At 38.7% G+C, this 144,179-nt stretch overlaps 1 protein-coding gene across 1 annotated transcript; it reads right to left on the bottom strand.

The window, feature by feature from the left end:
* Nucleotides 1-49,983: 49,983 nt before the first annotated feature.
* PTH2R (parathyroid hormone 2 receptor) lies at nt 49,984-142,569 on the bottom strand. The gene is made up of 13 exons (XM_025278145.3): nt 141,808-142,569; nt 135,323-135,425; nt 122,827-122,937; nt 122,594-122,715; nt 104,381-104,478; nt 103,297-103,486; nt 102,211-102,364; nt 97,505-97,565; nt 89,589-89,655; nt 57,408-57,502; nt 54,053-54,191; nt 52,479-52,520; nt 49,984-51,223 (listed from the first exon to the last, which is right to left on the bottom strand). Exons 1-13 carry the CDS (start codon nt 141,913-141,915, stop codon nt 50,837-50,839), a joined length of 1,677 nt encoding a protein of 558 aa, XP_025133930.3. The 5' UTR covers nt 141,916-142,569; the 3' UTR covers nt 49,984-50,836.
* Between the last annotated feature and the right edge of the window lie 1,610 nt (nt 142,570-144,179).

Below are 144,179 nucleotides of genomic sequence, written 5' to 3'. Positions count from 1 at the left end.
TTCTTTATAAATATAAATTTCCCTTTCAAAAGGACAACTTTTTCTTTTTTCCCAGAGCTACTCCAGTGTCTGTGTTTCTCAAAATAATCCTTACATCAAAGTGGAATATTGGGGGCAGCATATATTCTGCTATCCTTCATCCCCTTTTCATAGCATTTCAACTTGGGAATCCTACCTTTGTCTCTGGGGTGGTAAACTAACTTCTCTAATAGGCAGCAGCAACTAGGGCAACAGAAGCTGACTCCAGAAATTAAGAACAGCAACAGACTATAGCCAAGTCTTCCCCAGCTAGAAAGCTGATTCAAAGTCATTCAGTGATTGGCCAAAGTCACACAAGGTGGCACAGTGGTAAAGAATCTGCCTGCAATACAGGAGACCCAGGTTTGATCACTGGGTCAGGAATATCCCCTGGAGTAGGAAATGGCAACCCACTCCAGCATTCTTGCCTGGAAAAATGCCATGGAGAGAGGAGCCTAGAGGCTACAGTCTATGGGGTCTCAAAGAGTCAGACACACCTGAGCACAACACAACACAACCCACACAAACAGTAACTGGCAGACTTGGAACTTGGATGTCAGGTTTTTTGACGATATATCTACTTTAACCAAAAATGAAAATCCTTTTATACCTTTCTTATAACTTGCTACATAAATTTAAGAACTGTGCAAAAAGATGTAGAAAATAGAATTCAAATCAGGAAAATACTAATCAACATACATGCATATGAGGAGAATAGAGGTTTCTGGGTGTGCTGCTTCTTTTATAGGTTCCTTTAAGCAGTGACATATTTTTATCCAAATTAGGATTAACTAAACTATGAGGCCACATTCACTTGCTTTTACCTGTTTTATATTTCAGGGTTGCTAGTAATCACTACTGAAAAGAGTTGTGTTGCTAAAAAGAAAAGAATTGATGGGAAATGGGAGAAGTCATGACTCAATCAGATATTTACAATCTGAAATCATAAGTGTGAAAATTAGTACTTTGAGATAAACACAAAATTCCCTGGGCTCAAGATTATGGGAGTTGACACAAGAGTTAGAAAACATCAAGAGTTAATAGGTTTTTTCAAATATTGTGTATTAACTCATACATATGGAATCTAGAAAGATGATACTGATGAATCTATTTTCAGGGCAGCAATGGAGATGCAAACATAGAGAACAGACTTATGGTCACAGCGAGGGGGCAAGAAGGAAAGGGTAGGATTGGAACAAATGGAGAGAGTAAAATGGAAACATATACACTAACATATATAAAATAGATAGCCAGTGGGAATTTGCTGTATGACTCAGGGAATTCAAACTGGGGCTCTGTGACAACCTGGGAGGGGTGGGATGAGGTGGTAGGCGGGAGGCAGGCTCACGAGGGAGGGAACATATGTATACATATGGCCAATCCATGTTGATGTATGGCAGAAACCAACACAATATTGTAATTATCCTCCAATTAAAAATTAAAAAAATTGTTTTTAAAAGAGCTAATAGGTTTTTTATTCCACTTAACTTTTGATTGTAGCATTTACTAGCAAGGAGGATTCAATTAAAGTGTGAATCATAATATACCTGGGGACAGTTGTCTACATGTCTGGATCTCTCTGCTACATACCACGGATTTTACAGGCACCAGGGCACTGTCAAGAGAGGAAAGAAGAAAGGCTCAGAACCTAGTAAGCAAGACCCACATGCACTTATGTATTCTCTTCCTGAAGACCTATTTGGGCAGTGCTGTTTATTCCTATTTATTTAGGAGGTGTCAAGAGCTCTTCCTACCAGACTAACGATACTTCAAGGCCTAGAGTCTCTTTGTGAGATGTCAGGGAAAAGGACATCTCAGATTTTGTTTTCATAGAGCCACCTTCTGAATTTGTTGTTTCATTTCTGATAATGATATCCTTATTCCAGGGTAAGGCTCTGCATTAAGCTTAACAGAGATGCTGGCAATTATTTTTGCAAAGGGTCCAACACTACAGGAATTTTGTCACTGTTTCTTACATGCCTTATCCTGTCAGGAAAGTCCTCCTCTGTCATAGGGTTTTGTAATGCAGAATATAGAAAAGATTAAAAAAGAAAAAAAGTGTCAGGACTAGGGATTGCAGGGAACAGAGAGAGGGGGGATAAAAGTGTAAAATGTCACACCTGGGCTGCTGAGTGAAGAATGAAGAGGAAGGGATTTGGGGCAGAGGCAGCCCCATAGGAAAGGCTTCCCCAGTGGCGCTAGTGGTAAAGAACCTGTCTGCTGATGCAGGAGACATAAGAGATATGGGTTCGATGGCTGGATTGGGAAGATTCCCTAGAGGAGGGCATGGCAACCCACTCTAGTATTCTTGCCTGGAGAATCCCCATGGACAGAAGAGCCTGGCAGGTCCATAGGGTCACAAGAGTTGGACATGACTGAATCAACTTAGCAGCAGTAGCCCCACAAGCAGTCTAATCTCAACACAGCAGCCAAGGTGATGATTTTAGAATATAAATTAGATCATGTTATTTACTCATCTAAACCTTGCAGATGGCTTCCTATATCACTCGGAATAAACTCTTTCACTCTCTTTGCTTCCTGCCCTCACTAGCCTTTTTGTTATTCAGAGAGCACATCAAGCAAGCTTCTACCTCACATCCTTTGCACTTGCTCTCACAGAGGCCTGGAAAGTTTTATCCTAATGATGGCTTAGCTCAATCCTGCATGATATCAAGTATGAATTCAAAACCTGCTATATCATCATAGAAGCCTTCACTGATCACCCCTTCCTCATCTACTCCTCTTTCTCTCTACCATTTATCTGCCTTTGTTTTATTCTTCATAGCACTTGGCACATTTGAGATATATATATATATATATATATATATATATTTAATGTATTTACTATCTGCTGCCTTGCAATAGAATGGAAAACTCAGGAGAGTAGTAACTTCCTTCTTTTATTCTTTGTCATATCCCCAACATCTAAAACAGTGCCTGACATATAGTACTCACTTTGAAATATTTGGGAATGAAGAAGTTGTCTTCATTATATAAGATGTCTCCTTATAAGGATCCAAGGATGAAGTTTTTCTCTGTGGTAGGCAGAACTTGAAGGTGACCTCTGTCTTAGTCTATTCAGGATGCTATCAGTAAAGCCATGAACAAGAATTTATTGCTGAGTTTGGAGGCTAGAAGTTTGAGATTAGGGCGCAAGCATGGTTGCATGAAGGCCCCCTTCTAGGTTACAAAGATTTCTCTGTGTGTCCTCACTTGATAGAAGGGGTAAAGGATCTCCTGAGACCCTCATTTATAAAAGTGCTAATCCCATGGAGAATTCCACGGACAGAGGAGCCTGGTGGGCTCCTCTGGTCACAAAAAGTCCATGGGGTCGCAAAGAGTCAGACACAACTGAGCAACTGATACATACACAATCCCATGTATGTAAGATTCACCCTCATGACCTAAGTACTTTTCAAGGGTCCCACCTCCTATCATCTTTGTTGTTGTTCAGTCACTAAGTTGTGTCTGACTCTTTGTGACCTCATGGACTGTAGCACTCCAGGCTTCCCTGTCCTTCACTATCTCCCAGAGTTTGCTCAAACTCACATCCCTTGTATCCATGATGCCATTCAACCATGTCATCCTATGTTAGGGGGCTAGGATTTCAACATCTGAATTTAGGGGGACACATTCAGACCATTGAAGTCCCCCAAATTTCCACCCTCCTTTATCTTCCCCTGTATAACCTCCCCTGAAGTGTGTGCAGAACTCGTGAAGATAATGTTATTTCACTCCTTTGACTAGGTTACTAGTCCGTTGACTTTCAGTTCAGCAAATAGGAGATCTTCCTCAGAAGCTCTGATCTAACCAGAGGAGACTTTCAAAGAAGGTGAAGTGTCAGAAAGACCCCTCTGCTGGCCAGGAAAAGAAGTAAACTTCTCTGATTTCTACTGCAAGAAACACATTTTTCCACCTGAATATGAAGAAGACCTAGCCTCCAAGGAAGAACCAAACCCCCAGGCAACACACTGATTGTAGTCTTCTGAGAGGAGACGAAGCAGAAGGCCCAATGAAGCTATAACTGAATCCCTGATCCACTGAAACTCTGATATAACTGATGTGTATTGTTTTAGGCCCTAGATTTGCGGTAAGTTGTTATTCAGCAGTAGAAATCTAATATCTATGTCAAATTTAAATGTTAAATTTGATAAGTGCAGCAGCCTAAAAATAGAGTTGAAATCTTTAAAACGTCATGGTTCCATGAGTGAAAAATGAATATTTGTGGCAAGACCAATTTAACGTTTAGATCAACTGTTCTATGGAAGTCTACATATTTTCTGAACATTGATTAGGCAAAATGGAAAACATTGGCATCTTTTGATTTAAAATGTTTAAATAATTTTTTAAATGCTCACAACATGACAGGAAAAAAAAGTCAAAAACAATTAGAAAATCACACTTACTGCTTTTAATAAATTAATATAGCAATAAACTCATTTCTAAAGAATTAAAAAATACTATGGATTTGATTGAATATTTAGTAACTAAATAAAAGTCTTATAAAAGTTTTTCACAAAGTCTTTTAACTCTGTGAAACCAGGCAGCATGGGAGATGCATTATTTCAGGACTCAAAAAAAAAAAAAAAAAAAACCAGCTGTATTTGCTGGTAGTAATTTTCTTTTGGCAGAATTTATGTTCAGTTCAGTTCAGTTCAGTTCAGTCGCTCAGTCGTGTCCGACTCTTTGGGACCCCATGAATAGCAGCACGCCAGGCCTCCCTGCCCATCACCAACTCCCGGAGTTCACTCAGACTCACGTCCATCGAGTCAGTGATGCCATCCAGCCATCTCATCCTCTGTCGTCCCCTTCTCCTCCTGCCCCCAATCCCTCCCAGCATCAGTCTTTTCCAATGAGTCAACGGATTGTGATAATCATTTGGGTTGCGTGAAAACTCAACACAAAATGGCAGGCTTGCCAGATTGAATGAATTATAATTCTACCTCTAATTTAAATATTATAACTTTTAACAAGTCTCACTCATTAAACAGAGGCAGGTTTAGAATTACATAAATAATGCACAATGGAGGTCATGTGACCAACTTTACACTCTATAAAAGCCTTTACTCTCTAGAAGTTTGAAATCAGTTACTATCAATAAGGAAGTCAAATTTGACAGGCCTCCAGATTCTAGCTCATGACTTAATTGAAGGCATTATTAATGGTCCAGCTCTTGCATTTCTTAGAATATTTCTAAGGAATGACTCTTGCTGAATCCATTCAATTTAAGGCAGGCTGACTAAGTACTAATGGCATATATACCAAAAAAAAAAAAAAAAAGGGAGGAGAGGTTAGTTCTAAAATAAAGCTATGACTGACTTTTTAATATAAAGTTTCTCTTTTTACCTTTGCCACTTTCTTGTCTTCCTACTGGTGATAGATGGATTTGTACAGTAAAACAGGTCTGTTATTTGTCCTCCTAGCAGCCTGTGCTTGTCTTTTGCAGCTCTTTGTATACCTGCTATTGTTTAACTTGAGAAACCTATATGCAGGTCAGGAAGCAACAGTTAGAACTGGACGTGGAACAACAGACTGGTTCCAAATAGGAAAAGGAGTACGTCAAGGCTGTATATTGTCACCCTGCTTATTTAACTTGTATGCAGAGTACATGATGAGAAACGCTGGGCTGGAAGAAGCACAAGCTGGAATCAAGACTGCCGGGAGAAATATCAGTAACCTCAGATGTGCAGATGACACCACCCTTATGGCAGAAAGGGAAGAGGAACTCAAAAGCCTCTTGATGAAAGTGAAAGAGGAGAGTAAAAAAGATGGCTTAAAGCTCAACATTCAGAAAACTAAGATCATGGCACCTGGTCCCATCACTTCATGGCAAATAGATGGGGAAACAGTGGAAACAATGGCTGACTTTATTATTTTGGGCTCCAAAATTACTGCAGATGGTGATTGCAGCCATGAAATTAAAAGATGCTTACTCCTTGGAAGGAAAGTTATGACCAACCTAGATAGCGTATTCAAAAGCAGAGACATTACTTTGCCAACAAAGGTCCATCTAGTCAAGGCTATGGTTTTTCCAGTGGTCATGTATGGATGTGAAAGTTGGACTGTGAAGAAAGCTGAGTGCCAAAGAATTGATGCTTTTTTTTTTTTCATCTTTTGTCAGGTGTTACCCTATTTATTTTTAAATTAAAGGTCAAAGAAATTCTCCTTCCTTTTTTTTTCTTTTTTTTTAAATTTTATTTTATTTTTAAATTTTACAATATTGTATTGGTTTTGCCAAATATCGAAATGAATCCGCCACAGATATACATGTGTTCCCCATCCTGAACCGTCCTCCCTCCTCCCTCCCCATACCATCCCTCTGGGTCGTCCCAGTGCACCAGCCCCAAGCATCCAGTATCGTGCATCGAACCTGGACTGGCAACTCGTTCCATATATGATATTATACATATTTCAATGCCATTCTCCCAAATCATCCCACCCTCTCCCTCTCCCACAGAGTCCAAGATGCTTTTGAACTGTGATGTTGGAGAAGACTCTTGAGAGTCCCTTGGACTGCAAGGAGATCCAACCAGTTCATTCTAAAGGAGACCAGTCCTGGGTGTTCTTTGGAAGGAATGATGCTAAAGCTGAAACTCCAGTACTTTGGCCACCTCATGCGAAGAGTTGACTCACTGGAAAAGACTCTGATGCTGGGAGGGATTGGGAGCAGAAGGAGAAGGGGATGACAGAGGATGAGATAGCTGGATGGCATCACCGACTTGATGGACATGAGTTTGAGTGAACTCCAGGAGTTGGTGAGGGACAGGGAGGCCTGCTGCTGCTGCTGCTGTTGCTGCTAAGTCGCTTCAGTTGTGTCCGATTCTGTGCAACCCCATAGAGGGCAGCCCACCAAGCTCCCTGGTCCCTGGGATTCTTCAGGCAAGAGAATTCTTCGCCATCAGAAAAATTAGGGGTTAGGGTTAGGGTTAGGGTTAGGATTCTCCAGACTAAACTGAACTGATTGTTTAACTCCCTTCTCCAGGGGATCTTCCCAACCTAGGGATGGAACCTGGGTCTCCCACATTGCAGGCAGACTCTTTACCATCTGAGCCACCAGGGAAGCCCATTATTTAACTAATATTTTGTAAATATTTACCGATCATCCATCTTCCGAAGGACTCTTTCAGCTTCATGTAGGTAAATCCATACCTCTATATTTACCACGATTTCCCCAGGGCCCAGATAAGCACCCAACATAGAGGGATATTTAGGAAAGACTTGTTTATGGGATATGTGTTGCTGTCATTAGTTGCTCAGCCACATCTGACTCTGCAACCCCATGGGCTATAGCTCATCATTCTTCTCTGTCCATGGGGATTCTCCAGACTAGAATACTGGAGTGGGTTGCCATGCCTTCCTCTAGGGGATCTTCCCAACCCAGGGATTGAACCCAGGTCTCCTGCATTGCAGGCAGATTCTTTACCATCTGAACCACTAGTGAAGTCCAAGGGCTAGCCTTTAAGAACTGCTTTTCTATGATTTAGTTTTCTATTCATACTTTCCCCTGACTTCATCTCTATAGAAAATTTCAGTTATTGAGATAAACATAAATGATTTTCTTTGAAACTCAAATTCTTCTAGGAAAGCAGTTCTCAAGCAGAAATCATTTTTCTCTAAAAACCAATACCCAGGTCCCATAAAATTAAAATCCCTGGGGTTTGGGGTTTAAACATCAGAATTTTTAAGCCCCCAGATATTTCATTTAGTACTGAGAATCACAGCACAGAGTCTGTAGTTCCCAAATTTTAGTGTGCATAGAATCAACTGGGGGCAGGGGGTTGTAAAAAGTTATATCCCTCAGTCTCAATGTGATATGTCAGACAATTGTCTCAATTCCTCTTCTTCTATACCTTTGCCACCCAAGTACACAGTGCCTTCCTACTGTGGACCAGACATACTTCCCCACTCCTTGATTTCTGCTAAACCATATGACTTGCTTTGGCCAATAGAATGTCACCAGATATGACATAAGCAGAGCCTTGAAAAGTACCCGTATGATCAGGCCTGCACACTGGCACTTCTATCATTGCCATGAGAAAAGAAAACTATGCTTGACCTAGCCAGCTGGTCTCAGGAGGAGGATGAAAGACACATGGAGCAGAGCCAAGTTAATCCAACCAAGCCCAGCCTAGGTCAACTGACTTCCCCAAAAGTGAGAAAGCCCAGCCATGACTTGCAGAACTGCCAGCCATTCTCACCCTCGATCAGTCAACATCCCTTGTCAAGCTACAGATATGGGAGAAAAAGGCTCTTTGTGATTTTGTGTTTGTTTGTAATGTAGCAGTGTATAACTGACTTAATCTACACAAACAACCTTTGATTTGATGACTACTGTAGTCAAAATCCTTATGTTTACATCTAATTAAAAGATAACCCAAACACTTAAAAATAAAAGAATTTTCTGACTTACAAAATAAATAGGACAGATACCAAGACAGTTTCAGAAATGACAGAATTCAAGTATTTAAATAGTACTGACAGCAATTTGTCTCTCTGCACCCTCTGCATTGGTTTCTTTCCCAGGGAGAGTTCCTACAAGTGACAGTAAATATGGTCACCAGCAGCTCCAGGCTTGCATTCTACCAGCTGCACCTTGCTAGGGGAAAGAAACGTCTCTTACAAAATAGTGTCAAGAAGTCCAGATGTTATCACTTTCATTGGTTCTAATTGGAGCACCTGCCAATTCCTGAACCAATTACTATAATTCTGATTATCTAGGCTAGTATGACTATTCCTTAAGCTGGGTGGTATTATTCAAAGCAGTCACATGGACTAAGTATGAGAGAGCTGAGTCTGCAAAGGAAAATCTGGCTACTGCCACAGACAGAAGAAAAGGTTACTCAGCAGCCATATTTAAGAGTTCCACAGCAGTAACTCTGTGCTGAGGTTCTATACTAAATGGTTCTATTTTGTGGAACCCCAGGATGACATTTAAAAAGAATTGTATTATGAATAGGATGCATGTTTCTGGGCACTCAGCCGTTAAGTCATGTCTGACTATTTTGTGACCCCATGGACAGTAGGGGTCCTCTGTCCATGGGATTTCCCAGGCAAGAACATTGGAGTAGGTTGCCATTTACTTCTTCAGGGGATCTTCCCAGCATGGAGATTGAACCCATGTGTCCTGCATTGGCAGGCAGTTTCTTTATCACTGAGCCACCAGGGAAGCCCTACCTTTAGTAACACTCAGAAGGAAAAGGGATAGTTTAGCCAGCTATTTAAATATTGCGGACAGCCTTAGGAAATAGTATTTGGTTCTTAATAATGGTGCCAACACAATCTCTGAGACTTCATAGTAGAGGTATCAGGCTGCTCTAAATTCTTATTCCTTGGTAATTTCTTAGGCATAAGAAAGTTTATGGTATTTTTGTTGTTCTGATGAGTTTTCTTGGATGGAGAGGGGATGGAAATTCTCTTTATCATCTTGACCTCTAACATGCAAGTTTTGCTGCATTTCATGAGGCTGCTTTTTATTCTCTGCTTGATTGAAAAGAACCATAAGTAAGAATCAAACATTGATGCCATTTGTAATGGAATTTCTATTGTAAAACTGTCATGCTGAAACCCTGGAGCCACAGGCCTAACATTCTAGGTCATATCCTCATTTCTGAAGAAACTAGTCCTTCTATTTTAACAAAAGGGTGAGAAAAACCAGAAGCAAAAAATAAACATCACCCCTGATGCTGCTGCTGCTGCTGCTAAGTCGCTTCAGTTGTGTCCGACTCTGTGTGACCGCATAGACGGCAGCCCACCAGGCTCCCATGTCCCTGGGATTCTCCAGTCAAGAACACTGGAGTGGGTTGCCATTTCCTTCTCCAATGTATGAAAGTGAAAAGTTAAAGTGAAGTCGCTCAGTTGTGTCCGACTCTTCGCGACCCCATGGACTGCAGCCCACCAGGCTCCTCCGACCATGGGATTTTCCAGGCAAGAGAACTGGAGTGGGGTGCCATTGCCTTCTCTGAAACATCACCCCTAGGTTAGATTAAATTTAAGTAATGAATTACATCTCTAAAGCAAACTCATTGCCACTCACTTCTGTCAAGTTGTCTTTCTTTAATTCAGACCCAGACTCTGACAATCTAGGAAATAATTTTCTTATTGCCAAATATCACCCAATCAAAAATTACCTTGAATTGTACTTTGATATGGACGATATTTCATTTGACTCAGTAAAATATACATTTTTACAATAATTTTGTGATGCTGTTAAAAACAAAAATAAATGGAACAATTTAAATATCAGTGGTTCACCTGAAAAGTATTATTCTCTAAAGGAGTGACACATAGTCTTTCATCAAAAGTCCTTACAGCAATTGAATGGAGCTAATCAGAGCTCTATTCACTGCCAACTGATGGGCAGCTTGTGCTGTGGGACAGGTTGAAGCCACAAGAATTCACTGGTTGTAACTGCTCTTGTATTCTATTGGTCAAAAGGGAACCGTAGAGCTAACTTAGATTTGAGTGGAGGGAGTTATACAGGGCTTAACTGACAGGAGTCAATAGAGAGTTGTTCTTCAAAATATGGAACAGAAGGCATATAACAATCACTGTTTCCCAGCAGTTCTGAAATCTAGTTGGGCATATCACCAGTCCCTAGAATGGAACCTAAGTTCTGTTTCCTAAGAGAATGTTGCCATGGCTTTTTGCTTGGCCTGCTGGGCTTTTGGCGCTGAACTCTGAGTTACATGTTCTTTTCCATAAGAAATGGTCCATATTTTCAGCTCTGTAATTTCTGATTCTGCTTCTTGCCACTTGAAAGCTAGAGACCTCTTTAAAATGCATACATTCGGGTCATTCTTTCTGTTATAATAGTCTATGCATGCGTGTGTGCTCAGTTACTCAGTTGTGTCTGACTCTTTGTGAGCCTATGGACTGTAGCCATCAGGCTCCTCTGTCCATGGGATTTTCCAGGCAAGGCTACTGGAGTGGGTTGTCATTTTCCCCTTTAGGGGATCTTCCTGATCTAGGAATTGAAACCGTCTGCTGCGTCTCCTGCCTTGCAGATGGATTCTTTACCCCAGAGCCACCATAAAAACCCATAAAATTCTATCAGATTAGATTAGATCAGTCCCTCAGTTGTGTCCGACTCTTTGCCACCCCATATATCACAGCATGCCAGGCATCCCTGTCCATCACCAACTCCCGGAGTTCACTGAGACTCACGTCCATCGAGTCAGTGATGCCATCCAGCCATCTCATCTTCTGTCGTCCCCTTCTCCTCTTGCCCCCAATCCCTCCCAGCATCAGAGACTTTTCCAATGAGTCAACACTTTGCATGAGGTGTCCAAAATACTGGAGTTTCAGCTTTAGCATCATTCCTTCCAAAGAAATCCCAGGGCTGATCTCCTTCAGAATGGACTGGTTGGATCTCCTTGCAGTCCAAGGGACTCTCAAGAGTCTTCTCCAACACCACAGTTTAAAAGCATCAATTCTTCGGTGCTCAGCCTTCTTCACAGTCCAACTCTCACATCCATACATGACCACAGGAAAAACCATAGCCTTGACTAGACGAACCTTTGTTGGCAAAGTAATGTCTCTGCTTTTGAATATGCTATCTAGGTTGGTCATAACTTTCCTTCCAAGGAGTAAGCGTCTTTTAATTTCATGCTGCAATCACCATCTGTAGTGATTTTGAAGCCCAGAAAAATAAAGTCTGACACTGTTTCCACTGTTTCCCCATCTATTTGCCATGAAGTGATGGGACCGGATGCCATGATCTTCGTTTTCTGAATGTTGAGCTTCAAGCCAACTTTTTCACTCTCTTCTTTCACTTTCATCAAGAGGCTTTTTAGTTCTTCTTCACTTTCTGCCATAAGGGTGGTGTCATCTGCATATCTGAGGTTATTGATATTTCTCCCGGCAATCTTGATTCCAGCTTGTATTTCTTCCAGTCCAGTGTTTCTCATGATGTACTCTGCATAGAAGTTAAATAAACAGGGTGACAATATACAGCCTTGATGAACTCCTTTTCCTATTTGGAACCAGTCTGTTGTTCCATGTCCAGTTCTAACTGTTGCTTCCTGACCTGCATACAAATTTCTCAAGAGGCAGATCAGGTGGTCTGGTATTCCCATCTCTTCCAGAATTTTCCACAGTTTATTGTGATCCACACAGTCAAAGGCTTTGGCATAGTCAATAAAGCAGAAATAGATGTTTTTCTGGAACTCTCTTGCTTTTTCCATGATCTAGCAGATGTTGGCAATTTGATCTCTGGTTCCTCTGCCTTTTCTAAATCCAGCTTGAACATCAGTAAGTTCACAGTTCACATATTGCTGAAGCCTGGCTTGGAGAATTTTGAGCATTACTTTACTAGCATGTGACATGAGTGCAATTGTGTGGTAGTTTGAGCATTCTTTGGCATTGCCTTTCTTTGGGATTGGAATGAAAACTGACCTTTTCCAGTCCTGTGGCCACTGCTGAGTTTTCCAAATTTGCTGGCATATTGAGTGCAGCACTTTCACAGTATCGTCTTTCAGGATTTGAAGTAGCTCAACTGGAATTCCATAACCTCCACTAGCTTTGTTCATAGTGATGCTTTCTAATGCCCACTTGACTTCACATTCCAGGATGTCTGACTCTATCTAGGTCAGTGATTACACCATCGTGATTATCTGGGTCGTGAAGATCTTTTTTGTACAGTTCTTCTGTGTATTCTTGCCATCTCTTCTTAATATCTTCTGCTTCTGTTAGATCCATACCATTTCTGTCCTTTATCGAGCTCATCTTTGCATGAAATGTTCCTTTGGTATCTCTGATTTTCTTGAAGAGATCCCTAGTCTTTCCGATTCTGTTGCTTTCCTCTATTTCTTTGCATTGATTGCTGAGGAAGGCTTTCTTATCTCTTCTTGCTATTCTTTGGAACTCTGCATTCAGATGTTTATATCTTTCCTTTTCTCCTTTGCTTTTCGCTTCTCTTCTTTTCACAGCTATTTGTAAGGCCTCCCCAGACAGCCATTTTGCTTTTTTGCATTTCTTTTCCATGAGAATGGTCTTGATCCCTGTCTCCTGTACAATGTCATGAACCTCATTCCATAGTTCATCAGGCACTCTATCTATCAGATCTAGGCCCTTAAATCTATTTCTCACTTCCACTGTATAATCATAAGGGATTTGATTTAGGCCATACCTGAATGGTCTAGTGGTTTTCCCTACTTTCTTCAATTTAAGTCTGAATTTGGCAATAAGGAGTTCATGGTCTGAGCCACAGTCAGCTCCTGGTCTTGTTTTTGCTGACTGTATAGATCTTCTCCATCTTTCGCTGCAAAGAATGTAATCAATCTGATTTCGGTGTTGACCATCTGGTGATGTCCATGTATAGAGTCTTCTCTTGTGTTGTTGGAAGAGGGTGTTATGACCAGTGCATTTTCTTGGCAAAACTCTATCAGTCTTTGCCCTGCTTCATTCCGTATTCCAAGGCCAAATTTGCCTGTTACCCCAGGTGATTCTTGACTTCCTACTTTTGCATTCCAGTCCCCTATAATGAAAAGGACATCTTTTTTGGGTGTTAGTTCTAAAAGGTCTTGTAGGTCTTCATAGAACCATTCAACTTCAGCTTCTTCAGCGTTACTGGTTGGGGCATAGACTTGGATTACTGTGATATTGAATGGTTTGCCTTGGAAACGAACAGAGATCATTCTGTCGTTTTTAAGATTGCATCCAAGTACTGCATTTCGGACTCTTTTGTTGACCATGATGGCCACTCCATTTCTTCTGAGGGATTCCTGCCCACAGTAGTAGATATAATGGTCATCTGAGTTAAATTCACCCATTCCAGTCCATTTCAGTTCGCTGATTCCTAGAATGTCGACATTCACTCGTGCCATCTCTTGTTTGACCACTTCCAATTTGCCTTGATTCATGGACCTGACATTCCAGGTTCCTATGCAATATTGCTCTTTACAGCATCAGACCTTGCTTCTATCACCAGTCACATCCACAGCTGGGTATTCTTTTTGCTTTGGCTCCATCCCTTCATTCTTTCTGGAATTTTTTTCTCCACTGATCTCCAGTAGCATACTGGGCACCTATTGACCTGGGGAGTTTCTCTTTCAGTATCCTATCATTTTGCCCTTTCATACTGTTCATGGGGTTCTCAAGGCAAGAATACTGAAGTGGTTTGCCATTCCCTTCTCCAGTGGACCACATTCTGTCAAATCTCTCCACTGTGACCCACCCGTCTTGGGTTGCCCCACGGGCATGGCTTAGTTTCATTGAGTTAGACAAGGCTGTGGTCCTAGTGTGATTAGATTGACTAGTTTTCTGTGAGTATGGTTTCAGTGTGTCTGCCCTCTGATGCCCTCTTGCAACACCTACCGTCTTACTTGGGTTTCTCTTAATTTTATTAAAATTCTATATGTTTTAATAAACTCATAATGTCATGTACCCTATAAGAATACCATACAGAATAAATTCACCGTCCTAACAAATTCCATGTTTTATCTATTCAACCCTCTCCTTTTTATTGAAATTAGTTGTTCAGTGGCCAAAGTTGACAAAGTCTACCACACTAGTGAAATATTCTACAATAGAGCTGTTATGTTAGCTTGAAAGTAAACATTTCCTTGAAGAACTTTAAAGAAACAGATCTAAAGCAGATTTTAAAAAGCACAAAAGACTACATATTTTCTAGCAAGAAACATTTTATAAAGAAAATCCAGTCATCCTGACAATTAGACTATTAATTTATGATAGCATATAATAATTTGAAAAATACTTAAAGATATAATTTCATTGAATGCAGAATCAACAAACCAACTAAAAATTAAAACATTAGTGTGATTAACCACAAATTGTTTCCAATTTCTTTTGCTCTTCTCTTGTCAGTCTTCCATTTCCTAAATTATTTCCTAAATTAATTATAACTTAAAAATAAGCCATAGTGCCAAATGCTAAGTGGGGAGAATAAAGCAGATGACATAGTGTGAATTCATTAACCACATTTGTCACCTGGTATTTTCTTTACCATGAATCAGCTTAGTATTTAAGGATCCTAGCTGTGTGTGCATGCTCAGTTGGTCAGTCATGTCTGACTCTTCGCAACCCCATGGACTATAGCCTTCCAGGCTCTTCTGCCTATGAAATTTTCCAGGTAAGAATATTGGAACAGGTTGCCATTTCATCCTCCAGGGGATCTTCCCAACCCCAGGATCAAATCTGTGTCTCTTGTGCCTCCTGCACTCACTGGTGGTTTCCTTACCACTGTGCCACTTGGGAAGCCCCTGATCTTGACTATCGTTTCCAGCATTTCTGGATGCCTGATAGCTTATTTAATTGACATCATTGCCATAAAAAGAAGTCATTGTATTCTTTTCCTATATGTGGAAAGTCACTTTCCATATCTTATATCTTGAGGTTCCCACTCCTGTCCCATTTAAGCCATCTATTCCGTGCATTTGTAAGGACCTAAAAATGTTTTCTAAAATTCTCTTTTGTTTATCATATGAAAGTCCTCTCAAAGATAGAGATTTTCTAAATGATTCTATTTATACATTCTTGAGTGAGGAGAGCCCTCTCCAGGGTCAGTGTTTGAGACCAGAAAAGCTGAGTACCTTGCTCTATTCAATTCCCTCATCATCAAACTATAGGCTTAAATATATTCCCTTCTCAAATCTGTGTCTGAAGGGCAGCTTGATTTATACAGCTTTCAGCTCAATTCACTCATCAGTTATTTACCTGGGGCATGTCTGCTGTACAAAGGCTGACTACTTCTCAATCCAGCTGTCAGAAAACTAGAGTTATTTTATTACTACACTTCTGGGGATTTAGTTACCTCTCATATTGTCAATGGATAGAAAATTAGAGATGACAGTTTAACAAAGCAAAAGACAACATGGCCAGGAGAGGAAGAATTTATGCAGAATTTGCTCAGGATGAGTCAAATGAGTCTAAGCTCCTACCACTACAGTCTCTTCTTGCATGGTTTGAAGCGCCTTGATTAGCAGAAGGTGAGCTGCACTGGACACAGTAATCTTAGGAAGGGGCATAGTGATTTAACCATCTACCATGAGAAGAGGAAAATATGCCACAAAACATATTAACTTCTAAAATGCTAAAGTAGTGTATATGCATAGTTCAAGTACATGAGACTATGCAATTATGATTAATAAGAATTCTATTATTCTTCATTGGAAAAAGAAAGGGGGAAAATCATAATCTGAACCACTTTACCCATTGTGAAGATAATTTATAAGAGTAGGGAAAAAAACATATAGTTGTAATATCTCTCCATAAAAACTAGTTTGGTATTATAATTATGGTATTATATAATTATAATTATGTGCAATAGAGAAAAGGTCCTTTTGAATTTTTCAGACTTTCCCTCCAACATGTTAACCTCACCACACTGTCATAACATTTGGTTCAGAAATGCTTATAAACAAAATAAGCCATCACTTTCAATTCACTTTGATTAATCTTGTTTTGAGATATTTGAAACAGTATTAGGCTAGTGATTAGAGTATACTGGATGATAATGACAAGAAAAGAGGAAAGAAAAGATGCTGATATATAACTCTCTACTAGCCTAAACTCTAATTCTCTATTTAGACACAAACAGAGAAAATACTTGATTTATGCAAAACCAACTAATAGCATAGGAAATTTAACTGGGGTCTAAAATCATCATCTTTCAGAAACAAGAAGTCAAGTTTGTCTACCATGAGACCTAAAATGCTGCAGCTGTTCTTTCCTGGAACCTAGACACCAAATACTTGAATTAAAATGTTACTGGTTCTTTGGAGGGACAGCATGGTGAGATGACCTGAGCCCAGAGCTGATTCTCTGGCCTACCACTTACTCACTGTCACCACGGACAGCTCACAGAACTTTACTGGACTCTTTTCTCATTTGCAAAATGGCAAGGATACCTGTCTTGAGATAGTTTATATGAAAGCACTCTACCACCTAAATGAAGGATCGAAATTAATTTATAAATAGGGGACAGAATAATGGAAGGTGAACAGAAAAAAGTAAGTTAAATCTGATGAGAAGGAATTTTTCATTATAAATTATGTATTATAATGATGCTGCTGCTTCCAAGTCTCTTCAGTCGTGTCCGACTCTGTGCGACCCCATGGACTGCAGCCTACCATGCTTCTCTGTCCATGGGATTCTCCAGGCAAGAACACTGGAGTGGGTTGCCATTTCCTTCTCCAATTATATATAATGATAAAGAATTATAATTTTAAAGCATTATAAAGGATAACTACCAAATAAGGACAAACATTCATAGGGACTCTTATATATCACAAAGATAGCCCCAATTTATATCTACTCCTTTTGCCATATGATTTTGCAGTTCCTTTTAGGCTGTATTCTCCACTATGTGCATTTAGTCTGCCCTTGTGACTTTCTAAGACCAAAAGAATGTAACAGAGGGACTTTATTCTCTAGGTAATGGAAAAGATGTTGATGACATAATTTAAGAAAGTGATTTTGTCTACTCATATTTGACTATACTCATAACTAAATATTGAGTCAATAAATTATTGTTGGACTGTTAATCAAAAGCACAAAGATTCTAAAACTCTTGACTTCAATAATCTATTGTATTATACATACTGAAATATAATATTTCCTTTCTCCAGACTCTGAATGACCCACTTCTCTTTTTTCTCTGAAGGAAAAAAAAAAGTATGGAGAACTTTGAATCAAATTTCAAATGAAAGTGGAATCAGTTAGTGAAAATTCATCCCTTTGGCATAAAAACTCACTGATCTTGTGGGTATAAAATTCTCAAGAGTTAAAGTAGATATTAATGTCTTGAGATGTATAGCCTGGCTTCCCTTCTTAAAGAATGATAAGTAATAGCAGCATCTCTGCTTTGTTAGTAATTTTTAAAAAAAAAAAGGAAAGCAAATGTACCAGAAAAGTCATTTCTAAAGACTGATGAGAATGATAGCCTTACTTTTATTTCAAAACTGGCTCATTAACTAGCCATTACTGAACTTCCCTATCTATACTCTATTGTGAATGAAAGACCTGGACCAATGCCCTTTATAAACCATTAATGATATTTCTAGTGGAAAGGTTCTACCTATAAAATTCCTTTAAACAAGATATTCCTAAATTTCTTCACATAAATAAACCTTGAATTTATGGATTCAGGGAGCATGTCTGATTGGAGAATGTAATAGTCACATAAGCTGTGTGATTAATGAAGTATAAAATGGAGACTTTTATAATGACTCCTCTGACAAACAATGGTTCTATATACATTGCTCAAAGTTTTTGAAACAAATACATATTCATGTAGAGAAAAGGGATATTTTGGGGAACTGAATATGATGGTTCCAAATGCCTCTAGGGAAAATAAATTTCATCTGTGCCCTATTCTTGCCTGCATCTAGTGAACCATTTGTAAGGTTTGATGTTGTCTAGTTTCAAGTTTCATATGAATCTGCTTTGACTGTTCAATATATTATGCTAATACAAAAAACAATTTAAGAAATACAAAATAGTTAAATATAAGTTTCAATACTATTCAAGGTACCATGTAAACATATAATTATTTAGATTCTCTTAAAATTCACCAGGAAATGGCTATACCTCTCCTATCTCTTTTAGGGACATATCCAATGAAAAATTTCTCTTTCCAATTTCATATAATTTTGACTTTATATATCATGAAAGTAATTAGTAACAAAAATCAAGGGAAAACATTCTACAATGTCACATTTGCGAGTGGGCTGACATAAATTGATAAACACAAAATTCAAATAATAAGTTTTTAAATTATTGCAGCTGGAGAGCAAGTAGTTAATGTCAATGTATAACTGCAATGCTGTCTAATGCACACAACATCTGAAATAGTGAAGTGCTTTTTTAGCAAGAGAGGTCAACAATAGCAATGGTAGAAATATTTTGATTTCAAAATCTTAGAGAAAACTGAAAACTTAGGACATCTAATAATGAAATGCTAAGAAGATCCAGCTTTTTGGTATTTTGATTACTGATAACTTACTTTCGTGAAAAGCATTAGCATCTTAGTTCTTCAAAATATACTTTGCTTCAGAAGGAGATTGAGGGTAATGCTAAAGAATCCTTAGATTGTTAATCAAGAGATGCGGGGATTATAGTTTCCCTTCTTGATGAAGGAGTTTTAGAATCCTGAACTTCAAGGCCAGCCACACTGAGAATGAGCTTTTAATCATAGCCATCTTAAGTTCTTTTCTATCAAAATAGGTTCTTTTTCTTCAAATAAATTGGGAGGCAGAATATACATCATTGTTTGTTTTACATCTCTAACTTTAAGTGTGAGCCAATGCAGGGCTCACTATGACTAACTGTCCAAAATCCATTAGATGATTTAATTAAACCCATAATGACACACACTTTTCCCTTTCTATTGATAATATAGATACATAATCCAATCAGGGCTAAGGTGAAGGAAGGTCTGCAGGAGGCTTCGGAAGAATATTTCCTCACTCTTAAGAAGTAGTGGAGGGACTTCCCTGGTGGTCCAGTGGTTAAGACTTCATCTTCCAATGCAGGGGCTATGTGTTCCATCCCTGGCTGGGGAGCTAAGACCCCACGTACCTCGTAGCCAAAATCTCAAAACTTAAAACAGAGCAATATTGTGACAAATTCAATAAAGACTTTAAGAATAATCCACATCAAAAAAAATCTTTTTAAAAAAGTGTAGTAGAGAGTATTCCTCTTATTCTTTGCCTATTTTCTATGACTACTTTTATCTTTTTCTTGTCAATTGTTGGATTTTTGACACACATTAGGGACATAAAACTAATTAGATATGATAGTTCTTTTGCTTTGATATGAATTAAAATATTTGTTTATGTTATTTTGCATTGCAGTTTCTAAAATAATCTTTTCTTTGAAGTGTCTGGCTTTTGTGTCAGAAAGACCTTTCTCACTCTGGTGTAATAAAAGAATTTTTCTCATAATTTCTTCTACTTCTCTTATGTTTTAATTTTTTTAATATTTTATCAATTTTGAATTTATCACAATGTAATATATGAGGTGAAACTGAAAGTTGTTCAGTTGTGTCTGACTCTCTACAACCCTGTGGACTATAACAGTTCATGAAATTCTCCAGGCCAGAATACTGGAGTGGGTAGCTATTCCCTTCTCCAGGGAATCTTCCCAACTCAGGGATCAAACCCAGGTCTCCTGCATTGCAAGCAGATTCTTTACCAGCTGAGCCACCAGGGAAGCCCTATGATGAGATGATAACATGAGATAGTAACCCATATAATGTAGGAATCCTATGTTCTTAGTATTATCCAGACTCAGAGTTTTAAACTTTTATTCTTTTTTTATAGTTAAATGTACAATTACTCATCCTAAATTTTCAAATCTTTAATGCCCCCTCCATCTTTGTCTCAACAATGTTGATTATGAGATCTATGCAACAAATTATTAGAAATAATAATCATTTTTTTCATTTTCCAATCATTCATTTTCACTAAACACTAAGGGGAAAATGAGATAAAATATTCAAAAGTATTGCTTGGACAGTATTCTATCAATATGGCAACGCTGCCACAACTGAATTGTTCCCTGGAAGACGTGCTACCAGTATTATAATTTGAAATGCTTGTTCATGAAAAATGAAATGTCACTTGGGCAAAAAAAGAAAGGTAATTTAGGGGCATTATTGAATAATGTTAATTAGGGTCATACAAAATCATCAAGAGCAAAATTATATGTAAATGAGATAATATATATATGATTTATATTTTTAATGATTTTAAAAGCTTTAAAGTACATCTGAAAATATTTAAAACTGACTGTAGGTGCAAGGCAACAAAACTCATTATCCTGGAATTCTGCCAGGTTTAACTGATTCCTCTATACCAGGCAGAACTGAGTTTCATACATTTCTCTAAAGATGGCATATCTAATGGTTAAGTGAAGGCACCTCTTATACCAACCAAACTATGGATGTCCTGAGTTATCACTTGTCTCCCACCAAGGAGAATGCTTCAGTACTACTTCCTTCAGTGTTACTGCCCCCTAGTTCTTATATCTTGGAGAAGACAATGGCACCCCACTCCAGTACTCTTGCCTGGAAAATCCCATGGACGGAGGAGCCTGGTAGGCTGCAGTCCATGGGGTCGCTAAGAATCGGACACGACTGAGCGACTTCACTTTCACTTTTCACTTTCATGCATTGGAGAAGGAAATGGCAACCCATTCCAGTGTTCTTGCCTGGAGAATCCCAGGGACGGGGGAGCCTGGTGGGCTGCCGTCTATGGGGTTGCATAGAGTTGGACAAGACTGAAAAGCGACTTAGCAGCAGCAGCAGTTCTTATATCTAGAACTCAATCAATTCCCCTGACCATTGTTTCTGGGATGTTTCATCTCCATGTTAAGTTTAGAGTTTGAAATTCTGAGATGGTCCACATGTTTTTAATTCCCCTTTGAGATCAATTTTGCCATTTATCCTCTCATCCTATAGAATACAACTTTATGAGGAAATTAAACCACTTTGGCTCATGCAATAACACATATAAAATCCTTAAATAACCTTGCCACCCAAAGAAAGGAAGAGTGAGAGTGAGGGAGGGAATGAGAGAGTGGTTCTCAATTTCATCTTCCAGTAGAGGTGGAGTCAGCGGTTTTCTACTGAGATCCTTTTTGTATAGATCCAACAAAAGGATCTATACACTTTCTATACAAAATTCAAAATTCATCTTCTTCCAAATTCTTTTTCTGGAAAACCACATCCCATGGAATTTAATCCGTGGGTTTGAATTAAATTACATCCTTTTCTTCAAAAGCGTTTTTCTGTGCTAGTAGAAAAAATAAACATAAAAATAAGTAAACAAAGAATTAGACTACACTATGTGCCCATGTTATATGAAACTATTTGTGGGGATGTACCACCATACAATCATTAGAAATTATTCATAGAAGTCATAGAAGTTCAAACAAATTTCTAAGAACTTATTTTTTAATCAGATCTTTAGTAATCCAGAAATTATTAATGTAGTTTAAACATTTGCTCTGGAGAAATAAGCAGTCCAAAGTGTTTTTCATCAATAGCAGGAAATCAGTTAACATACTTGAAAATGTCCCTCTGCTTCTTACATAAGGGGATAAAATCTATTTAAAATTAGTGTAGAGTTAGAAGTTTGTTTTTGGTGATAACAGCATTGATTCAACTGCTTACACTTTTCTTTGACAAACTGTTTTGATGAGTTTGACAAGAAATTATTCTCATGAGGAAGAATGAAATTTTTCTGTTGCTAAGGAGATAGCAATTGAATCTCAGATGACAGAGAAAACTTAGAAACACACTAAACATTTCACAAGTATTGTTGTGGTTGTTTTAGTCGCTCAGTCGTGTCCGACTCTTTGCAACCCCATGTACTATAGCTTGCCAGGTTCCTCTGTCCATGGAATTCTCCAAGCAAGAATAGTGTAGTGGGTTACCATTCCCTTCTCCAGGGGATCTTCCCGACCCAGGGATTGAACCCAGCTCTACCCCCATTGCGGGCAGATTATTTACCATCTGAGCCACCAGGGAAGCCATTCACAAGCACAGACTGGCAATTTTGAGGCAAATAAGGAAATTCAAGGAAAATAAGAAAGGAGGCAAATGAAGGGAAGAGTCATAGCATCTGTTCCCAAAAGAAAAGTAAAGTAAAAGTGAAAGTCGCTTAGTCGTGTCTGACTCTTTGTGACCCCATGGACTGTATAGTCCATGGAATTCTCCAGGCCAGAATACTGGAGTGGATAGCCTTTCCCTTCTCCAGGGGATCTTCCCAACCCAGGGATTGAACCCAGGTCTCCCACGTTGCAGGCGGATTCTTTACCAGCTGAGCCACAAGTTAATTTCTCCCAAAGGAAAATGGGACCCAAATATGACTATCTCAGTCTTCAAGAAACTACAAGACCTAAAGAGAACCACACTGAGATAGCAGTTTATGCCATTAGAATGGCTGTTATCAAAAAGGCAAGAAATAACCAGTGTTGGTATGGATGTGGTGAAAAGGAAACCCTTATACACTGTTGGTGGGAATATAAATTGATGCAGCCTCTGTGGAAGATAGTGTGAATTCCTCAAAGAATTAAATATAGAACTACCATATGACCCACAAATTCTGCTTTGGGTATTTATCTGAAGAATTCAAAAACACTAATTTGAAAAGATTCATGCACTCTGTGTTCATTACAGTATTACTTGCAATCAGCTCAGTTCAGATGCTCAGTCGTGTCTGACTTTTTGCCACCCCATGGACTGCTGAATGCCAGTCCTCCCTGTCCATCACCAACTCCCAGAGTTTACTCAAACTCATGTCCACTGAGTCGGTGATGCCATCCAACCATTTCATTCTCTGTTGTCCCCTTCTCCTCCTACCCTCAATCTTTCCCAGCATCAGGGTCTTTTCCAATGAGTCAGCTCTTCACATCAGGTGTTCAAAGTATTGGAGTTTCAGCTTCAGCATCAGTCCTTCCAATAAACACTCAGGACTGACTTCCTTTAGGATGGACTGGTTGGATCTCCTTGCAGTCCAAGGGACTCTCAAGAGTCTTCTCCAACACCACACTTCAAAAGCATCAATTCTTCGGCGCTCAGCTTTCTTTATAATCCAACTCTCACATCCATACATGACCACTGGAAAAACCATAGCCTTGACTAGATGGACCTTCGTTTACAAAGTAGTGTCTCTGTTTTTGAATATACTATCTAGGTTGGTCATAACTTTCCTTCCAAGGAGTAAGCATCTTTTAATTTCATGGCTGCAATCACCATCTGCAGTGATTTTGGAGCCCAAAAGAATAAAGTCTCTCACTGCTTCCACCGTTCCCCATCTATTTGACATGAAGTGATGGGACCAGATGCCATGATCTTCGTTTTCTGAATGTTGAGCTTTAAGCCAACTTTTTCACTCTCCTCTTTCACTTTCATCAAGAGGCCCTTTAGTTCTCCTTCACTTTCTGCCATAAGGGTGGTGTCATCTGTATATCTGAGGTTATTGATATTTCTCCTGGCAATCTTGATTCCAGCTTGTGCTTCCTCCAGAGAAGCCTTTCTCATGATGTACTTTGCATAGAAGTTAAATAAGCAGGGTGACAATATACAGCCTTGATGTACTCCTTTTCCTATTTGGAACCAGTCTGTTGTTCCATGTCCAATTCTAACTGTTGCTTCCTGATCTGCACACAGATTTCTCAAGAGGCAGGTCAGGTGGTCTGGTATTCCCATTTCTTTCAGAATTTTCCACAGTTTATTATGATGCACACAATAAAAGGTTTTGGCATAGTCAATAAAGCAGAAATAGATGTTTTTCTGGAATCCTCTTGCTTTTTCAGTGAGCCAGCGGATGTTGGCAATTTGATCTCTGGTTCCTCTGCCTTTTCTAAATCCAGCTTGAACATCTGGAAGTTCACGGTTCACGTATTGCTGAAGCCTGGCTTGGAGAATTTTGAGCATTACTTTACTAGCATGTGAGATGAGTGCAATCATGTGGTAGTTTGAACATTCTTTGGCATTGCCTTTCTTTGAGATTGGAATGAAAACTGACCTTTTCCAGTCGTGTAGTCGCTGCTGAGTTTTCCAAATTTGCTGGCATATTGCATGCAGCACTTTCACAGCATCATCTTTCAGGATTTGAAATAGCTCAACTGGAATTCCATCATCTCCACTACCTTTGTTCATAGTGATGCTTCCTAAGGCTCACTTGACTTCACATTCCAGGTTGTCTGGTTGTAGGTGAGTGATCACACCATCATGATTATCTGGGTCATGAAGATCTGTCTTGTACAGTTCCTCTGTGTATTCTTGCCACCTCTTCTTATATCTTTTGCTTCTGTTAGATCCATACCATTTCTGTCCTTTATTGAGCCCATCTTTGCATGAAATGTTTCCTTGATATCTCTAATTTTCTTGAAGAGATCTCTAGTCTTTCATTCTGTTGTTTTCCTCTACTTCTTTGCACTTTTTGCTGAGGAATGCTTTCTTATCTCTCCTTGCTATTCTTTGGAACTCTGAATTCAAATGGGTGTATCTTTCCTTTTCTCCTTTGCTTTTGGCTTCTCTTCTTTTCACAGCTATTTGTAAGGCCTCCTCAGACAGCAATTTTGCTTTTTGCATTTCTTTTTCTTGGGGATGGTCTTGATCCCTGTCTCCAGTACAATGTCATGAACCTCCATCCATAGTTAATCAGACACTCTGTCAGATCTAACCCCTTAAATCTATTTGTCACTTCCACTGTATAATCATAAGGGATTTGATTTAAGTCATACCTGAATGGTCTAGTGGTTTTCCATACCTTCTTCAATTTCAGTCTGAATTTGGCAATAAGGAGTTCATGATCTCAGCCATAGTCAGCTCCTGGTCTTGTTTTTGCTGACTGTATAGAGCCTCTCCATCTTTAGCTGCAAAGAACATTCTGTACTCCAAGGCCAAATTTGCCTGTTACCCCAGGTGTTTCTTGACTTCCTACTTTTGCATTCCAGTCCCCTATAATGAACAGGACATCTTTTTTAGGTGTTAGTTCTAAAAGGTCTTGGAGGTCTTCATAGAACCATTCAACTTCAGCTTCTTCGTCATTACTGGTCAGGGTAAAGACTTGAATTACAAATGGATAGAGAAGATGTGGCATCTATATACAATGAAATACTTACTATTCAGCTATTTGAAAAAAGATGAAGTCTTGTCATTTGCAACAATATGGATGGACCTTGAGTGTATTGTGCTAAGTGAAATAAGTCAGACTGAAAGAGACAAATATTGTATGCTTTCACTCATACATGGCAGATAAACAAAACAAAATAAATGAACAAACCAAAACAAGCAAAAGCAAACATGTAGATCTAGAGAACAGAGAAGTAGTTACCAGAAGAAAAGGGACAGAGACAGGAACACTAAATGGATAAAGGGATTCAAAAATATGGTGACAGATTACCCAAAGTGTGGTCAGCACACTATAGGGTATACAGAAATAGAAATATAATGTTGTATACATGCAACTTATATAACGTCTTAAGCCAGTGTTACCTCAATGAAAGACAAACTAAAATATGCACAAAATATGTAAATCAATAAACAAATAAATGAGCTATCAAACTACCAAAAAAGACCAAGATCTGAAAGAAAAGTTGATCATAATTGTTCTCAAAATATATGATGTGTTGAAGTGTGAAGGACTTCCAACCCTCCACATAGTTAATGTCTCTAGAATGAGTGAGGGTTTGCTGCTTGGCTCCACATCTCAGATGACCACTTAGATTTGATCACCTAGTGTTTATACTATTTCCCAATTTAGACACTGCTCATATCAGTACTTTTCTCTTGGGATCTACTGGTTGGCTTTCTCCCAGACAATATCTATGGGAAGAGGAACACTTCTCCTTTCTTGGGTTTCCTTCCAGACATAGCTCAGCTCCTATCTAGAGAGGAGCAAGTGCAGGTAGATAACTCCATTTAAGAGTGATAAAGGGCTTCCAGGCGGCGCTACTGGTAAGGAATCTGCCTTTCAATGCAGGCAATCTAAGAGATGCAGGTTGGATTCGTGGATCGGAAAATTCCCTGGAGGATGAGATGACAACCCAGAGGAGCCTGGCAGGATACAGTCCATAGGGTTACAAAGAGTTGGACATGACTGAAGCAACTTAGCATGCACGCATGCAAGAGTGACAAAATAGGGTTATAGAGGGTAAGTCATCTTCTTTTATCTGTAATTGGAGGGATTTGGAAATGATTAATACCAGAAAAGGCAGAGGAACCAGAGACCAAATTGCCAACATCTGCTGGATCATCGTAAAAGCAAGAGAGTTCCAGAAAAACATCTATATCTGCTTTATTGACTATGCCAAAGCCTTTGCCTGTGTGGATCACAATAAATTGTGGAAAATTCTGAAAGAGAGGGGAATACCAGACCACCTGACCTGCCTCTTGAGAAACCTATATGCAGGTCAGGAAGCAACAGTTAGAACTGGACATGGAACAACAGACTGGTTCCAAATAGGAAAAGGAGTACATCAAGGCTGTATATTGTCACCCTGCTTATTTAACTTCTATGCAGAGTACATCATGAGAAAGGCTTCTCTGGAGGAAGCACAAGCTGGAATCAAGATTGCCGGGAGAAATATCAATAACCTCAGATATACAGATGACACCACCCTTATGGCAGAAAGTGAAGGAGAACTAAAGGGCCTCTTGATGAAAGTGAAAGAGGAGAGTGAAAAAGTTGGCTTAAAGCTCAACATTCAGAAAACTAAGATCATGGCATCCAGTCCCATCACTTCTTGGCAAATAGATGGGGAAAGGGTGGAAACAGTGAGAGACTTTATTTTTCTGGGCTCCAAAATCACTGCAGATGGTGATTGCAGCCATGAAATTAAAAGATGCTTACTCCTTGGAAGAAAAGTTATGACCAACCTAGAAAGCATATTAAAACCAGAGATATCATTTTGTCAACAAAGGTCCGCCTAGTCAAGGCTATGGTTTTTCCAGTGGTCATGTATGGATGTGAGAGTTGAACTATAAAGAAAAGCTGAGCACTGAAGAATTGATGCTTTTGAACTGTGGTATTGGAGAAGACTCTTGAGAGTCCCTTGGACTGCAAGGAGATCCAACCAGTCCATCCTGAAGGAGATCAGTCCTGGGTATTCATTGGAAGAACTGATGTTGAAGCTGAAACTCCAATACTTTGGCCACCTGATATGAAGAGCTGACTCATTTGAAGAAACCCTGATGCTGGGAAAGATTGTGGGCAGTAGGAGAAGGGGACAACAGAAGATGAGATTGTTGGATGGCATCACTGACTCAATGGACATGGGTTTGGGTGGACCCCAGGTGTTGGTGATGGACAGGGAGGCCTGGCATGCTGCAGTTCATGGAGTCTCAAAGAGTCAAACAGGACTGAGTGACTGAACTGAACTGAATATCAGAAAATAACTGAGAATAACTGCCCCAAAGGAGTGAAAGTTGGTAGGGGTGAGCCCAGTTTATCTTACATATTACAATTGTTTGTAACCCTCCAAAGTTCAATTTTAATCAGCAAAACCTTACTCCTTAGTATTCAATTTCTCCCATTAGGGACAAATTAAATTTTAATTCAATTTTTCTTCCTATGGGGCTGACAATGAAAAAGATTGAGAAATATTGGTAATAGTTATAAAATGCAATATAATTGTATATGGTATCAGTCAACTATATATGAATACTCACAAATCATATTGGCTTTACATCCCATATCACTAAGAATGACCTGGGTGAAGAATTTGTCTTGATATTCTTCTTTCAGATAATTTAGCTGATCTTCCTTTTAATTTCTCATGTCTATGCTAAAATCACTGCCATTTTTTTATCAGAGAATTTATTAGTGACAGGTAAAAGTCTCAGTTTCTGCTTATGAAACGGCTTTAAATTCTGATTTACATAACTTTAAAAAGATAGGAATGACTTTTCTCTCTGTGCATTACTACAGCTTATTTCTCTTTCTTTATATCTTCCCCCTTCCCCTTCCTTTAACTACTAGCTTTGCTTTCTTGTACCACAGACTTGAGATTTCAAGCTTGAATTCACTTTCAAAATGCTTCCAATTAGGCAGAACTGTGGATGCTCATGAACTTTCTATGCCACATCTTCGACCACAGGTTCCCACTCCTGCTGTTTGAGGTTTAACGCCCAATCATTTTATTCTTAATTCTGTGTAGGCTACATCCAGTGTCAAAATGGTTTTGAAAAATGAACAATTATTTTTTGGAAGATACTTCTGAAAGAAAAAAGTAATCAGTTTGCCTAAACCAAAATAATTTTTCCCCTTGAGATGACTTTAAAATGAGAGTCTTTCTATACTGGTCTAGACCTGGCCAATTTTACCAAGATTTTAAGCAAAGAACAGTTTTGCTAACTACTTGGTTTCACTGAGTCACCCAATCTCTATGGTATCACCATAACCTTATTTAAAATTCATGAAATAAATACTTCACAGATATGTTTTCCAGTCTGTATCTTGAGAAAGGGAACACAGAAAACAAAATAACACACACAGACTCAGATGCATATATACAAACTTATAATTTGAAATCATAAGTTATAATTTGAATTTGAGGGAAGTAATAAAAAGCTCAAATTTCTGAAAAGTCAAATTTCCATTAAGTTTAGAAAGCAAGAGGACTGCAAAAGCAATCTAGTCACACAAATCTAATCAATGTTCATGCATCTTCCCTAAAAGAAAAAGTTTATTCAGTGTAATGCTAATTGCAACAAGTAAGTTTTATAATACTTGGTAAGGACTTCCCTGGTGGCTCAGTTGTAAAGAATCCACCTGCAATGCAGGAGACCTGGGTTCAATCCCTGCATTGGGACGATCCCCTGGAGGAAGGCATGGCAACCCAATACAGCATTCTTGCCTGGAGAATCCCCATGGACAAACGAGCCTGGCAAGCTACAGGCCATCGGGTCGAAAAGAGTCAGACACAGCTAAGACACTAAGCGCACAGCACACAATTCATTTAATAAGCATTAGTTTTGAACCTACTGTGCATGACCATATTTTGTATTTTAAGGTCAACAAATTTGAGCATAAATCTTTCTACAGGATATTTCTAGTCTTTAGAAGGAACAAGTCTGAATAACATGCAACAGATTTTTTAAAAAGTAACTTTATTAAAAAAGAAATTGGATGCCTAACACAGTAAAGAAATAACCACCAGCAGTGGCAAATGAGGAATAAGGGTAGTGTGGAAGTGACAGCATGTTAAAATATGTTTGGGTCGTAATTCTGAATACTCATGACATTTTACTATGCAATTCACGTAACACCAAGGGAATAATTTGGAAATGTTAGTGTTAATTTAACTTACATAGCAGTTTATGTTAGACTAGAATAAAAATATATACCTTATGTTCAAAATATTTTTATTTGTTGATTTTTAACAATGATATTCTCAAAACTTTATACTGTTTAGGGCCATGGAGACCATTTTAAAATATATGCATGAGCCAATAAACCCAGAAGTGTGTTTATTCAGATATTTATTTTAAAGAGAAAAATAGTTTTTCCTTCTGCTTTAATTGGTAGGAGACATTCTCTAGAGATTCAGTTCTCAAACCTTTTGGTTTGGGGATCCCTTTACACTGTTAAAAATTGAGAAACCAAAAGAACTTTTTTTTGTCTCAGTTATATCCATCAATATTTAATCATACTAGAAATTAATACTACTGCATTAAAAATATTTATGACATTGAAAATGACAGTAGTATATGTTACATATTCTCTATAATATGTAAAATAGTAAACATTTTAATGAAAAATAACTATATATTTTCAAAAAAGAGAGTAGCATTATCTTACATATTTGTAAAATCTATTCAATATCTACTTTAACAGAAGACAGCTGGATTTTCATATTTGCTTTTACATCAAATTTGTTGAATGTGTTGTTTTTTTGTTGGTGTGTACAAAGAAACTGAACCTCACAGACTCTGAGTAAAGTCTTGGGGATGATCTGGTGGTCCTAAGAACACACCTTGAGAACAGCCACTCTAAAGCAGACCAAACAGCTAAGGTGGAGGAGTTATCCCGGTGATACAAAGTAAAAGAATGTTTTCTGTACCAGGGGTTGTGACCATTTCAATTCATGCTTGAGCAACAAACTGTGCCACTGACAGCAAAATTAGGCCTGTATTTGCCCACGTGGGTGTTAGTTGGGAGAAATGTTGGCATAATTCCCATCCTTTTGGCAAAATGCCTGCTGAAAGAGAGGAGCAGCTGACTAGAACATACGTTTTCTAGTTTCTTCAACTTCCACAGTAGTGGGAAGTAATCCTGTTGCACCTGCATGAAGAGAAACTGATAAAGAGAAAGTGCACAAAACAAAACAACACACAGAAAGGTAAATACGATCTAAAAACTGAATTATTGGATAATTTCACTCATTAGAAAAAATGCATTTAGGAGCATGACAGAATATTGGAGATGTATGCTGAACATGGATATTTCCAGTTCTTATGCTATCACAGCTTCCTCTTTGTGAGGCAATTTCTGCCGAGAGTGATACGATGAATAGCATCATCTCTAAAAGTCCTTTAGCTGATTGATTGATTGATTGATAGTAAGAAGAAAAATAAAAATATTGACAGATGTTTAGAAAAGGGAGCATTAAAAGCCTACATCCATGTGCCCTAATTTCATGAGAGGCTGTCCATTTTCCTTCACACTTTAAAATCACTTTCTTCCTTGATTTAACAAGCATTTAAAATATGAAGCTTTTAAAAACTAGAGAATTCCTTCATTTTTTCAACAAAATATTACTGAGGAGAGCCATACCAGAAGACAAACAGTTTTATTTATAATAGAGAACACATGTAATTACACATAGCTTGGTCTTATTAATCCATTTACAAAATGCTAAGCTTTTTTGTTAACCAAGGACCAAATAAAGAGTTAATTGAAAGTATTACTCAAATTTTCAACAGAGATGGAAACTCAGCTTATCTTGATCCCCTTGAACCTAATATTAAACATGATCACTTTGCTTCAAAATGGAAACTTGATGGCCCCGTATTTGAGTTTTCAAAAGGAAATCACTTTTTCTACATGTTAATATCAAAAAAAAAAAACAGATTCACTGCTTCAATAGAAAATATATCAATTCTATGCACTAATAATATCACATTCATACCTTAAGCATTATCATTGATCTTTGTATCAAGAAATGTTCTAATTAAATTTGCATTTTATTGATTTTTACCTTAAGGAAACAATTTCTGACAAAAAGTCTGATTATTATTTATATATGGAGCACTTGGGTAATCTAAAATCTAGACTAATGACTACAGGCGAGCAAATCGAATATTTACAACCTCCAATGCTATTGTGTGATCGAAACTGCCTGACAGATTCAAAGTGCCCTCGGTTGCTGCCCAGGTGTGCAGCAGATTGTGCTACACTGGGATGCCTGCTCTGGGCTCCGGGAGAACTCTTATTCCACCCAGCAGTTCCCCAGTGTGGTAACCAGTAGTGAAAAACCAGGGCGTGCAGTGGGACTCGTCTTCCTAGGAGTCATGACATAGTATGTTAACAAAGCTGAACAAAGAAACACACTGCTAAGTTTGGGATTTTCTCAAATTGTTTTCTAAATGGAAATGGAAAGATTGATATTATCCAGATAAAATATTTTTAGGCATGAAAGATTTCAGATGGAAAGCTGGAATATTGGCTCACCTGTTTTAAAATAGGATACCTTGCAAGCTTACAGGAGCTACATGACCAGCTTGCTCCAGGGCTGAATTAGAACAACACTTATGAATCCCAGCCCTGAATATCTTCCACTTAAATGAAGTTAGTACTGTCTTTTCTGGTTGAAGTCCCATTGAAATAAAGAATTAGCAATTATAGCATATCGATGATCTATGTGAAATTATTAATAACCTGTGGATGTATGCATTCATGCTCAGTTGCTCAGTCGTCTCTGACTCTTTGTGACCCCATGGACTGTAGCCCACCAGGCTCCTCTGTCCATGGAATTTTCCAGGCAAGAATACTGGAGTGGCTTTCTATTTCCTATGCCAAACCTGTGTGTAATGAATTTCAAATCCTACCTGGTCACTTTGTGGGCACCAATTTCCTTATGGTAAAGTGGAGCTGTGGTGAGGATTAACACGAGTAAAACACAAAGCACCTGGTACAAGGTACTTTCTAAATAAGTGGTATTATTTATTGTTTACAAAAGAAATACTTTATTCAAGCTATAGATAAGATCCAATGGTACACATGTAAACAATGATGTTAAGGCAATATTTCATGTCTCAGCAGCTGCTCCATTAAGCCATGAGTTTTTATGTCTAGTGTAGAACTCTGAACCCAGTGAGAGGATCCAATAACGATAGATTAAAGAAAGATGATAAAAATAATACTTTCCCTTTCCATATAGAAAAATAATATTTTCCCTTTCCAAGCTTTCTGATTTAGGGACTTTCTGGATGAGGCACTCATTGGCCATATCTCCTATATTTAAATACATTTTACATTTTATTCCCTATTCACATTCAGGTATTTCATTTCATCCAGATTTCATTTACATAAATGAAAGGGCAACATGAAAAGAAGTAACTGACCAGCTCTTACTATATCCTCATCATTCTGAATTGTCTTGATTAAATCTCATTACTATTATCTTGGGATAATGACTCAATTTTTATAGACAATTAATGTCACTGTGCATGAGCCTACATATACATTGTAGTATTCTGCTTTAGCTTCCTTTCTATATTTTAATGGCATCTTTCAATAAACCAATAATTTACCATCATGCACATGATTTGATGAGGACAAGTCATTTTCCATTACAATGTCAATTTAACATGCTCCATGTAATTCAGATGTTTAAATCTAAACTGCAATTTTAAAACTAATTTTAAAATTAGTTAAGGAAATATTCTCACTAAATGTGACAGCTTTTAAATTAATTCATTACAACATATTTCTCTGTTAATTGAGCTTTCTTTGGTTAGTTTTCAATTTTCAACTTTTGATAAAATCATTACATATTTACCATGTTTATCAATTGACACTGAATTTAATAAATTATGTCAACTTTATTATATGTACCAATAGCTCCCCCACAGACATTATTCAAAAGCATACCATACAAATACAGATACACACTCTGATACTTACATACACATATACACAGTTAAAATGAGGAAGAAGGAAATGGTTTATACCTATTTCCTTACTATCTGAGGTTAGTCCTTATTAATTTAGAGTCATAACTTCTTTCCACTACTAGAGTGATTATGTGTTCTTTTTATATTTCTCAGAAATAAGTGTATGGATATTGATCCAACGGTACTCATGTAAACAATGTGACATTACTAGATATATAGAATAAAGTGGTGCTCCTTGACATTTCCTAAAACCTCTTCATCATCCAGGTTCCTAATTGATATTGAAATCACCATTTAGTTTTAATACATGATGTACTTACTCTAATATGAATTATGCATTGTTTGCATATGAATTACATATCAATGTTCACCTTCAAATTCTAAAGGAACCAGTACAAAGTTTAATTCTTCACTTTACCGCAGCTCAGGATACCTAACTTCAGTTCAGTTCAGTCGATCAGTCGTGTCCAACTCTTTGCGACCCCATGAATCACAGCATGCCAGGCCTCCCTGTCCATCACCAACTCCCGGAGTTCTCTCAAATTCACATCCATTGAGTCAGTGATGCCATCCAGCCATCTCATCCTCTGTCATCCCCTTCTCCTCCTGCCCCCAACCCCTCCCAGCATCAGAGTCTTTTCCAATAAGTCAACTCTTCGAATAAGGTGGCCAAAGTACTGTGGAGTTTCAGCTTTAGCATCATTCCTTCCAAAGAAATCCCAGGGCTGATCTCCTTCAGAATGGACTAGTTGGATGTCCTTGCAGTCCAAGGAACTCTCAAGAGTCTTCTCCAACACCACAGTTCAAAAGCATCAATTCTTCCGCACTCAGCTTTCTTTACAGTCAAACTCTCACATCCATACATGGCCACAGGAAAAACCATAGCCTTGACTAGACGGACCTTTGTTGGCAAAGTAATGTCTCTGCTTTTCAATATGCTATCTAGGTTGGTCATAACTTTTCTTCCAAGGATAAGCATCTTTTAATTTCATGGCTGCAATCACCATCTGCAGTGATTTTGGAGCCCAAAAAAATTAAGTCTGACACTGTTTCCACTGTTTCCCCATCTAGTTCCCATGAAGTGATGGGACCGGATGCCATGATCTTAGTTTTCTGAATGTTGAGCTTTAAGCCAACTTTTTCACTCTCCTCTTTCACTTTCATCAAGAGGCTTTTTAGTTCCTCTTCACTTTCTGCCATAAGGGTGGTGTCATCTGCATATCTGAGGTTACTGATATTTCTCCTGGCAATCTTGATTCCAGCTTGTGCTTCTTCCAGTCCAGTGTTTCTCATGATGTACTCTGCATAGAAGTTAAATAAGCAGGGTGACAATATACAGCCTTGACGAACTCCTTTTCCTATTTGGAACCAGTCTGTTGTTCCATGTCCAGCTCTAACTGTTGCTTCCTGACCTGCATACAAATTTCTCAAGAGGCAGGTCAAGTCGTCTGGTATTCCCATCTTTCAGAATTTTCCACAGTTTGTTGTGATCCACACAGTCAAAGGCTTTGGCATAGTCAATAAACCAGAAATAGATGTTTTTCTCGAACTCTCTTGCTTTTTTGATGATCCAGCGGATGTTGGCAATTTGATCTCTGGTTCCTCTGCCTTTTCTCAAACCAGCTTGAACATCTGGAAGTTCATGGTTCATGTATTGCTGAAGCCTGGCTTGGAGAATTTTGAGCATTACTTTACTAGCATGTGAGATGAGTGCAATTGTGTGGTAGTTTGAGCATTCTTTGGCATTGCCTTTCTTTGGGATTGGAATGAAAACTGACCTTTTCCAGTTGTGTGGCCACTGCTGAGTTTTCCAAATTTGCTGGCATATTGAGTGCAGCACTTTCACAGCATCATCTTTCAAGATTTGAAATAGCTCAACTGGAATTCCATCACCTCCACTAGCTTTGTTCATAGTGATGCTTTCTAAGGCCTACTTGACTTCACATTCCAGGATATCTGGCTCTAGGTGAGTGATCACACCATCGTGATTATCTGGGTCAAGTATATCTTTTTTGTACAGTTCTTCTGTGTATTCTTGCCACCTCTTCTTAATATCTTCTGCTTCTGTTAGGTCCATACCATTTCTGTCCTTTATTGAGTCCATCATTGCATGAAATGTTCCCTTGGTATCTCTAATTTTCTTGCAGAGATCTCTAGTCTTTCCCAGTCTGTTGTTTTCCTCTATTTCTTTGCATTGATTGCTGAGGAATACCTAACTTACCAGTAATCAATCACTGTGACAGTATATTTGAAGAAAAAAGTAAAACACACCTTATCTTGTCTATTACCTTTGAGTGAAGGTTGTGTGAGAGATTGGTACAGACAAACCATGTTATCATGTATTTTCTTGGTTTGCAATTCCATGCCTCACTACATTCTATTCCTCTCTTCAACTAGTTTTCATTCAGATGTTTAAAACAGATAATAGACACAATACATTGCCATTTCTGCTACTTTCTTTTCAGGAAAAGTATGCTTTTAAAAAAGTTACCATGGTTACATGTGGGTCAGTAGTAGCCTGGTTCTTTTTTAACTTGCTATAAACCAAATAGGACTGAAATTTATAAAGTGGATGGAGCCTCACAACTTGGAATATTCAGGCGAGGGCTGTTTCTCTACAAAATGTATCTAACTGCTTGCTGTTTACTTCACTATTCCTATTCTACAGTGCCTATCTTAAATCCAACTTCTCTCAGAAAGGTCTTTCCAGCTACTAGAAATGTAATACGTCTTTCCCTGGAGCCCTCTTTGGAATTTTTTCTGTCCATTATTTCTCAAAGTGTGCCACTTTCTCCTAAGAAGTACCTGATACAGTTGCTAATTATGCCAACTTCTAAGTTTCACCTGAGGTTTAATTAGTTGGAAACTCTGTTGTGGAGTATGGTAATCTAAATAAAATATTTAACAAATGTTCATAAAATTTTTCTTAAAAAACACATTCTTACAGATTTTTTGAAGTAAAATTCCACAAATGTCATAAATCGTACAATATATCATTTTGTTTTTTAGCCAGCAAATAGGTTTTAAAGAAATCTTATGTGTACAATTTTAACAAGTGTAAAGACCTGTGTAACCTATGCCCTTATCATGAATAAAAACATTTCCACAACACCCCAAAAATCTTTCATATCCACATCCTGTCAATTTCCCCTTTTCCAGAGTACTACTCTGATTCTGGGTTTTTTTTTAATATTTTATGTGATTTCTATCAATGCAAATGCTACCCAAGATTGAATAAGGTTTATATAAGGAAAACTACAAAACTTTGAGGAAAGAAATCAAAGAACCAAATAAATGGAGAGATGTTCCATGCTCATAGATAGAAACACTCAATATTGTTAAGATGTTTGTTCTTCCCAACTTGATCAATAGATTCAATGCAATCCCAATAAAAATCACAGAAAGCTATGTTGTAGATGTTGCCAAACCAATTCTAAAGTTCATAAGAAAGGCAAAAGCCAGAATAGCCAAAACAGTATTGAAAAAGAAGAAAGTCAGAGGACTGATGCAACCTGATTTAAGACTTACAGAACAGTATTGCTGAAAGAATACACAAATAGGTTAATGGAACACAATAAAAAGCCCAGAAACAGACCTAGACAACTGATCTTTGACAAAGGACCATGGGCAATACAATGAAGTGAAAATAGTCTTTTCAACAAAAAGTGCTGGAACAAATGGACATCCACATGTGAAGAAAAAAATGAATCTAGACACAGACCTTATACCCTTCACAAAAATTAACTCAAGATGGATCATTGACTTATATGTAAAAGGCAAAAGTATATAACTCCTGGAAGACAACATAGGAGGAGAAAAACTCTATGACCTGGGGTTTAATGATTTAAAAAAATTTTTTTGGTTATTGTAGACTCATCCAATAAAATACTACCCAGTAATAAAAGGAACAAACTACTTATACCTTAGCAACATAAATGAATCTCAAAAAGCATTACACTAAACAAAAGAAATCTGCATGGTATATGATTACATTTATGAAATACTAGAAAGGTACACCTAATCTCTAGGAACTGAAAGGAAATCAGTGGTTGTCTGGTTCCCTGAGTGACATAATATTGACTGGGAAGGATCACAAATGAAGTTTCTGAGGTGATAAAAATATTCATGAGTGTGGTGGTAGTACACAGGTATATGCTTTTATCAAAACTCTCTGTACAGTCTACTTAAAATAGGTACTTAAAATAGGTACATTAATATGTGCATAAAATAAGTCAATGATATGATTGATAAGAGATTAATATCCAATATACATAAACAACTCATACAACTCAACATCAAAAAAACAAACAACCCAATTTTAAAAAATGAGCAGAAGAACTGAATAGATATTTTTCCAAAGAGGAAACACAGATGGCCAACAGGCACATGAAATGATGCTCAGCATAGCTAATAATCAGGGAAATGCATGCAAAACTACAATGAGATATTACCCCACACCTGACAGAATGGCTGTCACTGAAAAGAACACAAATAACAAATGTTGGTGGGGATGGGGAGAAAAGGGAACCCTTGTGCACTGGTGGTGGGAATGTAAATTGGTGCAGCTACTGTGGAAAACAGTATGGAAGTTTCTTTAAAAACTAAGAAGAGAAATACTATATGACCCAGCAATCCCACTCTGTAGTGGAATATGGGGTAAGTATATAGCAAAACAAACCAAAACACTAAAAAGATACATGTACCACAATGTTTACAGCAGCATTTTTTTATAATTGCCAAGATATGGAGGTAACCTAAGAGTCCAACAACAGACAAATGGATAAAGAAGATATGGTGTATGTACATATATATAGAATACAATACTACTCAGCCATAAAAAGGGATGAAATTTTGCCATTGGCAGCAACATGCATGAACTTGGCATTATGCTAAGTGAAATAAGTCCAACAGAGAAAGGCAAATACTGTTATGCTATTGCTTATACGTGGAATCTAAAAAAAATTCAACTAGTGAATATGACAAAAAAAGAAGCAGACTCACAGACAGAGAATTAACTATGGTTACCAGTGAGGGGGAAGGGGCAATATAGGGATGGGAATTAGGAGGTAAAAACTATTGGGTGTAAGATAGGCTCAAGGATGTATTATAAATGCAACATGGGGAATATAGTCAATATTTTGTAATAACTGTAAATATAAAGTAACCTTTAAAATTGTATAAAAATTTTAAAGAGTTTAATGCACCTTTAAAATAGGTGCATCTAATTTTTTAAAAATAAAATGTACCTATTATAGTGAGGGAGATTTAAACTTACCTGCAAAGCAACAATAGAGACACAGATGTAGAGAACAAACTTATGGATACCAAGAGGCAAAGGGAAGTAGGATGAATTGGGAGATAGGGGTTGACATATATACACTTGTTGTTTAGTTACTAAGTCACAGCCAACTCTTTGTGACCCCATGGACTGTAGGCTGTCAGCCTCCTCTGTCCATTGGATTTTCCATGAAAGAATAAACTGGACTGGGTTGCCATTTCCGTCTCCGATATATACACTACTACATATAAAATAGATAACTGTGTGTGTGTGCTTAGTTGCTCAGTCATGTCCAACTCTTTGCAATCCCATGGATTGTAGCCCACCAGGCTCCGCTGTCCATGGGGATTCTCCAGGCAAGAATACTGGAGTGGGTTGCTATGCCCTTTTCCAGGGTATCTTCCTAACCCAGGGATTGAACCCAGTTCTCCCATATTGCAGGCAGATTCTTTACTGTCTGAGCCACCAGGGAAGCCCAAAATAGATTAACTAATGAGAACATACTGTACAGCACAGGGAACTCTACTCAATACTCTGCGGTGACCTAAATGGGAAGGAAATGAAAAAAGGGGGATGAATGCATATGTATAGAAGGTTCACTTTGTCATTCAGCAGAACATTGTAAAGCAACCACGTTGTTTAGTTGTTAAGTCATGTCCGGCGCTTTGCAACTCCATGGACTGTAACCCAAAAGGCTCCTCTGTCCATGGGATTTTCCAGGCAAGAATACTGGGGCGGGTTGTCATTTCCTTCTCCAGGGGATCTTCCTGACCCAGGGATCAAACCTCATCTCCTGCATCTCCTGCTTGTCAGGAAGATTCTTTACAACTGAGCCACCTGGGACCCTCAAAACGACTGTACTCCAATAAAAATTAACTTACCAAAAGCAATGGGCAGGTTCAAACCACTGAATTCTTCCCTTATCCTATTAGAATATGCCCCCATCCAAGCAAACCACAAGAAGCAGCATATGATCTTAGAGGCATAGACCACACAGCTGAAGTGGTATAGTATACATGAGTCATGCTATGAGACAGCATATTTTTGTTTATTATTCTGTTTTTTTCTAGCTTTATACACATTTTTAATGTATACACAAACTCAGTAGCTATCCAACTTTTTTTCACGTTTCATGATTTACATGATTCATTATATGCTGTATTTCATGCTTAATCGCCTTTTGGAGAGTTACATATTATTTCTTTCTTTTGAACATCACTACTTTTCATTGTGATGTGCCTGTTTGTGACATACCTTTCATTTTCTTATGCTTTCTACAAGGGAAAAAGAATAAAGGAGGTGGCATTTAAATTAAAAAGCTATTAATTAACTATATCTACCTACATACATAAAATTCATAGGCATGTATCTATATACATCTTGCTATTTGATGACATTTTCTTAGAAACTTAAGGAAAATTAAGTAATAAAGGGGGAAAATAAGGTGACGCTAATTAAATTTATATTCATTTTCCCACTAGGACCGCAGTGTGAAATACCTGTCTTAGCATTCTGAATGACTGCCTGAAATAACATTTGGTCTGTCTAAGCTTTCGAACTTTTCAATATTTGAAGCTGTCATGATTCCTCATCATTTTGCCTTCAAATATTTTTTTTTCATAGTTACAAAATTATGCCCACTGAATAGTCCAATGTCATTCTTGCTTCAGTGTTTTCTGTAAAATAACTATGGATAAATATTTACCAATGAAAATGATCTTATTTGCCTTTACCATTTCTTTTCTAGTATTCTGTTTATTATTAATATGTGAAGCATCTTCTCGATGATAAAATTGCTTCCACTCCTGAGTCTCCTAATTTAGATGGCAGATTTTTGTGTGTGCAACCTTCTCTAGTTATTTCTCATCACCTATCTGCCAGTCTGGCTTTAAGAAAATTTATAGAAATCCTTATATGCATATAACCTTCATCAACATCATTAAAATAGTCTTAGATTCTGTACAGAATTCCTGAATTTATTGTTACAAACAAGGCAGTTTTAAGATACACTGCAAAAAGTTGCATTAACAAGCATGCATGTGGTAAGACAACAATAAATTATATACCAAATTTGAGGACATTTATGCACTTACTAGCACATAAAGCTTTACTTTAGAAAACTGCTTATAGCCCAGAAAGTGGGGAGCTCAGAGGCAAGGATGTTTAAGCCTGACAGTCACATGAAAGGTGAGATGGGATGGGACGCAGGGTAGGAAGACAGTGCGTGGTTCAACCGGCGATGAATGTGGGGACTGGAGGTAGACTTCAAACTCAGGACACTGAGATGTCAAAGCAGAACTGGGAGAGTGCATTAGAGTCTAGAATTTATGGGTGAAAAGAACTCTCAAAAACTGTGAGAGCTTCTGGAATAGGAAGTCTGCATTTTTCACCCGTTTGTTTGCTGTATCTATCATAGAGCCTGGCACATAAACAACCTAAGTGTTAGTTGAATGACTAATATGTGAATGAAATGGAAATCCATCTGAGTTAAAATAAGGAGTAGGATTTTTGTCTTGGGGGAAGTACACAAAGCTTGCCTTTCTTGCTCATTATCTTCAAAATAATACTGATTTTCATTACATTTTTAGAATATTCAAAACTCTTCCCTGCTGAAGAATTTGCTCTTGCTGGGCCATCTTCCTCAAAAACATTTTTGCAGCAGTCTTTTCGGTCTCAACTCAGAAGCCACATCCTCAGAAAAAGGACTTCCCTGACCTACTACTGTATCTTAAGCATCTCCCTCAATATGACTCTCTGTCTTTTCACTCTTAATTTTCTTCATAGCAGCTAATTTAATCTGAAATTATCTCATCTATGAAAGACTTCATTTGTTTACTATGTTCTTTTCCCTAAGAATATAATCATTTTGAGAACAAAAACCCTGTCTATCCTGTTCATTGCTTTAATCTCATTTCCTTGAACACAATGTGAAATATTTGTTGAACAAATAAACTTCTGAATAAAGTATGACTTTTTATATCAATATTCTTTGGACTGAAAAGGTAGAAAAACCTCAAGTGGAAAAAAAATAAAATAAAATTTATTGGTTTCATCATCACAGAGCTTATATATGAGTTGAAGAGATTCTTACCACGAAACAGTGTCATGAGGATGCATGCATCAGCTTTGTCTCTTTGGGGACAGCTCCATTGCCACGTTCTGTGTAATGGCAACTTTAGTAAGCAAGTGAGTTGCTTTTCCCCACGAGCCCAACCTATTTTTTCTTGGTTATGCCCTTGTCACCAACCTGATTACCTGCCAGAAGAAAGAAGCTGCTTAATCAAAACCTTACAGATGACTCCTGGGAGTTGCAAGAGGCATCAGTCCCACCCAAGTCACCTGCCTGAGAATGGGGTAGGGTTGTTTTCCCAGAGGAAATTTGAAATATTATTTTGATTTTATAATATAAATTCTGATTATGTTATTATCAGAATGAAAGAGAACAGATACTGGGCAGTGAGCACAAAACACTCTTCACAATATCTTTCTTTGAATCCCTTAATTGCCATCCATCATGGCTAGATTCAAACCTATCATTTTATTTGAATGTTATTTAGATTTATGCAATGCTGCTATTTCTGATCAGAATCAGGAAAACAAAAAGGAGTGTTGAGTCTATGTTACTTAATATTATTTTCATTGTTCATTAGTATTTCTATAGCTCCTGCATGCTTAGTCACTCAGTAGTGTCTGATTCTTTGCAACCCTTTGGACTGTAGCCAGCCAGGCTCCTCTGTCTTTTGGGATTTTTTCAGGCAAGAACACAGGAATGGGTTGCCATTTCCTCCTCCAGGGGATCTTCCCGACCTAGGGATCAAACCTGTGTCTCTTGTGTTTCCTGCCTTTCAGGCAGATTCTTAACCCACTGAGCCATTGTGCTGGCTACCACTCTGCCCTAAGACCTCCACAGGGAGAGAGATCAAGATCGCCATCCCCACTGAGGCTCATTCCTTCCTTTATCAGTCTTAAATTACTGGACCACAACTCTTTCCTTTGAGCTGAGACCAGATAATACTTACCAAAGTCTCAGTGGTACAGCCTGCAAAGCTCTGGAGAAATGGTTGCCAGTGCCATGGCAGGCAGTGATTTCTCTGCCTCAGAGGAAATTTCCTCTTGATTTCTTCTCCCATCCTCAGACTACCTTACTTAAAGAGCTCTCAAATTCAGCATGCCCAACACTGAACAAACCAGCTTCGCTGAGTAGTACTTCTGCCTGCCTTCTACACTCTAGATATGGTACAGGTTTCCCCCTCACTATCCAAAAGAAGAATGTTTTTATAAGCCGAAGTGGTGTAAAACAAGGAAGCATGTTCCCTAGGACATATCTTACTAAGGGATGCAAGAAATAAATTGCAATAAAACACAGATGCTCGAATCCAGTTCAAAGCTGGCTACTTGATGCTGAGATGCTGAGTGTAATTCCCTGGGAAGTAGCATGACAGTCCCATTCTCACTGCTCAGGGTATATGCTGCCTCTGGCTACAAAACAAAGCCTGAATGCTATTTTTGCTTTTTGCCTTTTTTCATAAAAGTGAAAATTCTCCTCAAATTTCTTTAATTAATACTAGATATATTTATGGGCTTCCTGGGTGGCTCAGCTGGTAAAGAATCTGCCTGCGATGTGGGAGAACCTGGTTCAATTCCTGGGTCGGGAAGATCCCCTAGAGAAGGGATAGGCTACCCTTTCTGGTATTCTTGGGCTTCCTTCGTGGTTCAGATGATAAAGAATCTGCCTGCAATCCAGGAGACCTGGGTTTGATCCCTGGGTTGGGAAGATCCCCTGGAGAAGGGAACAGCTACCCACTCCATTATTCTTGCCTGGAAAATCTCCATAAACAGAGGAGCCTGACAGAAAGAGTCAGACAGGACGGAGTGACTAAGCACAGCACACAGCACAGCACAGATATATATATATGAGCCAAAGGATCCTGGTGTGTGATTTTTGTTATATGTCAACTTGTCTTTAAAAATTTAATGGAAATTAGACTATGGTGTTTATACTGATTTCTTACATTTATTCCTAACTTGCTAAAATGAGATTTTTTTAAAAGACTTTTCTTTTCAAATGGTTTTGTATTTATAGAAACATTGCAAAAATAAGTACACAGAATTCCAGTACACCCCTCACCTCACATTGGGTTTCCCTCTTTGTTAACACTTTATATTACCATTGTACACTTGTCAAACCTCAGGCACTAACACTGGCACATTTACTATTAACAAAACTCCAAACTTTGTCTGGATTTTACCAGTTTTGACATTAATCTCTTCTTTCTGTTCCATGATCCCATTCCGGGTTGACACCTTGCATTTAGTTGTCCTGTCTCTCTGCACCATCTGATCGTGACAGTTTCCTTGGTCTGTTCTCTTTTCCTGACCTTGACAGTCTTGAGAAGTACTAGCCAAATATGCTGTAAAATATCCCCAACCAAGGTTTATCTGTTTTCTCATGACTAAATTGAGGCAAAATGAAATTTTCCAGGGAAATAGCACTTGCTTAAGGAGTCCTATTCTAAGGAGTCCTTTTCTTAGTGTGTGAAAATAGCCTTTGAAAATTTTCTTGGTTTATTCTGCCCATAGTCAGATCCCAAAACAAGATCCAGCAAAATTAAATTATACGTCGCCATTTTTATTTTAAAGAATTGTTGAAGCATTCTTTTCACGTTACAGTGGTTTTGAAAATGTTAGATGTTCTGGTTTTCAGTTGGGATGGAATTGGGAGTGCCTCCACTGCCCTTCAATTAAGCTGAATTGGGGGTGCCTGACTCTTGCCTGCTCGGGTTGGCATTTTTCTGAGGCACTGATCTCTGTTGCCAGGCTCTGAGGAGGTCAAAATCAGACTTTGGAAAAGCCTTTGGTCATTAGGAATCTGCTGTATGTGCTAAAATGGTGAAAAGAAAATGTTACACAAACTCAGAGCTTCATTTACTAAATGTTTTCCTATTTAGCCATTTTAATCATTAACCAAATGAGCCACATAAGCTCCCCAAATGAAATGTGGTTTAAGAAGAGATTAAGGGTCTAAGTTGGGGTTGAATTTAAATACTAACATCATTAAATGAAGAATCAGTGAGCGAGAAGGACGTTTACCATTTTGCTTGTCTCTGCACCAATTATAAATGACTTTTCAGTTCAGATCAGTTCAGCCAAACAGTCTTGTCCGACTCTTTGCAACCCCATGGACTGCAGTAAGCCAGGCTTCCCTGTCCATTACCAACTCCCACAGCTTACTCAGACGCATGTCCATCGAGTCGGTGATGCCATCCAACCATCTCATTCTCTGTCGTCCCCTCCTCCTCCTGCCTTTAATCTTGCCCAGCATCAGGGTCTTTTCAAATGAATCAGTTCTTCACAGCAGGTGGCCAAAGTATTGGAGTTTCACCTTCAGCATCAGTCCTTCCAACAAATATTCAGGACTGATTTCCTTTAGAATGGACTGGTTGGATCTCCTTGCAGTCCAAGGGACTCTGAAGAGTCTTCTCCAACACTGCAGTTCAAAAGCATCAGTTCTTCAGTGCTCAGCTTTCTTTATAGTCCAACTCTCACATCCATAAATGACTGCTGGAAAAACCATGGCTTTGACTAAAAGGACCTTTGTTGGCAAAGTAATGTCTCTATTTTTTAACATGCTGTCTAGGTTGGTCATAACTTTTCTTCCAAGGAACAAGCGTCTTTTAATTTCATGGCTGCAGTCATCATCTTCAGTGATTTTGGAGCCCCAAAAATAAAGTCTCTCACTGTTTCCATTGTTTCCCCATCTATTTGCCCTGAAGTGATGGGACCAGATGCCATTAATGTTGAGTTTTAAGCCAGCTTTTTCACTCTCCTCTTTCACTTTCATCAAGGGGCTCTTCAATGTTTCTTTGCTTTCTGCCATAAGGGTGGTGTCATCTGATGGTTATTGATGGTCATCTGAGGTGGCATATCTGAGGTTATTGATATTTCTCCCAGCAATCTTGATTCCAGCTTGTGCTTCAGCCAGCCCAGTGTTTCTCATGATGTACTCTGCATAGAAGTTAAATAAGCAGGGTGACAATATACAGCCTTGACGTACTCCTTTCCATTTTGGAATCAGTCTATTGTTCCATGTCCAGTTCTAACTGTTGCTTCTTGACCTGCATACAGATTTCTCAGGAGGCAGGTAAGGTGATCTGGTATACCCATCTCTTTAAGAATTTTCCACAGTTTATTGTGATCCTCAGAGGCTTTGGAGTAGTCAATAAAGCAGAAGTAGATGTTTTTCTGGAACTCTCTTGCTTTTTCGATGACCCAGCGGATGTTGGCAATTTGATCTCTGGTTCCTCTGCTTTTTCTAAATCTAGCTTGAACATCTGGAAGTTCATGGTTCATGTCCTGTTGAAGCCTAGCTGGAAAATTCTGAGCATTACTTTGCTAGCATGTGAGATGAGTGCAATTGTGTGGTAGTTTGAACATTCTTTGGCATTTCCTTTCTTTGTGATGGGAATGAAAACTGACCTTTTCCAGTCCTGTGGCCACTGCTGAGTTTTCCAAATTTGCTGGCATATTGAGTGCAGCACTTTCACAGCATCATCTTTCAAGATTTGAAATAGCTCAACTGGAATTCCATCACCTCCACTAGCTTTGTTCATAGTGATGCTTTCTAAGGCCTACTTGACTTCACATTCCAGGATATCTGGCTCTAGGTGAGTGATCACACCATTGTGATTATCTGAGTTGTGAAGATCTTTTTTGTACAGTTCTTCTGTGTATTCTTGCCATCTCTTCTTAATATCTTCTGCTTCTGTTAGGTCCCTACCATTTCTGTCTTTTACTGAGCTCATCTTTGCATGAAATGTTCCCTTGGTATATCTGATTTTCTTGAAGAGATCTCCAGTCTTTCCCATTCTATTGTTTTCCTCTATTTCTTTGCACTTCACTGAGGAAGGCTTTCTTATCTTTCCTTGGTATTCTTTGGAACTCTGCATTCAAATGGATATATCTTTCCTTTTCTCCTTTGCCTTTCATGTCTTTTCTTTTCTCAGCTATTCTAAGGCCTCCTCTGACAACCATTTTATCAGTGAAAAAATGGAAACTCCACATAAAGGTTGTCTTTAAGTGCCATAAAGATAAGTAATCTAAAGGCAAAGTTGTTCAAAGCCATTTCTGCAACAAGATATACGCAAAATTTCCACAGTTTCCTAAGGCAGCCTAAGAACAGGATTTAGAGGTTATCAAGACATTGTACCTGTATACACAGAATAACAACACTTACATAATGGCTTGGAAATCTATGCGTCAAATAGAAAAGTAATGTTCCCTATGTTTAAAAATACTTTGTTCAGAAATGTAATACATCATGGGATGCAGATTCTCCTCTACATTTTTACTGAAACTACGTTACCTGTAATAGATGTAAGTCATTGATGTAGCACTTAATACTTTATAATAAGAGCACCTATTATTTCTCCAGGATTGAAGAATTCGAAAGAAAACACGATTTGCAGACTTCTTCTGTTAGAAAACTGATTTCATGTGTAAAATAAGTCACTAAGAACCAGATCATATGAAAAGATTGGTGCACTGCATGTTAACTGGTAAAGAATGACCAGATTCCTTAGGAGTCAGTGCTTTCAAAGAAACTCATCCACATCTGTGCCTTTAATTACATGATGTTTTCTTTTTTTTATCCTCTCTTACTATTCATAATGAAAACATGACCACATTTACTATACATCAAATAAAAATGTTAACAAAATACTCCTTTACATATCAACTGTCAGTAAAGTATGTGTACATTCTTAAAAAAAAGAATGGGATTTAGATCTTTATAAACTTGAGTTAGATATTTTGGGTGAAATTTTAAAAAGAGCGTAAACTAAAAAGCTATTTTTCATTTTGATGGTCATGATATATTGGTTAATAAAAATGTTTTGGGCTTCCCTGGTGGCTCAGTAGTAGAGAATCCACCTGCCAATGCAGAAGACATTGGTTTGATCCCTGGTCCAAGAATATCCCACATGTCTTGGAGCAACTAAGCCCGTGCGCCGCAACTATTGAGCCTGTGCTCTAGAGAGCTGCAACTCCTGAGCCCATGTGCCGCGATTACTGAAGCCCAAGCACCCTGGAGCCCGTGCTCTGCAACACGAGAAGCCCCCACAGTGAGAACCCCAGGTACCACAACTAGAGAGTAGCCCCTGCTTTTCAAACCAGAGAAAAGCCCATGAGGCAATGAAGACCCAGCACAGCCAAAAATAAAATTAAATAAGCAAATAAATCAATTTTTTAAATGCTTTTATCAAAAACTATTGTAATGTTATTATTTCTTTTTTATATGTCATTGATTATTGGTAATTCCACCATCAAAATAGTTGGAATTATTAATAATTATTTTTTATTTCCTCATTGACTTGGCATACCACTAGGCTCTTGATAAATAAAATTTTAAAGGGTCACATGGGTGAGAGAACAATCAAGAATTTTAGAGTTAAAGTGAACTGGGTTCAAATCTTGGCTCAGCCACTGTGATTTTGAGCAAATCATTTTACTTCTGATTATCATGACATTTTTGAGATGGTGATAACTGCATCACTGTGTGTATATATGACTATATGATAAAATATACTGAAAATACTGAGCTTAGTACCTAAAACAAAGCCAGTGTATATATATAATTCTTTGTATATGTTATTTCTAAACTGTCCATCCATTCAGAATTGAACTTCCTGGGAGAAATGGCTTCTCTGTTTGTCTCAGGGAGAGGGTTCAAGAGTGAAGGACACAGACAGAGCAGGCCTAAAGAAAGAAAAAGACTGAAATCCAACTCATGGGCCAAAATACTTAATAACTAGAAAAGATGAGAATGTCTTTTAATAAACTCAACCATATAAATATTTATATTTATAAAAATAACTGCTGGTAAGCAAGTGAGTTCTAATGACTATATGACCCAAGAAAACCTACAGATTCAATGCAATCCCTATCAAATTACCAATGGTATTTTTCACAGAACCAGAACAAAAAAAAACTTTAAATTTGTATAGAGACACAAAAGACCCCAAATAGACAAAACAATCTTGAGAAAGAATAGAACTGGAGGAATCATAATCCCTGACTTCAGACTATACTATAAAGCTACAATAATCAAAACAGTATAGAACTGATACAAAAAGAGACCCATAGATCAATGGAATACAATATTAATCCAAGAAATAAACCCACATACTTATGGTTAATTAATCCATGACAAGACAAGAATGTACAATAGAGAAAAGATAGTCTCTTTAATAAGTGGTGCTGGGAAGACTGGACAGCTACACATAAAAGAATGAAATTAGAACATTCTCGAACACTATTATAAAAGATAAACTCAAAATGGATTAAAGACTTAAATGTGAAACCAGATAATATTAAACTCCTAGAGGAAGGCATAGGCAGGACACTCTTTGACAAAAATCACAGCAATTTTTTTTTCTTTTGATCTTTCTCCTAGAGCAATAGAAACAAAAACAAAAATAAACAAATAGGACCTAATCAAACATAAAAGCTTTTGCACAGCACAGACAACCATAGCAAAAAGACAACCTACAGAATGGGGAAAAATATTTGTGAAAGATTTGACCAACAAGGGATTAATTTCTAAAATATGCAAACAGCTCAGACAGCTCAGTATCAGAAAATAAACAATCAAAAAAAAAAAAAAAAAAAGAGCAGAGGACCTAAACAGACATTTCTCCAAAGAAGATATGCAGATGGTCAACAGGGACAGAAAAAGATGCTTAAAGTCAGTAGATCTGGGTCTGAAACCATGTTCTCTCAATCACTTGTTGTGTGACTTTGGGCAAGTCAACCTACCTCCATGAGTCACAGTCATTTGTAAAAAGGGGGACAGCGATAAGACTTACTCCATAAACTTTGTGGTGAGGATTAAATAAGTTAATGTGTGTAAAAACCTAGCAGGATATGTATACCCAACATGTACACAATAAATATTTCACTGCCACAATACACTGACTTGTCAAGCTCAGTGAAGTTCTGGGGCTACATGCTGATCTCTGTAGATTTGAAGAAGGGACATTTGACTGGTTCCTATAAACAAAGTTAGATGCTAAGAGAACATTTTAAAAAGTGACTCAAAATGTATTTTTAAAACAAACTTTAATTTATCCCACATGCCATTTGGAATACAGTAATAGAACAAAGAAAAAATAATAAATTCAGTGTGACCATCACTATAAATGATTACAAACAAAATCTGTTTGCAGACATAAGCTCACTGGCCAAGAAAACCTTGTGTTAAGGTTTACAAGAGTGTTAACGTTTACAAGAGTGTTAAGGTTTACAAGAGAGTGAAGACTTGAGATTTGGCTGGTCACAGAGGGGACATTCAAAAGAAGGAATATGTGCAATATTCTTTTCTGAATAATTTCCCTTTTTCCTAGAATGAAACAAGTTTCTCACACATTTATTATTTTAACAAAATCCAGACAACTTATCTTCCAGTGTGTACTTGTTCTGCGATCTTTAATCTTTCAATGTACATTTTTAGACCCTAATTGTTTCTATGCACTGACAAAATGAATGGAATGATAGAAGTCCCTTAAAGTGGAAAAGAGAACACTGATCTGTTTAAAGGCAAATGTCACATACCAAATGATCTCTATCATATTTAGAGTGATATTTACAAGAGAAAACTAGAACCAAGCAATGGAAATGTTTCTCTACCCAAAAGGAGCAGAAGAATGAACATCACAGAGCAAGTACTGTACATTAATTCAGAAAAGAATTTGATGCCAAAATATGGTAATAAACTGCTCCACTGACTTTCTCGTTTTGTGGCTTTAGTATTTACAGGAGGCAATTCATGGCGCCTGAAAATGGGCTGTGAAAACTGGAGCCCTGACTGATCCGCTCTGGGGCTAAGCAGCGGGATACAGGCCAAGCTCCTCTAACACAACGAGATGAACCAGCTCTTCAAAGACACAGATATGGATTCACAGAGCATCCTCGGTTTCTCCTTTGCTTCCTTCCAGGCCTGTGCTAAATTCTAATGGCCTGGAAGACTCCTCCATTAGAATCTCATCTCCCTGCCTCCCGCCACTTTCCTTGGTCTCTTCATGGATCAATTGTGGTAGGCAGTCCTGCTCCGAGTTACTCCAGACGTAGCCAGGTAAAGTCACGTGGCTGTCGGGCTGTCGGCTGGCCTTCTTGGGTGCTTTGCCTGAGATGAGCCCCATGCGCGTGCTGGCCGCCATCTGCGACTGACTGCTGCTGCTGTGCGTCAGCACGGAGCCGTATCTGTGGCCGCCGCACGGGGGCGTCCTTTTCCAGTCCACGGAGAGATTCCACCGACTCCACAACTTCTTCACCTCAGACTGAACCTAAACACCACAAGAACCATTTCATGCATCAAAAACCTGCAGAGGCCCTGCAACCTTACTGGATGGATGTGTGCCCTGACTTCATTGATAGTAATAATCACTAAATTTCCACTGTATACCAGGGACTTTATATATACAGTTGACACTTCAATAACGCAGGGATTAGGGGTCCCCACCACCTGCAGCTGAAAAATTCCCTATGAATTCTCAGTTAGCCTATATCTGGAGTTTCACATGGGTGGACTCAACCAACCCCAGATGGTGCGGTACTGTAGTGCATATATAGTGAAAATGTGTAAGTAACAACACAGTTCAAACCTGTGTTGTTCAAGGGTCAACTGTGTATTCTCTCTCTGTCTCTTCCTGAGAGGTGTTATTACTGGAGATGAGCAAACTGAGGCTTAGAGAGAGGCAAAAAGATTTGTCCAAGGTTAGTGCTTTAATAGAAGTTGAAATGCAGCCAGTATAAATGTGTGATTCATGGGAGGGGAAAAAGAGGGGTCTGGGTTGGAGGAACAATATGGATACAGTGCCAGCTGAGGCTGTGGAAGGGCATGGAAGCTGCTTATCTCTAAATGGAACTGTAAACCTATCACTCTGCACAAGCATAATGAAGGAGAGAAACCGGGAGAAGGACTGGACTATGAAAAGTGGGCATTGCAAGGGCATTCTTAGCAGGGTAGGGCTCTCGTTTCCATTCTTGCTGCTGAAGATTCAGTTCTGCTACTGCAACTTTCCAGAAGGGAGCTTTTTGAAAGTTCCATGGGAAGCAGTAGACACCTGATAAGCTGATGTCACCTTGAAGATTGGTACCATTCTTTCTCTCCAAGCAACCCCTAAATGAACTGAAATTGTCCCATCACCATCTGGTAGTTTAAAAAATGTCACAATGTTCTAATGGGTTATTCCCAAAGAGTTATATTTGATTTTCTTATAGAACTTGAAATTAAATGTAAGTTGAAGCACTGACTGGAATATGATGTTCACTGTCCTTCCAAGTATCAATTTGCATTCCAACAAATTGGGTTTCTGACATCAAGGTCTGCAACTGAATTGACTTGAAAAGTGCTGGAAGAGGAAGACCTTGGCTTATTTACATCAGTTCTTGCTTTCTCAAAATAATTTATATCCCCTTTCTCCCTGCCCATTCTTTCCTGTAACCCCTGGGGATTCTAAAGAGATTCAGGTCATATTGTGATAGCCATTTATACTCAGAGTTAAACCTACAGGAGGGCTGGGGTTCCTTCAAACTTACCTCTCCATTGCAATAGCAGTAGATAATAGACACAAAGAAACCCTGAAGGAGAAAATAGAATGTTTTAATTAATTAATTTTAATTATGAAGATCATAGCACTAAAGCATCTTGTGTCAAAATGCATATTTTGAAAAACAGGGTTTTTTTAAATGATTCCTCCAGAAAATTATACAAGTTATTCTCTCCTAATATTTCCAAATCCTTAAATATACATGAAAGTTGTCTGAAATCTTTCCTTGGTGTCAAATTAACCAAATAAATAAATAAAATACTCCAGGACACATGAATAACTGATTTTTATCATGTTAATTTCATGTTTGCCACTCAGAATCACAGAACATCCCCTAGCTGGTAAGTGAAATTTATACACTGTGAATGTTGGCAACTATAGGCGTAGGGTATATTATAGTGAAAACACAAACTTTTTTTTTCCCACTCATTCAAAAATATTTATTGACTTTATACACTGTGAAATGCTCAGTGTTACAGAGATAAACAATTTAATCAACACAGATAAGGTCTCTGTTCTCTTGCAGCTTATATTCTGGAAGAGAATACAGATGAATAAAATATAAGCAAATAGCCACAGGAGAAAATCGTAAAATGATGAGATAAAGACTATTCAGGCAAAACAAGTGGTGGTGGAAGAGAAAAGTGGAGAAGATCTATCAGAGGGGGAACTCGATGAAGACCTCTCTGAGAGGGTGACATTTAAGCTGATTTGAGTGAGAAGAAGCCAGGCCATATGAATATTAGAAGGAAGAGCATTCCAGGCAGAGAAAACAGCAAGTACTGCCCCTGAGGCAGAAGTGAACCTGAGGAACAGAAACTGTGGATGAGCTAGTGTGGCTCAGACTTAGTGGGCAGCATGGAACATGGTGTGAGGTGAGGTCACAGCTGGGCAGGATCCCTGCAACGTAGAGCTGTGCACATAAGGAAACAGTGTTTGGATTTCATTCTGACTGCAACGAGAAGCCTCTGGATGTGTTCAGCTCATAAGTGACATGGTCAGATTTATCTTTAAGAGTCTTCAGACTATTCTATGAAGACTAGGTTGAAGGCAGGAGGTGGCAGCAAATGAGTAGCAGGAAGAAGAATTAGGAGGTGTGTGTAGCCGTCCATGTGAGGGATGATGGTATTGTGTTTTCTACCGAGATCAAATGTATGGAAACAACCTCTTCCTCGCTCTTTCTTGTCTCCCCTTCCCTTTTTTCCTCTCACCTGCCTATCTTGTCTTTTGTTTTCATTGACTTTCCATACACACACACAGATTCCTGCTCCAAAGGTGTCACCAAAGGTGCTCCAAAGGCGTTACAGCAATATGCTTTCTTGTCTCACAGCCCAGGCTCCTGTTGTGGTAAGAGGTTAACCTGACCTCCTCAGGATAGAAAAGCACAGGTGCCAGAAAACAGCCCTTTTCCTGGCCCTTGGGAGACGGGTGGGTGGTGCATGAAAGTCAGAGAAGAGGCAGAGACATGACCTTGCAATTTGGCAGCATCGGAGGGGGTTAGAGGAGCGGGGGTGGAGAGGAGGGCAAAATATAGGAATCACATTACTAGATGGCACTCTCTACCTGAAAGGAGTTGAAAAAGAGCTCACAGTGCATCCGAATCTCCCACCCCAGCCCCGCAAAGGAATGGGGCAGACACACGAACACGATGTAATGCACACCAAAGACCAGGACCAGCACCAGTGTGGATTTGGCGAGTTTCCTGGAAGAGAACAGCAAGTCTTTTAATTAGTCAATATAGAGTGCCCTTCTGCAGACACTGGAGAAGGAAATGGCAACACACTCCAGTATTCTGGCCTGGAGAATTCCATGGGCCAGATAGTCCATGGAATTGGACTATTCCAAAGAGTTGGGCAAAGAGTTGGACACGACTGAGCGACTTCACTTCACTCTTCTGTAGACATGTGCATGCGAAGTTGCTTCAGTCATGTCCAACTCTTTGAGACTCTATGGGCTGTAGCCAGCCAGGCTCCTCTATCCACGGGATTCTCCAGGAAAGAGTACTGAAGTGGGTTGCCATTTCCTCCTCCAGGGGATATTCCTGACCCAGGGATTGAACCCACATTTCCTGCATTGCAGGAGGATTCTTTACCACTGAGCACTAGGGGAGCCCTCTGTACACATAGCTTTCTGAAAAATATAAAGCTTAGCAGAACTAACAGGGACTGATTTCCCCATCTCTGACCCACTACTTATGCTAATTTTTCCCTTCCTCCCTCTTCTTCCTGTCACTTCTATTCTAAATCAGGCAGTTTATTCTCACTTCCAGTGATTACTATCCCCTGAAAGAAGTGAAAGTTGATCAGCCATGTCTGACTCTTTGCAACCCCGTGGACTGTAGTCTGCCAGGTTTCTCTGTCCATGGAATTCTCCAGGCCAGAATACTGGAGTGGGTTGCCATTTCCTTCTTCAGAGGGTCCTCCTGACCCAGGAACCGAAGCTGGTTCTCTTGCTTTGTAGGCAGATTTCTTTACTATCTGAGCCACCAGGGAAAACCACAATTATCCCCTAAGTCTTTCTAATCTCATTTCTACTCTTTTTGCTTAAAGGATACTATTTTCATAAAATTGTAAAATGCCTTTTTTTTCCTGTCCTAAATCTTCAGCTTCAACGTTTGAGATGTAAGAAGTGGCTCTTTCTCTAAGAATCATTTAATATCCCAGTAATCTCAAAGTAAAGTCAATCCTAAAGGAAATCAGTCCTGAATAGTCATTGGAAGGACTGATGCTGAAGCTGAAGCTCCAATACTTTGGCCACCTGATGGGAAGAACTGACTCACTAGAAAAAACACTGATGCTGGGGAAGATTGAAGGCAGGAGGGGAAGGGGACGACAGAGGATGAGATGGTTGGATGGCATCACCAACTCAATGGACATAAGTTTGAGTAAGCTCCGGGGAGTTAGAGATGGACAAGGAAGCCTGGCATGCTGCAGTCCATGTGGTCGCAAAGAGTCGGACACAACTGAGTGACTGAACTAACTAAAAATATCTCAAAGGATTGTAACCTTCTTCCTTCCCTCACTAGTCTTTCCTTCAGTGTTCTTCCTTCCTTTCTTTTGTCCTTCTTTCCTTTCTTTCTTTCCCTATTTACTTATTTTTTTTCTTTTTGGAAGTAGGCTGACTATCTAGTTTCAAAGATAATCCACTCTTTGTTCTCACCAGAGTTTTTCAAGTCTCTTGGGCAACTTTCTACTGAAAGTATAATTTCACATCATTCAGAAATAAAGGAAATAGTAGCTTTTATTCAGAACTAGAGAAATAAGCATCTTTCAAACACAAGTGCACTTTTTCATTTTATGAAGATTGAAAGGCTACTTACATTTTTCCACTTCTATCATCCTTTGACCTTTGTCTTCACCAATGGGATGTGACATGAGACAAGCTTCCTAGTATAGCATGGACCCTTTACTGTAAATGCTTAGGCACAATTTATGGTACTACCACTTCCACCATACTGAAAATAACTGGAGCTAGCAGCTGATCACTCGTTCATACTGTGCATCCTATTCTAGACCTCGGTCCATCTGTACCTGTAGTCTTTTCTGCCTGACTGTAAATGTTTCCTACATGGTATAGGGGAATGTTTGTGAGAGAAGATGGAAATGCTGGCTATGATTTCTTCCTTTCTGTGTCTGAGATAGCATTTCATGACAACGTGAGGCAGAAAGAAATAGATTCTTGTTTGGGGATTGCAAAAACTAATCCACATGCTCCTGACTAGTGGGTGTATATGTTCAGTTGCCTAAAAGCCACTTCCAAAATGACTTAGAACCTCTGAAATGATAATTGGGAGAAACAGACATAGTCTTAAAATAGTTTGATAGTGATTATAAATACTTAGGATATTCCTGGTGGCTCAGACAGTAAAAAATCTGCCTGCAATGCGGGAAACCCAAGTTTGATCCCTGGGTCAGGAAGAACTCCTGGAGAAGGAAATGGCAACCCTCTCCAGTACTCTTGCCTGAAGAATCCCATGGACAGAGTAGCCTGGTGGGCTACAGTCCAAGGGATCACAAAGAGTTGGACACAACTGAGTGACTAACACTTTCATATTCATAAATACTTAATTTGTCCTTTTTTCCAACAAAGACTGAATAATAGACCTCCTTCAATCAGTACTTTTGAAAGTTCTTAAAAATCAATTATTTGGGAGGTGCCAATTTGATAGGAAGGCTTCTCAGGTGGCACAGTGGTAAAGAATCTGCCTCGCAGTGAAGAGAGGCAGGAAATGCAAGTTCAATCCCTGGGTCAGGAAGATCCCTTAGATAAGGATACGACAACCCACTCCAGTATTCTTGCCTGGGAAAATCCCATGGACAGAGGAGCCTGATGGGCTACAGGCCATGGGGTCACAGAAGCAGACATTACTGAGCACACAACACACCCAATCTGATGGGCAGACTGGAACAATATAGCAAATACACTTTCTTGATTTTTGTTGTGTGTGTGTGCTCAGTCGCTAAGCCCTGTCTGACTTTTTGTGACATCCTGGACTGTAGCCTACCAGGCTCCTCTGTCCATGGGATTTCCCAGGCAAGAATACTGGAGTGGGTTGCCATTTCCTCCTTCAGGCGATCTTCTTGAACCAAGGATAGAACCTGCATCTCCTGCTTGGCAGGTGGATTCTTTACCACTGAACCACCAGGTAAGCCCTGGTTACAAAGTTTATTATAAAATCCCAGTTGCTAAGAACATATTTTTAAAAACATACTTAAAATTTAAGCATATGGTAAGGTTTGTTGTTATTTATATTTTCCTAAAATATATATACTTTTCTGACAAATAGCACAATTAAACCAAACAAAAATACATGTTCACAATTTAGTCTCTTAGAGACATTTCAGATCAATTGATACCTGTCCTTTAGTCTAAATAGTAACCAAATATTTTCTTTTATGGATGTCTGTCCTGGAATTACCTGTATTGTTTTCTGGTGTCATGCCCAACCACATTGGTCTCCCAGATTTTAGTAGCCAGAACTCTAACGGTATTCAGAAACAGGATAAAATTCAGCTGAAAAAGAAGATAATATTACAAAGAATTATAACTTAGTCTTCAAGTTGTTTGCAAAAATTTACATAAATTGAACTTCTTTGTATTCAAAGACTGAAAATTACTGATTCTGTAAATGTGAATGAGGAAACCTCAGATAAGATATTAGAAAGATAGTGATTCTTGATTTACCCTTATGATAACACAGAGAAAATTTCAACAACACTAGAAATCAGAAATACCAGAGGATAATCTGCCAGAGCCCATGGGGGATTTCCAGGCCAAAGTTCAGATGAAGTTCTGTGGCAGACTGGTTAAAGGATGATAGTTACTATATAAATGTAACTGACTGCCTTTTCAAAATGAATTACCCATCTCTGTATCTATTTGGGAGAAGGCAATGGCACCCCACTCCAGTACTGTTGCCCAGAAAATCCCATGGATGGAGAAGCCTGGTAGGCTGCAGTCCATGGGTTCGCTAAGAGTCAAACATGACTGAGTGACTTCACTTTCACTTTCCACTTTCATGCTTTGGAGAAGGAAATGGCAACCCACTCCAGTGTTCTTGCCTGGAGAATCCCATGGACAGAGAAGCCTGATAGGCTGCTGTCCATGGGGTCGCACAGAGTCGGACATGACTGAAGCGACTTAGCAGCAGCAGTAGCAGCAGCAGGATCGATAGGTTGGATCTCTGTGCAGCCCAAGGGACTCTCAAGGGTCTTCTCCAACACTGTAGTACAAAAGCATAAATTCTTTGGCTCTCAGCCTTCCTTATAGTCCAACTCTCACATCCATACATAACTACTGGAAAAACCATAGCTTTGACTATATGGACCTTTGTAAGCAAAGTAGTGTGTCTGCTTTTCAATATGCTGTCTAAGTTTGTCATAGTTTTTCTTCCAAGGAGCAAGCGTCTTTTAATTTCATGGCTCCAGTCACCATCTGCAATAATTTTGGAGCCCAAGAAAATAAAGTCACTGTTTCCATTGTTTCCCTAACTATTTGCCATGAAGTAATGGGACCAGATGCCATGATCTTCATTTTTTGAATGTTGAGTTTTAAGCCAGCCTTTTCACTCTCCTCTTTCACTTTCATCAAGAGGCTCTTTAGTTCCTCTTCACTTTCTGTCTTAAGGGTGGTGTCATCTGCATATCTGAGGTTATTGATATTTCTCCCAGCAGTCTTGATTCCAGCTTGTGCTTTATCCAATCTGGCATTTTGCATGATGTAGTCTGCATAGAAGTTAAATAAGCAGAGTGACAACAGACAGCCTTGATGTACTCCTTTCCAAATTTTGAATCAGTCCGTTTTTCCATGTCTGGTTCTAACTGTTGCTTCTTGACCTGCATACAGGTTTCTCAGGAGGCAGGTCAGGTGGTCTGGTATTCTCATCTCTTGAAGAATTTTCCTCAGTTTTTTGTGATCCACACAGTCAAAGGATTTAGCGTAGTCAATGAAGCAGAAGTAGATGTTTTTCTGGTATTCTCCTGCTTTTTCGCTGATCCAACAGATGTTGGCAATTTGATCTCTGGTTTCTCTCCCTTTTCTAAATCCAGCTTGAACATCTAGAAGTTCTCAGCACATATACCACTGAGGCTTAGCTTGGCGAATTTTTAGTGTTATTTTGCTAGCATGTGAAATTAATGCAATTGTGCAGTAGTTTGAACATTCTTTGGCATTGTTCTTCTTTGGGATTGGAATGAAAACTGTCCTTTTCCAGTCCTGTGGCCACTGCTGAGTTTTCCAAATTTGCTGGCATATTGAGTGCAGCACAGCATCATTTTTAGGATTTGAAATCACTCAGCTGGAATTCCATCACTTCCACTAGTTTTGTTCATAGATATGCTTCCTAAGGCCTTACTTGACTTCACACTCCATGATGTCTGGCTCTACATGAGTGATCACACCATTGTGGTTATCTGCGTCATTAAGATCTTTTTTGTAGAGATCTTCTTTGTATTCTTGCCACCTCTTCTTAATATCTTCTTCTTTGACCCAAAAGCTATTCAGTAGCATGTTTTTTTAGTCTCAAAATGTTTATTATTTGTTTCAGCTTTCTTCTTGTAGTTTATCTCTAGTTTCATACCAAAGGAGTTTCCTTTGTGGCTCAAGAGGGTAAAGAATCTGCCTGCAGTGCAGAAGACCTGGGTTCAATCCCTGGATAGGGAAGAGCCCCTGGAGAAAAGAATGGCAACCCACTCCATTATTCTTGCTTGGAAGATCCCATGAGCAGAGGAACCTGGCTGGCTATAGTCCATGGGGTCACAAAAAGTTGGCACAACTGAGCAACTAACACTTTCATTTTTCATGTCAAAGAGATTGATAAACTGTTTATGTTTCATGTCTGTGCTCTAGATTTATGTTTTCTGGTCACCATAAGTGTTCTCTTAGCTTCATTGACTAATATACCCCATTCCTTCCTCAGATTTGGGAAATTCTCAGCTATTATTTTTTTAATATAAACTTTCTTCACCCTTCTTCCATTCTTCTCCTGCTGGGATACCAGTAACATAATTCTTTCTTTCCTAACAGTTCTTATAGAATGTCTTCTTTTTTTTTAAGATCTTAATTCTCTTTTTCCTTCTGTCTCTATCATTTCTAGATTTTTATTTTCAAACTCACTAGTTGTCTCTTTCATATCGGCTGCTGTATTTCCAATACCTTCTTCATCTTATTTATTGAGTCCTTTAGGTCCAGAATTTCACTTTGGTTCTTTTTTAGAGTTCCATTCTCCTTGGTAAAATATTCCTTCTGTTCATCAATTTTATTTCTGAGCTTATTTAACTGTCTTTCTGTATTTTCTTATAGCTTGTTGAGTTTCTTCATGACAACTATTTTGAATTCTCTATCAGTAAAGTCACAATATTCTGTGACTTTAAGTTTGGTTTGGGGGGACCTGTCATTTATTTTTTGTGATACATTGTCACCATGGTTCTTCATGGCTCTTGATGAGTTGTTCTCCTGCCAGCACATCTGAAGTAGTGAACATTCTTCTTTAGATAAAGTTGTTTTTGTTGTTTTAACTTGATTCTAAAGATTCAATGGATTAGTAATTAGTAGAGGCCTCACAAGTTTCTGGTCTCTTACCTGAGCTGCTTCTGGTTATATTTGAGAATCAGCCTTTTCTACCTTCCATCAGCCCTGTCAGAGGTGTCATGCACATCACCGCTTGTGCCTTTGGGGTTATTAGTGCCTTGCTGCTGCTGGCATTGTTACCTGGGACATCAGGGTGGTGGTCACTTCTGCAAGGCCCAGGGTCTCAGTCTCTATTATCCCTGGGGACAGGGGTGACAGGGAGCCAGGGTCACAGCCCCTTTGCCATGGCCAGGGTTGTCAGGTACTACCACTGTGGGTAGGGACAAATGGAGGAGCCAGAGTAATCGGTATGTCCATAACTGGCGGGACAGGGTCATAGGCCCACTGCCACTACTGCCTGGATCCCTGTGGCCAGGGGCACCCCTTTGACAGGGAGGCTGGAGTCATATGTTCTGCTTCCCCTGATGCTGCCAGGCTCTCTGGGGCTGCAGGCTCAGCTACCATGGCTGGGGCTCCAGGATCACAGGCACCACCTCTGCTGTTCTGGTTCTGCCTCCTCCATGTGTTCCAGTCCACCTTCCTTTGCAAAAGTGCTAAATCACTTCAGCCATGTCCAACTCTTTGTGACCCCATGGACTATAGCCCACCAGGCTCCTCTGTCCATGGGATTTCCCAGTGAAGAATACTGGAGTAGGTTGCCATGGCCTCCTCCAGGGGACCTTCCCAACCCAGTGATCAAACCCATGTCTCTTACATCTCCTGCATTGGCAGGTGGGTTCTTTTACCACTAGTGCCACCTAGGAACTCTGGTGTCCTGCTGTGTTGAGCAGAGGCACCATTGTTGAGTTATGGATGTTTTTACTGGTCGTAGATTGAAGAAAAAAGGCAAAGAGAGTGCCACACACCACAATGATGCTGATGTCATGCTTAATCACAATCTTATACCTTCTTTTCAGGAGGATAAAAAGATCCAAAACATGAGAGCTAAGGATTTTCATTTATCCTCTCCCACTGCAATATTTGGTTCACATCTACAGAAACGTTTTCAATAAGAAGGTAAGAAGGTACTGCATGTGTATCATATGCGTGCTACTTTCTGAATGGCTAAACTTACTTCATGCTTCATTAATTCCTCCTTCCCTAAGACTATACTCCCTGGTAATACAATGCAGGTGGAAGTGATACTGTGTAGGTGTGAAGGTCCAAGTGCTAGGAGCTGAAGCTGGCAGAGCCATGGAAACAGTACTAGCTGGGTACTGTCACTTGCCATTCCCTATTCCTAGAAAATAAATAATTACAAACGGCTACAGATGAGCCAATCTTTAGCTCCATTTATATTAAGATGCCCATGATCAGGGACTCTGTACTCAAGTTAGTAGACCATACTAAGTAAATGCAGCAAACTTAGGGGCAGTTCCAAGATGGTGGAGGAATAGGATGGGGAGACCATTTTCTTCCCCACAAATTCATCAAAAGATCATTTGAATGCTGAGAAACTTCCACAAAACTTCTGAATGCTGGCAGAGGACACCAGGCACCTAGAAAGGCAGGCTGTTCTCTTTGAAAGTAGGTAGGACAAAATATAAAAGACAGAAAGAGAGACAAAAGAGTTAGGGACAGAAACCTGTCCTGGGGAGGGAGTCGTGAAAGAGAAGTTTCCAAACAGCAGGAAGCCCTCTCACAGGTGGGGAGTTTTGGAGTCTCAGAGGGCAACATAACTGGGAGGAAAAAAAAAAAAAAAACACAGAATAGGCACCTAACCACAACTGCCAGCAGAGAAGTAGCCCAGATGCTCGGCTGGACAAGGAGGTGGGGGCTCATCATCGGTCCTTAGGGTAAGGACCAGGCCTGAATGCCCTGAGGACAATCTGAGGGAGCCAACGTGAGACAGCAACCCAAACTGTGTGATCGCCAAAGAGGGGAAAAAAGAAGAAAATTTTCCCTCAAAAGGCTCTAACCTAATGCGCAGCCTGGCCTGCTCACAGAATAAAGGATTGAACAAATACCAAAGGAGAGCTAGCCAGCTGTGTACAGGTCCCTCCCCACCGCTGGTGGCAGAGAAGCAGGCATGCAACAGCCAGAGCCAGAAAACAAGGGGCTACTCCAATCTTGGCCCTAGAGACCAGCATCCTTCACCAAACTGTGAGCAGGCTCCCAGTTGCTAGCCACATCTTCCTGGGATCCTGGATAGTTGACACCTGCCAGGAGGATTGCAGCCTGAGATCAGCTCCCTAGAGGATTCACACAGCACACCTGAGATGGTGCTCTTGCAGTGCACCGGGAAACCGAGTGGCCGGGATGGGGGAGGTGATTAAGATACACGGCCCACTTGGGACAGTGCACTCGCCAAGCACCTAGTCGTCTGAGCTGCTCAAACCTAGGAAGGGCACAAAATGCATGCCTAACCGAGTCTGTGCCCTTGCAGAGTACCTGAGAACCTAAACCTGAGCAGCTTAGACCTGGAAAGTGCATGAAATGCAGGGGTACTTTGGACAGTATGCCTGCAGAGCACCCTGGAGCCTGAGCAGCATAGACCCGGAAAGCACACACACCATGAGCTGGGGCAAACCCAGTGTGGTCCATACATTGCGAGCACTTCCCACACACGCCCACAATATTTGTTTGTAGTGTTTCTCCCTCCCCACAGCACAAGTGAACAAGTGAACCTAAATAAGTGACCACCTTCACCCCCTTGTGTCAGGGCAGAAATTAGACACCAAAGAGACTTGCAAACAGAGGAAGCCAAAATAAAGAAGAGGGAACCACTCTGGAAGTGACAGGTGCAATAGATTAAAACCCTGTAGTTAACATTGACTAAGCACCTGATGTGAAGAACTGACTCATTTGAAAAGACCCTGGTGCTGGGAAAGATTGATGGCGGGAGGAGAAGGGGATGACAGAGGATGAGATGGTTGGATGGCATCACCGACTTGATGGACATGAGGTTGAGTAAACTCCAGGAGCTGTTGATGGACAGGGAGGCCTGGCATGCTGCAGTCCATGGGGTCACAAAGAGTCGAACACGACTGAGTGACTGAACTGAACTGAACTGAAGCATTGGAAGGGGCCTATAGACCTTGAGAACAAGTACAAGCTGGAACAAGGAACTATCTGAAACTGAACTGACTCCACACTGCCCACAACAGCTCCAGAGAAATTCCTAGATATATTTTTACTACTATTATTTTTAATTTTTTTATCTTTAAGTTCTTTATTACTCCTTTAATTTTCATTTTTATAACCTAGTATTACCTTGAAAAAAAAAAAAAGACCCTACTTTCAAAGCAAACTTCATAGGGCCAGCTAGCTCTCCTTTGGTATTCTCTCAATCCTTTGTTCTGTGAGCAGGCCAGACTATGTGTTAGGTTAGAGCCTTTCATGGGAAAGTTCTTTTTTTCTCTCTGGTTATCCCACAGTTTGGGTTGCTATCTCACATTAGCTCCCTCAGATTGTCCTCAGGTCACTCAGGCCAAGTCCTTGTCCTAAGCATGCAGCCTGAGCCTCCCCATCCAGCCCCCACTTGCTGGTGCCAGACACGAGCATCTGGGCTACTTCTCTGCTGGGAGTCGTGGTTAGGCACATATTCTGTGGAGTTTTTTCCTCCTGGTTCTGTTGCCCTCTGAGATTCCAAAACTCCCCACAGACCCACCTGTGAGAAGGCTTCCTGCTGTCTGGAAACTTCTCCTCCTTCACGATTTCCTCCCCAGGATGGGTCTCCATCCCTAAGTCTTTTGTCTCTCTTTTTGTCTTTTATATTTTGTCCTACCTCCTTTTGAAGAGAACAGCCTGCATTTCTGGGTGCCTGGTGTCCTCTTCCAGCATTCAGAAGTTGTTTTGTCAAAGTTACTCAGCATTCAAATGATCTAATGGTGAATTTGTGGGGGAGAAAGTGGTCTCCCCGACCTATTCTTCCACCATCTCGGGACCACCACACAGAGTGAATTGATTACTGGCTAGATTGCTCTCTCCCTTTTTGACTCCCCCTCTTCTCCTCCTGGTCACCTCTATCTCTTTCCTCCCTTTTTTCTTCTCCTTGTAACTCTGTGAACCTCTCTGGGTGTCCCTCACTGTGGAGAATTATTTCACCATTAACCTAGATGTTTTATCATCTGTGCTGTATGCATGGAGAAGTCTTGAGGCTACTGTAAGAATAAGACTGAAAGCCAGAGGCAGGAGGCTTAACTCCAAAACTTGAGAACATCAGAGAACTCCTGATTCCAGGTAACATTAATAGAAAAGAGCTTATCCAAAAGCCTCCATACCTACACTGAAACCAAGCTCTACCCAAGAGCCAACAAGTTCCAGAGCAAGACATACCAAGCAAATTCTCCATCAAAGGAGGAACCCAACCCTGAGCATTAAAAGACATGCTGCCCAAAGCCATGCCAAACCCATAGACACCCTAAAACTCACTACTGGACATTTCATTGCACTTCAGAGAGAAGAGATCCAGCTCCACCCAGCAGAACACAGACACAAGCTCCCCTAACCAGGAAACCTTGACAAGCCACTAGACCAACCACACCCACAAGGAGCATGCTCTACAATAAAGAAGAACCACAAACTTTCAGGGTACAGAAAGGACACCCCAAACACAGCAATTTAAACAAAATGAAAAGGCAGGGAAATATTCAGCAGGTAAAGGAACATGATAAATGCCCACCAAACCAAACAAAAGAGGAGACAGGGAGTCTATCTGGAAAAGAATTCCAAATAATGATAGTAAAGATGATCCAAAATCTTGAAAACAAAATGGGGTGACAGATAAATAGTCCAGAGACTATAGAGGATTGAGAAGATGCAAGAAATGTTTAACAAGGATAGAAGTAAAGATGAGGCAATCAATAGTGAATAATGCAATAACTGAGATCAAAAGCACTCTGGGGGGAACCAACAGTAGAATAACTGAAGCAGAAGATAGGATAAGTGAGGTGGAAGATAGAATGGTGGAAATAAATGAAGCAGAGAAGAAAAAAGAAAAAAGAATGAAAAGAAATGAGGACAACCTCAGAGACCTCTGGGACAATGTTAAACACTCCAACGTTCAAATCATAGGAGTCCTAGAAGAAGAATACAAAAAGAAAGGGCATGAGAAAATACTTGAGGAGATAATAGTTGGAAACTTCCCTAAAATGGGGAAGAAAATAGCCAACCAAGTCCAAGAAACCCAGAGGGTCCCAAAGAGAATAAACCCAAGGTGAAACACCCCAAGACATATATTAATCAAACTAATGAAGATCAAACACAAAGAACAAATATTAAAAGCAGCAAAGGAAAAGCAACAAATAACACACAAAGGGATCCCCATAAGGATAACAGCTGATCTTTCAATAGAAACTCTTCAGGCCAGAGGGAACAGCAGGACATACTTAAAGTGATGAAGGAGAAAAACCTACAGCCCAGATTACTATACCCAGCAAGAATCTCATTCAAATATGAAGGAGAAATCAAAAGCTTTACAGACAAGCAAAAGCTGAGAGAATTCAGCACCACCAAACCAGCTCTTTAGCAAATACTAAAGGATCTTCTCTAGACAGGAGACACAGAAAAGGTTTATAAAATCGAACCCAAAACAACAAAGTAAATGGCAATGGGATCATACTTATCAATAATTACATTAACTGTAAATGGGTTGAATGCCCCAACCAAAAGACAAAGATTGGATGAATGGTTTAAAAAACAAGACCCCTATATATGCTGTCTATAAAAGACCCAACTCAAACCAAGGAACACATACAGACTGAAAGTGAAGGGCTGGAAAAAGATATTTCACGCAAATGCAGACCAAAAGAAAGCAGGAGTAGCAATACTCATATCAGATAAAATAGACTTTGAAATAAAGGCCGTGAAAAGAGACAAAGAAGGACACTACATAATGATCAAAAGATCAATCCAAGAAGAAGATATAACAATTATAAATATATATGCACCCAACATAGGAGCACCACAATATGTAAGGCAAATAGTAACAAGTATGAAAGGGGAAATTAACAATAACACAATAATAGTGGGAGACTTTAATACCCCACTCACACCTATGGATAGATCAACCAAACAGAAAATTAGAAAGGAAACACAAACTTTAAATAATAAAATGGACCAGTTAGACCTAATTGATATCTATAGGACATTCCACCCCAAAACAATGAATTTCACCTTTTTCTCAAGTGCACACAGAACATTCTCCAAGATAGATCACATCCTGAGCCATTTATCTAGCTTTGGTAAATTCAAAAAAAAATGGAAATCATTCCAAGCATCTTTTCTGATCAAAAAGCAGTAAGATTAGATGTCAACTACAGGGAAAAAAAAAAAAACCTATTAAAAATACAAACATATGGAGGCTAAACAACACACTTCTGAATAACAAACAAATCATGGAAGAAATCAAAAAGAAAATCAAAATATGCATAGAAAGTAATGAAAATGAAAACACAACAGCCCAAAATCTATGGGATTCAGTAAAAGTGCTAAGGGGAAAGTTCATAGCAATACAAGCTTACCTCAAGAAACAAGAGAAAAATCAAATAAATAACATAACTTTACACCTAAAGCAACTAGAAAAAGAATAAATGAAGAACCCCAGGGTTAGTAGAAGGAAAGAAAGCATAAAAATTAGGGCAGAAACAAACTAAAAAGAAACAAAGGAGACTATAGCAAAAATCAACAAAACTAAAAGCTGTTTCTTTGAGAAGATAAATAAAATATACAAACCATTAGCCAGACTCATCAAAAAGGGGGCGGGGGGGGGATCAAATCAACAAAATTAGAAATTAAAATGGAGAAATCACAACAGACAACACAGAAATACAAAGGATCATAAGAGACTACTATCAGCAACTATATGCCAATAAAATGGACAACTTGGAAGAAATGGATGAATTCTTAGAAAAGTATAACCTTCCAAAACTGAACCAGGAAGAAATAGAAAATCTTAACAGACCCATTACAAGCATGGAATAGAAACAGCAATCAAAAATCTTCCAACAAATAAAAGCCCAGAACCAGATGGCTTCACAGCTGAATTCTACCAAAAATTTAAAGAAGCGCTAACACCTATCATACTCAAACTCTTCCAGGAAATTGCAGAGGAAGGTAAACTTCCAAACTCATTCTCTGAGGCGACCATCACCCTAATACCAAAACCAAAGATGCCACAAAAACAGAAAACTACAGGTCAATATCACCGATGAACATAGATGCAAAAATCCTCAACAAAATTCTAGCAAACAGAATCCAACAACATAGCCAAAAGATCATACATCATGACCAAGTGGGCTTTATCCCAGGGATGCAAGGATTCTCCAATATTCACAAATCAATCAATGTGATACACCACATTAACAAATTGAAAGATAATAACCATATGATTATCTCACTAGATGCAGAGAAAGCCTTTGACAAAATTCAACTCCCATTTATGATAAAAACTCTCCAGAGAGCAGGCATAGAAGGAACATACCTCAACATAATAAAAGCCATATATGATAAACCCACAGCAAACATTATTCTCAATGGCAAAAACCTGAAAGCATTTCCCCTAAAGTCAGGAACAAGACAAGGGTGCCCACTCTCACCACAACTATTCAACATAGTTTTGGAAGGTTTAGCCACAGCAATCAGAGAAGAAAAAGGCATAAAAGGAATCCAGATTGGAAAAGAAGAAGTAAAACTCTATTTGCAGATGACATTATCCTCTACACAGAAAACCCTAAAGACACCACAAGAAAATTAATACAGCTAATCAATGAATATAGTAAAGTTGCAGGATATAAAATTAACACACAGAAATCCCTTGCATTCCTATACACTAACAATGAGAAGACAGAGAAATTAAGGAAACAATCCCATTCACCATTGCGACAAAAAGAATAAAATAATTAGGAATAAATCTACCAAAAGAAACAAAAGACCAATATATTGAAAACTATAAAACACTGATGAAAGAATTCAAAGACAACACAAACAGATAGAGAAATATACCATGTTCATGGATTGGAAGAACCAATATAGTGAAAATGAGTATACTACCCAAAGCAATCTATAGATTCTATGCAATCCCTATCAAGCTATCAATGGTTTTTTTCACAGAACTAGAACAAATAATTTCACAATTTGTATGGAAATACAAAAAACCTCGAATAGCCAAAACAGTCTTGAGAAAGAAGAATGGAACTGGAGGAATCAACCTGCCTGACTTCAGACTATACTACAAAGCTACAGTCACCAAGACAGTATGGTACTGGCACAAAGACAGAAATATAGATCAATGGAACAAAATAGAAAGCCCAGAGATAAATCCATGTACCTATGGACACCTTATTTTTGATAAAGGAGGCAAAAATATACAGTGGAGAAAAGATAATCTCTTTAGGGAAAACTGGTCAACCACCTGTAAAAGAATGAAACTAGAACACTTTCTAACACCATACACAAAAATAAACTCAAAATGGATTAAAGATCTAAATATAAGACCAGAAACTATAAAACTCCTAGAGAAAAACATAGGCAAAACACTCTGACATAAATCACAGCAATGACCCACCTCCCAGAGTAATGAAATGAAAGCAAAAATAAACAAATGGGACCTAATTAAACTTAAAAGCTTTTGTACAATGAAGGAAACTATAAGCAAGGTGAAAAGACAGCCCTCAGAGTGGGAGAAAATAATAGCAAATGAAGCAACTAATGAAGAATTAATCTGAAAAATATACAAACAGCTCATGCCGCTCAATACCAGAAAAATAACCCAATCAAAAAATAGACCAAAGAACTAAACAGACATTTCTCCAAAGAAGACATACAAATGGCTAACAAACACACGAAAAAATGTTCAGCATCACTCACTATCACAGAAATGCATATCAAAACCACAATGATGTACCATCTTACACCAGTCAGAATGGCTGCTATCAAAAATGGCTGATATCTACAAACATTAAATGCTGGAGAGGATGTGGAGAATAGGGAACCCTCTTACACTGTTGGTGGGAATGGAAACTAGTACAGACACTATGGAGAACAGTGTGGAGATTCCTTAAAAAACTGAAAATAGAACTGCCATATGACCCAGCAACCTCCCTGCTGGGCATATATATTGAGGAAACCAGAATTGAAAGAGACATGTGTACCCCAGTGTTCAATGAAGCACTGTTCACAATAGCTAGGACATAGAAGCAACCTAGATGTCCATCAGTAGATGAATGGATAAGAAAGTTGTGGTACATATACACAATGGAATATTACTCAGCTATTAAAAAGAATACATTTGAATTAGTTCTAATGAGGTGGATGAAAGTGGAGCTTATTATACAAAGTGAAGTAAGCCAGAAAGAAAAACACCAATATAGTATATTATCACATATATATGGAATTTAGAAAGATGGTAACAATGACCCTATATTCAAGACAGCAAAACAGACATGGATATAAAGAAAAGACTTTTGGACTCTGAGGGAGAAGGCGAGGGTGGGATATATGAGAATAGCATTGAAACATGTACATTACCATATGTGAAATAGATGACCAGTCCAAGTTTGATGCATGAAACAGGGCACTCAAAGCTGGTGCACTGGGACAATCCAGAGGGATGGGGTGGGGAGGAAGGTGGGAGGGGGGTGCAGGATGGGAGACATGTGTACACCCATGGCTGATTCATGCAAAAACCATTGCAATATAGTAAAGTAATTAATTAGCCTCCAATTAAAATTTTAAAATTAATTTAAAAAATAAGAAAATAAATGTTAGAGCAACATTCCATAAATAAAGCATATGATGTACTTAAGCACAGTGCAATGCACATTTTTAAGTCTCTTCTGAGTGGCTGGCACTATGATAGACCTAAAGATAGATGAAGTAATATGCTCAACAACTCGGTCTTTGTCTGTCTTTCACTCTGATAAAATAATAATCTGGACAAAACTGATTTAAACTGTAGGTGATCTTGTATTCATTGACAGTGAAAGGGAACTTTGGCCACCTGATGCAAAGAGCTGACTCATTTGAAAAGACCCTGATGCTGGGAAAGATTGAGGGCAGGAGGAAAAGGGGATGACAGAGGATGAGGATGGTTGGATGGCATCACTGACTCAGTGGACATTAGTTTGGGTAAACTCCAGGAGTTGGTGATGGACAGGGAAGCCTGGCATGCTGAAGTACATGAGGTTGCAAAGAGTCGGACATGACTGAGCGAATGAACTGAACAGAACTGAACTGAAAGGAAACTGATATCCATTTAGTGGATACACCAGGCTCTTTATCCACAAACATTATTCATTAAACTTTGTAACAGTGTAAAAAAAAAATGAAGCAAATTCCCAAAACCTTGATTAAAGAAGACACCCACCAATCAGTCCATCAATTTGATAGCTAAAATGACAATCAAGTAGATTATGGAAAAAATTAAGAAAAACTAAGATTAAGAGAACTTGCTGCCTTAAAAAACAGGTAAACAAAATACACAGATGCACACACACATGCACATACACTCATTTAACAGCTGAATGAAATTAAAAAAATTATAAAGTATAGACTATAGGTTAATCAGAAATTGAGTTATTGACTACTTACTATTCTAAGTATTTCAGGTGAATTGACAGTCTTCACAACAGCTCTATGAAACAGGCACATTATTCTTCCCATTTTGCAGGTGAGGAATCTGAGTCACAGCTTACACAAATTAGGTATGGTCACACAGCCGGCAAGTTGCAGATCCCTAATGCAAAAGTTGGCTTAAAGCTCAACATTCAGAAAACTAAGATCATGGCATCCAGTCCCATCACTTCATGGGAAATAGATGGGAAACAGTGGAAACAGTGTCAGACTTTATTTTTGGGGCTCCAAAATCACTGCAGATGGTGACTGCAGCCATGAAATTAAAAGATGCTTACTCCTTGGAGGGAAAGTTATGACCAACCTAGATAGCATATTCAAAAGCAGAGACATTACTTTGCCAACAAAGGTCCATCTAGTCAAGGCTATGGTTTTTCCAGTAGTCATGTATGGATGTGAGAGTTGGACTGAGAAGAAAGCTGAGCGCCGAGGAACTGATGCTTTTGAACTGTGGTGTTGGAGAAGATTCTTGAGAGTCCATTGGACTACAAGGAGATCCAACCAGTCCATTCTAAAGGAGATCAGTCCTGGGTATTCTTTGGAAGGAATGATGCTAAAGCTGAAACTCCAATACTTTGGCCACCTCATGCGAAGAGTTGACTCTTTAGAAAAGACTCTGATGCTGGGAGGGATGGGGGGCAGGAGAAGGGGACAACAGAGGATGAGATGGCTGGATGGCATCACTGACTCGATGGACATGAGTCTGAGTCAACTCCGGGAGTTGGTGATGGACAGGGAGGCCTGGCGTGCTGTGATTCATGGGGTCGCAAAGAGTCGGACACAACTGAGCGACTGAACTAAACTGAACTGAATGAAACCCATGCAGCCCAGATGTATAGAATGGACTCTTAACCACTGCACAAAATGCCCATAAAAGAGAGTTAATAGTGGACTGAAATACAGAAATTTTTTAAAGAGCAGAATGAATTAAGAAAAGATTGGAAAGAATCTAACTTACCAGTTCAGTTCAGTTGCTCAGTTGTGTCCAACTCTTTGCGACCTCGTGGAATGAAGCAGGCCAGGCCTCCCTGTCCATCACCAACTCTTGGGGCGTACCCGAACTCATGTCCACTGAGTTGGTGATGCCATTCAACCATCTCATCCTCTGTCATCCCCTTTTCCTCCTGCCTTCAATCTTTCCCAGCATCAGGGTCTTTTCAGATGAGTCAGCTCTTCCCATCAAGTGGCCAAAGTATTGGAGTTTCAGCTTCAGCATCAGTCCTTTCAATGAACACCCAGGACTGATCTGCTTTAGGATGGACTGATTGGATCTCCTTATAGTACAAGGGACTCTCAAGAGTCTTCTCCAACACCACAGTTCAAAAGCATCAATTCTTCTGCGCTCAGCTTTCTTTATAGTCCAACTCTCACATCCATACATGACCACAGGAAAAACCATAGCCTTGACTAGATGGACCTTTGTTGGCAAAGTAATGTCTCTGTTTTTTAATATGCTGTCTAGGTTGGTCATAACTTTCCTTCCAAGGAGTAAGCATCTTTTCATTTCGTGGCTGCAATCACCATCTGCAGTGATTTTGGAGCCCCCCCAAAATAAAGTCAGCCACTGTTTCCACTGTTTCCCCATCTATTTCCCATGAAGTTATGGCATGATCTTACTTTTCTGAATGTTGAGCTTTAAGCCAACGTTTTCACTCTCCTCTTCCACTTTCATCAAGAAGCTCTTCAGTTCTTCTTCACTTTCTGCCATAAGCATGGTGTCATCTGCATATCTGAGGTTATTGATATTTCTCCCAGCAATCTTGATTCCAGCTTGTGCTTCATCCAGCCCAGCATTTCTCATGATGTACTCTGCATATATTACTTATATACTACACTTTCCTAAATTATTTATAATAATTTTTTAATTTCATTCAACTGTTAAATGAGTGTATGTGCATGTGCGCATGCATCTGTGTATTTTGTTTACCTGTCTTTTAAGGCAGCAAGTTCTCTTAATCTTAGTTTTTCTTAATTCTTTCCATAATCCACTTGATTGTCATTTTTGCTATCAAATTGATGGACTGATTGGTGGGTGTCTTCTTTAGTCAAGTTTTTGGGAGTTTGCTGCATTTTTTTTTACACTGTTACAAGGTTTAATGAGTAATGTTTGTGGATAAAGAGCCTGGTGTATCCCCTAAATAAATAAGCAGGGTGACAATATACAGCCTTGATGTACTCCTTTTCCTATTTGGAACCAGTCCATTGTTTCATGTCCAGTTCTAACTGTTGCTGCCTGACCTGCATATAGATTTCTCAAGAGGCAGATCAGGTGGTCTGGTATTCCTATCTCTTTTAGAATTTTCCACAGTTTATTGTGATCCACACAGTCAAAGGCTTTGGCATAGTCAATGAAGCAGAAATAGATGTTTTTCTGGAACTCTTTTCCTTTTTCGATGATCCAGTGGATGTTGGCAATTTGATCTCTGGTTTCTCTCCCTTTTCTAAAACCAGCTTGAACATCTGTTCAAGGTTCATGTATTGCTGAAGCCTGGCTTGGAGAATTTTGAGCATTACTTTACTAATGTGTGAGATGAGTATAATTGTGCAGTACTTTGAACATTCTTTGGCATTGCCTTTCTTGGGGATTGGAATGAAAACTGACCTTTTCCAGTAGTGCGGCCACTGCTGAGTTTTCCAAATTTGTTGGCATATTGAGTGCAGCACTTCCACACCATCATCTTTTAGGATTTGAAATAGCTCAACTGGAATTCCATCACCTCCACTAGCTTTGTTCATAGTGATGCTTCCTAAGGCCCACTTGGCTTCACATTCCAAGATATCTGGCTCTAGGTGAGTGATCACACCATCATGATTATCTGGTTCATGAAGATCTTTTTTGTAGAGTTCTTCCATGTATTCTTGTCACCTCTTCTTAACATCTTCTGCTTCTGTTAGGTCCATACCATTTCTGTCCTTTATTGAGCCCATCTTTGCATGAAATGTTCCAGTGGTATCTCTAAGTTTCTTTAAGAGATCTCTAATCTTTCCCATCCTATTGTTTTCCTCTATTTCTTTGCATTGATCACTGAGGAAGGCTTCCTTATCTCTCCTTGCTATTCTTTGGAATTCTGCATTCAAATGGGTATATCTTTCCTTTTCTCCTCTGCTATAACCAGGTTTTAAAATCAATATTAGAAACACAAACATTAGGTCTAACAGAGAAGGAAAATGGATTTAGCAATTTAGAAGACACTTGAAGAATCTTCCCAAATGGAGGAATGAAGAACAAAGACTTTTGTGATGAAGGATAGATGTCTACATGGAGGGCACAGAATTGAAAGTCATTATGAAGATTATTTCTTTTGGAAGAAAACGATAAATAGAACAAATCAATAAAGACATAAAAAGAAAAAATCCTGCTCTAGAGAAAGATTTGAGCCTACAGAAGGAAAAATGACACTATATATTGGGAAATGGAATGAAAAATAACAACACATTCTGGGGAGATTTTAAAATTTCTTTTATATAAAGAAATATATGCTTGGGGCTGGTGTACTGGGACGACCCAGAGGGAGTTCTCTTTTGGGCTTCCCTGAGAGCTTAGTTGCTTTTGAACTGTGGTGTTGGAGAAGATTCTTGAGAGTCCCTTGGACTGCAAGGAGATCCAACCAGTCCATCCTAAAGGAGATCAGTCCTGGGTGTTCTTTGGAAGGACTGATGCTGAAGCTGAAACTCCTATACTTTGGCCACCTCATGCGAAGAGTTGACTCATTGGAAAAGACCCTGATGCTGGGAGGGATTGGGAGCAGGAGGAGAAGGGGACGACAGAGGATGAGATGGCTGGATGGCATCACCAACTCGATGGACATGAGTTTGGGTAAACTCTGGGAGTTGGTGATGGACAGGGAGGCTTTGAAACATGTAAAATATCATGTATGAAACAAGTTGCCAGTCCAGGTTCAATGCACGATACTGGATGCTTGGGGCTGGTGCACTGGGACGACCCAGAGGGATGGTATGGGGAGGGAGGAGGGAGGAGGGTTCAGGTTGGGGAACACATGTATACCTGTGGAGGATTCATTTTGATATATGGCAAAACCAATACAATATTGTAAAGTTAAAAAATAAAAAAAAAGAAAGAAATATAATTTAGAGAGAGAAAAATCACTTAGAGGATCCTTGCATATCTCAAGTAACCTTCTTGAAGGGAAAATTTTGCTTAATGTCATTAATAAGCCAGTGAAAGAAAGTGAAAGTGGCTCAGTTGTGTCCAACTCTTTGCCACCTGTGGACTATAGTCCATGGAATTCTTCAGGCCAGAATACTGGAGTGGGTAGCCTATCCCTTCTCCATCGGATCTTCCCCACTCAGGAATCGAACAGGGGTCTTCTGCATTGCAGGTGGATCCTTTACCAACTGAGCTCTCAGTTCAGTTCAGTCTCTCAGTCGTGTCTGACTCTTTGCGACCCCAAGAATTGCAGCACGCCAGGCCTCCCTGTCCATCACCAACTCCCAGAGTTTACCCAAACTCATGTCCATCGAGTTGGTGATGCCATCCAGCCATCTCATCCTCTGTTGTCCCCTTCTCCTCCTGCTCCCAATCCCTCCCAGCATCAGGGTCTTTTCCAATGAGTCAACTCTTCGCATGAGGTGGCCAAAGTATAGGAGTTTCAGCTTCAGCATCAGTCCTTCCAATGAACACCCAGGACTGATCTCCTTTAGGATGGACTGGTTGGATCTCCTTGCAGTCCAAGGGACTCTCAAGAATCTTCTCCAACACCACAGTTCAAAAGCAACTGAGCTCTCAGGGAAGCCCAAAAAAGAACTCCAAGGAATTCAACAAAAGCATTCCTTGGAGGGATTTCCCAGGCAAGAATACTGAAGTGGGTTGCTATGTCCTTCTCCACGGGATCTTCCCGACCCTGGGATTGAACCTGGGTCTCCTGCATTGCAGACAGACTCTTTATTGACTGAGCCACCACAGAAGTCCTGTAGCACACAGAATAAGCCAGTAGCACACAGAATACATTTTATGGAAATGTGGCTTTAAAATAATGCAAATATAAACATTAGATTCTCTCTCAATTATGGTTTTAAAGATTTATTCAAAGTGAACCACAGATGAATTTCAAATTCAAAATTTCAGCCATGAAACTGGTGGTTCCATAGGCCATCTCAAAGACTGCTCCTTGGATCACCTTTGCCAGAATCATTCTCCCACTCCCTCTGCTCTCTCATCGTTACTAGGACAGCTCATTCTCAGGCTTTAGCCTGAATGTCACTTTTTCTCAAAAGCTATTCCTGACACCCCAGTCCCACCCTAGCACTTGTCACGTTTAAATCTTATCTCACCCCCATGGGCTTCTCAGGTAGTGCAGTGGTAAAGAATCTGCCTGCCAGTGCAGGAGACACAGGCAAGGCAGGTTTAGTCTCTGGCTCGGGAAGATCCCCTGGAGAAGGATATAGCAACCCACTCCAGTATTCTTGCCTAGAAAATTCCATGGACAGAGGAGTCAGGCGGGCTACAGTCCATGGGGTCACAAAGAGTCAGACATGACTCACTTGCATGCACTAACCCACTATGGTTAAGTTTAAGGAGAAACTGGTATCTGTTTTCCCACCATCTCATCCCCATTGCTCACACAGCATCTGCAGTGTTCTTGGTCTTAACCAAGATTTGTTAAATGAGTGAATGAAATGTGCACTCTCTAAACCCTGCTTATATTGAGGTAAATTAGCACATTCACTTCAGAGTAGAATTTTCACCTCTAAATGTCTATCACAAAAGATTTTAGTAGAGAAAGAAGTCAAAATTTATGTACAAGAAAGTCCACTGTTTTAAAACATCTCTAAAGATATGTGAAACTGAAACCATTAGTCACTCAGTCCTGTCCAACTGTTTGTAACCCCATGGACTGTAGCCCATCTGACTTCTCTGTCCATGGGGTTCTCCAGGCAAGATTACTGGAGTGGGCTGTCATTTCCTTCTCCAGGGGATATTCCTGACCCAGGGATCAAACCCTGGTCTCCTGCATTGCAGGCAGATTCTTCACTGTCTGAGTAAAGAATCTGTAAAGCTATCTATTTACACTTAAAATTTTCATCAGTGTCTTTGGATATGTAATGGGGAGGGTTCTCTTTCCTTCCAGGGAAGATAGCTCAAATGATGTGCACTTCTGTTCTCCCCACTCCACCTTACTGTCTCCATCCCTGGAGAAGATGGACTAAAGTATTTGATGAGTGAATGCAGGAAGAATACTATATCTGTTTAATTCAACTCATCCTTCTTTACTTTGGCAGCTTGCAGTGAGCAGACTTGTTCTGCAGCATCTCAGCATCTCAACATCCTGTGCCTGAGTGGGCAGATGCTGCCTAATTACGGGCTTCTTCAACAGGCCCACTGCACCGACAGATGGAAGATCACCCCAGACTCCAGCAGCTCTAAGGATTTTGCTTTGGTTCTCTCTCTCCTCCTTTGTTTTATACCTCGACTTGCTTGGAATCTGAGCAGCAAAGAGGGATGCTATGTATTAGCTGTCCTCAGAGATCCTCTGAACACATCACATCTCACCCAATATATTGGTTTCTTTTTCAGTATCATGAACATAGGAAATGTGTCTGCTTTGTTTATATGTACATCAGTTCTAAATATTGAACATTTAATGATAGATAATAAACTTAATCTGTATCAATTATTATCATTTGATTATAACAGGCATGATGATAAAGTATTTAACTCAATTCTTATCAGTTGGAATTCAATTTGTAACTTATGGGTAAATGCTTGAGCTTTAATTTCACTTCAAGTTCTATATTTGACTTATTTAGAAGAGGAAAGGGATTATGGAGCAGAGATTTTCCTCTAGGGAAAAAAAAAACAATTTTGTATTTGCAACTCCATCAAAGATTAGAAATTAAATTTCATTCACTTTACTTTAAATTCCTTCCTTATCAGTCATTCCTCTCACCCTCCCCTCTTGTTCTTCATCACTGAGCTTTCTTTAATAACCACTGGGCAGAAATGAATCACTGACTCAACAGCAGCTGAAGTGCTTGTACTCTGCTTGTCCCCTTCTTTTTATATTTCATAAAGTGCACTGGGTATTTTTTTTTTTAACTCATCACTGTAAAATTTTTCTTAAAGGAATTAGTAAAAGTACCATCTTATTCCATTTGCTGGCATTCCCTGAAATATCCTTTCACAGGTACATGAACAAAACATGTATAAGAAAAAAATCAAAGTCTGGAGCCTCTCCATTTAATGCACTCTAAATAGCATGCAGTCTCTTCAAGAGCCACTACTTAGTCATTCAAATTAGATCATTACTCATAGGATGAGCAAGCCCATTACAAATATCACAAACTACTTGTTGACCAGAGATTAGTCCTTAGCTTGGGTACACAATGGTGCTGTAATCCATGACAGACATCTAAAAACAAGCAAATATACCAATAACAGAAAGAAAGAGGGGAGGAGAGGGGAGAGAGAGAGGGGGATGGAAGGAAGGAAGAAAGGAAGGAAGGAACTGTTGCCCTGTAATTTCCTAAAATCCATCAACATATATAAACCAAACTATACGCTCTCACAGTTATCAATTTTCTGTAGGATTATTTAAAGATCAAAATCTCTGAAATAGTGTTGACAGATTATTATCAGGCAAGAGATCCCCAAAATGCTTTCCAACATGTACATTTTTTTATTTTATGGATTATTTTGGGGGTGTTACCAGGAAATAAACTACTGCTTGTAGAAAAACAAGTATATAAATTCTAGTATCTCAGCAAATGACTGGCCCTTATTTCACATTTCAGTCTCTTTAATAAAAGTTTTGGGTTGCTTTCAGACTGAATTTTGGATTTTCTATTTCACCCTTCCCACATTACTTAGATGTACATACCATAAGAAAAGTAACTCAAAGAAATTTATACCCGATAAGTATAAAAGCTGTATTGCATGTGTGCTCAGTCATATCTGACTCTTTGCAATTCCATGGACTATAGTCCACAGGTTCTTCTGTCCATGGGATTTTCCAGGCAAGAATACTGCTGCGGTTTGCCATTTCCTACTCGAGGAGATCTTTCAGACCCAGAGACTGAACCTGCATTTCCTGTGTCTCCAGTATTGGCAGGCAGATTCTTTACCACGGAGCCACCTGGGAAGCTCCCAAGTATAAAAGATGTATTATTAAATAGTAACTAAATCAGTAATAATTTTTATCAATGACACTTACCTTTTCTTGGTTCTTTAAATAGCTCTTATTGCCTTTACATTTTGGTTCTGCTAAGATGAAGCAAAACATTGTACAGAAAAATATTTTGAGAGTTTGTGATGCCTCCAAAGGAATGGATTTATGTGCATGGAGGAGATGGGACTGACTCCTGTCAGAAGAAGAAAAAGCCTCGGATTGCTGTCACCCTGCTCATGGTCACCAGCTACTGAAGCACTGATGTCCCTTTGCTGCCCACCTTAGTTTAACACTGTTTATGGTTGTTCCAATTTTAACATAATTCTTTAATGCTTGTATCTTTCTTTGGAAACCTACATGAAGAAAATGACCTCTCATAGAGAAATCTGAGGACCTTCAAAATATCATAATTGATGTGAGAGTTAATCGGATAGAATTATGTACTTAAAAGTGAATAGCTAATAGTTCTCTTAAACAGATGTCCATACCTCCAGACTAGTTCATTTAACCCCTGTTCTTGATCTTTCCTTCCAGGGGAGGCAGCTCAACTGATGTGCACTTCTGCTCTCCCCACCCCCTTTACTCTCTCCAGCCCTGGAGGTGATGGACTAAAGCATATGATGAGTGAACGTGGGAAGAATACTGAGGTTGCTTGACTCAGCCCATCCTTCTTTATGGAGGGAGCTTGCAGTGAGCAGACTTCCTCTGCAGTTATCTCCAGGGTTAGGAGCATCCTGTGCCTAGACACCATCCCCGTTAGGTCAAAGCCCAAATCTAATCTGATCACTAACCTGCTTAAAATCTTCCAAAGTCTCATCACAATTTTAAGGAAAATTCCAGTGTCCTTTTAGCATAGAATACAAGGCCAATCATGAATCAACCTCTCTCCACTTTCAGTCTACTCTCCTGCATTTTCCACAAATGCACCCATCCAGCCAGCCACAAAAAACATGACCTGTCCTTTTATATTTTTAAAATTCTTGATCACATGAAACACAGCTAGTCTTCCACAACTACTGATTACACTTGTCATGTCTTTTGCAGCCACTTCAAATTTAATTGTCAAGGGAATTTGTCTAGTTCAGCATTTTCCAAGTGGCTTAGAGTGCCACCACCATGATTTTGCTATATCAGTGTTACTCATCCACTATCATTTACTTGATATCCTTCTTCAATCTACTTTTATTAAAGTTTAAACATTTATATTTCATATCATTACCATAAATGGAAATCCAGTAGAAGCTGCTATAAGCAAGTGGCAACTGTAAAAATAAATACAATGGGAACAAGTCATGTGAAATTTTATGTAGACTGGGTTGTCTGTCCCCCATCTCCATCCCCCAGAGGAAGATATCACACATAATAGAAGAGTATTAAAGACCAGTACCAAAATGAGACTGTCTCTGAGATATGCTAGGAAGAGTTGGAGAAGGACCAACATTCTCAATACATGACCCAACATTACTTAATAATATTGCATGTACTACTTAGTCAGTCCTCTATGTACCAGGGTATGTGCTCTCAATCTGGTAAACACTGGCTGAGCTTAAATTCAATTACCACGAACAGAAATCTGTGGGCTCTGTGAGTATAATGTATTGCCTGAATTTGAGTCCTCTTGCCTGGAAAATCCCATGGATGGAGGAGTCTGGTAGGCTGCAGTCCATGGGGTCGCTAAGAGTCAGCCACGACTGAGCAGCTTCACTTTCACTTTTCACTTTTCTGCATTGGAAAAGGAAACGGCAACCCACTCCAGTGTTCTTGCCTGGAGAATCCCAGGGACAGACGAGCCTGGTGGGCTGCCGTCTATGGCGTCACACAGAGTCAGACACAACTGAAGCGACTTAGCAGCAGCAGCAGCAGTCAGCACTTTATAAATGTATCAGTTCAGTCCAGTTCAGTCGTTCAGTCGTGTCCAACTCTTTGTGATCCCATGAATCACAGCACGCCAGGCCTCCCTGTCCATCAGCAACTCCTGGAGCTCACTCAAACGCATGTCCATTGAGTCAGTGATGCCATCCAACCATCTCATCTTCTGTCGTCCCCTTTTCCTCCTGCCCCCAATCCCTCCCAGCAGAGTCTTTTCCAATGAGTCAACTCTTCATATGAGGTGGCCAAAGTACTGGAGTTTCAGCTTTAGCATCATTCCCTCCAAAGAAATCCCAGGGCTGATCTCCTTCAGAATGGACTGGTTGGATCTCCTTGCAACAAATTGAAAAATAAAAACCATATGATTATCTCAATAGATGCAGAGAAAGCCTTTGACAAAATTCAACATCCATTTATGATAAAAACTCTCCAGAAAGCAGAAATAGAAGGAACATACCTCAACATAATAAAAGCTATATATGACAAACCCACAGCAAACATTATCCTCAATGGTGAAAAAATTGAAAGCATTTCCTCTAAAGTCAGGAACAAGACAGGGGTGCCCACTTTCACCATTACTATTCAACATAGTTTTGGAAGTTTTGGCCACAGCAATCAGAGCAGAAAAAGAAATAAAAGGAATCCAAATTGGAAAAGAAGAAGTAAAACTCTCACTGTTTGCAGATGACATGATCCTTTACATATAAAACCCTAAAGACTCCACCAGAAAATTACTAGAACTAATCAATGATTATAGTAAAGTTGCAGGATATAAAATCAACACCGAGAAATCCCTTGCATTCCTATACACTAATAATGAGAAAACAGAAAGAGAAATTAAGGAAACAATTCCATTCACCATTGCAACGGAAAGAATAAAATACTTAGGAATATATCTACCTAAAGAAACTAAAGACCTATATATAGAAAACTATAAAACACTGGTGAAAGAAATCAAAAAGGACACTAATAGATGGAGAAATATATCATGTTCATGGATTGGAAGAATCAATATAGTGAAAATGAGTATACTACCCAAAGCAATTTATAGATTCAATGCAATCCCTATCAAGCTACCAACAGCATTCTTCACAGAGCTAGAACAAATAATTTCACAATTTGTATGGAAATACAAAAAACCTCGAATAGCCAAAGCAATCCTGAGAAAGAAGAACAGAACTGGAGGAATCAACCTGCCTGACTTCAGGCTCTACTACAAAGCCACAGTCATCAAGACAGTATGGTACTGGCACAAAGACAGAAATATAGATCAATGGAACAAAATAGAAAGCCCAGAGATTAATCCACGCACATATGGACACCTTATCTTTGACAAAGGAGGCAAGAATATACAATGGATTAAAGACAATCTCTTTAACAAGTGGTGCTGGGAAATCTGGTCAACCACTTGTAAAAGAATGAAACTAGAACACTTTCTAACACCATACACAAAAATAAACTCAAAATGGATTAAAGATCTAAACGTAAGATCAGAAACTATAAAACTCCTAGAGAACATAGGCAAAACACTCTCCGACATACATCTCAGCAGGATCCTCTATGACCCACCTCCCAGAATATTGGAAATAAAAGCAAAAATAAACAAATGGGACCTAATTAAACTTAAAAGCTTCTGCACAACAAAGGAAACTATAAGCAAGGTGAAAAGACAGCCTTCAGAATGGGAGAAAATAATAGCAAATGAAGCAACTGACAAACAACTAATCTCAAAAATATACAAGCAACTCCTGCAGCTCAACTCCAGAAAAATAAATGACCCAATCAAAAAATGGGCCAAAGAGCTAAATAGACATTTCTACAAAGAAGACATACAGATGGCTAACAAACACATGAAAAGATGCTCAACATCACTCATTATCAGAGAAATGCAAATCAAAACCACTATGAGGTACCATTTCACACCAGTCAGAATGGCTGCGATCCAAAAGTCTACAAGCAATAAATGCTGGAGAGGGTGTGGAGAAAAGGGAACCCTCTTACACTGTTGGTGGGAATGCAGACTAGTACAGCCACTATGGAGAACAGTGTGGAGATTCCTTAGAAAACTGGAAATAGAACTGCCTTATGATCCAGCAATCCCACTGCTGGGCATACACACTGAGGAAACCAGAAGGGAAAGAGACACGTGTACCCCAATGTTCATTGCAGTACTGTTTATAATAGCCAGGACATGGAAGCAACCTAGATGTCCATCAGCAGACGAATGGATAAGAAAGCTGTGGTACATATACACAATGGAGTATTACTCAGCCATTAAAAAGAATACATTTGAATCAGTTCTAATGAGGCGGATGAAACTGGAGCCTATTATACGGAGTGAAGTAACCCAGAAAGAAAAACACCAATACAGTATACTAACACATATATATGGAATTTAGAAAGATGGTAACAATAACCCTGGATCTCCTTGCAGTCCAAGGGACTCTCAAGAGTCTTCTCCAATACCACAGTTCAAAAGCATCAATTCTTTGGCACTCAGCCTTCTTCACAGTCCAACTCTCACATCTATACATGACCACAGGAAAAACCATAGCCTTGACTAGACAGACCTTTGTTAGCAAAGTAACAATAGTTTCTAAGCAACAGTTAGAACTGGTAAATGTTTTAAACCTAAGCTATTAATAGTTACATAACTGCTCTTGGACTCAAACTAAGAATAATGAAAATCCCAGTTTCAAAGCTGTTTGAGGGTTAAGGAAGAAAAGGTTTTGTGATAAAACCTGAAGCAAAAAAGACCCTAAAATATTCATTCATCAAATAAATAGAAAGTAGATTCAACCAGTCCATCTTAACGGAGATGAGTCCTGGGTGTTCATTGGAAGGACTGATGCTGAAGCTGAAACTCCAGTACTTTGGCCACCTCATGCGAAGAGTTGACTCATTAGAAAAGACTCTGATGCTGGGAGGGATTGGGGGCAGGAGGAGAAGGGGACAACAGAGGATGAGATGGCTGGATGGCATCACGGACTCAATGGACATGAGTTTGGGTAAACTCTGGGAGTTGGTGATGGACAGGGAGGCCTGGCGTGCTGCGATTCATGGGGTCGCAAAGAGTCGGACATGACTGAGAGATTGAACTGAACTGAACTGAACTGAAGACATTTAACTCAGTCAAGGGACAAAAGAAAAGACTTTTTGTTAAAATGAAATTGAGCAAGGACTCAAAAGACCTTTTGATCACATATTAGAGGATGATGAATATGAGGATGAAGGGATGAAGTCAACTAACACAGGATGAAGGAAACAAGCAAAAACAAATACCAAAGAGTTTCTGTTTTCCTTTTCCCTTCCCATCACTTCATGGCAAATAGATGGGGAAACAGTGGAAACAGTGTCAGAATTTATTTTTTTGAGCTCCAAAATCACTGCAGATGGTGATTGCAGCCATGAAATTAAAAGACACTTACTCCTTGGAAAGAAAGTTATGACCAACCTAGATAGCATATTCAAAAGCAGAGACATTACTTTGCCAACAAAGGTCGGTCTAGTCAAGGCTATGGTTTTTCCTGTGGTCATGTATGGATGTGAGAGTTGGACTGTGAAGAAGGCTGAGTGCCAAAGAATTGATGCTTTTGAACTGTGGTGTTGGAGAAGACTCTTGAGAGTCCCTTGGACTGCAAGGAGATCCAACCAGTCCATTCTGAAGGAGATCAGCCCTGGGATTTCTTTGGAGGGAATGATGCTGAAGCTGAAACTCCAGTACTTTGGCCACCTCATGCGAAGAGTTGACTCATTGGAAAAGCCTCTGATGCTGGGAGGGATTGGGGGCAGGAGGAGAAGGGGACAACAGAGGATGAGATGGCTGGATGGCATCATGGACTCGAGGGACATGAGTCTGAGTGAACTCCGGGAGTTGGTGATAGACAGGGAGGCCTGGCGTGCTGCGATTCATGGGGTGTAAAAAGTTGGACACGACTGAGCACTTGAACTGAACTGAACTGAACCTATAAATTCAAGATATGATGAGGACCAAACCTCTCTCCACCCCATATCACTGGCATCTTCAACACCAACTTGTAAATGCTCAAGAGCAACTCTGTTCAGTTTGCAATCTGTATTTGTCTGTGGTTTTATTTCCTTTCAGCTATTACAGACTCTCTCCTGGTTAGCACCAGTGACAATGTAGGTCCTCATGTCTTGGGAGGCGGTGCCCTGCTGGGTCAGGATTTATCACATCTGCCAACTTCACCTTGACCACTTCTAGATGGTGCTGCCCCACCTGTGGCTTCTCCTGCCCTGCAGGCCAAGCATCCTGTTCCTTCTAAGACTGCTCTGGGAGGCCAGCCACCAAGACAATGCTCCAAGTCCTGCTGTTGATTAGGAAATATTCCTCTCATATTTTAATGCTATGTAGAAAATTTTTTAAATCATCTTTGAGTCAACATCAAAATGCTGCAAGTGAATAATTAGTTATTAGAGACATTTATTTCAGAATGAAAATTACTACTTTCAAACATAATTGTACCACATATGAACAAAACACAGAAAACCACAGTGCTACAGTTTTAGAACTTTAATCCTTGGAAGAAAAGCTATGACAAACCTAGACAGCATATTAAAAATCAGAGACATTACTTTGCCAACAAAGGTCTATCTAGTCAAATTATGGTTTTTCCAGTAGGCATGTACAAATGTGAAAGTTGGACCATAAAGAAGGCTGAGCACCAAAGAACTGATGCTTTTGAACTGCAGTGTTGGAGAAGACTCTTGAGTGTCCCTTGGACTGCAAGGAGATCAATCCAGTCAATCCTAAAGGAAATCAGTCCTGAATATTCTTTGGAAGAACTGGTGCTGAAGCTGAAGTTCCACTTTAGCCACCTGATGTGAAGAGCTGACTTATTAGAAAAGACCCTGATTCTGGGAAAGATCGAAGGCAGGAGAAGAAGGGGATGACAAAGGATGAGATGGTTGGATTACATTACCGACTCAATGGACAAGAGTTTGAGCAAACTCTGGGAGATGGTGAAGGACAGGGAAGCCTTGCATGCTGCAGTCCATGGGGTCACAAAGAGTTGGACACAACTGAGCAACTGAATAACAACAGTTTTAGATTTCATGAGTCCAAAATCAAGCGGTTTCTTCCAAACTTGTACTTAAGCCTGTAATTATCTCTAAAATTCAATTCTCTTGATATGACTTTAAGTCAGAAACTATAAATTCTCATTCATACTATATGCAATGCAAGACTAAAAAACAAAATTTTATCCTGAATTTAACATATAAAAAACTATAAATGCAGCCATAAAAATAAAAAGACTATTTCCCAATAATTTTGAGGAAAAAAATTTCACATGCTTTGGAAATGTAAGTGAAAAAAAAACATGGTCCAAAAATGCAGGTTATAGTCTTGGATTTGTCACATCGGCTGTGTGACCTTTATGTGTGTGGACTTTAGTTTCCTTTTTAAGAAAATAAAAAGATTGTGTGAAATAAACTCAAAAGTTCTGCAATTATACTGGCTTTGTGCTCTTATTTCACTTCTTACTTCTTACTGTTTCTGCAGATTATTTACTCTGTACACAAGTTTTATTTTTTCAGCAAGTGTTTATGGAGTGGCCACTCCATTTCAGGTAAATTGCTGAACATTAGAATATAGACATAGAGAAAAATATGGTTCTTATTCACACAAACCTTGCAGTTTAGTGGGCAAGAAAGGCATTCAACAAATAATCCAAAGCATTATACTAGATGATGATCTTGAAGAGGAAAAACCTCACCAGGCTCTGTGGGATATAATACTGCTGCTGCTAAATCGCTTCAGTCACGTCCAACTCTGTGCAACCCTATGGACTGCAGCCTGCCAGGCTCCTCTGTCCATGGTATTCTCCAGGCAAGAGTACTGGAGTGGGTTGCCATGCCCTCCTCCAGAGGATCTTCCCGACCCAGGGATTGAACCCAGGTCTCCTACATCATAGGCAGATTCTTTACCACTGAGCCACCAGGTAAGCCCTCGGGTTATAACAGGTGAACGAATTTAGATGGAGAGCATCAGGGAGGCCACAATGGAGAGGCGACATTTAAAGTGAGGAGTAGGAGGCAGCATCTCCCAGCCTTCCGGGAGTATAGTGCAAAATGAAGAACAGTCCTGAGAAGGACAAACATGGAAAAGTTCAAGGAACTGAAAGGGAAACGAGGCAAAGGCAGAGCACATAAAGGAGTGTGGGCATCAATGACAGGGTCTTCTCTGAACTATCAAGAATGCTGGCTCTTATCATAAGTGTACGGAGCTCACTGGGTAGGGACGCTGGCCCTGATGTTCAAATCCGAGCTCCACCACTTACTAGCTGAGCGACCTTGGGCAGTTTCCTCATTTAGAGTTATTGGTAGGATTAGATCAATGTAAATCAATGTGATCAATGTAAATAAAGTGTATAAAACAGTGCCCAGTGGTGGTAAGCTCTTGGCTATGTATGTTGTTATTATTAGCATCATTTTTCAGGCTTCAGAAGAGCTCAGAGGAAGGAGCACTGAACTCCAGGAGCTGAGACCTGGGCTCTAGGAGCATCTCTTCCCATACAGGCTGTTTCTACCATAAAATGAGGAAACCTTAAAAGGAATTGAGATAACCCTGAATTGTAATAAAGAAACAAAAAGGTAGCTTCAGGTGAATAGAAAAAAATCTGATTTTTGAAATTAAATGGATGTTCTAATATGGGAAAAAGATTTAAGAATTTTTTATTTGTAGAATTTTAGTTCTAGAAGATGAAAATGACATCCCACTCAAGTCTCCTTCAAAATTTATTGACTGTACCATCATTTCTGGTTCCCTTTCACCAATGATGAATCTTTCAGAATCTCTGTAATCACCTAGGGGCTTCCCAGGTGGCGCTAGTGGTAAAGAATCCACCTGCCAATGCAGGAGACAGTGGCAGGAGACACAGGTTCGATCCCTGGTCAGGAAGATCCCTTAGAGAAGGGAATGGCAACCCACTCCAGTATTCTTGAAGAGGAAAAGTTAACATTTTACATAACCTCCTGCTCCTTCTGCCTCTGTAACTCAGCTTGCTCCTTGCAAAGTCTGGATCACATAGGTCACGTAGTCTCAGAAAGTGGGAACTTACAATACTAGGAACTGGAGCTTATCTCACTCACCCTTGTCCTACTGTTTGCAAATGCCCAGCCCCTGTAAACCTGCTTAATCATGCCTGTCCGTGTAAAGGTCAGGCATTCCCCTCCCCATCTTGACTGCTGTTCCCACACTCGAAACCCCTTAGTTTAAATCAGCCTATTAACAGCTAGTGTTGCCCACTATAGTCTGTCCATAAAAACTCTGTAACCCCTTTGTTCGGGGCTCAGAGCTTAGAGTGTTAACTCTCCTTTGGGCCCACCAGCATAATAAACATGTGTTCTCCAACTCTCCGAGTGTAGTGCTTGGTTTCTTGATTATTGGTTTCTGCAACATTCTCACTTGTAAAATCCCTTGGACAGAGGAGCCTGGTGGGCTACAGTCCATGGGGTCACAGAGTCGAATACAACTGAACGGCTTTTAACTTCCTCAGTCATAATCACCTAACTTAACTGTTTCACATTGCAATCTAGAAAACTCAGCATATAAACTTCTCATCCACATTGGTGATGTGAGTAAGGTGGCTTAGTGGGTAAAGAACCTGCCTGTCAATGCAAGAGATGTAAGAGATGCAGGTTTAATCCCTGGGTTGGGAAGATACCCTGAAGGAGGGCATGGCAACCCACTCCAGTATTCTTGCCTGGAGAATCCCCATGGACAGAGGAGCCTGGCAGGCTACAGTTCATAGGGTCACGAAGAGTCGGACACAACTGAGCAACTGACACACACAAAATCTGTAAACAAATGACAAACCTTCAGATAAAAATCAACTGTAATAGACACTTGAAATATTACAGGCAGATAAGGTCCCATGCAATATGATTGCCAACTCTAGTCTTTTTCTTAGTACCTATTAGAGGCTACACATCAGTGTGGAATTCTCTTAACTCCTTTTGGAAAGTATGTCAAATAAAAGCTTTAGGCAATGCTTTATAATAAATCATACTCCCATATTTCCCTCTTGATAATTCCTGTTCTCTTGCTATTCCATCTTGACCTCTCCTCCTGACCCATTACCAGGTGATCAGAACATTGTAAAATAATGGCTGAAAAAAGGAAGAGTTTAAGGACCTCCCAACTGCTTGAACCTGCAAAAGTTCATAGATATTTTGAAGTCCCAGAATTTTTCCTGTGTGCTAGCAGATTAAAGGGAGGGTGTGTGCTTTCTTCATGGATCTCAGTGTCAGCCAGGAATAAGGATCCAGGAATAAGGAATAAGGATTCCCAACCCAGACTTTCTCAACAGCTACTATATAATGTGAGGTTTCCTGAACTTTTATAAACAAAGTGACCAACAGATTTTCTCTGGATTTTAGCAGCAGTTTAATTATCCATCTTGTTTTTCTTTTTTTAAAACTATACAGGCTTTTAAACTTACCCCGATAGCTGCTAATATTGGGGCTTGGTAAATCCACTTGATGTCTCCAGCACTAAGTTCCCAGCATCTGAGACATTAAAAAGAACTTCCATGAATAGACTGGCAAAGCAAATAAGAATTAAGTAGCATTTTAAGTTTTACCAAAAACTCCATACCCAGGATTTTGATTAAGAAACAAGTAGACCAAAAAAAAAAAAAAAAAAGCTCCTAAAACTCCCAGTGGGGAAAAAATGTAGTGAGTCCTGCTTTCTATACTATTAGCTACCCTTTGGGGATAAGTATTATAAATAGTGGTGTATTATTTTTATAGTAAGAGTCAAGTGGCTATGTTTCCAGAGCTACATAAAATTAGTCTTCTAAATGTGGTACCATTGATTCTTTACTTTTGTTATCACTGGAATGAGCCATAACAGTTAAACAGAGTTTAATAGTCGATAAAGTCCTCCCATTTTCAGAATTTACTCCATTGGCTATAAGACACTGACATTAATGCATTCTTATCCACAGACATGCAACATAAAACTAACAATAATGCAAATGATCCTTGTTAATAGGAATGTAGAAGAAAACTGAATACAAATGATTTTTATCCCTAGAAAGGAAAATTAGCTGTTTGGTGAAATGTAAGTGACTAGTGATCTGTGAATATTGACCAGTTTTTACATTTATTTGTAAAATCATTTCAGCGTTCACAGTACTAAATATAAACATGCAATTCTTTTATTTCTCCTTTGAACCAGTTAGCTTACTGGTTACTAAGCTAAGCTTATTGGTTAGCTAACTAATCAGTGAGTCAAAAAATCTCTGACAGGTAGTCATTTCATATTTGCATAACATCATGACTTTTGTCTTCTTTTTTTAAGAGTTTTTTTAATAGTATTAATAAAAATGCATTAGTTGTTCAGTCGTGTCTGACTCTTTGCAACCCTATGAACTGTGTAGATCACCAGGTTCCTCTGTCCATGGAATTCTCCATGCAAGAATACTGGAGTGGGTTGGCATTCCCTTTTCCAAGGATCTTGGATCTTCCTGACACAGGAGTTGAACCTGGGTCTCCTGCATTGCAAGCAAATTCTTTACCGTCCAAGCCACCAGTATATAATTTATCTATTTGCTATACTTATTTTCTGCTTCCTGCTCACTCCAACTAGAATTTAAGTTTAGATAGGTAGGGATTGCTGTTGTTTTTGTTTTCTGTTATAAGTGCCCAGAACATACACAGGATTTAGGTAGCCAATAAACATGTTTTGAATTAACTGAATTCAAAGTAAGTTGAACTTCACCCAATCTGGTTTGTGGTAAAGGTCTTACACTAGAATAAATGCAACAGAGTTAAGAAAAACTAGTTCCACTTGAAACTTTAACATAACACTTTAAACAGTTTTTTAAAATTAAAGATACATAAAGCCTTCAGTTTCTCTCTCCTTAGACCTAACATTGATTGTAGCATTAGTAAATAAAATCTTATGAAGAAATTTTAGTGATATAATGATAATTTTTTTATTCTAGATGATAAACTTATATTAAGAAGTTACTTTTAAATTAATTGGATTCATTCTGATATATGGCAAAACCAATAAAATATTGTAAAGTTAAAAAATAAAATAAAATATATAAAAAATAAATTAAAAATAATAAATTAATTAACAAATTATGGATAATAAAAAGCTATTTCAACTATTTCTTGAAAGTAAAACATTTTCAGCACACATATAATAACAAAAATTTTAATTTTTATGTAAGCAATACATTCTCAGTCCATTCTGAAGGAGATCAGCCCTGGGATTTCTTTGGAAGGAATGATGCTAAAGCTGAAACTCCAGTACTTTGGCCACCTCATGCGAAGAGTTGACTCACTGGAAAAGACTCTGATGCTGGGAGGGATTGGGGGCAGGAGGAGAAGGGGACGACAGAGGATGAGATGGCTGGATGGCATCACTGACTCGATGGACATGAGTCTGAGTGAACTCCGGGAGTTGGTGATGGACAGGGAGGCCTGGCGTGCTGCGATTCATGGGGTCGCAAAGAGTCGGACATGACTGAGCGACCGAACTGAACTGAACTGAATATATTCTCATTTCAAAAATCAACCTATATAAAAAGACAGACATTGAGACATTTCAGCCCTCCCCATCTTCCTGTCTATATCCGACCTTGCCCTTCTGCTTACAGGTTAATATCTTTTATTACTTTATTGTGCATGCTTTCAGTATTTTGTTGTGCATAAACAAACACATACAGATACTATAATCTTATTTTCCCCATCTTACAAAAATGCAATGTACACTCTGTTCTGTAACTTGCCTTTTCCTTGTTGTAGCATAACTTTAATTTCTTTCCATGTCAGTATTGAGAGAGCTCAGTAGCCCAGCATTTCATTGGAAGGAGGTACCATAGCTAAATCGACCAAACTCCTACACCAAAGTGTAATTCTGATCCAACCACACTGAAATCAGCAAAATCAATGGGCTTGAAGACTGAGTCAGAATGGACATCAAACATACGTTACTTGTTTACACAAGTAACTTGCATACGTTACTTGTTTACACAGTGTTGAACACTGCCCAGTATTATCTGCAATTCCACATTGTTCAGCCAGACAAGAAAAATATAGTGTTACGGAATCATGCAAAACATCTATCACACAACCCTAAAAAGGCTTCCTACTGTAAGGAAAGTGGCACATGTTGTGAAAATATAAATTGAACACTGATTCACTAGCTATGAGACTCTTGGATTTCATAAATTCTCTTTTCAGCTTTGACATTTGGTAATACCTTTATAATCCTCTTTCTCTTTGCCACAATGACATTTCATTGTGGTGTCTCCTAACACACTGGAATTCAATCACACAATTTCAGTGACGGAGAAAACAGAACAGGCTTTATCTTGAAAGCACAACTCCATCTTGGGCCTGACTGGACTTTGAGCTATATGCCCAGTATCTATGGAAACAACATACCAACTGGAAAACCAGAACCCCACCCACCCGAGATGGAAGAGCCCCAGGGCTCATACCTAGACTCTCGTCTCCTAAAAGAATACCCTAATTATCTGTGTAACCGAATAGAATCATAAATTTTATTATGCTTATTGGGGTATGACCACAGGCCTATTGATAATTGTCCACTGTTAACTACCTAGGCCTAAGGCATATGAATCACGGGTTATCTTTGACTGTATCTTTCTTTCCCTTTGTTCAGGGTATATAAGGTTTTCACAAGGACTGGTCGGGGTCCTTGGCTAAGAGGAGACTCTGCCTTGGGCCCGCCGGTGTAATAAACTGCACTGCACTATCTGCATTGTCCTTCTGAGTGAGTTTGTTTCCTGGAATGCGTGGCTACAACATCAGCTCTACAAAATACTCCTACCTGGAAGTAGGTCAAATCAGCTACTTCTAAAAACAAGAAAAACTTGACTTTGATCATTTTCAATGTCAAAGTTTTAAATTTGCCCTTTGATAAGAGGCAACCGGGGTTTCAGATTTTTTTTTTAAAGGAAATGCTGTTGATTCTTGTTTATCATTAATTATTCAATGACCCAGCTCACACTGTGTTTATCAACGTGGCCAAGAAATTACCCTCTGTTCAGATTTTTTTAAATAAATTTTAACACCCTAGGAAATGCAGGAGTAAATGTCAGTAAATATGTAACTCTGAATGGTAGAGCATAAAACACAGTAGTCTTGAATAGTAGAGCATAGACAGGAAAGTAGGTCCTTCAGCCAAGCTGGGAGCAGGAAATGTACTGTCTCCCAGAAGAGACAATAGTATTGTCCCAGAAGGACCCAGTATTGGAATACTGTATTATCTCCAACACTCACACTCTGATAAGAGAAGAGGAAGTGAAGTAACCTCAAAGCCAAGCAGATTTCCCAGAAATGACAGAGTATAACATTTCTTGGTCCTTTTCACTGCAAGCCTTAATGTTCCTACTGGCATCTCTTATCTCCTTTGAGTGAGCAGGGAGACAGTAATAAGGTATCTCATAAGGTGTTTTTGCTTTTGTAAGTTAAAAAGAAAGAGAAAATTATTCACTCTTTAAGTCATTTGTCCAATCTAAACGGCAGGAAATTTCCTAAAGGAAATCAACCCTGAATATTCATTGGAAGGATTGATGCTGAAACTGAACCTCCAATACTTTGGCCACCTACCTAATTGATGTGAAGAGCTGACTCTGGAAAAGACCTTGATGCTGGGAAAGATTGAAGGCAGGAGGAGAAGGGGACAACAAAGAACAAGATGGTTGGATGGCATCACCAACTCAATGGATATGAGTTTGAGCAAGCCCTGGGAGATGGTGAAAGACAGAGAAGCCTGGCATGCTGCAGTCGCAAGGTGCCGGACATGACTGAGTGACCGAACAACAACAAACTACAGGACTCAGTTATCTTACCCTATGTTACTCAACACTTCACTAGAACTTTAGAACTGGAAGAAACTTTTTGTATATTCAAAAGTACCGTCTAAAACTGGGTCTTATCTGCTTATTTCTAAATGTCCAAGATACAGAGAAAATAAGAGTTCTAGCTTTGAAAGTCCAGATCAGAAAAAGATAAATCTCAAGTGTAAGAGACATGAACCAGGACCCCATCTGGCCTTTGGAGATGCTCCCAGTCTGTTCTCTCGACCTGAACTTTGTGACATGACACTATACATAGGTCAGATGACACTCAAGAAAACCCAAAAATCTTTTTATCTTAGACAAGCTGAAGTTCATGAGAAATCAAATCAGGCAATTATGAAATTATGCCATGAATGTGGTAACACAGTTTTATTTTCTATGCAAAATAAATGTAAAATGACCTCTTAACCCAATTATCACACTCAGATCAGAGCGCTACAGAATTCAAGATTTTAATCTAAGGTAAGGTAGGAATAAATGTGCTATGCAGAGGAGTCATATGATCTAACTTATAGTTAATATTTTCACATTAATTCGTCTGTTTTAGAGCAATATTTAGCATCAGTTGTAGTTTTGCAAGTATCATGTACCTAATGGATTTTTTCTCAAAATAATAAACTCATATTTCCTATTTGTTCAGCAAAAGAATTATGATTATTAATAACTTAATACCTAGTTTATAATTTTTAAGAAAAAGTGCAAGATAACTAAGGAAACTACCTATTTAATTCAATATATAATGCACTATGAATATATTTGCTTTCTTTCCATGCTCAAGGCCTGGAAGAGCTACGGAATGGATGAATGAGTCAAAGTGCTCCAGGATGTGTATAGGCAGTCAGGTCTCATTCTATTCATCTCTCACAAGAGAGGATTGGACCAAACAATGCTTTTGGTTCTACCTTCTCTAAAATTCCAAATCTGAGTGATTTGGTTACATATCTCAGGGTAAAATTATTTAGCATTATTTAGTACCTCTTTACTGACTCAACCTCCCTCTCTCATTCAAGAAATCAAACAGCAAGGCTGCAGGTTTTCTTTGAGATTTCCAATATTGCTGTGTAACTATAACAATAATGATAACAATGTAGATAACATTAACCCCCATGTGTGTGTTAAGTCACTTCAGTCATGTCCAACTCTTTGTGACCCCATGGACTGTACCCTGCCAGGCTCTTCTGTTCATGCAATTTGCCAGGCAAGAATATTGGAGTAGACTGCCATTTCCTTCTCCAGGGGATCTTTCCAACCCAGGGATCAAACCCCAGGTCTCCTGCATTTGGCAGGCTGGTTCTTTTCCACTAGCGCCACCTGGGAAGCCCTCATTAACCCCCAAGTGTCAGCAAATCCAAATAGCAAAAAGAGATAAAGGTAAGTAAAAATGAAACCCTGCAGGATCCTTCTGTGTACAAGCCCCTCCACATTCCCACTTCTTATTTGGGAAAAAGCTTTAGCCTTGTGAAATGAAAATATCTCCTGCCATATCAATAAACAAGAAATGTCACAGCCTTCAGCAATTTCTGGCCTCCAAATGTGAATGAGGGCTCCCAAAACTGTGATCCAACGGATGCTGCCACTCCCCCCACCCCCCTCGCCAAGGTAATTGCTGAGGAACTAGGGGAAGGAATGCAAGAAACAGCCATCTACCACTCCTAAAGTTGAACAAGGAAATAGGATTTGGCACCAGAGAGCTGAGCTGCATATGAAAAGAATGAATTCAGTGAGCCCAGAGGCTTGCATCTTCCTATACACAGAACGCTAAATTCCTTAACTTGATATCTAATGTTTGATGTTCAGACTGCTTACTCCCTTTGATGCAAGCTTGTATATAGCCTAACTCCCCCCTCCTGCCTCCTTGGAGCAGTTTTCTCAGAGCTACAGAGATACTGTCTCCCAGGCTCTGAGTCCTAAACATGCACACCAAACAAAATAATTCTACTTTCAGGTTGTGACTATATTTTTTAGTCGACAGTCTTCAAGGGCTTCCCCAAGTTTCGAAGAGCAGACTCAGTTACTAATTAGGAAAGTGAGAAAGTGGAGAAACAAAGGAAAAGCAGTCAAGCAAGAAAAGTAGTAACAACATGAATGACAGAGTTGTGGGACTCCTAGTTTTGCTAAAGTAATATAGATAATGATCTAATGCATAACTTTGCACTGTTCTGCAGAAATTAAGCACCAGCCCAGTGGAGGATGCTGACTACATGCTGACTACAAGCATGTAGACCCCAGGCTGGTTAAAACCAGAAGACTGGTAATCAAGATTCCCAAAACATCACCCTGTTACCTAACCACTAACCAGTATCCATGACATCATCTTGCTGTGTGTTCATAAGACGTTTACTTTATGTACACGCAGAGAGAGAAGGCACCCTCTGGTTTCTCTTCTCACAAAGACACTAATCCTGTTATATCAGAACCCTACCCTCAGGACTTCATTTAACCTTAATTACCTTCTTAAGGGTACGATCTCCAAATACAGCCACATTGGGGGTTGGGGTTTCCCACATATGAATTTGGGGGAGATACATTCAGTCCAAGCAATAAGTTTGACAGTGAAAGCAAAGAGCAGGGACTGAATACTTCTCTATGTTCTCCTTTCCTTTCTTTGACTCATCATCACTAAAAATAGAAATAACATGAAGCAATGAATGTTTCAGCATCCATGCGTCATGTAGCATCAAAAGAGAAACAGGCAACTGGGAGGCTAGTGATTCTCTAGGATGGATTCCACTTCTAATGTGCACTTGTTTATCATTTTAATATATTTACCTATGCTATGCAAGACAAGAAAACAAAGAGGTGGATTAAACCTACACTTGACATCACATATATGTAAGTAGTAAGTAGAACACCTGTGTGTTAAGCACAGGTACCAGATATTTAGGGCAACTGAGCACTAAATATCCAGTTCACCAAATATATAAGACACAAAGTATCCCTTGATACACAGGAAGTCCTTGATATTCTTGATGTCTTAATTAAGCACCAACAGGTGGAACTCACGGCCACATAAACTTTGCCCAAAGAATGCAAATAAAACCTAGGACTGCTGAGTAGGCTACATGGCACGTTAGAGCCATGGCCACGTAAACTTGCCCTTACATCTCTCTGAGACAGCAAGTGTGTGTCCCTGGCCCAGGGCACCTTCTGTCTGTGGGTCTCCTTGCTGTAACCTTATTTCTGGGCCTTGTAACGACACCATCAGTGGGGAATGCTGATGTGGCGGAGAGTAAGAGAAAGGAGATATGAATATTGCCTAAACCAGGACTCAGTTAGTGCAGTCCTTTCACCTGTGTGCACGACATCCATGGGGTTCAAGCATCCCAACTGGGTCTGTGAGTCCTTCTGTCCCATGACTCTGGAATGGATAGCTGACTGGTAATATATGAGAGGCTACAGGGTAATCCCTAAAGGGCAATGCCATCAAGAACAGCAGCAAGTGCGAACTCCAAGCAGGAAGCCAGCCTTGAGAAAATCTGAGGCTCTTGCTTTACCTCTTCCTTTTCACCCACCTTGCATCAGCCAGAGTTGCTCGTGCCACAGCCCAGACTGTCACAAAAGCCGCTGGGAACCCTGCAATCAGAAAAGGATTCAGAGACAATATTTGTTTCAGGATTAAGGTATCTTTTTCTTATACTCATCACATAAAAATATACTATTAAAAGGTGAGAGAAAAATTGGACATGAAAAATGTTACTATGTGAACAAGAAAATTCCACTTAATTTTCATCTTGTCCTTTTGAGAAGAGAGCTGGTACATTGATGTTATTTGTTCCCAAAAGTCTGAAGAAGAAGATTGGCCCTATTTTCATTTGAGGGGTATAAGGTTAAGCTATGTAAGGAGGGGACTGAAGTTCCTGAAGTCAAAGGCAGGCAGTGGTCTGTGCATGTAACTTTACCTCTTGCCACTCCAACAGCCGCATGCTTTCTGAGAGGCGTGAAGCAACAAAGAGGGACTCATGAGAAGTGACAGGAAGGCTATTATTTTTAAAAATTCGAATTTTCTCTTCTAAAGGTGGAAGGCATAGAGAGGCTACACTGAAAGTTACAAAATTAGGATGTTTTGATCAGTTTATCCTCTTCCTTTTTGTTCATATTGGCTCCAGACAGAAGCATTTGCAGGTACTGAAAACTTACCAGAGAATGGGGCTATGTTAGCTTGATGATTTGAGCATGACATATTTGTCTTTCATAAATGATAATCACCTATGAGCTTCCAACATCAAATCTATTAATTATACTGACTTTCTATGAGTCTTTGCTTCCAGTAAAGATGGACTGTTCAGTTCATGCTATATTCAGTTAAACTCTGACATCACGAAAAAAACACAAACCATACTTTTATAGAACTCTGCAATAGAAGATCAAAGGATTTAATGGATATATGGCCTTTTAGAAAGAAGTTTTAAAAATAGGAAAGAGAGGCCACAGGAAGTACCTTACAAAGAGAGAAAAAAATTTAACTCAGAACACTTTTAACACAATATTTTTTACCTTTTAAAAAACACATTTGTAATTTTTCAGATATCTTTTCTAAGCAAAGGAACATAAAAATAGATGTAGATTAAAAATTTCAGAAAAATTAAAATAAGGTAATATCCTACAGTAGGGAATTTCTTTGGTTTTCTTAGTGATCTAGTTGAATTTAACCTCAGTCTGCCTGTGTGGCTATTTAATTTTATAACTCTATATTCCAGTTTTATTTATTGTTTTTGTATAACTCCCTCTTTTAAAAAATCTGCTCAAATTCTATGTTTTAGGAAATTTTTGTCAAAATGAAAGTGAAAGTGTTAGTCCCTCAGTCACATCCTACTCTTTGGGACCCCATGGACTGTAGCCTGCCAGGCTTCTCTGTCCATGGAACTCTTCCAGGCAAGAATACTGGCATAAACTGCCATTCCCTTCTCCAGGGAATGTTTGTGACCAGGGATTGAACCCCCAATCTCCTGCACTGCAGGCAGATTCTTTACCATCTGAGCCACTGGAGAAGCTCAGTGTGCTTTGCTGTGCTTAGCTGTGTCTGACTCTTTGAGACCCCATGGACTGTAGCCCACCAGGCTCCTCTGCCCATGGGGATTCTCCAGGCAAGAATACTAGAGTGGGTTGCCATGCCCTCCTCCAGGGGATCTTCCCAACCCAGGAATTGAACCAGGATCTCCTGCATTGCAGGCAGATTCTTTACCAGCTGAGCTACTAAGGAAGCCCAAAAGTTAAGTGCTTTTATATGATAATACATACATTCTGGCATCTCATCTGATAGGTGAAAATTAAGAATGGCTGCTAATACAGAGGTAAATTACCACATTCAATAAGGATAAAGAAGCAAGATTGAAACCTTTTTTTCTATCTTGTACATTATAACTTTAGGCTCCCTAAAGTAGGTAAATGGGCTTCCCTGGTGGCTCAGAGGTTAAAGCATCTGCCTGCAATGTGGGAGACCCAGGTTTGATCCCTGGGTCGGGAAGATGCCCTGGAGAAGGAAATGGCAACCCACTCCAATATTCTTGCCTGGAGAGTCCCATGGATGGAGGAGCCTGGTAGACTACAGTCCACAGGGTTGTAGAGTCTGACACAACTGAGTGACTTCACTTCACTCACTCGGTAGGTAAACACTCAGCACTTTACTGCTCACACTGTACTGATGTGTGGAGCTGCATTTATTTACATTGATTTTGCTGGTTCTTAATAATAAATTGGCCGGGAAGGAAATTACCATCTAAAGAGGAACATATGCTGTATCTGCCTTTGTAAATTGAAGACTGATATTTAAAATGACTGTTTTTGTACATCTTTATCACAAAACAAATCTGTACAGAGAAGCAAAAGCAAAGTCTAATGATAACTATGTTTCTATTCTTTCAACCAATCATAGCCTTAATTTTTCCTATCCCTGCCTCAGTGTTCTCATAAATAAGGCACTTTATTCTTGGCTCCAACTGCACATTTTAAAATTGCATGTAATTCTATATTTAAGAAAAGAAAAGAAAGAAAAGAAAGCGAAGTCGCTCAGTCGTATCTGACTCTTCGTGACCTCATGGACTGCAGCCTACCAGGCTCCTCAGTCCATGGAATTTTCCAGGCAAGAGTACTGGAGTGGGTTGCCATTTCCTTCTCCAGGGGATCTTACTGACCCAGGGATCAAACCTGGGTCTCCCACATTGCAGGCAGATGCTTTACCATCTGAGCCACCAGAGGGCTCAGTCAAAAGTACAAACTTCCAGTAATAAGTACAACAAAAGGTATAAACTTCCAGAAATAAGATAAATAAGTACTAGAGACATAATATACAACATAGAAAAAGATTAGTTGTTACTGTTTTAAATTGTGGTTAATTAAGTGAGCATAATATTGCATGTAATATGATTTATAAAAGTGAGCTTTCATGTAAATCCTACTTGCTTTCATGCATGTTATTAAACCATTCAACGAAATGACGATTTCAAGTTGTGATGGTTATCTTCTGTAGTTGTCACTCCTATGCCAAAATGTTTCTGGGGAAATTAACACAAGTTGTAAAGGAAGGTAAGAAACTAAGACCTGTATAAAAGCTCACTGGAATCCTAACTGCTTTTTTTTTTTAATTTTTCATAGAAAGATTTGAAAACTAGTTTCCTGGGTTTCAGAGCTTCCCTGGTGGCTCATATGGTAAAGAATCTGCCTGCAATGTAGGACAAGCTAGAGACTTGGGTTTAATCCCTGGGTCGGAAAGATTCTCTGGAAAAGGGAATGGCAACCCACTCCAGTATTCTTGAAAATCCCGTGAACAGAGCAGCCTGGTGGGCTACAGTTCATAGGGTTGCAAAGAGCTGGACACAACTAGAGCCACTAACACTTCCTGGGTTTCAGTGAGACAAACCCCTGACTTTATGAAGCGACAGACTGAGTGATACAGCCCAAATAAGAGTTGATAGGGGACTGAGCAGCTGACTATCACACCAATTCATAAAGAAAAAACAAGTTTATTAATTACTAGTGTGACCAGTGTCATAGCAAGCCAAAACATAAAATCAAACTCAGACAAAGTCACTGTTGAATTTTCTATCAACAACTTTATAAACTTCTACTAATGATGTGAGTACACAGACATAATTTTGATTTGAAGACAAACTACCAAAAACTTGAGAAAATTATCAACGTACCCCCCCCCCAAGATATTAAATGTATCTTTTTTTTCTTTAGTAACTGGTAGTCAAAGATAAGGGACAGCTTAAAACCAAACTGTTTTCAGAAATAAAATTTGTTTCACAATTAGTATTTCATAATAAATAAAGAGTAACAGTAAATTGACCCTTTGTCTTCTTCAAGGTTATTAACTAACAGGAAATTCAATATCCCTTACTTTACATTTTTAAATGTTAAGACAATGTTAAGGCAAAACAGGCAAAAAAACTTTCTTATTTTGGAGGGGGAAAAAAAACCTTCAAATTTAATCTTGAGCCACTTAGTTAATTTTTTCCCTCTGCTGACCACCTGATCATTTACAAATTAAAATAACAATTGTTAATCTTGAGACTTCTTAATTTTAACCACATATGAGTTTTAATTTCTCTTAAACTATAACAAACAAACAACATTCTTTCTCCATATCACATTGAGTTAGTGCCTGGTTCAGTAATCCCTCTAGGACTGAAAAGGCATTTTGGAATGTGAGTTGAATCTTTTTTTTTTTTTTAATTACTTATGCCAAAAGTAATTCTAACTATTTCCTTCCAAAAGACATGGTAAGTCTACATAATTAGCTTGTAATTTGTAGTGTTAAATACAGCCAAGATGGTTCTATAAATTCCTTTCTGTCATTCTCATCATATGATCTAGAATTATAAATCAAAGATGCATCATTATGGATTAGAAATTTAAAAATCAAAATTTGTAGAATGGAATTACGGTTAAATCAAGACACTGGCATAAGGCATGATGAGCACAGCAGTTCTAAATGTGTAAGGCAAACAAGGTATTTCCCCCAAAGAATCCTCTCAAGAATCTGGTCTAAGAACAGTAACCCTAAGTTAAACGTGAAAAGTTTGTTACCACTGGGAGAATCATAGACTTGATTTTAATGATTTTCCTCAATAAATAATTAAAGAGAAAGGAAAGATAAAGATGGGGTGGGGAGAGATTATTTCAGGAAAAGAGCTGAAAGAATGCTGATGACAGGCATGACACAAAGCCCTGAAATCCATAATCCACTTGAAAAGAAAAGGAGACAGAAATGCCTTACCCCAGCCTATCAAGGTGAAGCCCCACAGGTACTTGGTGTCCGAAAAGAATGCCACAAAGATTAAACTATGCAGATAGAGACCTTCCACCAAAATCCAATAGTAGTTTGTAGCCAAGAAGTAAATAAACATCACAACAGCCATCTTGCACCCAATCTGTTACAAATAAACCAACATGGCACCATATTAGAACTCCTAATCATACTGTTTCCAACATTAGACCACTAAAAAGCAGTTCCTCCATTTCTTTTTTAGAATCTAATGTCTCTTATACATGGGGAAGCCAAGACTTTTGAAAGAGGACAGAACAATGCTATTTAAATATAGGATTTTTAAGACTGCTGGCTTGATTTTATTTTCAAAATAAGGTGTTTTTTTTTTCCTTTAGAAGTAACAAGAAATCACCTTTCCTCAATTTATTCAAAAAAGAATACTTGATCATCAGAGAAAATTAGGAAAGTACAGAGAAGAATAAAGAAGAAATTTATCAATCATTCTACCATGAATTTATTTTATTCTGGACTTTGTTATACTCCAAAAGTTAAATGGCTTACAACACTAAACATTTAATGTGTCTTATGAATCTATGGATTGGCTAGGTGATTCTACTGATCTGGGAGAAGCTCAGGTAATCTTGACTAGATTCACTCATAGAAGTCTACCTTCAACTGGCATACCATCACACCCACTTCATCCTTCATTTTAAACAAGTCACAAAGCCAATGCAGAATTAGAATCAGTAGAGACGACAGTGAATTACAGGGAAAAAGACAAAGATAACTATGGCATTAATTCATACCATCAAGAAATCAGTCTACTCTACCTAATTTCCAGATATACCACTTCAAGGTGATAATGCTTTCCATTAACTGAATGACTGGGTAATTCTACATACTTAATAACACTAGGCTATCTAAGAGCAAAATCAAGTACTATGGAATCATACATGGGAACAAGTCTTTGGGTCTCTAATAAAGGAACTAAATCCCCTGGGTTTTTAAATCCCAACCTTCTAGTTTTGCAGGTAGGTTTTGCTTTTACTTTTAGAAGTGGTGAGCCAGGTAAGCGGTCATGAGGAAAACACTTACATATTGTGATTTGTCCACAGCAGGCACTTCTATGGAGCTTTGTAGGTCATCCTGCAATATCAGGGACTGCAGCTCCTTTACTCCTATGTGAGCATGGACCACTCTGTCCTTGACAAAGATGCTCGCAGCTCTCAGCATGAAAGACACAAATAAATGCATGTGGATATAGTTCCTAGTACAATGCAGTCGTCTACGGAGAGAAAATATTTAGTATTTAGATTTGAATAAAATTAGAAATGGAGAAAGAAAATACATAAATGAGCTCAAACTACCCCCAAAAAGAATATAATAAACCTGAACAAAAAGAGCAACAATTGGAGTCAAAAACTAAAATATAATTTTTTGAGAATTAGTTTCAAATATACCCTGATCAGCTACCATGTTTATCCAGATTATGCAGTGTTAAATATTATACTACAGTATAATATTATAATATACCATTATATTATGTGTGCGTACATGCTAAGTTGCTTCAGTCATGTTCAACTTTTATGTGACCCTGTGGACTGTAGCCCACCAGGCTCTTCTGTCTATGGTATTTCCCAGGCTAGAATACTAGAGTGGGTTGCCATTTCCTTCTCTACGGGATCTTCCCAACCCAGAGATCAAACCCACATCTGCATTGGCAGGCAGATTCTTTACCACTGAGGCACATGAGAAGCCCCTATTTCTTCCTGTATGTTATTGAATCATCTAGAGATTATTTAAGATGAATTTCTGGGCCACACCACCAAAATCATTTGGAAAAGGTGAAATAAGCCTTCACATCATGAATGAAAATTTTTCTAACTCCTTTGACAATACTCTGCATCATTTAGCAAAAATAGACTGCAATGCAGACCCACTGTTTTAATGGTTTAATACCGCATTGAGGCTTTAAGTCTTTAAACAAACAACGAAGAATAACCCTGAATTTTTTCCTCAAAAATAACTTATCAAAGTCAAATAATATAACACAAGGTTGAATTCAGAAACGCGTGTTTAGGGAAAGTATCTGGAGGCACAGATTGTGAGAGGTCTGTGTCTTTGATGAATAAGAAACAGACCTGCCCCTTCACGGAGGAAGGAATTGAGAATTACTCACCTGAAGTAACCAATGATGAGAATAGCCACAGCCAGGGATGCAAAGGAGACAGAGTATCCGATAGTGTACATGACATAGAGGCGTTCAAAGAACTCTTGCTGCAGGGCAAGAGATTTAATCAGAAAAGCACATTTGATGGAGGTAAATTAAAAGCGTGCATTTAAAAGATAGGGGGGAGGAGCCAAGATGGCGGAGGAGTAGGACGGGGAGAACACTTTCTCCCCCACAAATTCATCAAAAGAGCATTTAAACGTCGAGTAAATTCCACAAAACAACTTCTGAATGCCGGCAGAGGACATCAGGCACCCAGAAAAGCAACGCAACTCTTCGAATGGAGGTAGGAAAAAATATAAAAGACAAAAAAAGAGACAAAAGAGGGAGGGACGGAGTTCCGTCCCGGGAAGGGAGTCTTAAAAAGAGAGAAGTTTCCAAACACCAGGAAACCTTCTCACTGCCGAATCTGTGCCGAGCTTTGGAAGCACAGAGGGCAACATAAAAGGGAGAAAAAAAATAAATAAACAATTAAAAATCGCAGATTGTGAGCCCTACGGTAACTCCCCCAGCGGAGAAGCAGCGCAGACGCCTGAACACGGCATTAGCAAGCGGGGGCTGGGCAGGGAAGCGGGGTGCGGGCTGTGTCCCTTAGAGTAAGAATCAGCCCGAATGTCCTGAGCGCTATCTGAGCGAAATAATTTGGGCTAGCAAACCAGACTGTGGGATATCTACCACGCGAAAAGCCAGCCCCAACCTAAGACACCGCCAGGCCCGCGCACAGAACAAAGGACTGAACAGAGATAGTCGGTTGCAGACCTTCCCCCTCCGGTGACAGGCAGCCAGAGCCGTAAGGGGGCAATCGCAGCCCAAGAGAGACACTATCTATAAAACTGTAACCAGGCTTCTTTGCTAACTAAAACTTCTTGGGGGTCTGGACGGTCAACATCTGCCTGAGAAGGTGCGCCAGTTTTACACCCAGATAACCGAGTGGCGGGGAAGGGATAAGTCGCAGCATTGGTGCCCGCCAAACACATCACCTGAGCTGCTCGGATCTGGGAAGAGCACAAAACGCAGGCCCAACCGAGTCTGCGCCTCTGAGGACTACCCGAGTGCCTGAACCTGAGTGGCTTGGACCTGGGAGCTCAGCCCAGGGCCGGCCTCTGATTGTTCCCGGCGGAACAACCTAGAGCCCAAGCAGTGTGGGCAGGGAGGCTACACGCGCCGTGAGCGGGGGCAGACCCAGTGTGGCTGAGGCAGTGCGAGCGCATGCCAGTGTTATCTGTTTGCAGCATCCCTCCCTCCCTCCACGCAGCGCGGCTGAACAAGTGAGCCTAAATAAAATAAAAAAAATAGTGTCCTCCACCGTCCCCTTTGTGTCAGGGCGGGAACCAGACACTGAAGAGACCAGCAAACAGAAGAAGCTATAACAGAGGGAAACGCCTTGGAAGCTACAGGCCATAGATTAAAACCCTGTGGTTACTACGGACTACATAGGATCTTGAGAAATATAAGTCAGACCAAGGAACTAGCCAAAAATGAACTGAACCCACAATACTCACAACAAAACCAGAGAAAGACCTAGATATAATTTTACTATTTTTACGATCAATCTTTCTTTCTTTTTTTTCTTTTTTTTTAATTAAAAAAAATTTTAAGTCCTCTATTGTCCTTTAATTTTCACTTTTATAACTATTACTTTGCAAAAAAAAAAAAAAAAAGACCCTATTTTTTTTTTCTTCTTCAGCAAACTTCATATATATATTTTATAATTTTTTGACCGTGTTTGTTTTGTTTTGTTATTTTTTTTCTTTTTCTTCTTTTCTTTAACATTGTAGTTTTGAAATTCCAAACTCTACTCTAGATTTTTAATTTTAGCCATTTGGTATATGTTATCAATTTTGTACCTATAGTTTTTTTCATAATTTCTGTGACTTTTTTTTTCTCTCTGTTTCTTTCTCTTCTTCATTTGTATAACATCCTATATCTGCAATTCCAAACTCTACTCAAGATTCTTAATTTATGCTTTTTGGTATTTGATATCAATTTTGTACCTGTATTTTCTTTATAATTTTTGCGACATTGTTTTTGTTGGTTTGTTTGTTTTCTCTCTTTCTTTTTCTTCTTCCTTTTTTTAACATTGTATTTTTGAAATTCCAATCTCTACTCTAGATTTTTAACATTTGCTTTTTGATATTAGTTATCAATTTTGTACCTGCAGTTTCTTTATAATTTTCGCGACCTTGTTTGTTTTTCTTTGTTCGTTTTTTCTCTCTTTCTTTTCCTTCTTCTTTTCTTTAACATCGTATTTTTGAAATTCCAAACTCTATTCTAGATTTTTAATTTTAGCCTTTTGGTATATGTTATCAATTTTGTACATATAGTTTTTTTTTTTATAATTTCTGTGACTTTTTTTTTTCTTTTCTTTCTTTTTTTCCCCTCTGTTTCTTTCTCTTCTTCTTTTATATAACATCGTACATCTGCAATTCCAAACTCTACTCAAGATTTTTAATTTATGCTTTTTGGTATTTGATATCAATTTTGTACCTGCATTTTCTTTATAATTTTTGTGACATTGTTTTTGTTGGTTTGTTTGTTTTCTCTCTTTATTTTTCTTCTTCTTTTTTTTTAACATTGCATTTTTGAAATTCCAAACTCTACTCTAGATTTTTAATTTTTGCTTTTTGGTATTAGTTATCAATTTTGTACCTGTATTTTCTTTATAATTTTCTCAACCTTGTTTGTTTTTCTTTGTTCGTTTTTTCTCTCTTTCTTTTCCTTATTCTTTTCATTAACATTGCATTTTTGAAATTCCAAACTCTACTCTAGATTTTTAATTTTTGCTTTTATGTATTTGTTACCAATTCTGTACCTTTAAGAACCCAATCTTCAGGACCCATTTTTCACTAGAGAACGAGATTACTGGCTTGACTGCTCTCTCTCCCTTTGGACTCTCCGTTTTCTCCACCAGGTCGCCTGTATCTCCTCCCTAACCCCTCTCTACTCTACCCAACTCTGTGAATTTCTATGTGTTCCAGACGGTGGAGAACACTTAGGGAAATGATTACTGGCTGGATCTGTCTCCCTCCTTTTCATTTCCCCCTTTTATCCTTCTGGCCACCTCTGTCTCCTGCCTCCTTCTTCTCTTCTCTGTATAACCCCGTGAACATCTCTGAGCGGTCCAGTTGTGGAGTGCACATAAGGAAGTGACTACTGGCTAGCCCACTCTCTCCACTATTGATTCCACCTCATCTCATTTGGGTCACCTCTAACTCCCTCCTCCCACTTCTCTTCTCCATGTAACGCTGTGAACCTCTCTGAGTGACCCTCACAGTAGAGAAACTTTTCATCTTTAACGTAGATGTTTTATCAATGGTGCTGTATAGAAGGAGAAGTTTTGAAACTACTGTAAAAATAAGACCGATAACTGGAAGTAGGAGGCTTAAGTCCAAACCCTGACTCCAGGGAACTCCTGACTCCAAGGAACATTAATTGACAGGAGCTCATCAAACGCCTCCTTACCGACACTGAAACCAAGCACCACACAAGGGCCAACAAGTTCTAGGGCAAGACATACCAAGCAAATTCTCCAGCAACAAAGGAACACAGCCCTGAGCTTCAAGATACAGGCTGCCCAAAGTCACCCCAAAACCATAGACATCTCATAACTCATTACTGGACATTTCATTACACTCCAGAGAGAAGAAATACAGCTCCATCCACCAGAACATCGACACAAGCTTCCCTAACCAGGAAACCTTGACAAGCCACCTGTACAAACCCACACACAGCGAGGAAATGCCACAATAAAGAGAACTCCACAAACTGCCAGAATACAGAAAGGACACCCCAAACTCAGCAATTTAAACAAGATGAAGAGACAGAGGAATACCCAGCAGATAAAGGAACAGGATAAATGCCCACCAAACCAAACAAAAGAGGAAGAGATAGGGAATCTACCTGATAAAGAATTCCGAATAATGATAGTGAAATTGATCCAAAATCTTGAAATTAAAATGGAATCACAGATAAATAGCCTGGAGGCAAGGATTGAGAAGATGCAAGAAAGGTTTAACAAGGACTTAGAAGAAATAAAAAAGAGTCAATATATAATGAATAATGCAATAAGTGAAATTAAAAACACTCTGGAGGCAACAAATAGTAGAATAACAGAGGCAGAAGATAGGATTAGTGAATTAGGAGATAGAATGGTAGAAATAAATGAATCAGAGAGGATAAAAGAAAAACGAATTAAAAGAAATGAGGACAATCTCAGAGACCTCCAGGACAATATTAAACGCTACAACATTCGAATCATAGGGGTCCCAGAAGAAGAAGACAAAAAGAAAGACCATGAGAAAATACTTGAGGAGATAATAGTTGAAAACTTCCCTAAAATGGGGAAGGAAATAATCACCCAAGTCCAAGAAACCCAGAGAGTCCCAAACAGGATAAACCCAAGGCAAAACACCCCAAGACACAAATTAATCAAATTAACAAAGATCAAACACAAAGAACAAATATTAAAAGCAGCAAGGGAAAAACAACAAACAACACACAAGGGAATACCCATAAGGATAACAGCTGATCTTTCAATAGAAACTCTTCAAGCCAGGAGGGAATGGCAAGACATACTTAAAATGATGAAAGAAAATAACCTACAGCCCAGATTATTGTACCCAGCTAGGATCTCATTCAAGTATGAAGGAGAAATCAAAAGCTTTTCAGACAAGCAAAAGCTGAGAGAATTCTGCACCACCAAACCAACTCTCCAACAAATACTTAAGGATATTCTCTAGACAGGAAACACAAAAACAGTGTATAAATTCGAACCCAAAACAATAAAGTAAATGGCAACGGGATCATACTTATCAGTAATTACCTTAAACGTAAATGGGTTGAATGCCCCAACCAAAAGACAAAGACTGGCTGAATGGATACAAAAACAAGACCCCTACATATGTTGTCTACAAGAGACCCACCTCAAAACAGGGGACACATACAGACTGAAAGTGAAGGGCTGGAAAAAGATTTTCCATGCAAATAGGGACCAAAAGAAAGCAGGAGTAGCAATACTCATATCAGATAAAATAGACTTCAAAACAAAGGCTGTGAAAAGAGACAAAGAAGGTCACTACATAATGATCAAAGGATCAATCCAAGAAGAAGATATAACAATTATAAATATATATGCACCCAACACGGGAGCACCACAGTATGTAAGACAAATGCTAACAGTATGAAAGGAGAAATTAACAATAACACAATAATAGTGGGAGACTTTAATACCCCACTCACACCTATGGATAGATCAACTAAACAGAAAATTAACAAGGAAACACAAACTTTAAACGATACAATAGACCAGTTAGACCTAATTGATATCGATAGGACATTTCATCCCAAAACAATGAATTTCACCTTTTTATCAAGTGCACATGGAACCTTCTCTGGGATAGATCACATCCTGGGCCATAAAGCTAGCCTTGGTAAATTCAAAAAAATAGAAATCATTCCAAGCATCTTTTCTGACCACAATGCAGTAAGATTAGATCTCAATTACAAGAGAAAAACTATTAAAAATTCCAACATATGGAGGCTGAACAACACGCTGCTGAATAACCAACAAATCACAGAAGAAATCAAAAAAGAAATCAAAATTTGCTTAGAAACGAATGAAAATGAAAACACAACAACCCAAAACCTGTGGGACACGGTAAAAGCAGTCCTAAGGGGAAAGTTCATAGCAATACAGGCACACCTCAAGAAACAAGAAAAAAGTCAAATAAATAACCTAACTCTACACCTAAAGCAACTAGAAAAGGAAGAAATGAAGAACCCTAGGGTTAGTAGAAGGAAAGAAATCTTAAAACTTAGAGCAGAAATAAATGCAAAAGAAACAAAAGAGATCATAGCAAAAATCAACAAAACCAAAAGCTGGTTTTTTGAAAGGATAAATAAAATTGACAAACCATTAGCCAGACTCATCAAGAAACAAACGGAGAAAATCAAATCAATAAAATTAGAAACGAAAATGGAGAGATCACAACAGACAACACAGAAATACAAAGGATCATAAGAGACTACTATCAACAACTATATGCCAATAAAATGGACAACGTGAAAGAAATAGACAAATTCTTAGAAAAGTACAACTTTCCAAAACTCGACCAGGAAGAAATAGAAAATCTTAACAGACCCATCATAAGCACTGAAATTGAAACTGTAATCAAAAATCTTCCAGCAAACAAAAGCCCAGGTCCAGATGGTTTCACAGCTGAATTCTACCAAAAATTTAGAGAAGAGCTAACACCTATCCTGCTCAAACTCTTCCAGAAAATTGCAGAGGATGGTAAACTTCCAAACTCATTCTATGAGGCCACCATCACCCTAATACCAAAACCTGACAAAGATCCCACAAAAAAAGAAAACTACAGGCCAATATCACTGATGAACATAGATGCAAAAATCCTTAACAAAATTCTAGCAATCAGAATCCAACAACACATTAAAAAGATCATACACCATGACCAAGTGGGCTTTATCCCAGGGATGCAAGGATTCTTCAATATCTGCAAATCAATCAATGTAATACACCACATTAACAAATTGAAAAATAAAAACCATATGATTATCTCAATAGATGCAGAGAAAGCCTTTGACAAAATTCAACATCCATTTATGATAAAAACTCTCCAGAAAGCAAGAATAGAAGGAACATACCTCAACATAATAAAAGCTATATATGACAAACCCACAGCAAACATTATCCACAATGGTGAAAAATTGAAAGCATTTACTCTAAAGTCAGGAACAAGACAAGGGTGCCCACTTTCACCATTACTATTCAACATAGTTTTGGAAGTTTTGGCCACAGCAATCAGAGCAGAAAAAGAAATAAAAGGAATCCAAATTGGAAAAGAAGAAGTAAAGCTCTCACTATTTGCAGATGACATGATCCTCTACATAGAAAACCCTAAAGACTCCACCAGAAAATTACTAGAACTAATCAATGACTATAGTAAAGTTGCAGGATATAAAATCAACACTCAGAAATCACTTGCATTCCTATACACTAATAATGAGAAAACAAAGAGAAATTAAGGAAACAATTCCATTCACCATTGCAACGGAAAGAATAAAATACTTAGGAATATATCTACCTAAAGAAACTAAAGACGTATATATAGAAAACTATAAAACACTGGTGAAAGAAATCAAAGAGGACACTAACAGATGGAAAAATATACCATGTTCATGGATTGGAAGAATCAATATAGTGAAAATGAGTATACTACCCAAAGCAATCTATAGATTCAATGCAATCCCTATCAAGCTACCAACAGCATTCTTCACAGAGCTAGAACAAATAATTTCACAATTTGTATGGAAATACAAAAAACCTCGAATAGCCAAAGCAATCTTGAGAAAGAAGAATGGAACTGGAGGAATCAACCTGCCTGACTTCAGGCTCTACTACAAAGCCACAGTTATCAAGACAGTATGGTACTGGCACAAAGACAGAAATATAGATCAATGGAACAAAATAGAAAGCCCAGAGATTAATCCACACACATATGGACACCTTATCTTTGACAAAGGAGGCAAGAATATACAATGGATTAAAGACAATCTCTTTAACAAGTGGTGCTGGGAAAACTGGTCAACCACTTGTAAAAGAATGAAACTAGAACACTTTCTAACACCATACACAAAAATAAACTCAAAATGGATTAAAGATCTAAACATAAGACCAGAAACTATAAAACTCCTAGAGGAGAACATAGGCAAAACACTCTCTGACATACATCACAGCAGGATCCTCTATGACCCACCTCCCAGAATATTGGAAATAAAAGCAAAAATAAGCAAATGGGACCTAATTAACCTTAAAAGCTTCTGCACATCAAAGGAAACTATTAGCAAGGTGAAAAGACAGCCTTCAAAATGGGAGAAGATAATAGCAAATGAAGCAACTGACAAACAACTAATCTCAAAAATATACAAGCAACTCCTACAGCTCAACTCCAGAAAAATAAATGACCCAATCAAAAAATGGGCCAAAGAACTAAATAGACATTTCTCCAAAGAAGACATACAGATGGCTAGCAAACACATGAAAAGATGCTCAACATCACTCATTATCAGAGAAATGCAAATCAAAACCACTATGAGGTACCATTTCACACCAGTCAGAATGGCTGCGATCCAAAAGTCTACAAGCAATAAATGCTGGAGAGGGTGTGGAGAAAAGGGAACCCTCTTACACTGTTTGTGGGAATGCAGACTAGTACAGCCACTATGGAGAACAGTGTGGAGATTCCTTAAAAAACTGGAAATAGAACTGCCTTATGATCCAGCAATCCCACTGCTGGGCATACACACCAAGGAAACCAGAATTGAGAGAGACACGTGTACCCCAGTGTTCATCGCAGCACTGTTTATAATAGCCAGGACATGGAAGCAACCTAGATGCCCATCAGGAGACGAATGGATAAGAAAGCAGTGGTACATATACACAATGGAGTATTACTCAGCCATTAAAAAGAATACATTTGAATCAGTTCTAATGAGGTGGATGAAACTGGAGCCTATTATACAGAGTGAAGTAAGCCAGAAAGAAAAACACCAATACAGTATACTAACACATATATATGCAATTTAGAAAGATGGTAACAATAACCCTGTGTACGAGACAGCAAAAGAGACACTGATGTATAGAACAGTTTTATGGACTCTGAGAGAGAGGGAGAGGGTGGGAAGATTTGGGAGAATGGCATTGAAACATGTAAAATATCATGTATGAAACGAGTTGCCAGTCCAGGTTCGATGCGCGATACTGGATGCTTGGGACTGGTGCACTGGGACGACCCAGAGGGATGGAATGGGGAGGGAGGAGGGAGGAGGGTTCAGGATGGGGAACACATGTATACCTGTGGCGGATTCATTTTGATATTTGGCAAAACTAATACAATTATGTAAAGTTTAAAAAATAAAATTAAAAAAAAATAAAGACGTTCAGTCATAAATATATATTTGAAAAAGCACTATGGAAAATTGAAATACAAGTTCAAATATAAAAAGAAAATTGTGTAAAAATAAAATAAAATAAAAAATAAAAGATAGGCAATGTGTTGGCACATTCATATAATATATAGATTATTTTTATGGCCTTCTTTTTACTCCCCAAATTCAAGTCAGGGTTAACATAAAATAATTGGCATTTCTTCTTGCTTTAACTCAATGTTTCAAGATTCACTTCATAGAGTTTTTGCAGTGTTCATTTTAACTAGTTGGAATTGTATATCTAACGTGGTGTTTGGAATAAATAAAACACATTGAAGGATGATTTTAAAACTAGTCAAAAGGATATATCACTTTTGGAATATTATTTCTAGTTTTCTTTCGCTTTTCTACCAAGCTGTATTTTCTATGAAAGCAAACTGTGCAGATTTTAAATGAGCAGTTTGATGGGTTTTGACAAACTGAGTTCTTTGTGCCACTAGCTAGTCAAAAATCCACCCACCATCCACCCCCCAGGTTAACTACTGTTCCAATTTCTGTCATCTCAAATTGGCTTTATCTATTCATGTACTTCATATATTTCTTGACTCTTCTCAGACTTCTTAGAATTATGTAGTATACACTCTTTTTTGTCAAGACACTGTTATGATATTCACTGATACTATTACATGAATCAACAGTTCATTCCTTTTTCTTCTTTTGTATTTCAAAATGACTATAGATTCAAAAGAAGTAGGAAAAGACAGTACGAAAGATCCTCTGTACCTCTTCACCAGTATCCTCCAATGCTTGCATCTAATTACACTAAAATACCAAACTAGGAATTTGGCATTGGTGCAATTCATGTGTTTACAGTCTGTGTCATTTTATCTATCACACATGAAAAAATTTTTAAATGTCTCTGTAGTCGAGCTACAGAAATATTCTGTCACAACAAACATCTTCCTCCTGCTGTTCCTTTTACAGTCATACCTACCCTCTTCCTCTCCACCATCCTTATCACCCACCAAACATTAATCTGTTTTCTATCTCTGCAATTCTGTCATTTCATAAATGGAGAAATGAAATCCTACAGAACATGAACTTTAAGTCTGGCTTTTTTCACTCAGAGTAATAACCTCAAGATCCATTCAGGTTGTTACTCATACCAAGTTTGTACTTTTTTATTGCTGCACAGTTTGTGGCAAATGATTAGAATAATTAAGAGATATAACTAAACTAGGGCTTTCCAGGTGGTGTGAGCTGTAGAGAACCTGCCTGCCAATGCAGGAGACATAAGAGACACAGGTTCGCTCCTTGGGTCAGCAAGATCCCCTGGAGGAAGGCATGGCAACCCACTCCAGTATTCTCGCCTGGAGAATCCCATGGACAGAGGAGCCTGGAGGGCTACAGTCCATGGGGTCACAAAGAGTCGGACATAACTGAGTAACTTAGCACACAGCATGGTATGTACATAACCATCATTATATTTGAAATGAGTTTCAGACTTTGTAGATAACATACAAAGTTGGGTCATGTTTCTTATAGACTCTTCTAATTTCTGTTAATTGGTATCTTAAGATATTTGTTTTTAATATAACACTGATTATAATATTAAGGCTAAGTCCATTTTATATTTTTATTTTCTGTTATGTTTTTCATTTCTGTGTTTTAATTTTCTGGCCATCCCTGAATTACTTGAACAATTTGTAGAATTCCATTTTGATGTATATTTTTGGTCGTGGCTTTTGGTGGTGGCTATAGGTATTACACTATATAACTTAATGTGGAAGATTTGATCACTGAATTTTCAACTTTCTTCTTTTCTAATTAAGTATTGAGAGCTATAAATCTATCTTGACATCTGCTTTGGCTGTTTCCCACAGTCTTGGATATATATTGAGCTTTCTTTTTTTTTACATTAGTTTTTTTTAATTTAAATTTATTTATTTTAATTGGAGGCTAATTAGTTTACAATATTGTGTTGGTTTCCATTTATCAAAACTTTTGCCATTGGTCACATAATTTTCAACTATTTATGAATTCTTTACATATTTTAGTTGATTTTCTATTGATTCTTTTGTGGTCAGAGAACATACATAAGCTGTGTGATTTTAATCTTGAGATTTATTGAAACTTGTTTTATACCCCAGCATACGTTCTATCTTGATAAACTTTGATGAGTACTTTAAAAGAATGTGAATTTTTCAGTTATTGTGAATGAAGTAAAGTGAAGTGAAAGTCTCTCAGTCGTGTCTGACTCTTTGCAACCCCATGGACTGTAGCCCGCCAGGCTCCTCTGTCCATGGGATTCTTCAGGCAAGAATACCGGAGTGGATAGACATTCCCTTCTCAAGAGGATCTTCCGGACCCAGTGATCAAGTTCTGGGTCTCCTGCATTGCAAGCAGATTATTTATCACCGACTAAGCCATCAGAGAGAAGAAAATGGCAACCCACTCCAGTGTTCTTGCCTGGAGAATCCCAGGGACTGGGGAGCCTGGTGGGCTGCCATCTATGGGGTTGCACAGAGTTGGACACGACTGCAGTGACTTAGCAGCAGCAGCAGCAAGCCATCAGGGAAGACTCTGAAGCTCCTAAACGCATATATATTTAGGATTATTTCCTCTTGGTAAACTGATTCTTTATAATTTTAAATATTGCTCTGTCTTGGTAATGCTCTTTGTCTTGATGTCTACATTTCTCAAAGACAGCATACAGTTGAGCAATACTTTTATTATCCATTCTAACAATCTCTGCCTTTTAAGAGAAATGTTTAGTTCACTGACCTCAAATACAATCATTGCTGTGACTGGGTTTAGATCTAACATATAGGTATTTGCATTCTGTATGTCTATCTTTTCTCTGAGCTTCTGTACCTATTTCTTTACCTTTTATTGGGGGTTGGGGGATGGAGAACTCAATCAGGTATTTATTAGTATTTCATTTGTGTTATCTTTTAGCAGTTACTACAGAGACTTGGTTATGCATCTTGAACTTATCAGACCTACATTTAATAATATTGAACTATTTCACCATATAAACAGATATTTGCAATTATGTACCTAATTTTGCTCCCTTAGCCTTTGTCACATCTAGATTTTGTTCTACATAATTTATAAACCCTAATGAGAGGTTATTATGTTTGCTTTAAGCAGTCAGCAGACTTTTAAATGAATTAAATTATAGATATAAAGATGGATATAAACATAGCAATAAATAAGGATAGGTATATAGTTCTGCTTATTATTTTAGTCTGTCATTTTTATCCACATATGTATCTGTTCTGGTACTCCTCATTCTTTCCTGTCAATCTTTGCTTCCATCTGATATATTTCTCTCCCATCTAGAGAATTTTTTTGAGCATTTCTTATACAGAAGTCTGATAAAGATGAATTCGCTCAGATTTTTTTCTGTCTGAAAAATATCATTATTTTCCTTTTATCTTAATGCATATTATCACTTTTAGAATGCCATTCCATTGTATTCAGGCCTCTGTTGTTTAACTAAAAGACAAGCATCCTTTTAGTTTTTGTTCTCCTGAACATCATGTGTGCTTTTCCTCTCACTGCTTTTCAGGTTTTCTTCTTACCTTGATTTACAGCATTTTAACTATGATGTGTCAAAGTATGGTTTTCTTTTTATTTAACCTGCCTAGGGTTTCCTGAATGCCTGGGACCTGTGATTGATTTATTTCACCTACTTTATAAAATTACTGGCCATTGCCTTCTGAAATATTTATTTTGTCCTATTCCTTCCCTCTCTTCTTACCCCTAATTTCACATATCTTAGGCAATTACATATTATCTCACAGTCTCAGATGGTTTTGTTTATTAAATTTACTTTTTCTCCTAGTGTGTCACTTGGAAAATTTTTGTAGCCTTCAAGTTCACTAATCTTTTTCATTCTGTGTCCAGTATTCTGTTAAGCATATCAAACAAATTCTTCATTTTGAATTGAATATTTCAATTCTAGAATTTCCTTTTTTTAAAAGTTTTCATTTCTCTGTCAGTTTCCCCATCTGTTTATGCACTTTTTTCACTAAATCAGCTAACATATTTATGAATCGTTACCTGGAAATTACAACATCTGGATCATCTATTTTTTCTGCTTTGTTTTTACTCTAGATTTAGGGTCCCTACTCTGTAACTTTTTATTACATTATGGGCACTGTAAGTAAAAGAAGAGTTGGGACTGAAGCATATAATATTGAGGCAGGAGGCAGATGGGCGCCCCGCTCCTACCAGGGTAAAGCAAATTGGAGATTCATTTTCTATTGACCAAAACCCTAATATAAGAATAGCAGGACAATTAAGGGAGGAGGCTGGACCCTACACAGACCACATAGTTCTCATTTTCAGAAGTTGGGAGACCTCCTGGACCACATATGTGCAGAAAGGGCCACTTGGAGGCCAAAGGGGAGTCATGTCAACGGATGTTCCACCCAGATGCCTCTTTAGTAGGATCCATCTTGGCTAAGAGATGCATGTGCACACATGGGAGGATTCTGAGATATACCAAATATGGACTGTGAACCAGGTAAATCACAATGATTGACCAAAGGAAACCTGAAAGAAATGCCCCATATTAGTGATTTAAACTGCCATGAAGGTGCAACTCAGTGACTTTCCCTCTGAGTCTGCCTGCATGTCTATTCCACATATACTGTACTCTTCTCCTCCTAGTAAATACTTTACTTGCTTCACTACTTCCATCTTTGTGGAAACTCTTTTCTCCAAAGCCAAAGGGCCAGGGCCCTTGTCACTGACCACTGATCTAAGTGACTAGGATCTGGTGCCTTCACCGCTGCAATCCAGCCCACATCTGGCTGGAAATCTAAGTCCCGCCCCAAGCCATTGCAGACAGAGGCCACCTGAGATCAGTATTAATAGGCTGAAAAGGGCAGTCATCTTCCTCTATCAGGCTTCTTGGGTAGTGAGGATGGATTACTTTGTTTTAATCTGGGGTTGGGTTTGTTGTAGTTTTTCTCAGTTTGTTGTTCTTTCCATGATTCTGTTTATCCTGGTTTTAGGTTTTGAGAACAGAATCCCGAATTTTCCTTCAGTAGATGAGAAGGCAATGGCACCCCACTCCAGTACTCTTGCCTGGAAAATCCCACGGACGGAGGAGCCTGGTAGGCTGCAGTCCAGGGGGTCGCTAAGAGTCGGACACGACTGAGCAACTTCACTTTCACTTTTCACTTTCATGCATTTGAAGAAGGAAATGGCAACCCACTCCAGTGTTCTTGCCTGGAAAATCCCAGGGAAGGGGGAGCCTGGTGGGCTGCTGTCTGTGGGGTTGCATAGAGTCGGACACAACTGAAGCGATTTAGCAGCAGTAGATGATTGGATCTTAGCACCAGCAGCCTCTAGCGGCCATTATTTGGGGTTTTGTCCATCTGAAGGTTTTCTAAGCTGCAGAGAAACTCTTTCTGCTTTCTGAACCATCCATCAGCTATATAAAATTCATATAGCCTTTAGACACAGGAATATATGATAATTTCTACAGTATGCTGCTGTTTTAAATATAATACTCTAAAGAATTTAACAACCTCGTGGCCTCTCATAAGCATTCCCTACCTTTTTTGTCTTTTAATTTCACTTTGCTGTGAATTTCACTTTGCTCTCTAGCCTGCCCTGGGCTTTCTGCATCTCAGAACGTGTCTGTCCATTATGCTGCTCTGCTCCAGTTCTCAGCTAGCCACTGCCTCATTTTAAATGAAGACCTCCTGTGCCTAGAAAAGATCTTTTTCAGCTCTATTTTGTCAGGCTTTTCACTCACTGAGATTTGTCATCTCGGGGGTTTCTCTCAGCTTTCCTGCCCTCCCCCAGCAGTCATGCTCTAAGTGAGGGCCCCAGATACCCCAAGAGATATCTCTCAGCTCCTCTGTTCTGTCCCATGCCTTCAGCTAACAGCTACCTCTCACCCAGTGAGGGTCCTACATACATCTTGAGAAGTTTCTCTGCGTCCACCTACACTGCCCGCAGCCTTTAACTTACTGCCTCCAGAAACTCAGCGAAGGCTCATGGGTAAGAACTGGCTGATGGGTAATAGCTCACCCTGACTGGGCTTCATTTCTTGGAATTCTAAGCCTTTATTCTAGTCCTCATCTGATGAAAGTTCTTTTAAAAATGGTTCTTTTCTTTTTATCCCCTTCTATAGCCTGGTTGCTCCTCTTCTAGTGCAGAAACAGGGATAAATACAGCCACAGGTTTCTTCTGTCATAAGAAGAGGCTTTCCTCTTTCTGCAATTAGCTTCATTTAGATTTCTTGGCATCTTCAGCTCACTGACAGGCTTTTACAAATTATTAATGTTGCATCTTACTCAGCTTATTCTGAATGCTGCAACTTCTCACATGCTGACTGGAAGCAAAAGACTGTCTCTTACTGCCTTCTTAAAACATTTATGACATATTTTCTCTTAATAAAATGTTAAACTTCTGTAGAAAATATTTGGATAATGTGTAAAATTAAAAAAGAGAGAGAGAAGGGAAAAAAACTCCATAATTCCCACACAAGCAAAAAGAAACACTGCATTTCATATATTTCTTTTCATTCTATTTCTGTGTATCATTTCCCATTGTTTTGAATATTTGCATTCCCAATTTATATACAACTTTATTATCTGATTTTCTTCCAAGTAACTGAATAACAAAGGGATTTCCCAAGACCACAAACTCTTTACACAAAATATATATTTCAGCTGACTTAGCCAATTCTTCATTGGAAATTTAAATTCTTCAAAACATTCACTATAATAATTAATGGTTCAATGAATACTATTCCATTCAGTTCCCCCCAACTCCAAATCTTTATGCTTGAATCTCAGAAATAAAATTATAAGATCAAAGGACAAGACCCTCTTGAAGTCTATTAATATATATTGTTAAATTTTTGTCCAAAAATTCATATAGCCTTTAGACAGAAGGATATATGATAATTTCTACAGTATGCTGATGCTTTAAATATACTACCCTAAAGAATTTAACAACTTCATGGCCCCTCATAAGCAATGCCTGCCTATTTGTCCTCTAATTTTTGAAATAGTTTTCTGGACAAGATTATTGGAGTGGGGTTGCCATTTTCTCCTCCAGGGGAACTTCCTGACCTAGGAATCAAACCTACATCACCACGTCTCCCTCATTACAGGCAGATTCTTTACCACTGATCCACTGAGGAAGCCATTCTCCCTTTTTTTATTAAAAGTAATTCTCTCATTTGTCAAGTCAATTATTTAAAGAACAAAACAATAGATATTTTAAAAATCTTTGTCTTATTTTCCATATAAAAATGTGGCATGTATTCTAAATTCACTGTTTTTACTTTTATCTTTCGTTTCTTATACAAAAATTCTGATTACAACCATAATAATTAATATCTCATAAGTAATATCATTTTGCCCTATAGCATATCAAAACTTTAGGACATATCCAGTTTTCTTATTAAAAGATTTTTTACATTTCTTAAGTTTTCTCAAATTATTACTTAAGGGTTGTAAACAACAGAAAACACTTTGTATTTTTAATTAAGGAGATAAAATTACTTATGGCTGACAAAATTAGTCAAATTTTTCAGTTAAATTTTAAATCATGTTCATATAAAATAGTATATATTTTGGATATTTTACTTTTCTTTGATATTTTGACTCTTGGAATACAGAGTAGTCAAAAAGAATGGTTGTAATATTAGAGTTCAATATAAATAAAATCATGATATAAGGTTTGATGCACAATACTGGATGCTTGGGGCTGGTGTACTGGGACGACCCAGAGGGATGGTACAGGGAGGGAGGAGGGAGGAGGGTTCGGGATGGGGTACATGTGTATACCTGTGGAGGATTCATGTTGATATATGGCAAAACCAATACAATATTGTAAAGTTAAAAATAAAATTAAATTTTAAAAAAATTAAAAAAAATCATGATATAATTTAATGCCATTTAAAAGCTATGAAAGACTTGCATTTGTCATTTAATCCACAAATTTATAACACAGAACACTAAACATTGTGAACGTTTATCTATTTCAGTGAAATTGAAGTTATTTTAAAGTGTTTTACATTAACTTGGCTTTGGCTCCACTGTAACATACACAATAATCTCCTCACATTAATTTTATCTAAGAAGCATGTCAACAATGAAATACAAAACTGAAGTCTTTTAGCAACTTACTAAAGAGTCCTTAAGGAGGTAGGGTTTTGTGTTAGAAAAAAAATTAAGGAAAGAAGTCCTGACTATTAATGCCTAATCAAACAAGGAACTCTCCAACTCACCAATTCTCATGCCACTGCTCCTCCTCCCCCACAACCAAAAAAGACCACCAAGCATAAAGAAAAACGTCTGATGTTAGGAGAGTTATGTATTATGACTGTTCTCAGGGGCCTCATAAAATCATTTATACTTCAACTTATGTTCACCCCTACCATCATATGACTATGGTGAAGTTATGCTCATCCCTATAGCACCATGCATTTTATAGATGAGGTTTGAGTGACAGGAATTTAAGCATGACTTTTAATCAATCTACTATATATAACCTAAAAGTAACTATCTAGAGGTTTCTGAAGTTTACATGTGATTACCATATCAGAAATAGCACCGATAAAGAATGTGGAGACCAGGGCCCTGCTCTAGACCCTGTCATAACTGAGCTGTGTCACTTTGATCGACCCCTCATCTCTGGTTCTAAGTTGACACGCATGTGTACAATTAAGGTATTATGTGAGAAGATCTATAAGACACCCCCTTGCTCCTCTTTAACTCTACATACTCTAATTTTTCCTATACTAATGAAATCACCTACTGGCAAATCTTATGAGATGAAAAACACATCTATACAATATAAAGTTACTCCAGGAACATATAGTGAGACAAGATGTTGCTATTCATATTTAACCAAGAAAAAAATCATGAATTATATTGCTGACTACCTATTTGGATTTTTACACATAATATAGCATCATATAATATAATATAAACATAATGTAATATAAGTGACACATAAGTATACATACATATATCTCAGCCAGGTAATTCTAACCAAAAGAAAATACCAAAATGTTTCAGGTCCTAGACCTCTCTCCTTAACTAGGTATCTGAAAAGCTTTCAACCTTGCTTTTATCTTTTTTGATATTTGTGTCAGATAATAAAAGAGTTTTTGTACAGTGGTTGGTAATCATTTTCTTTTCCTTTAGGGGCTCACAAATACAAAAATACCATTACCTTTCCTATGTTGATATCTGGTTGCAGAAAGCGAAGGCAGTCTGAATAATTAGACCATGTTTTATTTAAACTGTGCATAAAATCCCATGTTCCATTGGGGTTACAGTGTCGGAAAGCAACTCCTATAAAGATGTGAAGAAAAACACTGAGATTGCTCAGTTCTTATAGAGTCTATTATTTTTAAAAAAGGAAGTTTCTATTCCAAATGAATCATTTCACAAAAAATTAAATACCTTTATGATTGAAGTCGTAAATATAAGGAGGACATGGGACAGCCAATGTTTTCCCCACCGTTCCTCTAGGCCAACAGATGAGTCCATCCCATTCTGGGAAACAGTTTCCTTCTGATAAGGAAAAAATTAAAAAACAAATAAACAAAAATTCAGTTAGAACCAGAGAGTTAATGCATTTAAAATACAAAATTTCAAGTCACTGCCTATAGCAAAATGTAAAGCAAACTGGTAGTTTTGTAAACTAGAATGGGATTGACATAAGATGCAAACATCTCAAAATTCATCCACCTAGCCTCATCAAAGGCCCATTGCTAGGAATATTTGATTTGCATAAATTAAAACTATTTAGTGATTCTAATATATATGAATCATAGCAATGAATATGTAAGAAACACCAAAATTCACTGAGAACAATTTCCTTTAGTAAAATTCTATCATAGTTGTAGCTACATTTTTTTACCCTAACTTTTTCAAATTACTGTTTAAAAATATGACACATGAAAAAGATTGAACTTCACAGATAAGCTCCAAGATCTGGGTTTGCCTTTTTACAAATAATTAGTAATTTATTTGAGTCTAACAATCACCTCAGACAAAATTCTCATGAACTCTACTCTCCTCCAGATGAATCCAGAACCCTACCACTTCTCACAACCTCCACTGCCACCCAACCCCCCATCCACGCCACCACAACTCCAGCCCCCATTATTGCAATGGCCCCCAACTGGTCTTCCTGAGTCTATTCTTGTTCCCCTCATGCAATAGCCCAAAGGCTTCCCACCTCACACTGAGGAAAAGCCAAGTCTCTTCAACGCCTAGAAGCCCCACAGGATCTGCTCTCTTCTCTGGCTTATCCCTCATCCTCCCACCCCAGCCTACACTCCTTATCCCTCTTTCGTGCTGTGTTTTTCACTTGAGCTCTCTTTTTTCTTCCACTATCAAGTTTTATTTTATTATAATTTTCTTAAACCATAGGATTTAAGGACCTTGAGAGTGGGGAATTTTGTTACATGCATTTGCTATTCTGTGTTGTTCAGGACTCTTCTCCATTAGTTGTGCATAAAACTTCCAAGAAGAGAGCCCATCAGCCAGGTCATATTCAGATTTCCCCAAAAGAGACTTATAATGATTTCTGTATTCATTTTCCCTTGTTACTATAACAAATTACCACAAACTTACAGCTTGAAATAACCCAAATTTGTTATCTAGCTATTTCTGTCCGTCAGAAGTCTGGTGAGCTCGGCCAGACCTCTGCTTAGAGACTCACAAACCTGAATCAAGGACTGCTGCTGCTGCTGCTGCTCAGTCACTTCAGTTGTGTCCGACGCTGTGCAACCCCATAGACGGCAGCCCACCAGGCTCCGCCATCCCCGGGATTCTCCGGGCAAGAACGCTGGAGTGGGTTGCCATTTCCTTCTCCAGTGCATCAAAGTGAAAAGTGAAAGTGAAGTCGCTCAGTCATGTCTGACCCTTAGGGACCCCACGGACTGCAGCCTTCCAGGCTCCTCCGTCCATGGGATTTTCCATGGAAAAACCCTAGACAGGATTAAAAACCCATTTCCTTACTCATTCCAGTTGCTAGTAGAATTTAGTTCCTTTCAGTGATGACTAAGATTCTCATTTCCTTCCTGGCTGTTAGCTAAGGGTTGTTCCCAACTTCTGGAAGCCACTTGCATTCCTTGGTTCATGGCCCCCTTCCTCTGTCTTCAAAGTCAACAAGGGAGGTCAAGTCTTTCTCATGTTTTCAATCTCTTCTCCATTATTCTTTTCTCTTACCAACTATTTTTCCTTCATTTTCCACTTTTAAGAATCCATATATTTACATTAGTCCCATCCAAATAATCCAGGCTAATTTTCCTATTTTAAGGTTGACAACCTTAATTCCATTTGCAACGCCCCTTTGCCTTGTTACATAACATACACAGGCAGAACATCAGAGATTAGGGTTTGCACATCTTTGAGGGGACATTATTCTGCTACCAGAAGTACCATTACAGCTCTCAATCTTTTAGTTACCAATTACACTAACTGTGGCTGAAGATTTTATTCTAGCTAAGGTAGCAGAGTGGTAAAGAAGCTGCCTGTCAATGCAGGAGATGCAACATGCAGGTTTTATCTCTGGGTTGGGAAGATCCCCTGGAGGAAAAAATGACAACTTGCTTCAGTAATTTTGCTGGGAAATCCAATGGACAGAAGAGCCTGGTGGGCTAAAGTCCAGTTCAGGTCAGTTCAGTCACTCAGTCGTATCCGACTCTTTGCAACCCCAAGGACTGCAACAGGCCAGACTTCTCTGTCCATTACCAACTTCAGGAGCTTGCTCAAACTCATGTCCATTGAGTCAGTGATGCCATCCAGCTATCTCATCCTCTGTCTTCCTCTTCTCCTTCTGCTTTCAATCTTTCCCAGCATCAGGGTCTTTTCCAGTGAGTCAGTTCTTCGCATCAGGTGGCCCAAGTATTGGAGCTTCAGCTTCAACATCAGTCCTTCCAATGAATATTCAGGGTTGAGTTCCTTTAGGATTGACTGGTTTGATCTCCTTGAAGTCCAAAAGACTCTCAGGCTTCTCCAACACCACATTTCAAAACCCTCAAGTCTTCAGTGCTCAGCTTTCCTTATGGTCCAACTCTCACATCCATGCATGACTACTAGAAAAACCTTAGCTTTGACTAGACAGACCTTTGTCAGCAAAGTAATGTCTCTGCTTTTTAATACACTGTCTAGGTTTGTCACAGCTTTTGTTCCAAGGAGCATGTGTCTTTTACTTTCATGGCTGCAGTCACCATCTGCAACGATTTTGGAGCCCAAGAAAATAAAGTCTCTCACTGTTTCCATTGTTTCCCCATCTATTTGCCATGAAGTGAGGGGACCAGATGCCATGATCTTCGTTTTCTGAATGTTGAGTTTTAAGCTAGTTTTTCACTCTCCTCTTTCACTTTCCTCAAGAGGCTCTTTAGTTCCTCTTCACTTTCTGCCATAAGGGTGGTGTCATCTGCATATCTGAGGTTATTAATATTTTTCTCAGCAATCTTTAATCCAGCCTGTGCTTCATCCAGCCTGGCATTTTACATGATGTACTCTGCATATAAGTTAAATAAGTATGGTGACAATATACAGCCTTGACGTACTCCTTTCCCGATTTGGAACCAGTCCATTGTTCCATATGCAGTTCTAACTGCTGCATCTTGACCTGCATACAAATTTCTCAGATGACAGGTAAGGTGGTCTAGTATTCCTATCTCTTTAAGAATTTTCCACAGTTTGTTGTAATCCACACAAAGGCTTTAGTGTAGTCAATGAAGAGAAGTAGATGTTTTTCTGGAATTCTCTTGCTTTTTCTATGATCCAACGGATGTTGGCAATTTGATCTCTGGTTCCTCTGCCTTTTCTAAATACAGCTTAAATATCTGGAAGTTCTCAGTTCATATACTGTTGAAGCCTAGCTTGGGAAATTTTGAGCATTATTTTGCTAGCGTGTGAGATGAGTGTAATTGTGCTACAGTCCATGGCTACAGCCCATGGAGTCTAAAGCCATCTAGTCCATGGCTGCAGTCCATGGGGTCACAAACAGTAGGATATATTAAGCGCACAGACACACACACACAGAGCGTTCATTATGTCAAGTTATTTGGTTTTGAATACTCAGCATAACTGAACCTCATGGAACCAGTATCTACAGCAAAGAATTCATTGTGAACCTGAAATTGACTTGCTAATGTCCACCATATCACATGGAAACAAATACTTGATTTGTTCTGTGGATGGCTGAAGCAATAAGAAAATGAGAATATCTTCCCTCACCCACACTGTTCTCACAGAAGAGAATGTTTTCTTAGAAACAGCCTCACTTTGCTCTCATAACAAAAGCTTGGATTTACATACTGCTAGTAACCATGGAACTCATCACACTGGCTTCCATATTTGGTATATGGCTTTACCTGCTTCTTTCCACCATGACCAACTTTTTGTTTGCTTTACCTGCTTCTTTCCACCATGATCTACTTTTTGTTTATCTTTCTTCTTGTTTAAATAGAGTATAATGAATCGATCTCTTCCACCAGCTCCTGTTCAGTTCAGTCGCTCAGTCATGTCCAACTCTTTGTGACACCATGGACTGCAGCACACCAGGCCTCCCTGTCCATCACCAATTCCCAGAGTTTACTCAAACTCATGTCCATTGAGTTGGTGATGCCATCCAACCATCTCATCCTTGTTGTCCCCTTCTCCTCCTGCCTTCAATCTTTCCCAGCAATAGGGTCTTTTCCAATGAGTCAATTCTTTGCATCAGGTGATCAAAGTATTGGAGTTTCAGCTTCAGCACCAGTCCTTCCAAAGAATATTCAGGACTGATTTCCTTTAGGATGGACTGGTTGGATCTCCTTGCTATCCAAGGGACTCTTAAGAGTTTTCTCCAACACCGCAGCTCAAAAGCATCAATTTTGTCCTGAATATTTTTCTGTCTTGATAGCATTCAATATGGTTTCCCATCCATTTACTTTATATTTAATAAGTCACGTATCCTTATTTTTCTGAAACTAATACTTTCCCAGATATCTACAGTGCAGTCTACATAAAATGGACCCAGACACATATTCTTTTGTTCTTGTAACTAGTTGTCCTTCAAAATGTGTGCTTCAATGTCACATGAGATTTTCCAAGAGTTGGTAATGTGAGGAACTAAGGTCCTCATAGAAGTCTGAATCAATGATCAATTTATTCTATAATTATGCAGTTTTTAAGCTGCAATAGAGAAAACTGTTGCTATTTTGCTTATGCTTTAAAAGGGATAGTTTTTCGTTCCCTAAAAGGTTGTTGTTGGTGTTCAGTCACTAAGTCATGTCTGACTCTTTGCCACTCCATGGACTGCAGGATGCCAGGCTCCTCTGTCCTCCAATATCTCCTGGAGTTTGCTTAAATTCATGTCCATTGAAAATGTGATGCTATGTAACCATCTTATCCTTTGCAGTCCCCTTCTCCTTTTGCCTTCAATCTATCCAAGCATCAGGGTCTTTTCCAATGGGTTGGTTCTTCATAAAAGGTGACCAAAATATTGGAGCTTCATGCCATCCCCAATATACAAAGAGCTCATACAGCATAATGTCAGAAAATAGCAACCCAATCAAAACATGAGCAAAGGGAATTGCCTGGTGGTCCAGGGGCTAAGATTTCATGCTCCCAAAGCAGGACACCCAGGTTCAATCCCTGGTCAGGGAACTATCCTGCATGCCACAACCAAAACTCAGTAAGTAAATAAATAAATATTTTTTAAATGACCAGAAACTCTAAATAGACATTTCTCCACAGAAGACACACAGATGGCCAACAGGCACATGAAAAGATGCTCAGTATCACTAATTATTAGAGAAATGCAAATCAAAACTACAACAAAGTACCACCTCAGACCAGTCAGAATGGCCATCGTTTTAAAAATCTACAAATAATAAATGCTAGAGAGGTTGTGGAAGAAAGGGAACCCTCCTACACTGTTGGTAGAAATGTAAGCTGGTGCAACCACTATGTAAAACAGTACCGATTTTCCTCAAAATACTAAAAATAGAGTTGCCTTTTGATCTAGCAATCCCACTCCTGGGCATATATCCAGATATAAATTATATTTCAGAAACTTACATGCATTCTTATGTTCATAGCAGCAGTATTTACAATAGCCAGGACATCAAAGCAACCTACACGTCTATCAACAGATGAGTGGATAAAGACAATGTGACGCATATATATGTATGGTGGTGGTTTAGTCGCTAAGTCCTGTCTGACTCTTGTCACCCCATGGACTGTAGCCTGCCAGACTCTTCCGTCATGGAATTCTCCAGGCAAAAATACTGGAACGGGTTGCTCCATTTCTTTCTCCAGGGGATCTTCCTGACCCAGGGTCTCGAACCCAGGTCTCCTGCATTGCAGGCAGATTCTTTACCAACTGAGCTACAAGGGAAGCCCATATATATGTATATATGTGTGTGTGTGTATGTGTGTAATGGAATACTACTTAAACATAAAATAGAATGAAATAATGCCATTTGCAACAACCTAGAGATTATCATACTAAGTGAAGTAAGTCAGAAAGAGAAAGACAAATACCATATGATACCACTTATATGACACAATCCAAAATATGACACAAAAGAAATTACCTATAAAACAGGAACAGACTCAGACATGGACAATAGACTTGTGGCTACCAAAGGAAAAGGGGGATGAGGGAGAGGTGGATTGGACATTTGGGATTAGCAGAGGCAAACTGGTATATACAGAATAGATAAACAACAAGGTCCAACTGTATAGCACAAGGAGCTATATTCAATATCCTGTGATAAACTACAATGGAAAAGAATATGAAAAAAACTCTAATTGGAAAAGATATATGCACCCCAATCTTCACAGCAGCAGTATTTATAAAAGCCAAGACACAGAAGCAACCTAAATGTCCACCAACAAATGAATGAATAAAGATGTGATACCTATATAGATATATATACTGGTATAGTACTCAGCTATAAAAAGTATAAAACAATGCCATTTGAAGTAACATGGATGGACCCAGAGATGATCTTACTAACTGAAATAAGTCAAACAGAGAAAGACAAATATTATATGATATCACTTCTGTGTGGAATCTAAACAAATGATACAAATAAACATATTTACAAAACAGAAATATACTCCTGGATACAGAAAACAAACTTATGGTTACCAAAGGAGATGTAAGGGAGAAATAAATTAGGAGTTTGAAATTAACATACACACACTATTATATATAAAATAGGTAAATAACTAGGTCCTTTTGAATAGCACAGGGAACTTATACTCAATATCTTATAACAACCTGTAATGGAAACTTATAATGTAAATATACATATAGATAGATATAACTGAATCACTCTGCTATAAACCTGAAACTAACACAACATTGTAGATTAACTATACTTCATTTTTTTTAAGTTTTTAAAAACAAAATAGTATTTCTCTTTAAAAAAAAAATACCATCCCACACACATACACACACAGATATACTCCAAAACTGAGAAAACCAACACTCCCCCAAAATAATGTTTCTGTAGATTGTAATAATTTCTCTGCTGGCTATTTGACAAACAGAATAATCAACATTCACAAAAGATTGAGAAGACTGGGAAAACCATGCCCTCATACAGATAATACACAGAGATCTTAATTAGCATCTTCTCTTTGATCAACATTTCACAATCTGTATGAGTAAATACTTTCATTATTTACCAAGAAACTAATTAACTGCCTAATGAGTCACCAAACTCCCTTCATAAATTAACACCATCAATTACATTCCATGCAATCTTTTGTGTGTGCCAGGAGGAACTGATCATTAGTGAAACTTGTCAAACCATATTTACACAAAGCATTCTAAAATTTGGAGAATCTGACTTTGACTCTTTACAGTTCTACAGTTTCCATAGCATAATATGACCATATAATTGTGAAATAAACCTGGGATCATAATATTTGGGGTTTTGTTTTTAAATACTTAAATAGTTTTATAACTAGATATTTTTACATTTTCTTTTCTTTCTTTCATAGAAAAGAAGAAAAATTTTACTTCCTTTTTATTATAAAAATTTTTACCAAAATAAAACAGAGGATATAATATACCCAGTATTTAAAATTTACAGTTAGTAATATTTTATCAAATTTATGTTCATTGTAGTATTTTAAAGTAAGTTGCAGATAGTATAACAGCTCACTCCTAAATATTTTGATATACATCTCTCAATTTAAGAGAATTTTTAAATGAAAACTTAAATAAGTTAGTGAATTCAAAATGTAATTTGTCTTTTTACAGTTGTACATGAAGAAATGTTGAATCAATTTACATATAATTAGACATTTTTCATTGAAAGTAGACCAAAGTTTGTCCAGATTTAATTCTAGCATATTTTATAGAGAAAGATCTCAAAGAACATGTCTTTTCTCTTAATATTTATTCCTTTACATGTTTCACATGAGTTGCACCTTCACAAATTTTAGAAGTCATATAAGTTTACATCTAGATCATTTACTCTTTTTATGTTTAACTCTCATGATGTGTTACTGATTCCCAGTTGCTTGTCTTTGCCCACCTTATTCTGTCTACATGGAATGTCTTTTTACTTCCTCCTCTACACATCCAATTCCTACTCCTTTAATTTTAAGGTTACTTGTCCATAAAGCTTTCTCTGATTCCTCTTTAATGAATTAAGATGCTTTTTTTCACTGGTTCCACAATTGTGATACTTCTGTTGTTAAACTTAGACACCATCTGAGGGGTGTCTACTTCCTATACTATTAGATAATCATTTCCAAGGAGTAAGGATAGAATCTGATTCATTTTTTCCAGTGCTCACTACAGAAGCAACACACTGTAGGCACATAATATATTTGTTGAACTGTTAAAGGGACACTAAAGATAATCATGTTAGACTAGATAATTTCTAAGACATCTTCCAGCTCAAAATTTCATGAGACTTCATAAAAGATAATTCATTTAACTCTCATAGATAACAATCTTTATAAATACCTTCATGGCAATGTTGCCCCTCATTAGTAGACCTAAATGTCTGAGACATCAGGGTCAGTGTTCTTTAAAGATAACACTAGTGATTCCCTTTCCTGACATTATTAGCCTAGCCATTCAGATAACTCTTTCCTAGTGCAAGACATCTACAAAGGCTGAATTAATATAAAAACTTTCTTGCTTAAAACATGGCTTAGGGAGGGAGGCTCAACAGGGAGGGGGATACATATATATATATGACTGATTTGTGTTGTTGTATGGCAAAAACCAACACAACACTGTAAAGCAATTTTCCTCCACTTAAATTTTTTTAAACATAATTTATAGCTACAAATTAAAAAATATGAGGCCAGAAAATATTCCACAGGATCAGCAATCACCACATTGGGGCTTACAATAGAGGCCTCTACTGACTTGTTGGCTAAAAACTTGGATTTTGATGGTATTCTGATAAAAAAAAAAAAAAAATTAGTCTGAGACCTGATGAAGTAGGAAGCTATACTGGAAACTTCCATATAAGGTCAGGATTCCCAAAAGATGAATCACTTAGTGGGTGAACAAAAAACAAAAGCACCCTTTAGAAAGAGACTGGATGTTTCACTGCTGGCTGCATTTAGAGGTGGAACAGGTAACAGTAAGAAAAAGATTCTTCTCTGAAAATTTCTAACCACAAAATTTCTCACACGAAGTGTGAGAAACCACAATTTCTCACACTTCGGTGTGGTCTAATATATGGTCTTAGTTTAAAGTGGAGTTAGATCAATAGTTCTACTAGGCACCTTGCAGAAAATAGAAATAAATTTCTATTTATTCTATTTTTAAGAAGAAAGGATATTAAATGAGGATCTCATAAATCCTTTATCATAAGTCATTAGACACATAAGGAAATAAGCCCTCATGTGTGGTAGTCTGTATTGACAAGCAAAGCCTATAGTTATCTTAATATCAAATGCAGAATATAAAATATGTCTAGTGAGAAAAAAAGAAAGATTAAAATTATATTTAAGATTAAAAAACTATCAAAATTAAATAGGCTTCAAAACTGAAAAACAGAATAATAAAAATTAACTTAATGGATGGATTAAAGAGCCTTTAGACAAAGCTCAAAAAAGAGTTGATGAATTAGAAAATATATTTGAAGAAATTACCAAAACAGCAGTAGAAAAACAAAGAAAAGGAAAACATGCAAGACAGGAAGATACAAAGGGTAATGGGAGAAGCTCCCTCATTTATCTACTTAAAGTTCCAGAAGGAGAAAATAGGAAAATGAGGAAAAGCAAATTTTCAAAGACAAAATAACAAAACATTCCCACCACTGAATAAAGACACAGATCCCTAGACTCCAGAAATCAAGTGAACCCATACCTAGACACAGTATGAAACTGCAGAACATCAAAATCAAAGAGAAACTCTGAAAAGGAGCTAATAAGAAAAACTAATGACCAACAAAATTTTCCAACAATAACAATGGAAGCCACAGTGGAAAAATAAAGTCTTTAGGAGCTAAAAGTAAATAATTCTCATCCAAAGATCATTAGCCCAGAAAAAATATCTCTGAAGAGTGAGATTGAAATTATTATCTCGTCAAACAAACAAAATACAGAGTTCACTATGTGTTCATGAGTGCTCAGTCGCTTCAGTTGTGGCCAACTCTTTGCAGTCCTAGGGACTGTAGTCTGCCAGGCTCCTCTGTCCACAGGATTTTCCCAGCAAGAATACTGGAGTGGGTTGCCATGCCATCCTCCAGGGGATCTTCCTGACCCAGGGATCGAACCTGCATCTCTTGCATCTCCCACACTGCCCATGGATTCTTTACCACTGAACCACTGGGGAAGCCCAGAAGTAGTGATACTACTTATATTAAGTATCATTATAAGTAGATTCCAGTGTAAGGAAATCTCTTAAAAAGATGTATTTTAGGAAGAAGAAAAATTATACAAACTTACACTTAATATAAAACACTAAGATAACAGCATATAATTTGGAAGCAGTTAAGGTATTTCAAAATGCTTACACTATTTGATAGAGGGAAGTTATTGATAACTTTAAACTTTCTTTAATATAACATGAAAAATTCTAGGCTAATCACTAAAGAATTAAATATAACATATACCTTCCAAACTAGTAGGGAGAGGGAGGATGAAATAAGGAAAAAAGCCTCAATCAACTCAAAAGAAGCCAACACAAGGTGGAAGTAGAGAGTAGAAAGAATTATAGGAAGAGCTAGTAAAATGAAAAGCCCAGACAGATGGTAAATTCAAATACAGTGTATTCATAATTATAATTAATGCAATTGGCTAAATTCTTTAATTATAGACAAAGTCTATCAAAATGGATAACAAGAAAAATCCCACCTGTGTCTTGTTTATAAATGAAACTCCTGAAGTATAAGTACACAGAGAAGTTTAATAAATAAATAGGAAAAGATAAGGAATTGCTTAACAGAGTTGGAGTGTCAGTTTTGCAAAATGAAAAATTTCCAGCTATTGGTTTAACATAACAATGTGAATATACTTAACATTACTGAGCTGTATGCTTAAAATATTTAAGATGATTAATTTAATATTATGTGCATTGTACCATAATTAAAGATTTTTAAGGATGGAAAAAGGTGTGCAAGGCAAATATCAAACAAGATAGAAAGAACTAAGTTATTTATTAAATATTGTTATTTTAATATAATAATTTTAGTATTTAGTTAGTATTTAAAGCAAAAGTAAAGTAGAAACAAAGAAAGATGCTTCATATCAATAGAAGGTTTGATTTACCAGGAAATATAACATTTTTCAATTTGTATACACCCAATAACATATTTTCTAAATATATGAAGCAAAAAATTCATCATCATTGTAGGCTATTTTAAGATATATATATATCAGAAAAGAATAAGTCAAATAGATGAGAACTCACAGATAGAGAATACATGAGCCACACAACCAATAAGCTTAACCTAGTGGATACTATAAAACACTGTGCTCAGAAACTGAACAGTACACATTCTTTTGAAGACCACATGAAACATTTATCAAAATTGACCCCAATAGAAGCAAGTAAGTCTCGGCACATTTTTGACAATTAATATCATGCAGACCACATTCTCTGATCATAACCAACTGCAAAATCAATCACACATCTTTTTAAAGCACAGTTTTAAGGACATCATCTACTGCATACAGATTTAGGGAACTCGGTAAACACCACCTCTCTGTTTTTAAAAAAATGTCTCTGAATACATTCAACTATCAAGACAAGGCATTTCCCTATTTACAAGATTGTAATTTTCATACTACTCAATTCAATAAATGACTTTATCCAATGGCCCTAATGAGAACTGTGAGTGACCACCAGACCCCAAGGAACACAAGCCACAGGTCCCCAGCTGCAACAGTAGAGACGCCTGAGACCACCAATATCACCACAAACTCGTCAGCAGTTTTGTAGCTTTGTTTTTATAGTTTACCACTTGGAACTAATTGAAAAATTACATAAGGAGTCAGCAGATGAAGATAAAATAATCACTGTATTGAGAAGAAAGTTTTTGGAGAACATAGTCTATGTACGCATCAGTCGGCTTGCCTATTGACTCCTTTGAATTTTACCTACTAAAACTGCAGAGGAACACCTTGAAGCTCCTTGAAGCTTACTGCACAGTCAAGGGCAAAACAATATGCATGCTCTCTGCAGACAGACGGATCCCAAAGGCGTGTCTGAGGAAGAGGCTGGCATATACCTGCCCGGTCTATTCCAAACTCACAAACCAGGCAAGTCACTCATCCACAGGGAGCGAAGAGATGATGGTGAAAGAGATGAAAATAGCGTTATTCTGCCACACACCTCTCCACACACAAACATGGAATGACTGATGAGAAACTCCCTAACACTCAGTAAGGAGGAGATTTGCAATCTCTGTGAGGATTTGGGTGGGACACATGGGGGACACAGTTTCTTCTGCATCTTTACCTCCTTCCTGGAGCTGGGCTGTGATGTTGAGCTCACACTGCACTTTAGCTTTCAGCACAAGGACAATCTGCTCCTCTATAGTGATGGTGCCATCAGAATCCAGCTGTAGATATGAACAAAATACAAACAGAGAAACACATGCCACTATTTTTTTAAGCCATGACACAATCTTTCATTATTTCACCTTCTAATATAATTAAAAATTACTTTGATACCAAGCTACCTTGATATAGTTCTTTATAGAACTAGTTCTAAAGAAATAGTTCTTTATCTGAATCAAAATTCATAATCCATCAATGTATAAGATTTTAGAATAATCATATTTTACCTGCTTAGCCTAAAGGGAAAAAACCCCATTTTTAAAAAATTAAAAAGCTATAGAAAATTTTAATTAGGTCACCCTATGTAATATAATCAGAAAAAATAATAAACATATTGAAAATTTCCTGGAATGTTACAAAGACCCAGCATTTTATTAGTCCTCTTGCTGCTGCTGCTGCTGCTAAGTCACTTCAGTCGTGTCCGACTCTGTGCAACCCCACAGACGGCAGCCCACCAGGCTCCCCTGTCCCTGGGATTCTCCAGGCAAGAACACTGGAGTGGGTTGCCATTTCCTTCTCCAATGCATGAAAGTGAAAAGTGAAAGTGAAGTTGCTCAGTCATGTCCGACTCTTTGCAACCCCATGGGCTGCAGCCTACCAGGCTCCTCCGTCCATGGCTTACAATATGTCAATTATGGCACATAAAAAGGAGAAATGGACTAGAAGATTCTTTTTAGCTCTACTGAAAAATTACCAATGAAACTGGACAATCATTCCATGTTTGGGGGTTTTGGTTTACTCATCTATGAAATAAGAGAGTTACTCCAAATGGTTTCTAGTTGGATTTTTGCCTTTTTCCCTCCAGTTTTATTGAGGTATTACTTACAGACAACATAAATTAAGTTTACGGTATACTATGTAGTGATTTGATACATTTACATATTGTGAAATGACTACCACAATAAGATTAGCTAACACCTCCCCCCCGTAATTACCTTTAACGTGTGTGTGATGATAACATTTAAGATCTACTCTCTCAACAATTTTTGAGTATATAATAAAGTACTGTTAATTATAGTCACCATATTACACACTAGATCCCCGGAACTCAGTCACCCTATAGCTAGAAGTTTAAACCCTTTGACCAATGTCCCCTCATTTCTCCCACTCCCCAAGGCCTGGCTGCCACTAATTCTACTCTCTCTGAGTTCAGCCTTTTTACGTTCCATACAAATGAGAACATACAGTATTTGTCTCTTACTTATTTCACTAAGAATAATGGCCTTAAAGTCAATCCATGTTGCACAAAAGGAAAGATTTCCCTCTTCTTTATGGATGGATCATATTCCTCTGTGTGTGCGCATCACATTTTCTTTATTCATCCATCCCTTCACAGACACTTAGATTGTTCCCATGTCTTGGCAATTGTAAGCAATGCTGCAATAAACAAGAGGGTACAGACACCTAACCTTTGAGATAGTGATTTCATTCCCTTTGGGTATTATCTAGAAGTGAGACTGCCAGATCATACAGTAGTTCTATTTTTATTTTTTGAGGAACTTATACTTTTTCCAGAGTGGTTTTAAAAATTTACATTCCCACCAATAGTGTACAAGTGTTCCCTTTTCTCCTCATCCTCTCCAAATCTTGCCTCTTGTCTTTTTGATGATAGCCATTCTAACAAGTGTGAGGTGGATACCTCATTTTGGTTTTGAGGTATATTGCCCTTTTTATTAGTGATGTTGAGAATCTTTTCATGTACCTATTATTTCTTTTGCTGTGCAGAAGCTTTTTAGATTGAGGTCATCCTGGTTGTTTATTTTCTGTTTTGTTGCTTGCATTTTGATGTTATATCCAAAAAATAACTGCCAAGATCAATGTCAAGAAACTCTACCCCTGTTTTCTTCTAGTAAGTTTAGAGTCTTAAATTTAAGTCATTAATCCATTTGGAGTTAATTTTTGTGAGTAGTATAAAATGGGGGTCTAATTTTATTCATTTGTATATAAATCCCATTTTCCTAACACCATTTATTTAAGAGACTGTTCTTTCCCCTGTAGGTATTCATGGCTCTCTTGTCAAAGAGTTATTTCTGGGCTCTTGATTCTGCTCCATTGGTCTATGTGTCTGTCTTTATGCCAGAATTCTGCAGTTTTGATTACTGTAGTTTTGTAATAAAGCTTGAAATCAGGTAATACAGAGTAGATCAGTAAACAGGTATATAGTCTTAAATATTTCTGCATAGTATTCATGGGCTTCCCCGTGGCTAGAGGTAAAGAATCTGCCTGCCAATGCAAGAGACACAAGTTTGATCCCTGGGTCTGGAAGATCCCCTGGAGAAGGAAATAGCAACCCACTCCAGTATTCCTGCCTGGGAAATCCCATGGACAGAGGAGTCTGATGAGCAAAGTCCATGGGGTTGCAAAGAGTCAGATACAACTTACCGAGTTCACATTTATTTTAACGTGAAAGGAGAAAATAATCAAAACGAATTTTTTGGATTGGGATACACACCATCATTTAGCTAACAGACTAACACAATGCAGATTGTGAGTTAAAGGCAGCTACACTAAAAGTTTGCCATAAAATCTCACTTATCAAAAAGGGAGAACATGGAGAAGGAAATGGCAACCCACTCCAGTATTCTTGCCTGGGAAATCCCATGAACAGAGGAGCCTGGTGGGCTACAGTCCATGGGGTTGCAAAGAGTTGGACATGACTTAATGGCTAAACAACAACAGCAACAACAGTCTTCTCTTTGCTTCCCTAAGAGAAAGAAAGAAATTTAATAATAAAAAAAAAAAAAGAAAAAAAAAGGGAGAACAAAATGGAAAGAGATGAGTCACCTGAGTGGGCAGGGAGGAAAATCTGACTTCTTCCAATATTCTCTAGAAACAGTCAGGCACCATTCAAATTGTTTTGGTTTTTTGCTTTGTTTTTCCTGGCTGTTTCTCCAATTCAATAGTTACTTTCTTTTACTTTAATCCCAGAAAACACTGGGTAACCCATGACCAAGTTTTAAAACTATAAATTTGATTGAAAGAAATCTGACCTTAATTATTAAACACGAACATTTCAAATCACACGGTGTACTGTTTTTACCTGAACACATTTATTTTTGTTTCCTTTTGTACAGATGTAGCCTTTTTACCGGGATAACCTTTGCAGGAACATAATCGTCATGAAAACTACAGCTTCTAAAGATAATTTTGTTCTTAAAAAAAAATGTGGCCGGTTTAACCAGGAGGTAAGTTTGATTAGCATGTGCTAACTGATGATCTGTTAAATTGATCTTTAGTTATTTCATCAAGTGAAAGTAAGAAAATGTTCGTCTTTTATATTGTTTTCTCTTCCACCTATGATACAGAAACACATGTTCTTTACCATAAAGGGACATTAAAAATCACAATGTATTTAAACCAAAAGAGCAGTTTTCATATTCAGTGTCTGTTATTCCAAAAGCAAAAACTACATCCAAAACAAAGCAGCACATTTAGAAAAATACATTTTAGCAATGTTTCCTGTGCAAATGACCATTTGTAATAGGGAAGAACACATCTGACTCCATAGTGGATCTGTTTCTTTTTCTTTAACCTTTGTGCTCTGTTGCCTATGCTTAGTCAAGCTGGCTCTGCACCTTTTGTCAAAGAATGCTGCCTACAGCCTAAAATATTAATATATATGATAGCCCAATCTCAAGACTCTGACCTTTAAAGATATAACACTCTTCCATTCATATAGTGATAAAAAGTTGCAGTTAAAGGATTAAAAGATTATGTTTATTGAATTCTGTTTGTCAGTGACTAAGACAGGAGAGTTCTAGAAACACCCAACTCTTTTAGATAAATGCTTTGCCAGCAGCTCTCTTCTCTCCAGCTTTGTGACCAAATGTGAGTTCCACTGTATAATTCGTATCCAGAACAGCCACCTCTGCCCCTTAGAACAGAATGACATTTTTTTAAATTAAAATTGGAGTAAATAATTAGAGACTTGAGTTCCCCATGGGCTCAAAAAAGACAGATTTTCTTGGAATGAAAGAAATACAAATTACCTTAGTCAATGGAGTGATACCACTCCAAAGGTGGTACCTTATGGAGAAGCTAACAACCAAAGCCACCATGCTAATTGTCATAGGGGATTCCAAACTGCTTACTACTTTTCCATGGGGTTGGCCAAGACTTTGTCAGGTTTGCATCCCAGTCTGAGACTCTCCTTGTGCAACCCTGCTTCCTCACCCTGTTATCTTTCTCAGGCATTACCCTCCAATAAACATCTGTACCCCTATTCTCAGTCTGTTTCCAGGATTCACTAACAGTAAAGAAAAATTACAGACATTAATACAGTCGTCCTCATTGCCATGTGAAAATGTGACTGGGAAATGTATTGCTGGGCTCTGCAATGATGCTGGATGCATGAATTCATGGCCTCTGAACTGATCTGAGGGAAAGGAGGGGGTGGGGGGTAGCTTCACCAACTAAAGACCACAGAGTTATTCAAAACAACTGAAAGAACTGGCCTATGTTATCTATTTTGTAATGTGATCCAGTGTTTCCCAGATACTAAGCATTTATTATACACAAGCCACAAGCTAATTCTGCTTAGATGAGTTCCCTCTGTTGTTCTATCAATATATTAAAACTTTTAAATATATGTCCTGGCTGGGAATGAAGAAACTGAAGACCAAACAAGGTGTCAATGTATCTATGCAAATCTCTTTAATGTAACCTTCAAATTTTGTTTAAAGTGCCAAAAATGTAAATATTATCACAAACTGTCATTTTACATAACTCAATCTATAAACATAAATGGAAATCATTGTTAAGCAACGGCTCTAACCAGAGGCAATTCTGCCTCCCAAAGGACCATGGGCAGTATCTGGACACATTTTTGGTTGTCACAGCCAGGTAGGGTGGGGGGTTGCAACTGGATCTAGTGTAAAAAGGACAGAGATTCTACTAAATATCCTACAACGGACAAGTCAGTTCCCATAACAAAGACTTACATGGCCCAAAATGTTGAGAAACTTTGACTTAAAATTATAGAAAAAGTGTTCAATGTCCTGAGTTTTCTAAAGTTAAAAGGAAATATCCTTCCCATGGTAGCATAGTGATTTTTTTTCTTTGTTGTGTTAAACAATGTCTCTCCATTTCCTTAGAAAAATTAATCTGGGACATTGAATAAAATAAATGGTTAGAGGTCATTTGCCCCTTATATAAGGAAGCTGCATTTTCAAGCACATTATCCAAATACCTTATGAGACAGAAACATTAGAGATCACCCGAGTTCTATCACTGTCACCAAATTCTTAGTTTTTTTCATTCTTTCACATTCTTTCTGTTATCTGGGTGAAATTTTTCAGGTATGAGCATACTCTACTTTTGAGCATTCATTGACAATTTAATTGCTCAATGACAGCGTACCTCGTTTGATTTTTTTTTTTAACAGATTTATTTCACGTGAACTATCCTGGTCATATCAGCAGGGAAAAAAAAAACTGCACGTTTAGAATAACTGAAATTTTAACTGGCCGTTTGAAAACCAAGAACATAGTATTAAGTTTAGACAGTATTCGTGCATAATGCCTTAACTAATTGGGGGCTTTATTTGACGGTCAAATGCGCCCCCTTCCGAACAAAAGAGAGAAATAACGTTGGTTTGAGTCATTCGGTCACAGGGCTCTTAAACTGCATTCCACTCAACACTACAAGCATCTCTTTCTAGCTCGTCTGAAAAGCTCAGTGTAAATCCTATATTTTATTTGATTCAAAACAATGTGAGGATGAATTATGACTTGTACATTAGAGAGGCTCCTTTGTGAAAGATCACCCAGAAACTCTCTGAAGGATACTAGCAGTCCGAAAATGACAATTGCCACTTATTTTAAAAAACGAACAACTCAACTTTAACACATTACGTATATTTTTCTATCTAGTTTCCTCGCTTTAATGATGCATGATTCTGCATTAGCGAGATCCAGTTATCCTTTCAGGCAGTGGTCTCAAACAACCCTAGAAATTTAAGTTCTCAAAACGGACGGTAAATTGCCAGCAGACAAAAAACAATTTAATTAAACAGGGAACCAAGAAATCTAACAGTAAGAAAAGTTCCTCACCTCTCAATCTCACTCTACCGATCCAGAAAGCAGTGGTTCCTAAATATCCTCTGACTTAGCAGATGCCAAGATGCTGGCCGGAATACCACCCCAGGACATCATTCGCCTAAAGCATATCTCTGCAGCTCCACTATATGCCTGTCAAACTTGCCGGGTGCACCTCTGTGTGTGCGTGTCTGTCTGTCTGTCTGTCTGTCTGCCTCTGTGTGCGTTAGTGCGTGGATGTGTAAGGATGCGCGCACCTTGATCTCAGCCAAGTCCCGGCGTTCGGCCCTAACGCCGGGTTCCGGCGGGTGGCTCCGGGAAGCAGGTGCCTCCGGGCACTGGCTCTTACCTGGGCTCCGGCGAGAATGCAGCAGCCGAGCAACAGCCACCCCCAGAAATGCAGCGAGGCCCCTGGCCCGGCCATACCCAGACCAGTCCGAGCCAGGAACTGGAACATTCTTCCCGGAGCCCGGGATAAGCTCCACACTCGCAACTTGGCCGGCGCGAGGCAAACTTGTCACTGGGAACACGGCGCAACTGGGAGTCGGGTTCGAGGCTACCGGCTGGGATGCCCTGGACCAGGCTGTCCGCACCGCGTGCGTTTGGGGTTGGGTCTTGCCTCTCCGAGTCTCGCGCTTTGGTCTGTACTTCAGGCTGAGCTGCTCGAGTCCCGGCCTTAGCTCGCTGGCCCCCCGCCGGGTGGATGCGCGCGCGCCTCCCGCGCGGCTGCTGGAGCGGCAGGAAGGCGCTTGCGCTCCTCTTCCGAGTCGCTCTGTCCCGCAGCTCAAGGGAACCCGAGGGCGACGGATCCGGAGCGCCGCTGCTGCCACCCGCAACTCGCATTGTCTCTGACTCCCTCCACTCTGTCCCACGTCCCGATGCCTTGTCTCTAGGGGCACCCTGGGTCGTTGAGGAGTGTCCGAACTTTCCTTCCTGTGCAGACGCGGGCTGACCACTAGCCGCTGAGACCGGAACAGCGTGGTTAAAGGTTTCGGAGGCCAGGTGGATTCCCTATCCACGACTCTGAGCTGAACAGTACCTACATCTCTAAAGTTCTGATTGCCTTTCTCTTTAACCACTGTACTAATAATGCCTGTGGGGCGCGGGGGCGGAGAGAGGTGCTACTCCGACAGAAATCTCTAGGTCAAAATTTTTTTGGAGCTTTATATTTTTGGATCCAGGCATTAAAAAAAGAACTAGTTTTCTTTAATATTTTTCTGTGTGTAAACACCTTCGTTTGAGACAAAGTCTTTTTCTTTATTTTTCTTAGAGGCATAATCTTCAAGATGCCAGAGACTGCTTCACAGACATTGAAGAATATTCAGTCTCCCAGCATCTGATAAAATTTCGAAAGAATGATTCCCATAGATGAAACACAAATTCACTCATGTCCTCTTGACAATGAGCGTCTGAAGTGTTACCACTAGCTTTCATTGGAATGCCGAAGTGGAAACGGAGTTTGCTTTTAAAACATAGATTGCTAATGACTGTGTGTTCAGTCGCTCAGTCATGTCCAGGTCTTTAGGACCCCGTGGACTGCAGCGTGTTAGGCTCCTCTGGCCATGGGATTTCCCAAGCAAGAATACTGGAGTGGGCTGCCATTTCCTCCTCCAGGGATCTTTCCCACCCAGGGACAGAACCCAAGTCTCCTGGGTTTCCAGCATTGGCAGATGGATTCTTTACCACTGAGCCTTAATAATGACTGGACAGCTCTAAAATACTAGAAATAGATAACTTTTATTTCTAATTCTACATATCTAAAAAAAGTTCACTCCTATCCTTCTTTTTATTGTTTATAGTGCAGATAGGTATTATAAACAATTTCATATGCTTTTCTCCATCCATAGCATTTTCCAGGCAAGAGTACTGGAGTGGGTTGCCATTTCCTTCTCAGCAGGATCTTCCCGACCTGGGGTTCTAACTCAGGTCTCCCGCATTGCAGGCAGACTACATCTGAGCCACGAGGGAAGTCCTTTTTTGAAATTAACAAAATCTAAATTATATAACATATACACACACCTGCAAAATTACCAATAAAGTTCACTTTCCACTTATTCTACCAAAAATTTAAGGGGGGTACGCTATTTTTCAAAACAGGACTCTCTATAGTCACTATTCTCTAAAATCTGGTTTGATTACATTTTAAAATAATTTATTTATTTTATTTATTTTATTTATTTATTTATAAATAAATATAAATTTATTTATAATTTATAAATAGTATTCATTGCTGCACAATCTTTAATTGTGGCAAGTAAAGGCTACTCTCTAGTTGCAGTTCGACGGCTTCTCATTGCAGTGGCTTATCTTGTTTCAGAGCATGGGCTCTAGGGCACACAGACTTCAATAGCTGCAGCATGTGGGCTCAGAAGCTGCAGTTCCCAGGCTCTAGAGCACTGAGTCAACAGTTGTGGTGTTTGGGCTCAGTTGCTCCGCAGCATCAGGGATCTTCCTGTACCAGGGATTGAACCTGTATCTTCTGCATTAGCAGGCGGATTCTTTACCACTGAGCCCCCAGGGAAGCCCCTGGTTTGATTAAATTATTTAGAATTATTAACTGTTATACTACCCTACTCAAGCAAGAAAATAATAACAGTAATAATACTGACAGCATTTAATAAGTGCTTTGCTACATTCCAGTGACTCCTCTATGTACTTAAAATAATCTCTACAATTAACCTTGTGAGATAGTATTACTGTTGTCCATTCTTAGAGATGAGG

This window comes from Bubalus bubalis, chromosome 2, assembly GCF_019923935.1.
Source record: "Bubalus bubalis isolate 160015118507 breed Murrah chromosome 2, NDDB_SH_1, whole genome shotgun sequence".
NCBI classification, from domain to species: domain Eukaryota; kingdom Metazoa; phylum Chordata; class Mammalia; order Artiodactyla; family Bovidae; genus Bubalus; species Bubalus bubalis.
The sequence above is the reverse complement of the archived record's forward strand: the minus strand, read 5'-3'. Positions and strand labels throughout refer to the sequence as shown.

Coding starts and splice junctions, on each gene's coding strand:
- PTH2R (XM_025278145.3), bottom strand. CDS start 141,915: ATGTTCCAGTTCCTGGCTCGGACTGGTCTGGGTATGGCCGGGCCAGGG. Junction 103,487..104,380: donor CTCATCATTGGTTACTTCAG/GTGAGTAATTCT, acceptor TTCTCTCCGTAG/ACGACTGCATTGTACTAGGA. Junction 57,503..89,588: donor CAATATTAGCAGCTATCGGG/GTAAGTTTAAAA, acceptor CTTCTTTTTCAG/CTGAATTTTATCCTGTTTCT.